Source organism: Talpa occidentalis, unplaced genomic scaffold, assembly GCF_014898055.3.
Source record: "Talpa occidentalis isolate TD23 unplaced genomic scaffold, MPIMG_talOcc4v2.1 talOcc4.12, whole genome shotgun sequence".
In the NCBI taxonomy this organism is placed as follows: Eukaryota; Metazoa; Chordata; class Mammalia; order Eulipotyphla; family Talpidae; genus Talpa; species Talpa occidentalis.
In genome coordinates this window covers 52,756,833-52,901,011 of record NW_023601212.1, presented here as the reverse complement: position 1 = coordinate 52,901,011, position 144,179 = coordinate 52,756,833, and the positions used below count along the sequence as shown (strand labels likewise).

Below are 144,179 nucleotides of genomic sequence, written 5' to 3'. Positions count from 1 at the left end.
TGCAAATGCATTAAAAATCATATCTATATCTTCTCAGTAGACATAAAAGAACGAGGAAAGTATTTGTCCCTTTTAATTATTAATGTTTTTCATTTTCTCTTCTGTCTGTCATTATTAGCATTTTAACATCTGTTTTCTTTTATAGTCTCCAGGTATACTTTTATGCCTATGTTTTCAATTTCTCTGGCTTGTTATTTTAAGTCTCTGTTTAAAAAAAATCTCTTTTTTAAAAAAAGTCTCTTTAAAAAAGAAAAATCATATAGCTTGATTTGAATCCTATCTGAAATTCTGTGTTACTTGGATGGGGAATCTATTGATACTTAAATTTATTGTGATCATTGATATATTTGGGCTTATTTTTAACATTTTGTTTATGCTTCATGTTCTGCTTTTTGTTCCTGACCTCAGTACCACCTTTAAAAACATTTCCACAGGAATGACTAACTTACATTTAGAATTAACATTTCCACTGAAATGCAGATATATATTTGAGAATGAAGGTTAGGGGACCTTGGGACTGGAGACATGTCAGGCATAAAGGAAATCATCCAATGCACCTCTGGGCTCTCCTGGGCTGGTAAATAATCAAACAAACATCAGAGAGATTGATAAGAGAAAAAACCTTACAAACGTTTGATAATAACGGGTGTGCCTCCTGTATATATGGAGAGCTCCAGCATGACTGAGTAGACTTGTCATCTTAAGTAGCTCAGCTAAGACAAGGGAGGGTGGGGAAGAAAAGGGAAGTTCTGGTGGGGTGTTTATTAGAAAATGAAGGACCACAGATGTAAGTTCTGTCTTCTCTATTAAAAAGAAGAGATCAGCTCTTCCTGGGACAGGGCTTACAGAGAGAAGTTTTCAGATCAAAATCGAAGTAACTTCCCCCATCCTTCAGAGGCTCCCCCATGAAACAAAACTCTTGCCAAAGATGTGTTTTAGGATGACAGATTTCTGTTCTCCTACATACATGATTTCTATCTTTCCCAACATCCCTCTCCCCCCAACTCCAATCTTGTATAACTTTAGAAGCAGTGGTGCTGAATCTAAACCCACAACACACTGTGTAGACATGTCACAGTATTTGTGCCTCAAATAAATGAATTTTTACATATGAGACTAAATAAAAATCAAGGCCTCATATTGTTGTAGAGCAACCCCGATACAAAACGGGGTGCCTGATTGTGGGTCCTCACCCGCGCGCTTAAAAGGACTTATTAATGTTCCACTGCAGGCACACGCGAAAGGTTAATAAAAGGTTTATTTAACTCCACCCTCAGGTCCCAGCCACCCTCCCTTTGGTGGTGACAGGATTTGTCTTTCCCAGAGTCTTGATGGCTTTAGTCTGGAGTGGGGGTGGGGTCCACAAAGCCTGTACGGGATTAGCTCAGGACATCATTTCCCCCTAACAATATCGCTGGTACCTCAACACCTTTGGAAGCAATAGTTATCAGCTAGTGTGTTTTCTAAGAAGGATTAGAACATTCTGAGAAATCCTAAGAAGATATAGGGTAAGGTGATTATGTTACCAGACTCAAGGGTTTCATTGCTTGGTGGGTAACCACCAATTCATCAGACCAAGCTGTTTGAGTCTGGCAAAAAAAGTTGAATCAATTAAGGAAACATCTCTCTCAAAGCACTGTGACCCCTTTCTAAAGGGAGTTAGGATTTTACAGGACCACTGGCAGTTAGACAGGGTGGGAGTCGGATGGGGTGTCTGGAATCTTGGTTGAGCAGGAGCACTGTAGCTTCTTGATCAGATGATGCCTTTGTCTGAATCACTTGTTAAGAAAATGGCAGCAGCATGGGCCTCCCTGGTGGCGCAGGCGGTTGAGCGCTGCACTGTGAAGCTGTCCGCAGCCTCTGCCGTGCGGGTTCGAACCCAGCCAGCCAGCGAGAATCCCACATGGCACAGCAGACCTCTCCTATCTCGCCTGCTGCTCCCCTCAGCAGTGTATTTCCTCACTCTGCCTGTTCTGTTCCCCACTCTGTCTCTGGTGAATCCTCTCACCCTCCTGCGCATCTGGCCTGAACCCCGGTTCATGTATAAATAAATAAATCTTTTTTTTTTTTTTTAAAGAAAATGGCAGCAAAGCACATGGCTCTGGTGAGCATTTTAATATGAAACGGATGTTAATGAATGCTGGTGATTTCAGGTCAGAATTAAAGCAACTTTCTACACGTTGTTTTAGGATTTAAGCAGTTTGGACTGGAATGCATACCTAATCCTTAACTAAAGTTTCAAGTAGCTTTAGGGGTTTTCCTGATTAAGCAAACTGCTTTGTCAGTCTTCTGTCTGCTGGGTGACAATTAGCAGCAAGGTTTCTAGGAACCTCAGTTTGGAGGTTCAACCTCAGCTGAAACTCAGTTTCATCATCTTCTCTGAGATTCAATAGTTGTAGAGACTTAGTATTTAACTTCTCTAAGTCCCAAATGCCTCATAAGTAATTTGGGAACAATACTAGTATCATTTCAGAGGGTGACTGAAGACTAGAAGAGATTATCTGTTAAACACAGCACAATCCATCTCAGCACTATCAAGCTATTGGCAGCCACTGAGGAATGAGTTCGATCCCCAGCCAGGGAGATAACCCACATGGCAGCAGACCTCTCCTGCCTCACCTGCTGCTCCCCTCAGCAGTGTATTTCAGTGGATCCACCTGTTCTGCTCCCCAATCTGTCTCTGGTGAATCCTCTCACCCCCCATACTGTGCCCCAGTTCTTGTATGCATAAATAAATAAAAATAAATCTTTTTTTAAAAAAAGCACAGCACAATCCTTGGCATATAGGATAACTAAAAAAAAAATGTGGATCTCCCCTGGTGGTGCAGTGGTTGAGCGCTGGCCTGCGAAGCTGCCAGCAGCCTCTGCAGCTCTGGTTTGATTCCCGGCCGCCAGGCGGGAGTCCCACATGGTGCACAGACCTCTCCTGCCGCTCCTGCTGCTCCCCTCAGCAGTGTATTTCATCAGTCTGCCTGTTCTGTTCCCTACTCTGGCTCTGGTGAATTCTCTCACCCTCCCGTGCTTGTGACTGTACCCAGTGCTTATATAAATAAATAAATAAATCTTTAAAAAAAAATGTTAGCTGATTGTGAAATGGTGACATAAGAAAATTTTGGTTATTCAGATCACCAAAATCTATTTCTCATAACTATTTGGTCTTCATTCATAGTTCCTTCATTCATAGTTACCTAATCCCCTGGCATTTCCTAAGTGTGTACTGCAGGGGGGGAAAAAAAAAAAAAACCTGCTGTTTGTTATGTTAATGAACGCAACTTCTGGGAAACTCATCAAGATGGGGGCCGGTTGCCAGAGAAACTAATATGAGTAGAGTTTAGGACTTTTGGTCCTGTCCCCTGATTTTCTGAGAGGGAAGCGAGGTTGAAAGTTGATTTCAATTGCCAGTTGCTGGTGATTTAGTCAGTCATGTTTATGTAATGATGCCTCCATAAAAACTCAAGAGAAGGGGCTTCAGTGAGCTTCCACATTGGTCATCATGTGAAGATTTGGGGAGGATGGCACACCTAGAGAGAGCATAGACCCTCCATGCCCTTCTCCACTCCTTGCACAAAGCATCTCTTCCATCTAGCTGTTCCTAATTTATATCCTTTCTAGTCAATTTGTGATTTAGTGATTAGGAGGGGAGTAGATAGACTTCCTGAGTTGTGTGAGCCCTGTAGCATTTGGATTGAACTGGAGAAGGGTGTCCTGGAAGCCTCTGATTTATAACCAGTTGATCAGAAGCACTCTTTGCTTGCAACTGGCATGTGAAATAATGGCAGTCTTGGGGAACTGAGCCCTGAAGCTGCAGTAAATGATGCTATCACCTGGTAGATAGTATCAGAATTGAGTTGAATTGTTGGACTTCCTGCTGGGTATCCAAGAATTGCTTATTGGTTCACACACTCTATTCACTCCCATTGGAATTGCATTCAGAAACTCGTACACACTGATATTATTAATAATAATTATATCTTAGTCCACTCCCAGGACCTGAGGCAAGATTGTTTTCACACAAATTGTCTTCCTTAATCCTCTGGGAAAGAAAGCTGTAGAGCCCCTGGAAGACTCGTGATATACCTATGAAAAGACATGACCTACATCCCTTGTTATTCTTCACATCCACTAAGCTGACTGAGAATATCAGGATGTAAACAGAGAATCCAACTCTAAACAGCTACCACAATCACTGGCTTTGTACAGTAACCTCTGCCCTTTTTTTTACAGTTTGTCTGAAGTTGCTGCATTAAGAAGATCTGGCCTAATGGAATATTTAGTCCTGGATCTTTTCATGTCCCAAATTAACTCTAATGAGCATACAGGGAAAGATCAAGAGGGTTGCGACTAGAACAAAGGGGAAACTTTGAAGCAGAAGCCAGGATGGGGTAGATGCCCTCTGGACCTGGGCCAGCGTTTGCTTTTGATTATAGCAAACCTTCAGATCTTGTTCATCAGAGCTGCAAACAAGGGGCTCTGGTACCAGAATGCTGAGATTCCATCTTTTGCAATACCTCTCTGTTCCTCATTCAACGAACATCTACTGAATACCTACCGTGAGCAAGAAAGTTGCTTTTAGTAAAAGCTTTGGGTAATACCAACTGAATGAGAGGTTGTCACTGCCCTCATGGACTTTACGTTCTATAAGAGGAAATAGGATGGACACATAAGGAGGGGGACTGTGACTTGTCCTAAAAGAGGTGCAAAGTTCTATCAGATGGAGGAGGGAACAATTACTTCCATCTTAGAGGGAACAAACACTGCTCTGTGTAGAAAGTTAAATGGATGCTGCCCTCTTAAGAACAGTGGCCCTGGACAGGAAGGATGAGCAGTGGTCTTTTATATGAAACACATTGCGTGAGCACTGGCAGGAAGTCCAAAGAATGTTCTGGGTAGAGCAAGTTGGATTTACTCTGTTTCTTCTATCTATGTTTTCATGCAAAAATCTCTTACTCAGTTTGACTCACAATGAGCCCATCAGTAAAACAGAGCTAGTTTTATCTACTCTTCAGAATAAATGTAGAGATTAAATGACTTGTAATAGATAAGGGTGTAGATCACTGTATGTGCTTGAATAACAGTAGTTAAGTGTATCTCATGCCTGTTTATTCCAGTCCTATGCTTGGAAAGAGCAGATCACCAGGAATTGCTACTGGAATATAGAGTTTTGGGAGCAAAACAAAACAGAAGCTGCAGGTCAATGCTGATAGTTAATTAAAAGTTTAGGGTTGCCACTGGCAGTCCTGCAGGGGCAGGTCTCCCTTGCCATAAAAGGACCCCACGTCCTGGTTAGAACTGGTCCTGGGATGTTTCCACCTGTTTCTGTCCTTGTTAAAAACTCCTGGATGCATTGCTGCATTTTCCAAATATTCCACCATACCTATAACACCAAAAGGTTCTTCTTGCAAAGATATTTCTTTCACTGCTTCCCTGATCTTCTGGTTGAAGAGTTTGCCAGTAAGAAGCTCAGGAATTCATCAGATGCTCTATTCTCAGCAGAACTGATCTCCAGGGTTTGTCTCAGCAGTAGATCTCATTTGGACCATTTTTGGTATTTCAATAAACAGTTGAAAGAAGATCTTAACTGTACTCACCCTTCCATCTCTGAGTTTCAACAGAGGCTTCAGATGTTGGCAATCAAGTTGGTGGGAAATCTCATTGCTGCAGGCTCCTATGAGATTTTCAGTCCTTGCTCATCACCCATCTCTTACCGATGTATGAAGCTGAAGTTAATAAGAGAATGGAAAGTGGGGGGGGATTTCTTGTCAGAATCGCCAATGTCCTGCACATTCTCTGCAGGTTAGTGGGAAGATGAAGATGCTTTCCTGCCTCACCTCAAGTCAAGTGAGAGGGGCTTTAAAGGTGCTATGTCAAGAGTAAGACACAGGTTTTCACTGGAGTTTGATGACTGACAGGCTCAAATTTTGACCAGCAGTCAGAGACTCTCAGAGGGCTGGTGGAAAGGGAGGTGCCCAGACAGGTGAGGTGCGTTCCCACTGACAGGCAAGAGGAGGACAATGGCAGCTGAGTCGAGCATCTGCCCTGAAGAAGCCAGCAGGCCTGTGTTCTCCTCACCCCTGGAGGGATGAAGACACTGAGAGGAGGCCAATGTGGTCACCTGGAGGAGGAGCAGAGCTGGGAGAGAGGCAGCATATTTCTCACCCTAAAGAAGCAACACTAGGAAGTGGAAGTTTTATTTATTGATTCATTGATTTTTAATATAATTTAATTTAATATATATTTTACACCATTCCTCCTTTTTGAACAATGCATGCTTTCTCCTTTCAGGTGTAGTCCCTGCAAAATTCCCATCACCAATTCATCCATCACCATAGTCCCTTGTGTAAGAACACATTCTCTTCCCTGGTTCGATCCCTCTCCCCTCACCACACCCCCCCACCCCCGCAGCTGCTGCAGAGTTTCTCTGATTAATAGTTGCCTGTTAATTTTGTTTTTTAATTTATTACAGTTTATTTTTTTCCTGGTTCTTTATTTGGTTCCCCTATATTCCTCCTATAAGTGAAACCTTCTGATATTTTTCTTTTTCCTTCTGGCTTATTTCATTGAGCATAATACCTTCCAGCTCCATCTATATGGCTGCAAATGGCATGAGTTTATCTTTTTGATGGCTGAATAGTATTCCATTGTGTATGTATAACACATCTTCTTGATCTGGTCATCTATTTTTGGCTATTTAGGTTGTTTCCACATCTTACCTATTGTAAATAGTGCTGCAATCAACATAGGCATGCAGGTATCCTTTTGATTTAATGTTTTTGTGTCCTTTGGGTAGATTTCTAGGAGTGGATTTGCTGTGTCATATGGAAACTCCCTTTTTAGTAGTTTGAGGAACCTCCACACTGCTTTCCATAGTGGTTGGACCAGTTTGCATTCCCACCAGCAGTGTAGGAGAGTCACTTTTTCTCAGGAGGTGGAAGTTTTAAATTGGACAAAAGCTTCAAGTTTAGGTATTATATATGAATTGGGATAGATTATTTAATGATATTACCAGACTGAGTCTTTATTTACCTGAGTGACTGAGAAAGTCAGCTCCTCTGTGCAGATGTGTAACAGTGAGAAAGAATACATTCCTCTAGCATGAGTCAGCAGGGGCTCACTCAGGCAACTGGGTCTGTGCTAGGACCACACTGTGTCCCTACACATGGTGTGAGGAGCTGTGAGAGCCACACAGGTGAGCACGGCCCAACACCTGTAGTCTAGGAGCTGCTAAGGAAATGGACTTTAGGGTTGGACTTTAGACTAGTAAAGACATGGCAGTTATCAGACAGCAGTTGATGGTGGTGTGGGCCAGAAGATGACAGGTGAAGATGGTGATAAATGATCAGATTTTGAATGTTTCCTGCAGAGTTAAGAGGATTAGAGACCAGTGAGATGTGTAATGTGAGAGAAAGGCAGCAAAAAAGACAACATTTTTAACCTAAGGAACTGAAAGAAATGAATTTGCATCTTACTGAGAGCAATTTATTGAGGAGGAAAGGATTTGGGGAAAGAAAAGGAGGTTATTTGGGACGCTTTATGTTTGAGATGCCTATTTGATGTTCAGGTGTTGATGGCAATGGATTATAAATATCTGGAGTTCAGCAGTTGGTCAAATCTAGAATACAGATCTATGAGTTAGCATTTAGTTCTAGTGATTTGCAGTGGGGCAATTGTCAAGAACTGTGAAGGGTCTGAGTTTTACCCTATCTACAAGCCAACAAAGTCAGCCTTCCACAACATGGTGGAGATTGGCAGGAGATATGTGACTCCCAGCTCCTAGACCAAGACCTTCATTACAGCAATAGTGTAAAGCCCTTTCTTTCCCAGTTCCTTGAGTCTCAATTCCCCCCAGGGCCATGTGGAGAGGGATGGAGAACCTGCACACAACGGGGTTGCATGACAAGGAAGAACCCCAGACTAAGGAATCTTGACTGTCTTGGATGGCCAACAAGCATGCCTCTGTCTCCCCTTTGCTTTGAGGGGGACACTATCTCCATGTTCTAAGGTTCTGCTACAGAAACACCCTGAAAAGACAATCCAGGTAAAGGCAGTCAGAATCTCTGCTCTTGAGCTGTGAAAAAAATGCAAGACACTGTAGAGAACTGTCTTCCCACATGGCATCACCTGTAAGAGCCTCATAAAATTTTAGATTTTATTTTTACAATGACTGAGAATACTGCTGTCATTTCATGGAGAGGGACCAGAGATACTATATACTCTGCAGTACATGGGAGAATGTCACACAAAAATAATTCTCTCCTGCCTCACACAAATGCCCCCCCCCCACTTTTGAATGGGCTGTCAAGCATTCACATAAATGGGGAAAATAACAATTTATAGTAATTTGAATTATTTAAGCTTAGACACTGTCTCCGCTTGATAAGATGCTCTAAGCACAGATTAATATGCTCTTCATATTTAATAATTTGAATAATTTATTTAGTCATTAAATACTTTGTTCGGGATTCAAGAGTCATTCACCATTAGGGGAAAAACATACATTGCTAACAACAATACCAGCTATTGGAATAGGGACGCTTACCCTACAAATGTAGCTAACATAACTATAGTGATTTTGTGTTTGTAAACATATCTATCCAACTCTTATTTCATAATGTCAAATATGAAGAAGAAAAGTTTACTATTATCTAACTTCTCTTCAATAAAATTTACTCATTATAGGAAGCTATACCGTACTCAGATGCTTGTATCAAAGACTGTTAAAATGTCAGTGAAGAATAGAGTTGACCATTGGACTTAACAGCACAGAAATCATTAGTGTCCTTGAGAAGAACAATTTCAGGAGGGGTGGGGGCAAGAGTCTGTTTGAAGCTGTTTCAAAAAACATCACAAGAGGACAGGAATTGAGACACAAGTATAAACAACTTCTTTGAGGAGGTTTTCTGCAAAGGGTGTTATGCAAAGCACGTAGCACAGTGCCCAGCACATAGAAAGGCACTCAGTAAATGTTGGCCAAGGAAGGGCCTGATGATTCATGGGAGGTGCTTAGTAAATGATGGTCTACTGAAAAGAAACGTAGGCATAGGGGCTACTCAGGAAGGGCTTCTTGGAGTATTTTCTGCTGAGTCTTGAAAGAAACAATGACACTAGAGGTAGAGCACAGACACCAGGGGGTATTTCTTGGGGATGAGCCAAGTCACAAAGATGGGAAGTAAACTGGGGGAAGGGCACACTGCCTGCCAAGCCAGGAGCTTTTGGGGGGGAGTAACCAGGCTTGAATAGAGTGAACTGGAGACACAGCTGACAGAAGACCTTGCTTATCAGATCGTGCCATTCATTTGGGTCTGATGAATAATAGAGAATCAGAAATTGTGAGCAACCAGGGCTATATGGAAGTATAGCATTAATTGTGTTATAGAAGCTTCTATTTCAAGTATTGAAGTCCGGCACGTTACAACTCATGCTCCAGACAATCTAAAGAGAAGCATGTGTTTGTATGCGAACTGCAACCTTCACTTTCTTCCCTGAGTTAGGGCAATTGTGGGAATACAATTTGGGGGCTAAAGATGAGTGGGAAATGAAAACTCATTTTGGGTGTTTCAGGAGGGGCAGGCAGAAGTGGTCCTCTGGAATGAGTGTGTCTGATGCTGGCTTTAAAACATACAGTGTCTGCGGAAGGCCAGGCACAGCTCTCAGCTGGATGTGGGCAGCAGGGTCTGGCTTCTGAGGCAGGGTGTGAGTGCTGTACTGACACCTCTCCCACTTCTGTGAATCAGGGTGAGACAGCAGTAATGTGGGGATGTATTTTAGTGCCAGTATAATTTGTCTGGTCACATATGCCGTTGAGATTCTGACCAGGCATGTGTAGCACTGGCTGGTTACCCGGGGAATGAGTGGTGAAGGTGGATACCAGAGGCAGTGAGGTCTAGGCACAAGCACCAGACTTTGGCCACGGCTGGACCTGGGTTCAAATTCCAAATTTTCCCCTCTTGTCTGTGTGGCTTTTGACAAGCTGTGACCTGCTGTTATAGCTGTCAAATCGAATAAGGGTGATGGTTAAGGTGAGGGTTAGCTATCTACAGTGCTTGTTGATAAGAGCGTTTATGACTGCCCTTAGTTTTATAAAATGCCATCTAATTCTGGCCATTGATTAATGATGGTGTAAACAGAGAACTATGGGGAAAGCAGCAATACTTTCTGGTGGAATGTGACAGCTATCTCTATGTGTGTGTGCATGTACGTCATATGTAGGTAAGCATGCATGTATCTTCTTATCTGACTACAGTCCACTCCTAGGCAATACTATTTTGTTGACATCTTCTAGTTTTCTTTTTTTAAAGATTTATTTATTTATGCATACAAGAGCTGGGGTATAGGCCAGAGGTACGGAGTGGGGGGTGGGTGAGAGGATTCACCAGAGACAGAGCAGGGAACAGAACAGGCAGACTGACCGAAATATACTGCTGAGGGGAGCAGAGGGTGAGACAGGATAGGTCTGCTGTGCCATGTCGGTGTCTCCCTGGCTGGGGATAGAACTCATGCTGCAGTGTCTATGAGTAGCTCCATAGTGCTACCACTTTACCCATTTTACCACCAGGGAGGCCCCCCACATCTTATAGTTTTCAAGGAAAGCACTAATAGGAGATTGCAATAATTTCTGAATTCTTTAAATTAACAGATTATGACTCAGTATCCATTTTGACCCTGGAGCTTTTGACACAGAGATTGGACAGGTGCATATCTAGAAGGAAGCAACTTACTTTTCCTTTATACACAATGTTAATGGTTTTATCTTACTGATTAATTTTCTAGCCATGGATTAGTAGTGGTATAGTCATTGAAAAAAATATTGACATATGAACAGATAAGAACTAGCTGGTGGGCCTCCCCGGTGGCGCAGCGGTTGAGCGCTGGGTTGCAAGGCTGCCTGCAGCCTCTGCAGCGCTGGTTCGATCCCTGGCTACTCCCCGGCCACTGGAGGAGTATGGTGCACAGACCTCCCCTGCTGCCCACTGCTCCCCTCAGCAGTGTACTTTGGTCCTTCTGCCTGCTCTGCTCCTACCTGGTAGGGGGACTGAAAACAATTACCAAACAAACATAAAAACCTCTGTAAAGCAGAACAAAAGAGATTTTTAATAGTTTGGGGATAAACATAGATAATCACAGAGCTCCCTCTATTATCTGTCCCCACCTCATAGTATTCCTTCTTATGTGAGCAGGACAAGATAACTGAGCCATTAAAAAAAAGTCAAACTATATTCATCACCCCTTATTAATGGTAGCAAAGATGTTTCAATACATCTTAGCACTAGTCATGTCTAAAATTCTTCTAAAAACTGAAAAATGAACCCTACTTTCATTCTAGTTTCCTGTACAAGTTGATGGCAAATAAACTTAGGTGTTATTGTCACTAAAAACTAATTCTTTTACATATACATTGTTAAGCAGAGAGGACCAGCAGAAAGGTCAGCTCTGAAAGCTGTGGCACAGCATTGTTTGGTGTGACAGAGTAAGCCACCTGGCTGTTTGGTGGATCAGGAAGCCCCTCTCGGACTTCTAACTTGTGTGTGTGTCTGTGTGTGTGTGTCTGTCTATGTTTGTGTGTGCATTCAGTGTGCGCTCTCATGTCCCTGCTGCTGTAAAAGACTTCCTTCCTCTAATGGGGAAAGAGATGGAAACTTCTCTAGAAGGAATGAAAGGTATTGTCTTTACTACACTTCCAGGTGCCAAATAAACTGTGCATCCCTGCATTTGGATCCCCCTATCTCTCAAGAGGGCAGGATTCTGTCTTGTCCTGAAAATGTAGACCCTTCCAGGTGACACACTATGGAAGCAGAAGGGGTCATGATGGAGCCTCTGGGCTTTTGGAAGTTAGAAAGGGAGCAGCAACCTGGCCCTGGAGGAAATCCCAGGGACTGGGAACAGCAGGAGTCTGGAGGATTTGGCCAGGAGTCACGCAATCACTCTTGCTGAGCAGGGTCTCAGAGAGAACAGCTGGATTCCTTCTAGAGAAGTTTCCATCTCTTTCCCCATTAGAGGAAGGGGGAATTTTATTGATGGGATTGATGTGAGAGACCAGGGCCTGGGCCGAGAGAATGAGTGCTGGCATCTGAGGTCCAAAGTGGCTGGATGGTGCTCAGAGTGGTTCTCCGCCAGAAGGCCGTGCTGGCTTGATCAGGTCAGGCTGCTGCACTGAGATACCAATTCCCCTGGAAGCAGGCCTGGTGGGGTGTCATGGCTATAGCAATAGCAAGAGCCTGACATCACATCTCTCCCCTTCTGAGAAAGGCTCTCTGCCAGCCCTTATAGGGTTGTGGTAGCCATGGAGCTCCAGGAGGAAGAGGAGACGGATCACAGCAAATGACAAGGATCCATTTCCTGACGATCTGGTAGATTGGGGCTGGAACCAGTTCTATTTTCATTTCAAGAGTGTAAAACTATTTATGTTAGTTTTATATCTGCAGGAAACCAGGAAAAGAGCATGTCCTCTCATATCTGATGGTTATTTAACCAAAGTACTGATACTTACGGCTAGTCAGAGGAGATGTGCTATTTTGATGGCCGAGGAGCCCTTGCAGTATCAAAGCTCTCACTTCTCTTGATGGGGAGCTCAGCCAGTTTCCTCTTAGAAGCACATGGAGGCCCAGGCCTGACCTTCGGTGTGACCTTCCTGGTATATTGAACATACTAAGTGACTGAAGCGCTGTGGAGCCAAACCTTATAGATGTGGACAGGATTTCTAGCAACATTTGGAGAATCTTAGATCCTCAGAAGGGTTTCTACTATTAGACCCTCTACGGTCCTCTCACATGAGAAACTGGACTGTTCCCTGGGCTTAGTATCATTAGCTCACGATGCAAATGATTTTAAAAGAGAATAGGCAGTCCCTCTAAAGTATGCTCATTAGCACAGACCAGGGCTTTAGTGGGATATTTGCAATGGCTCTTATTCTGATGGAAATATTAATAGTTACGGTTTTCTGTGCTTGGCCCCCCAAGTTCACCCTCCCAAGGGGCATAGGGAGTGAGGATTGAAATCCTTTTCAGGTGTTCTGGGACTCCATTGCAGCAGTGTTCTCTGATTCTGTGTGTTGAAAGCTCCTGACAGAAAAGAAGGCGGAAGGGAAGAGGTCCCCCACCTCAGGGCCCCCCTGGGGGAGTAACCTCAGCTACCTGGGAGATTCTTTCCAGATGGTGGAGTGCTCTCCCCGACTCACATGCACCACGGGCAACTCGGTGGGTCCAGAGCCACTGCCCTGAGAAGAAAGCATGGCCCCTCCCCCCACAGATGAGAGAGCAACCCCCATGGAAACCCCCTTACTCTCTCTAGAAAGTGTGGAAGTAGCTGACAGATGGAGTTACAAGGGAATTGAAAATGGAGCCAGAGAGCCCATAAAGGAAGTGAAACATCTCCACCCCGTTATGGCTCAATAGAAACTGTGGCTACAAACACACTTCTTGGGAACCTCGCAGACAACTGCAAACTCCAGTGATGGCTGAGGCCAAGCAAAAGGCCAGCTGCACAGAGACAGCTGCTTGTGCTTGTCACTCAAGTTACCATCAATCACAGCTGCTCAAAATAATTGTGAGACGCCTGGTAGACCTCTAAGCACCACAAGCCCCTGGTGCCATTCGGGGAGCACATTTCCATATTATATGGACTCTGCTTCCCCTCTGAACTGCAATTTTTAAGATTCCTGTTTTCCTTCACAATTTCACCAATTTGTGCATGAAAGCAAGCTTCTCCTCAATAACGGCTCCTCCCTGTGTGTGTGTCCAGATTTCCTCTTTTTACAAAGACACCTGTCATGCTGGATGCAGTGCCCATAATACTCTATTCTTGGCAACACTGCCCCTGATCTAAACCCACCCCCACAGGAAAAGATGTGCTGGATAAAATAAACCAGATGTCTCAGAACAAGAGGATTAATGCTTTAGCCAAGAATTAAAGAAGAATCCCCAAATCCTTAGGTGATCCAACATAAACTGGAACTCCGAGCTACATGCCACGCTCATGATCCTGTGGCAGGCTGGGTGGGACTGGACTCAGAAGCCTCAAAAGAGGGAGTTTTCTTGGCCAAGGGGAACAGAGGGGTGGACTGAGATATTGAGGGAATTAAAAAAGAATTTCTGCCTGAAGGTTGGATCTGATAGTATCACTTTTCAGGATAAGGACAACAAACTCCTCCCACCTGCTCAGGAAATAAGGAAGTTGCTCTTTGCTAGGAGCTCAGGGTAGAAAATGAAATAAGGTAGGTGACAATCTGGAGCCTCTTGGAATCCGCACTGCTCATTTAGGGGCATCAGAATCTCAAGTCACACAATTAAGGTAAAATGTAGTCAGCACTAGACTAGTGACATTTCTGGTGTGCCCAGCAGAAGCACAGCTCCTAAGCACCCCCCACTGAAGTGGGTTCACAATTGAATGTCTAGTCCCCTGCCCCAGGAGGCTGTGCTGGTCTGCTAGAGCCGCCCTAACAAAGTACAGCAAGCTGAGTGAACAATAGCACTTGAACAACAGCACTTTCCTGCTGTTCACAGACTGAGGTGAGTTGTCCCAGGAGTCAGCTGGGCTGGTTGCTTCTGAGCCTGGAAGGAACTCTGATCCATTTCTAAACTTGTAGAAGCATCACCCTGATGTCTGCCTCATCTTCATATGTGTCCTCCCTGTGTGTGTGTCTAAATTTCCTCTTTTTACAAACTCACCTGCCATGCTGGATAGTGCCCATCATATTCCAGCATGCTTCCTTCTTAACTTTGATAATTATATCTACATGCTCCTATTTCAAATAAGGTCAGATTCTGAGGTTAGGACTTCCCCCTGTGAGTTTCAACCCATATGGAGACAATCCATCAGCTGACACCACACTGAAATAGCCCCTCAGGAATGTGCCATAGAACGTAATGGAAGAATCTGAAAGAGACAAGGCTCCTAACTGAAAGGTCAATGCAGGAGGCCAGAATCCAAAAACCCACCAAGAAGCCCACCTGGGGCCAGGAATGCTGAAGCCCGCCTAGAAAATTCAGACAATAAGCCTCTCCCTGCCCCTACAAACTCTGCCCTCCCTTGCAAACCCAGTTTCCCACCTGACCTCTCCTCACCCTATAAAAGCCTGCCTCCCCCTGGCAACGCATGTGACTGCACTGACCCCCACCTTGGGTCTGTGAATTTCTCCTGGGGGCGCAAAAAATTTCCACCCCCTTTGAGAAATTTTGCCTGGCTCTCCTTTTCTTTACCATGCCGAACCTTTCACTAACCTCTCTCAGACTCAGTTTCCCCTGCAGTCACAGGGAAGGAGCAACCTCCCCTGACACGGTCTGAGGGTCAGATGAGACAACATAGGGAATACTCCTCAAACTGTGATATATTATGATATACTGTGTATATCTGTGCATATCAAACTGTGATATACTATGCTGATGAGTTTTAAGTTTTACTACGTCACCTAATTAAAAAAAATAGCTCCCATTTACTGAGGGCTGTGCTAATTTTGATCTCTTTCAATTCTTACCATCACCCCATGTATAAATATCCTTATCTTATGGGGAGGAGGCTCAGGCTTAGCTAGGAACAGCCATTTCCCTGGAGTCACACGACTAGTAAGTGGCAGATCTAAAACTGAGTTAGGCTGCTAGGGTCCGCGATCTGGGCCTTAGCTGTTGTGAACACTCCCCAGTAATAGGGCTGAGTTCTGGGTGATGGTGAGGCTGAGGAAGTGGCAGAAGAAAAGGGCTCTATACTGAGAGGAAAATCCAATCTAGTGAAGTTGGGGGGTAGATGCGGATTTATTTTCAGAGCAAGTAAACATGGTATTAGAGGGTGTGGAAAAAAAGAAATAAAAAGACAAATGAAATCAGTCCCTGTCTTGGAGGAGGCTGGAGAGCAAATGGCACATGTGCACTGCAGCATAAGAGGGTTCCAGTAGCCTCTGACTTCCCCCCTCCCCCAACGCAGTGTGGAGGGAGGAGGAAGGCAGGAAAGGGGCAGAGGAAGGTCGCTTTGACCTGACTTGGAATGTGCCCGGATGTGGGCTCTGTTGTGAATCCCAATCCTACCGCTTACAAGTTCTAGAATCTTACTTCTTACTTACTTTCTTGAAACCTCCGTTTCTTTCTTTCTTTTTTTTTTTTTTACAGATTTATTTATGTATGCATACAAGAACTAGGGTACAGGACAGAGGTGGGGGGGTGAGAGGATTCACTAGAGACACAGTGAGGAGCAGACCAGGTGGATCCACTGAAATACACTGCTGAGGGGAGCAGCGGGCAAGTCAGGAGAGGTCTGCTGCGCCATGTGGGAATCTCCCTGGCTGGCTGGGAATTGAACCCACACTGCAGAGGCTGCAGACAGCTTCACAGCGCTGAGCTCAACCCCTTGTACCACTGTTAGGGGGAAATGATGTCCTAACATAATCCCATACAGGCTTTGTGGACCCCACCCCACTCCAGACTAAAGCCATCAAGACTCTGGGAAAGACAAATCCCATCACCACCAAGGGAGGGTGGCTGGGACCTAAGGGTGGAGTTGGGCAGCCAGGTTGGATATAAAAAAACAAACACATGGGCCTTGGGCTCTCTCTCTGGCTCGTGATCGCTCGCCTCCTGGCTTCACCGCTCCTGGCTGGCGGCCAACTCTGAGAGCGCCATTTTGGGATTCCTGATCAGCGGATCGGGTAGGACTCATTTAAAACTTTGTCTCCCACTTTTCTCCCAGAGCTGTACATTTCCTCATTTCCCCTTCCCTTGTAAATAAACCTTTTATTAACCTTTCACATGTGCCTGCAGTAGAGCATTGATAAGTCCTTTTAAGCGCGCGGGTGAGGACCCATAGTCATGTTATAGGACAGGGAGAGGGGCAGCCCAAGCCCCGCAAACCTGCCTATTTTAAATGGGTTCTGCCATCCGCCGCATCAACACAAAACACATGAGACTTTAATGGGAAGGAACTTTAATAAAACTAGGAAACAATACAGGTAAGGCAAAGAGTCTAGTTTCTAAATGAAGCACCCAAAGTTACCCATCCCCTCGTGGGTAAAAGTCCATCCATATGGGATCGGCCCAGAACAAGGCCCCAAAGTCTACCACAAGTCTAAAACATCTTCCAGTGGGGACCCACAGAAAAGGGTCACAAACAACTGGACAAGCCCGGAAGGAAAAGAGCAAAATCAACATCAAGATAAAAACTGCCATTGTCACCTCCCCACGGGTCTCACCCACATCTGTGTCACCCAGTCCACGACCAAAAGACAAGCAGTTTCTTTACGTGTCTCTAGGCTCCATGCGCCTCCTCCAGGTCTCCTTCTGGCTCCATCCTGCTTCCTTCCTCAGTCTCTTCTTCTGCTTCTCCTCTTCCTGCTCCGCTCCACCCTTCCTTGGGTGGGGCAGGGAAGCTGGAACCTCCCCCTTTCCTGGGGACCACCCTGTTACAGTCAGGCACCCCGTTTTGTATCGGGGTTGCTCTACAACACCACCAGGGAGGCCCTGAAATCTCTGTTTCTTAAACTAAAATGGGATGAATCATTTGTTTGCCCTTTTAACAGTCACCTGCTTCTTTCTCCCCATAAAGCCCCCTACTTTGCTAGCTACCCTGCCTCCCCTTTGTGTCCCAGAGTGAACCCCAGGCCAGCCACAACTGCAGGGACTGAGGTCTGCTGGGCTCAGGAATCATAGTGATTCCCTGCTGGTGATGGCTTTAGGTGTGGGCCTGAAATCCAGGTCAGGAAGATGAGAGGGGAAGTCTGCTGCAGGGTCTCTGAGTGAGACCCCCATCATAAAGAAATAAACTATGTGGAAACTAGACATTGGGTGGGGATCATAATACAGTCTATACAGATATAGATTTATGATGTTTTATACCTGAAACTTACATTGTGTTATAAACTAATTTTACTTCAATTAAAGAGAATTTGAAAGAAATGTACTAAAAGTATAAGTATATAAAGATGCTCTTCCCTACCTCTGGACATTCTATGAGGATATGCTGTCTGGAAGCATCTTGAAGCCATGGTGGTTGCTTATCCGAGGACAAGGCTGGTGAGGATAGCAGAGAGAAAACTAGCAGTTATCTGGATTCTCTATGACATCATTCAGTCTCTGATATCATCTGCCCAAAGCTACAGGTTTTGGCATTCTTAAGCAAGCGAATTAGTTCCTCCTTGCTTAAACAGTGGAATCAGGAATCAATTTTCTCTTATTTACAGCCCAAAACATACTAAATCATTTATTGCTTCATAGAGTTGTGTGGAATAAATAAGGTGATTCCTATGAAGCATTTAACACTGTGAAATGTTAACATTTATCATTAATGAACACTCTATTATGGAATTACCACTGCTTTCTTCTTTACTAAGATGGGTCATACTTCTCCACAGATATTTGAGAACATTTTTGCCAGAACCCAGACTTCTGCTTCTTCAGTGCCCAACTCAAAGCCAAATAAGACAAATGTAGATGTTTAATATCTACTTTGTCATGAAGTAAATGACATCTATTTCTATCTATATTTATGATCTATCCATATGCCATGAAATGGGTATTATTTATAGATAATAGGTTCTATTGTGACAAGTTTATATATATATATATATATATATATATACACATAGAAGCATCTCAGATAGAGATATATATATCTTACATATATAAACTGTGATAACAGTAACCTCTCTCTCTCTCTCTCTCTCTTTCTCTCTCTGTCTGTCTTAATGCCTAACATGTAATTGTGTTGGACAATCTAATTCAAATTAGACTGTAAATTGGTTGGAAATCATGTTCCCAAGAAGAATCTTTTCTTTTGCCACTGGGAATTGATTTCCAAATGAGTCTAAGTAGTTTGAAAAAGGGAAACATGGCAGACATTTGTGAAGTTGGAATGTGCTGGCCTGGAGAGGACTTAGTAATCATCTGGTCCATCTTTTTCATTTTTACAGTCCAGGCTCAGAGGCTTCCTTATGGTCAGACAGCTGAAGACCGGGCCAGACTCCTGCCCCAATTCCTTTCCATTTCCTGTCCTTACTTTCTTGACTTTCTCGAGTTAACTTCCCTTACAACCTGAATAAAGGAGGCCCTCTCCACAGAGGCTGTCTGGGCTGCTGGAATCTATGGGGATCCATGGGAATCCCTGCATCGCTTCCTAACAGGGTCACTGCGTATAGCTGCAGCCAGGGGCCAGGTGGCCTGGCATGTGATCTGAAACTCAGCATCCTTTGCTGACTTCAAACATCAGCCCCTCATCCCCGAGGGGTCAGTGAGGGCCAGGAGTTGAGAAGAGGTCTCTCCCTGTCCACGTGCTCCCCAGTTCTTTGCATAGAGGGCTCATAGCAAGGGGAATGAGGGACCCACTCACCCAGGTCAGGGCAAAGGAGGCTGAAGCACCTGCAGGCTGGTGGCACCATCCATCCTACACCGGGAGCTCATGAGAGCCCTTTGTTCAGTCCGTGCTGGTTTGACTCTACAGGTGGTCTACGCTGAACCCCATCCTGCTCACCACACACATTCTCAGTTTTGCTTTTCCCCTTCCCCACACCTGAATGCTCCCACCTGCTCTCATGTGGTCCCCAATCCCGAATGATGGGCCTGTTCAGTTTAAATGTCCACGCAAATAGCTATTGCTTTGTAAAGATCTCTCTTGTCCCCCCACCTCTATCAGAATTCACCAGCTCCATCCAGCTAATCTTGAGCTTACATCAGTGGGCATTTTTCGGGTGAACGTGTGTGGCCCCGGGTATCTCTTACTCAGTGAGATGTTCTGCAGAGACAAGTCTGCCCTTTTGAGGCTCACTCTCTTTGATCCCCAGTTCTGGGGACATCTCATCCAGCCAGGGGATCTGACTGCTATGAAGTGCTGGAGCCTTGACCCACTTAACACTTCTGCTTTTTGCTGAGCTGAGTTCTCCTGTTCTTTCTGCTGATGGATTTGTGACTTAGAATCTCAGCATATACTTTGTTTCCAACTAACCCACTAACCACTTGACATCCTGTGAGTCACTCCTTTCCAGGCATCAGTTTCCCCTGTGAAAGGAGGGGCTTAGAAGAAATAAACTCTCTGGCCTCTAATCCCTAAAATGACCAATTTAGAGTACTTAACATTTATATCCTGCTTTCAAAAACATTGTTTCATGGAGTTCCCACAGTTCCACATTTATCTATAAGGAAGAGTCTCAGAGAAAATACAGACTTTGTTTTAAGATGTTCCCCTAGCAAATGGCCCAACTGGGTCCCAAACAGACCTACGTCATACTTCTCATCTTAATCATTAACGGATAATGTCTCCTAGAGCCAGACAAGGAGAACTTTCTCTTTCTCTCTCACCCTTGGGAGAGAACGCACAGCCTTCCAACCCCTCGCCTCCCCCTTCCCATGCAGCTCCCACGCAGGTCTGGGAAGCTCTCACCCTCTTTGTCTTCTTTCTGCTGAGTCTCATTATCCTTTCTGAGCCTTCCCAACTGCCCTTTCCTCCACCTTCCCTTCACTTACGCTCCCCTCCTTCCCCTCTCTCAGTCTCCTCTCTCCCTGCGCACCCTCTCCTCCTGCACAAGCCTCTCTTGGTAACTGTTGCTGGGTTCTCCTTTTATTTTTTTTTTTAAGATTTATTTATTCATGCACACAAGAACTGGGGTGTAGACCAGAGGTGCGGGAGTGGGGTTTGTGTATGAGAGGATTCACCAGAGAGAGTGGGGAGCAGAACAGGCAGACTGACTGAAATACACTGCTACTGAGGGGAGCAGCGGGTGAGACAGAAGAGGTCTGCTGTGCCATGTGGGTAGCTCCCTGGTCAGCCACTTGTGCTACAGTGGTTGCCCATAGCTTGACAGTGCTTTGCCTTTAACCCCGCACCACCACGGAGGCCTCTGCATTCTCCTTGTATAAGTTGCTCACTCCTGGGTCAGTCTGTGAGTCACAAGGAAGATGGTGTTCAGGTGTGGTGATATGACAAGAGTAGTGTTTTCTAGTCTAGTCTAGTGGTTTCCATGCATCCAGTGAAGAACAGCTCTCATTAGAATCACCCGAGATGGGGAAGGGGAGTATGATTCAAAATGCAGACCCTAGTCCAGGGACTTCGCTCAGTAGCATTGGGGTGAAACTTGGCACTCTGCATTTTAAAAAGCTCTCTTAGGGTGACTCTGGTGTAGCAAGGTTCTGTTAGGAACTGTGCCCTCCACACCCTTCCCCTGGAATGAAGCAGTGAGTGGCCAGTGCCCACAGCAGTACCAGAGGCTGTCTCAGCTTTAGGTCTTACTTGTAGGTCATAGAACATCCGTTAGTAAGTTTTCCTCTTGCTCTTCCCCATCCGGGTGAACACCCTATTAGTCGTGTGTCTGGCTCGATTGCTTCTGTCTCCTGGGTTGCAGTTCCTCTATTTTTGGCTATAAGTCCCCAAATCAGAGAAACACCCTACATTTTCACCCTTTTAGATAACACTTCCTTCTCTCTTACAGTTGTCATCTCTGTTACTGGTTAGAGGGAAGGAAGAAGAGAGCAATTTTCACTCAAGTCCCTCTAATATCACTTGAGTTTCCTAGTGGCCATGCTAAATGGGCCTCACTGCCCGACACGACAGCCAAGCACCCTTTGATGATGAGGTCTGAGATGCCCCACTAAGGCCTTGGTTGATACTCTGTGCTTTCACTGGGGTGGACTCTCCCCCAGGGAATAAAACCTTATGATTTTATATGTAAGGATGGTTTGTGATACTCCAAAAAGCCAAAGGACATAAGACGGGTACACAGAATTCACTCATGTCAAATTCTCACAAGGAGATGTGAATACATGTGAAAAAAGCTTCCTTAGGGAGAATACAAATGAGAAAAGGGTTGAGGAACACTGCCTTATACAAAGGGTCTGTGTCTCGGACTGAGAAGCTATAATTATAGCAAATCATCCTTTTGACTCTGCTTCCCCTGTGTCCAAGGATGAAAAAGTCAAAGATAAGATTTTAACTCGCATAGGTTATTCTCTCCACTTGCCCATTGGGGGTGATCATGTTTGTCCTGCTCGCTTAGTTGGGTGAGTTCTCTCCTCCAATTGCATAGCCCAGATCACTTGCTCCACCCACCTGGCATTTAACTTTTAGCATGAGTGATCTGGCCTCATATTTGCATATCTGTTCTGTCATAGTAAGATTATGTAGCATTTTTTTGGTAGACATAATATGTTCAGTTGACAGTTCATTTATCCATTCATCCCTCAAATATTCATTGAGCACTTCCAGGCGTGAGGCTAAAAAGGCAGAGAAGAAAGGACAAGGTCTCCAGCTTCAAAGACTTCCCAGTAAATAAAAAGTGATGAAAGAGTGATGGCATGGATTATAATCACAAGGCAGTGGGATGCCACTGGAGACTTTTAACCAACTTGTGGCATGATTAGCATTTTATTCCCCAAACTCATTCTGGCTACAATGTGGATAGGAATAGATGAGGATTGGAACTAGCTGTGTGATGACACAGAGTTGGGGATACCTGGACAATGGCAGTGGAGGTGGTGGAGATGGAAAACCCAGAGAATTTATTGATTAATAGGTTTTGGGGGTGAGTGAAAATGGGCTCTGCTCTGCTGAAGAGAGATTCATCACTATGCATTAAAACTTAAAAAGGAATAAAATATGACTCAGAAAGGTCATTAATGGTTTTCTACCCTAAAGAAGAATATTTGCTCAACACTGTTTATAAAAAAAATTGAAAAGTCAGGTAGACCAAAATGTCTATCAATAAGGGATTCAGTAAAGAAAATGACATTAAAATGAATGAGCAGGACCTCTATATAACAAAATGTTTCTGTCTCCAACACATTACATGAATGAGTATGTAAAAACCACAACCTGTTAATCAATAAATTCTCTGGGTTGTCCATCTCCATGGCCTCCACTGCCCTTATCTATGTATCCCCAACTCTGCATTATCACACAATTCTTAACTGGGTTCTAATCCTCTTCTATTTCAATCCACATTGTAGCCCAAGTGAGTTTGGGGAACAGAAGGATAATCATGCCACGAGCTCCCCAGTAGCATCTCAGCCCAGTTGTAGAATGATAGATATTTTACTATTCATGTCCAGAAGGAAAATTCCTTTTGCCACTTGGGAGATCCCCTTTGCAACCAAATGTTTTTCCACTTTCTCACCCTAAAGTAGACCTATTAAATATCAACTTTCATTCACCCACATAGCATTTTTACTTACCCTTTTGTTTACTTAAACATTTGAAAAATATTGTGTAAATACAAAATGGTATTTATAGAATGTGCATAAAAACTCTACAGAATTCGAATACCATCAGTACTCCTGCGCTTACCACCAACTGTACGAACAGGAAAATCTTGTCATCATGTCTATGTCCTGTTTGTCCCTTTCAAGTGTATCCTATCATTCCCTTCTCAGAGATAGCAATTTTCCTGAATTCTATTTATAATCCCACATATGTGTTCACATTGTTTAGTTTTGTGTGTTTTCAAATTTTAGATAGATATATAGATAGACAGATATAGAATCGTTCAATATACATTATTATTCAACATTCTTTTTTCACCTTCAGTTGTATTTTTGAGGTTCATGTTTTTTATGATGACTCTCCAGAGAAATAGAACCAACAGGAGCTGTATAGAAAGGAGACTTGGCTCATGAGGCCATGGAGGCAGAGAAGTCCCATCACCTGCTGTCTCCAAGCTGGAGGCCTGGTGGGATAATCCCACTCTGCATTGAAAGTCAGAGGACCAGGGAAGCCAGGAGTATAACCCTTGGGCAAGGCAGGAGAAGATCTATGTCCCACCCCAGTAGACAGACAAGAGGCTGTCATTGTGGGGACAATCTACTTTGCCAAATTCATGGATTCAAATGCTGATCTTATTGATACACCCAGAAATAACATTTAACATTTACATAAATTTAACTGCCACAATGTAATTGAATATAACTATAATTTTTATGTTCATTTCTGTATAATATTTTGTGAGTATGGGCCTCCCTGGTGGCACAAGGGGTTAAGCACAGCACTATGAAGCAATCTGCAGCGTCTGCAGTATGAGATCGATCCCCAGCCCGTCAGGGAGCAACCTACATGGCACAGCAGACCTCTCCTGACTTGTCTGCTGCTCCCCTCAGCAGTGTATTTCAGTCAGTCTGCCTGTTCTGTTTCCCACTCTGTCTCTGGTAGTTCCTATCACTCCCTGCATCTCTGGCCTGTGCCCCAGCTCTTCTATGCATAAATAAACAAATCTTTAAAAAATATTTTATGAGTATATTAGAAATTTATTAATATATTTTAATATTGGAGAATATATTGATAATTTCTTTCTCTGCCAATTTTAAACAGTACTACTATGGACATTTCTGAATATGATCCTTGTGTGCAGGTGTGAGTTACTGTACATGTAACAGTATAATACAGCGTACATACATGCATATACACATACACATATACATACATATACATACAAGTAAGGATGCATATCTTCCACTTTACAAAGCCATATAATGCCAAATTTCTAAAGTGATGGTGACAGCGTATGTTTTCACTAGCAATGTATTAATTATTCTACTTGATTCACATTGTCAAACTATCATTAGGCCAATTATTGTCAATCTGCTGGGTGTGGAATGATGACTAGCAAGTAAATGGGATGTCAGACCTGCAACCCTAGGAACTGAATCCTGACCCAACCCTGTGAACTTGGAAGAGCCCCCCAGGACACAGAATGAAACACAGCCTGGCTGTCACCATCACTGCACCTGAGAGATTGTGCAGAGGCCCTGGCAAAGCTGGGCCTGCATCCTGACCCACAGAAACTGAGATAATGAGTGTGTTTAAAATCACTAAATTTGTGTTCATGTGTTATACTGCAATATCCGAGCCATGGAGAAGGAAATAAAATCCCAATATGCTACTTAATTCTGCAGAGGGCAGAATTTATAGAGTTAATGGAAAGATTGAAAATCCTTTGGTTAAAAAAAAAAAAAAGGGAGGGTAGTGAGCAAATCAGCTAAAAGGGGTCAATTGGATGGTGGAGGATAGAATTTGACTTTTAGTGGCATTTAATGTAGTATATAAAGAAATTAATCATAATGCACACCTGAAACCTATGTAAAATTAAAATGTAATGTTATTTCAAGTAAAAAGATCTGGTGAGGGACTTCAATTGGCCTATCTAGGTCAGGTGCCTATCTCGGGACTGAACAATGACTAGGAAAACAGGGTTTTTTTTTTTGGAAGATGACAATGCCCAGTTAACCCACATGGTTTGAGGGGATACTTTTCAGAAGAAGGGAGCTTTCTTATCTGAAATAATAGATTTTACCCAGCCAATGAAATTGGAAAAGAAGCTTACAAAAGACAAAAATATGTCTAAAAGGAGATCACCGTTTTCAAATCATTTTTTTTTAAGGTGTGAATTTTTAGAATAGTTATTCCTTCTATTTTATTTTTTTTATAATAAATTTTATTTTTATATTCCCCATACAATTGCAACCCCCTTATTTTGACCCCAATCCCTCCCCTCCCGCCCCCTACCCCCCATAGAGTGTCTCTGGTTCATAGTTTTTTGTTGATTTTGATTTTCACTTTCTTATAGTTATTCATTTTCCTGGTCCCTTATTTAAGTTTTCTAATCATTTTAAAATTATTAAGAACAGTATGTAAATGTAATGATGATTAATGTGAAGAGCAATATCAAATTATAGTTTTTATATAGGTAAAAATTATAAGATGAAAATTATAAAATGAATATCCATTCATAGTAATAACAAAAGATGATTGATCAAATCATCAAAAGATGATTTACAAATCAAAATGGAAATCTGCAGACTCAATATGAAATTTCATTTTAGACATTCCCTGTTCTTAACGCTGTTGAAAAGTAATGTGACCATAACAATGTAAAACAACTGCCTATTTCATGAAAGAAATTTCTTGATGGCGAATTCACACTAAGGTTACTAGTTTCATAGGCTCTTTCCAACTAGCACTTGCATTTACCTCAGTGATTCTCAAAGTGTAATGTGCCTGGGAATTACCTGGGGGTGCTGATGAAATGCATGTTGCAGGACACCCGCCCAGGAGCTTCTGAATCAGTAGCTCCCAGCTGACGCTGTTGATTTACTTTAGCTTGGAAAACACTGCTTCAATCCAAAGGAGGGGGTCTTGGATGATTAGTGGCGCCTCAGTTCTCTCTGGAGAGTAGCAGTTTTTTCTCAGGATAAATCATTTTTCTGGCAATCCTCAAACAGCATCAGAATAATTGGGTCTCTGTATATCTGTATGCTTACTTGTGACTCTGAAGACTATTTTTTACCCAGGAGAGTGCATTTATGCCTCGTGTTTAAATGCAGTGATTGGTGAGGAATATGATAGTGCATACCTACCTGGTGCATTTCTGGTTCTTTCTCTGAATTTTCCTATGGTCTGTGAATTTCAAAGGGATGTAAGGACAAGTGGGAGGAGAGGTAAAGGACCCAAGCCATATCCTTTGAGAGTGGCAGATGTCCAGGCATTGTACCGGGGAATATGTTCCTTTCATTATTTGGCAATGGTTGGTTAGTTGTCAATGAACCATAGTAGACGGTCAGAACGGAAACCATGACACCCACCCCACCATAAGTTTGATTTTCTTCTCCAAAGTCATTTCCCTTCTGTATGTGGATCAGTGAGCTGGATAAAGGATATAAACATGCATCGGGAAGCTCCTTCCACATTCTAGAGCCTGAGTGCCTCTGAGTGAACAGCCAATCTTGAGTCTTTTGCCTTGGCCTTCGGTCAGGCTGACCTTCAGTTCCATGGGAGGTTTTGAGGGTCATCTGTACCCGGGACTGTCTCTCTTCCTCTACGGACTTTATCACGCACGACTTGTCTCCAGGGCCTTGATATGCAACCACCCTGTCCAGTATCTGCCACGCCGCCCCTGGAGCAAGGGAAGGTGGGCAAGGCTGCAGCAAATCCACTACGTTGGGTTGGTGAAGATATTGAGTGCCTGTATTTTAGTGGCCCAAGAGCTGCACAGCATCCACGGACAGCTTGTACTCATCAGCAAGGTTTTTCATCAGAGAGACTTTTTCTACCGCAAACAGTGGCAGCATCTCACCCTCTATATGACCTTCTTCCTGAGTGGGTGTGTGGACGTGGTGAGTCAGAACCTGCTGCCCTGGAGGTGCGCTGCAGTGGAGCAAAGTGCCCAAGCCCTGGGCCTGTTTCTGTTCCTCCCCCTGCTGGTGTCGCACATGCAGGACACAGAGGGAGTGGAGCTGCTGGCGCACATCCTGCTCACCCAGGCCATGTTCCTGCTGACGGTGGTGGTAATCGCAGAGCTGTGGGCTCCCAACATGCTTCAGCTCTGGGCGATGAAGGCCTTTCTATATATGCTAATTGGTTCTTGGCTGATGCAGATCGGTTTTATGCTCTTCAGACCTATCTCTGGCTACAAATGGATGGATGATGACCAGCACGACATCATGTTTGTCACCACCTTCTTCTGCTGGCATGTGGCTTTCGTTGCCCTTTTGATGACCTGGATCTACGGCTTCTCCTTTTGGTGGGTTCGTTACATTCGTTGACTTCTGGGCCCAGATGAGTCTGAGTGGTTCCCTCTCAATTGTGCATTCTGGAGCACTTGGATGAGAAGGTGTGGGAGGTGAGCTGTCAGCGAGGAGGACCAGTAGCCTGCTTTCAGAGTTTCCACCCTGAGGCAGCGTGCTGGGCTGACCCACCCACTCTCTACTTCCGTTTTCTTTGTCCCATTTGCTGAATGTGTACACAGCAAAGGCAAATGAAACATGAGAGATAAATGACTATGACCTTCGCTCTCTGCTCGCCAAGTATTTCTCCCACCCCACCTGCCACTCCTCAACTCCAGCCCAGGCATTCTGCTCCCTCTGCATTCCCCTGGCAGGAGAATCCCTCACCCCACCTCATAGAATACTGACCACTAGTCACCTTCAGTATATCATAATAATTTGCACATCACAGTAATCACCTCCTCATTCTTTCTCTTTATGAATCTTTAAATACTCATGCTAAACCCAAACTATTATGCTGACTGTTTAGAACTCGTAGAACTGTTGTTGAGGACTTTCTTTTGATTACTCTTTGATTTATCAAATATAAAGCAGATCCTTTTTCTCTTTTCAGCTTTATTGAGATAAGTTTTATTCCAAAAAATTGCACATATTCAATAGATCCATCTGGACAAGTTGGCACATAGGTGATAGTGTCGCCACAATCCTGAAGGCAGCTTCCTCTGTGGGGTCCACAGAACAGAGCAACACCCTGCACATAGAGAGGTTCTAAGGACTGGCTGCTTTCGGGGTTTCGCCATCCCTGCCCCCTTGAGTGTATTCTGTCTGACTCTCCTACCTGAGTACATAACCAGCATCTTTCTCTGTACACACTTCATCAATGCTCAAGTAGTAGACTCGCCAGGATCCATGTCATTCTGGTTCTCTTGTACCCGAAAATCTTATTTATTCTACATGGCTTCCTTTTTAATCTTGATGACTATCCTATCAACTGACTTAAGATAGCCGGATATTTACTATGTCACAAAATGCTATAAGTGAGGGTCAAGGGGGTTGAATGCTGACGAGTGGGGATGAATTATTGGGGACTCTCAAAAAAATGTCTTTATGTTACACATTCTATTTTTTTTCCCTGCAGTCCCCAGGATGTGAAGAATTGTCAAGATCCCCTTATTCCTGGTCACAACTAAACTACCCAGGCTTAAAACAGAGTGGAGCTGGGGAAGGGATTCCAGAGGGACCTCATTCCTCTAGTTTCCTCTTGGCTTCTAGCTCATCGGAGAACTAAATGTGCCCCTCTTCCTTTGGTTCTGGTGCTCCTCTTCCTTGTCAGTTTTCTGATTCAGAAGTTAAGGGGTAGCAGGGGAATTACTGTCTACTGTTAAGGGTCTCCACCCTCTGCTTTTGAAGACCTGTGAGCGTTTTGAGTTATGCAAAGAGGGGAGGTGTTTCCCAGTGTCATTGAGATAGGACTCAGCAATGTCAGAATGTAGGGTGGTGCATGCTGGATGTCCAGTGTGTGATGGGCAGGCAGGTCTCAACGAGGGCTACCGCTTGCACCAGTAGGAAGAACAGGCAGCAATGCTGCCTTCCACTGGAGAGGAGCAGTGGGCCCCAGAAACAAAGTTCCCCCAGGCTTGTCTCTCATCTCCAGGGCATCTCCTTGGTCCTAGTGACCAGTGCTGCTCTGCAGTTTTCCCTGTAGGCTCTGCTCTGTTCCTGGTAGTCACTTCTGGATCCCAACCCCTCTGTGTCATCCACTTTGGTATCTTCTCAGGACTTGCCCAGCCTCGCAGTTCTTCCTTCCTGAAGCCTTGCTGAAGCTCCTACACTGCCCTGAGGTTGGGGTGCCAGGGAAGCTGTTTCTCCCCTACATTCTTTCCTGATGGTATAGTAAAACTCCATTTTCTACTTCATTCTGGCCTCCTTGATATTAAGAGCTTTGGATATTTTTAATTTAAAAATTGACTTTTTATGGGCTGTGACAATCCGACCTCATCTTGTGGCAATACCTTTCACTAATTGGGTACAGTTATAGACGAGGGCAGAAAGCAAAGGCCAAACATTATAATTTCAAGATATCATCCCTCTACAAAGGTAAAAGTTGAAGCAATACCACATCCACTTATTAACAGTACTGTCCCATTTCTCAGTAATTTGGAGCTCTTAATAGATACTTATGAACTCTTGTAGTAAGCTAATGCCTCCAAATATTATACTTCACAGCATGTATCTTCAAGGTAAATAGTACATATTAGCAAGGGCCTTTGGAGCTGTAAAGAATGATTATTGAGGTCTGATATAGTGGTGGAAAGGCTGGTGTTGCATAGGATCTTTCTCTACTCTGCATATCACAGTAGAAGGAGCACCCTGACAACAATCGAAATCACTTGGAATGTAAGACCAACTGAAGATAGATTTGGAAAAAATAAAGCCAAAAAAACCATATTGAAATTTTGGAGAGAAAAAATATAATTTTCATGATCATCCACAAGAGGGCACCTTCTTCACAAGAACCCAGAGAGACGCAGGAGCTGCTTTGCTATTAACTCAAAAAAAGAGAAGGGATGAAGGGGAAGAGAATTCATAGGCAAGTCTCGTCCCAACATCCAGTAAACGTGATGAAGGTCTTGTTTCCTGTTAAACTGAATATGTGGAAATGAAAACGAACAGAATTCAATTGAATTGAGATCTGTAGGTCTATATACATAGATAAGATAGATATTTAGATCTATACATAGGTACATAGACATATAGATCTGTGTGTGTATTTCAAAAACACAAATGTCAAAATGCCCCTTGAGCTAAAATGGCTGATTTTTAGCAACTCTATAAAAATCACCAAAATGCTCTTGTTCAACCTCTCACAGAATTCTCATAAATATTTTCAGTCCAAGAGTTTCTGTCCAATAGGGACAACCTACAAATGCCTGATAGACTTTGTTGTATGATCATATCCATGAATTATATTTTTAATGCTTGTACAATATTAATCAATCACTAGTCCTAAAAGATTCTACTTCGTAAAACTCAGAATTTTTATTAAACTGATTATTTTAGAGGAAGACTTTCCAGATTTTTTCACTTTCTATATTACGATAGAATAATTGCTTCAAGACTTGATATGTTTTGAATAACATTTTGAATGCTTTGCTTAGGCTGAAATTGCCTCTCCCCTGATTTTTAAAACGTGACTACATTGACCACTATTCTGAAGCCTGTACTGAAATCTACTGTATTGGCAAAGATAACACCCATTGGGGCAAGGTATAAATTCTATCTGCTGTCACTCGCCACATAATTAGTCACTGGAAATAACAAGAACAGAGTTCTGAATCAGGAAGCACAGTTGTACCCAAGGGAAGTTTGTCAATATTGAGTCTAGAGCTTTTATACGTTTCCACTGGGGTGGTGATGCTACATTAGTTGCTCTATCTCTCCTCAAACTCTTGCAATATCCTAACCATCCAGCTAGACAAATTTTAGAACTTGATATTTTTGTAGAACTTAAAGTTATCCATATTACTGTTACATCCATTTCTCGGCTGAATTGAATAAATATCCTTGAGCACCTACTATGTTTTAGGCATTGGGGCCACAAAGATGAATACCTCACCTCCTTTTTGCTCTTTCCTTTCAGCTGAGTTCTTTCTTACTAATTAATGTGATTTATTTTTCTACTGATAAAATTGGATGTCAGTTAACAAGAACAGAATGAGAAGTTTCACCACTACCCAACTTTCTATTTGCTTAATAACAAAGCTCTAAAGCCCTTTCACACAACCCCATCCTCTGTTGTACCTAGGGGTGACTTTGGCCTTGCTAAATTCAGCTCCCAAATATTGTGTAAACTATATTGTTTGATGTTATTTTATTAAGCAATTTTGGACATTCTTCTGACTTAAATATCAATCTCCCAGAGGCTTGAATTCCCTTTTTCTGATGGATTTTCAGACACTTGGATTTCTCACTAAGTAAGCCCTCCCTCTCTCTTGTCCCCTTCTCCCTGGAAGTGAACATTAAGAGGAAAGACCATCAGTCCCATAAACATTAAAAATTTAGCAAAAAATTACTGACACAGAGGGCCTCCCCTGGTGGCACAGCGGTTGAGCGCTGGGCTGTGAAGCTGCCCGCAGCCTCTGCAGTGCTGGTTCAATCCTCGGCCACCGGTGACGGTCCCACATGGCACACAGACCTCTCCTGCCGTGCCCACTGCTCCCCACAGCAGTGTATTTCATTGGTCTGCCTGTTCTGTTCCCTGTTGTGGCTCTGGTGAATTCTCTCACTTCTGACTATATCCAGCACTTGTATAAATAAATAAATAAATAAATCTTTTAAAAAAATTATTGACACAGTAATTAAACTTCATATCCAAGAGAGGGTTAAAAGAATTTACAAATCTCAGTATTGTTTGAAAGCTTGTGTAATGTCTACAAAATCTTGTTGTGCCATAAAAGAAAAGAACTTAAGTTGGAAGGAATATTGTTAATAATGAATTCTAAATAAAACAATACTTATACTTGAAAAAGTGTGATGCTTTTTTAATGTATATGTAAACCAGATACTTTATTATTTATAACTATATATTTACCCTTGCATAGAGGCTTATTTATTTATATATAAACATATATATTTAATATTTATATTTATATATAAATGAATAATATTGTATATTGATATATATAAATGAACAATTATGTTATATATGTGTTATATATATGTGTGTGTATATATATATAAAACATAATTGTTCATTTTTGTACAATGTTTGATTTCTCCTCTCAGGTGTAGTCCCCATAGAATTCCCACCACCAGTCACCTGTGCACCATCACCACAGTCCCTTGTGCTCTTCCCACCTCCTGTTTTGATCCCTCTCCCTCCCCCTCCCCTGAAGAATGTCTCTGATTTATAGTTGCCAGCTGGTTTTGTTTATTTTTTATTAATATTTTTCCCTGATCCCTTATTTGGTCCCCCTATATTCCTCCTATAAATAAAACCATCCGATATTTTTCTTTTTCCTTCTGACTAATTTCACTGATTTTGGTAAGAAATTCTTTACTTTTTATGTTTTTGCATTTCAAGAAGTTTGTGGTTCACCATATTTCTTCAATCAACCATTAGCTGATTAATCAGCATAACACATGTGTCCCTTAAGAGAGTTTGGGAGAAGAGCTCTGGACGGCTTAATAATCTCATTTCATTTCTTTGATTATTACCATGTCCTTGCTGCCAGGGCAGAAGAGGGACTCCTCTGGCATTTAAGGCTCACACGGTTATTTTTTACCCCAAATAGGAAGCACAGCCAGAGACTGTGTGACCAAGTCAATACAAAACAACATAAGATGCTATTAAGTGCACTTGTTCCTCTTCTGCTCTGTGTTCATTATTAGCTCTTTGGACTAACTTATAGGTATCCTAGGACTTTGCAAAGAGGGATCCAAATTAGACCCAAAGCCTAAAATACCCAAATTTGATTTACCTCTCCTTAATGTGAAAAAGAACTTAATCTTCACACCTATTTAAGGCAATAAAGAATAATAACAAAAATAAATTTAGGATATTGCAATATCCTAAATATTTGCCAGACCACAATTTATTATCTGTGAGCAAACTCATGCTGAGTCTCAAATTTCCAAATTGCAAAAAGCATTTTAGACATTGGTAAGTTGGAAAGATTTCAGAAAATTCTTTTGTCTTATTATTTATGATTGTTCTTTGTTTCTCTATTTTTATGAGAATAAAGAGATTTGTTCTGGCTGCACTAATCATCATAACCCACAAGCAGGCATGATGCAATTTATAGTTGAAGGGTACAATACAGTATTGAGAAAAACAAAATGAAAGACAAATATAATTTATTTTTTATATTTCCTTTTTCTTGAGTTTGTCTTTTTCAGAGAGATTGGTTCAGTTGAGTAGGGAACTGATCAGGATTAGAAAAATTTGGGTCAAAATTGATTACAGAAAATCAGTTCTTCATATGATGATGATTATAAATGGTTTTGTTCAATCTTCTGGTTGAATTCCTAGATACATGTAATGCCTATTTCTAAGTAGTTGTTTTTCATATTGATATCATTTACTTTTATGTCATTAGTGGGAAAGAAATTTTTTTTCTGCTTTATTTTTATTTTTTATTTTTTAATTAATATTTTATTTTATATAATTCCTACATTATTTTTCATTTTTGCACAATGTATGCATTTTCATTTTGGTTATATTTCCCATGCAATTGTACCCCACCCCCTTATTTTGACCCTAGTCCTTCCTCTCTCCTTCCCTCCCCCCCCCAATAGTGTGTCTCTGGTTTATAGTTGCTGTTGATTTTGATTTTTACTTTGTATTAATTAGTCTTTTTCCTGGTCCCTTATTTAGGTTTTTTAAATTCCTGCTATGAGTGAGACCATCCGGTATTTTCCTTTTTCTTTCTGGCTTATTTCACTGAGCATGATCCCTTCTAGCTCCATCCATGTTGCTGCAAACTGCATGTGTTTATCTTTTTTGATTGCTGAGTAATATTCCATGGTGTATATGTACCACATCTTCTTGATCCAGTCATCTATTTTTGGGCATTTGGGTTGTTTCCATAGCTTAGCTATTGTAAATAGTGCTGCTATAAACATAGGGATGCAGGTGTCTTTTGGGTAAATATCTAGGAGTGGAATTATTAGATCATATGGAAGCTCTATCTTTAGTTGGTCAAGAAATCTCCACACAGCTCTCCATAGTGGTTGGACCAGTTTGCACTCCCACCAACAGTGCAGGAGAGTTCCTTTTTCTCTACATCCTCACCAACATTTGTTGTTGCTAGTTTTTTTTAATATGTGCCTTTCTCACTGGTGTAAGATGGTATCTCTTTGTAGTTTTGATATGCAGGGAAAGAAATTTTAATTAAACAGATGATACCCACCATAAGTAGTAGAAGGAATTACACAGAAAAATCAATCATGGTGCAAAGCCCAAGAGTCTTATTTTCAGTTCATTAAAATGCATTTTTCATATAAAAAAGGTTTGATTTACTGGCATATTTGAAATAACATAGGCTCTCGAATTAAATAGGAAAGGTTGAATCTGTGTGTTGCATTTACTATCTTTCAGTGAAAAGGAGGAGTTGATAATCTCCATTTTGCAGACCAGAAATCTAAGTAAGGACAAAATGTACATACTTAATGTAACTTCTTCCTCATCAAAGGCACTTAGAGAATGTTTATTTTATTCTTTTTCAAAATTGATGGATAAGGAAGTGACCCGCAGCCAACCCGAGGGAACTATCCAGGAAGGAGGAGAAGAGATGGAAAACAACATTGGGTATTAGGTTGAATTTTCCAGCTCAATCCAAAAGACAAGTCAAGTCTTAAACATGCACTGAGTACCTGTTAGAATTCTGGAAGGATATTAGATCCACAAACACATTAGAAGTAAATGAGAAGAGGGCCTCCCTGGTGGCACAAGGAGTTAAGAAGCAGCCTATGAACCAATCTGCAGCCACTGCAGCACAAGTTCGATCCCCACCAGGGGGTGACCCACATGACAGAGCAGACCTGTCCTGACTCGCTTGCTGCTCCCCTCAGCAGTGTATTTCAGTCAGTCTGCCTGTTCTGTGTCCCCACTCTGTCTCTGGTGACTCTGCTCACCCCCTGTACCTCTGGCCTGTACCTCAGTTCTTGAAAGAATAAATAAATAAATTTAAAAAAAAAAAAAAAGAAGTAAATGAGAAGACCCCCAGTCCCCTGAAGCACAAGTCAGGTTGAAAAGAGAGAAAGAACATAAACTCAGGATCTATACTTGGACAAAAATTATAAAGAACCTAATAACACATGCAAATTAGTGGACTAGCGACCTAGAAATAAGAGGTCAGGTATAGTCAGGGGAATCTAGGTGATCAGCTAACATAAAGACATCTTCAGATTAAGGTTTACACCAGAAATAAGTAGGTCACTTCCTCATAGAATCTGGAACCCCTTAAAGAAGGTGTCTCTGTGTGTTCACAAGAACTGGGGTTCTGTTGACTGGGGGATAATTCTCTCCTAATCAATCACAGGGGCAGGAAGGACATGGTAACATGAGCAACGTAGGTGAGTCTCTGAGAGGGCTGTCTCCAGGGCATTGAGCCCCCCAAATAAGGCAAACCGCTTCCCTTAACATTGTTAAGGGAATCTTTCAGGAAGACCCCATGTGGCTTTTATGTTATTCATGCTCTTTGTTTTCCTTATCTCTTCTTTCCCCCCATATCATGCTACCAGATCTAGAATGACAAGACAGGGTCTCATTCATAAGACAACTAAGGCAACTGAGAGGACAACTAAGAAGGAGGGAGCAAAAGGCAGATCCAGTCCTCACATTCCAATCCTCTTTCAGGGAGAAGTCTAGCATGAGCTTTGGGATAATCCAATGATTCCTTTTGTTCCCAAATTAATATTATTGTGTGGGATAAGTGTTAGAGATATTCCAGGTTATAAGGAAGTTCAAAGGCAGAACAGATAAGAATAGAGAAACAGGAAGGGTAATAATAGGCCGGGAAGAGAATGGAAGGATGTAAAAATTCTGGCTTCAATACGTTTTAGGGCAGTCTTATTAATGAAGCCTTATGACAGTCAAGCCCTTGTCATCAGCAGTGTGTATAGCTAACACACACTGTGAAAACGATCAACTGAGAAATTTCTGCCAAACCCTAACTTTTCTGTGGATTTTCTCTATAGTTTTATTCAACAAATTCATGGCAGGCTCTACAAATGACAAAGAAATTGACATTAGCCTAAATGATAGATCATCTCTTGAAAGAGCAATTTATTCAGCATTTATAGAACTTGGACATTATGCAAACATTTGCAGTGCTTAAGGGAAAAAACATGAGCTCACAAGGTCAGGCTGGTGAGGAAGACAGATACATCACTAGATAAGAACAATGACTCCTTAATTGTAATGATAGGAGATGCACATGATGGTGCAGGGGAGTAATGAATCGATTTACCCCATGGTAGATGCTACCATTCTTGGTTCATCGAGAAGATTTTATGTAAATGAGTTCTCGATGGCTGACTCGTAATTTATGAAGCAGATTGGGTTAAGAGGACATTTCAGGCCATGGGGAGGCAGAAGCAAAGGCATGGAAGTTGGAAGTGAGCATGATGGAACTTGTAGAAAACAGCTAAAACACTACTAAATCAGTGCTCAAGCCAGGACCAAGGGACAATGCCATTGTGCCCGAGAGGTCTCTATCAGTGTTCTCACCCCCACACCAGGGTTCAACAGCAACAGGGTTTATTTAACAAACAGGAGATTGGGGAAAAGGGAGAGTTTCTAAGTGTGGCCAGCTATCTCACCCCAGATAGTGTCCAGAAGTCCCAAACAAAGACCGATCGTGGAAGAAGAGACAGCATTGCAGTAGCCCACAGCACAGTTGAAATCAGAATGGAATAAATGAAAATTCCTGCCCTTAGTTTCTGGAAAGTGGCTGCATAAATAAAGGATGATGGGGCCAATCGTGTGATATGAGAGCACCAAAGTCATCCCCATTTCTGGCCACACTAGTATAAAATGGATTATGGGCAATGGTTCTCTTATATTCTTTCCTGCGGAGCATGCCAAGGGCTTGAGATATGGGTGCCACTCCAGCCATCAAGAGATGAACCAGACAAAAGTGGGGGCATGGGGCATATGAGGAATAATTGAGGAACTGCTTGGTCACTGGCCAGAGGGGTTGGAGGGAAGCAGAGGTTGTGGTGGCTACATAATCTACAGGAGCATTATTCTATTTAAGAGGACTTAGATGAATTCTGTCAAGCTTTGGGGGGCAGAATATCTGTGAGTGGAAAAGAGATAAGGAAAGGCAGTTCACAGTAGGAAACAATCTTTCTGAACCATTTTATGTCTTCGTAAATGGGATGGACAGTCCTGTGAGATGTCAAGCTCCCCACAGCTGGGTGTGTTTGAGCAGTATGACTTGCAGAAGAGAGTCCTGGTGAAGGGGAGAAAATTGAGTTAGATCTCCTTAAAGACTGCCATCACGCTGAGATTGGGCTGTGTGAAATGGTCCATTTAATTGCTTCATTTTCTTATCCCAAATGCAATTGTGGTTCACGAGTACTGCTTTTTCCTCCCCATATAGAGATAATTGGTTCTACAAATCTTATAATTCTGCTAGAGGATGAAGTCTTTGCTGATTTTTTCAACACATTTCTCTCTCTTCCGGTAAGCATCCTCAGACTTAAATTCAAATGTTTCATTAATTGTTGAATAGTGGATCTTACCAAGCTGAGTGTCTTTTAAGAAACTTCTTTCCAAATCAAAACTATTTCAATTTGAGCAAATTAATAAAAACCAGGATCTCCTCTAAAATCTTGCGTTTCCCGTCATTTTGATAATCAGACTTTGAATCCCCAGCCTCCTTGGTTGCCTTTGCCCATCCACAGTAACTTCCCATCACACCCTCTTGCTGGTACCTGAGTACACCTGGCTTTCTCCCACCTCAACACCTTCACTTGACTGTGTTCCTACTTCCCGTAATTCCACCAACTAAAGACTCAGCCATTTTTCAAATCTGTTTAACTCCTGTTCTCCTTAAGGAATTCTTAGTTTCTCTGTGCCCTTTGGCACCTTGCAACTTTTGTGTATCATATATGTGTGACTCCCCCAGTGCATTGTGAGAGTATGAATTCCGAGGACAAAACCATGGAGTTTTCATTCTGTTCTACTTCCCTATGTTTGGCACATTGTAATTGTTGACTGGAAGAAAAATCTATATATTTTCTCAATCTGTGTGACTAAAACAATCCTCAAACATCAAAATATTGTTTTTTTTTTAAATTTATACAAGAACCGGGGTACAGGCCAGAAGCACGGGAGGGTGAGAGAATTCAACAGAGACAGAGCGGGGAACAGAACAGGCAGACTGACGAAATACACTGCTGAGGGGATCAGCGGGCAAAACAGGAGAGGTCTGCCGCGCCATGTGGGACCCTCTCCAGCTGGCTGGGATTGAACCGGCGCTGCAGAGGCTGCTGGCAGCTTCACAGAGCTGCACTCAACTGCCTGCGCCACCAGGGGAGGCCCAAACATCAAAATATTCTTAAACCCAAACTCAGACCATCCCTGCATGTGTTTTTGGTTTAAATCTTTGGTTACATTTGAACTTCAGTAACTTATAAATTGTAGCTCATCTCCATGTGCCCTTTCCATGAAATGCTACCTGCTGAAAGATTAAATTTCATACAACTGGGGGGGAAAAACTCTGTATTATGCCACAAACACTTACTGGGGGGGTCACTTTGTGCTAGTCCCTGGGCTTAGTACTGAGTATGCAGATACTAATGATACTATCCCTGAAAACAGTCTAATATGAGAGACAGATATTTAAGATAATTGCAAAAAGGTTTGTGGATGACTTCATGGAAATCTCTGGGAGCATGGGGTACAAGTGCATTGAAGGGAGAGGTCACTCCTTCCTAGAAGAATCAGGAAAGGCTTCAGTGACACAAGCAAGTCTTGAAGTGAAACTGGATATTTGACAATTGACTGGGGAAGAAGATGCAGAGGGAAGAGTGGATAAAGAAGTGGGAGGAGGGCCTCCCCTGGTGGCGCAGACAGTTGAGCGCAGCTCTGTGTAGTTGTCAGCAGCCTCTGCAGCGCCAGTTCGATCCCAGCCAGCTGGCGAGGGTCCCGCATGGTGAAGTGGAGATCTCCTGTCGCGCCCGCTGCTCCCCTCAGCAGTGTATTTCATCAGTCTGCCTGTTCTGTGCCCCGCTCTGTCTCTGGTGAATCCTCTCACCCTCCCGTGGCTCTGACCTGTACCCCAGCTCTTGTATAAATAAAAATAAATCTTAAAAAAAAAAAGAAGTGGGAGGAAATGACTGAGGGACTGAGATCAAGAAAAGCAAAGCTCTTTCAGCAGAACAAAGGAAGTGAAGACACCAGGTAGCGCAATCTTAGGACATTTGGGGGGGAAATTCCAAGTTTCTAAGTAACTTCATTAGATTGAAGAAAAAGTCAAATACATCAAAAAAGAATACCCAGGTTAAGCCAGGCCTCCAAGAGCAGGCAGGTCATGCTTAGAAGTTTGGACCACACCCCGAAGGTGACACTCAGTGAAGTGTTTAAGTAAAGGGGCAACATGATCAGATTTTTATTTGAGAGAGTTATTTCTGCAGATGTCTGGCCATGAGTCAGGGTGTCACGGGACCTTGGTGGAAATAGCGACACCAGTTAGGAGATTGTTTCTGTGTCTACATGAGAGGTGACAGGAATTAAAGGCAAAGGTATGAAAAAATGGGACAAAAAGTTTTGTTTTACAAAGCAAAATCTTGGGCTTTGTCAGCATGAATGTCAGAGAAAGGTGGTGACCAGAATGCAGGCATCAGAGTGGCAAGCTGGGTGCCTGGGTAGATGGTGGGATCAGTAAAATGTTTAAAAAAAAAAAAAGGAAGGGGAAAGAGATCTCCAAGAGCAGGTATCGTTTATGATCTTCACTCATACCATTGCATGTGCTGTCTTATTTTTTAATTTTTTAATTGAGTTTGCATGGGTTTATAAGACTGTAAATGATTTAGAGGTGTAAGATCACACCTTCAGGTGTATATTACCACAGGCCTCTGCCATCTTAATGAAAGGTTTCAGAAGTAATCTTGAGACATTGTAGTCAATTTCTCAACACAACTTAAGCAGCCCACAAAATTCAGTGCATGAATTTAAAAATTAATGTCCCTTGAAATAGGAAAACTATGGAAACTCTCTCCCCCTGTGGCTGCAGATGGACCATGACATTCATGAAGACAAGCGCTACTCCTTTGACTGTTTCCTAACTTTCTTTTTGCAGGTCTTTGGTCAAACACCATTTTACACTGTTGAAAATTCAGAGTGGAGCTTGTGGCCAGAACTACCATATGACTTGGTGAGTAAGATTCTTGAAAGATGCAGAGTTTGGGGTGGGAGAGAGAGCAGAATTTGAAGTGTGAATTGGAAGAGAGTGAAAGAAAAGAGACCCAGAAAGTGACTGTGAAAGAAATTAAAGCAGGTGAGTAGAACAAACAGCAAGACTCCAGGTAGACATTCCTCCTTTTTGCATTTTTACCATGAGCAAACAATTGCTGGTGCATCCTTTACTTCATAGTCTAGCCTATGGTCAGCCAATGGAATCCATCTTTCACCTCCACTGTGATTGTTCAGTATTAGATGCTCTGAGATTGTGTTGAGAAGAACTCTAAGGCCACACATAAGCAAGAGACAATCTGGGAAGTGTTTTGCAGTGCATTCCTTGGGTATTGGGTAAGAAATGGCAACCCACGGGCCATGTGGTGATACATGGTATAGCTCAAGGTTAAGGTGCCACTCTGCAATACCTATCATCACTTGAATATTCTCCTCCAGATGCCTTTCTATTTTTTAAAAAAAGATTTTATTTATTTATGCATACAAGAACTGGGGTGTGGGCCAGAGGTGTGGGGACTGATAGGATTCACCAGAGACAGAGTGGGGAGCAGAATAGGCAGATCTACTGAAGTACACTGCTGAGGGGAGCAGCAGGAGAGACAGGAGAGGTCTGCTGTGCCATGTGGGTTAGCTCCCTGGATCGAACTCATGCTGCAATGGCTGGTGATAGCTTGATAGCTCTGTGTCTTTAAACCCTGCGCCACCAGGAGGTCCACTCTTTCTATTTTTCCCCTTGTTCTTGTCCACTGTCTTTCTCTTCTCCTCATCCCCCTTCTTATTCTTCTTATCCACTATGTAGACCTTAGACTTGCCAGTGGGATGTGGAATCAAAACTCACTCAAAGTATTGCTTACAACAGGTTTTGTTTTTCTCTGGGCTCTACAGAGCTGATGATAAAGACAATTCACTTGGATTCTTACATTCATTTCCCTTGGAAAAAACCCCCAATTTTATTTGTTTCACTTCCTCAGATCCATCTCCTGCTCTATGAGATGTTACATTTGTGTTGTGTGTTTTTGCACTTGTTGTGCCACTGATTTGAATTGGGAGCTTATGAGAAATTTTAAGTGTGTCTGCAAAGAAGATAGTTGAGTTATGACTTGACACTAGAGACCAAAATTTCTTCTGCTTCTTTTCTGTGAAGCAGGATTTAGATAATTTCTTAAACAACTTCCTTGATAATAAGGAAGATTATCTGATGACAGATGAAGCCTTTTCTTTCCTGCCAATCCATTCACCCCCCTGGGATCCTTAGCCTAAGCCTCCATTCCCTTCCGACATGGTCTTTAAGTGACACACCTCGCCTCTGGACCAGATACTCCAAGTGTGAGGTTATTTATTGCTCCTTGCTAAGCTGCTTTTCTTTGAAGTTCAGTTCCATTTCTTCCTTCTGTTCCTCTTTTGTTTATACTCTAGATTGCAAAGTACAAAGGATTATTGACCTGGTTGGAAAAATTCCGGTTACCTTTCTTCTGTAAAACCAACTTGTGTTTCCATTACATTCTCTGTCAGGAATTCATCAGTTTCATTAAGTCCACAGAAGGAGGTAAGCATGCAAGGTATATATGTGGAGGAATTAGGGAAACCAGATTGCACAGTGGTATGGTGCCTGTCAGAGCTACAGTAGGTACACTGTTGGCAGCCTTTATACCCTTGGACTGAGCTAGCTGAGTGTGTAGTGGCAATAGGTGAACTCTTAGACTGAAAATTGGTACCTAGAGCAATAAGCAGGGGTCAGGTGGACAGAGCTGTTTGTCTCACTGAACATGGCAAAATCATCTAAAATATTTCCAGAACCAGACATAGCTCATCATTTAATTGCTCCCACCGGATGGAACCCACTATCATTTTTCATCTGGGCACTGAAATCATCTCTTAGTCTCCTTGCTTCCACTCTCATTCTCCTGCTCATGGCAGCCAGAGTGGACCATTAAAAACTCCATTCAGATCGTGTCACCGCTCTGTTCATTCTCTGACAATGTGTCATCAGCACCAATGACTCCTCTTCAGTGGGAAACCCAGTGCCCCTAAAATGAAACCTTCAAGGTCGGAGAGATCTGGATTCATGTCCTTTCTGATCACATCTCTTTCCCCCGCCTCCGTCACTCATACATTCCAGCCACATGAGCCTCATCCCTCAGACATACAGGATATTTCCCACTTCAAGTTTTTGCATTAATAGAAATGTCTTTCCTCCCCAAAATTCACAGGGTTCCCTATCTCACCTCCTCAGTGAAGGCTACATCAATGAGCCTAATGTCCACATATACAGCCCTCACCCTAGCATGCCCAGCCCCCGCTTTACTTGCTTTTCATTTTCATTTTTTTTTCTGTAGTGCTAATAATCTTCCACTTTGCTCGATAATACACTTATTATGCTTCCTATTTGTCTGTCTCCTTCAGTAGAATATAAGCTTGAGGACAAGAGTTTTGCCTGGAAATGAGCTTGACAGTTGACAGGCATGTAATAAATATTTGTTGAAAGAGTGACTGAATAAACTGTCCATCTAGCTTTGGGTTGGTAACTTGATTCTCAGCTCAACTGGCCAAAGGAAACTGAAAGTTAAGATTTAGGAGCTTCCCCTGAGTTAAACGTTGAAACAAATCACCTACTACACTCATCTCCCTCCTTCACTGTATGTGTAGGGAAACCGGGTTAGCAAGATCCCTGGCAGGTGGGGACTGTAGAAGCCACGAGCCCTGGCTGGAGGGTGTTTTTGATCTGTGCATAGTGTGCTGCTTGTGGGGCTTTTGTGTGTCACAAGACAGGTTCTGGCACAAACTCCAAAAATACCACAGAATCAAGCCAAACTCATCTAACTGGCTGCCATGTTCTCCATTCACACTGAGCACATGGGAGTCTGACTGTGTCTGAGACTGAGAGAGGGGCTGGGGACGAGCTTGTTGTCTCTCTCTTTCACCATCAACTTTTCCTGACAGCCAAGATGATGAAATGGGAAAAGGCAGACCAGTGGCTACTCCAGAAATGTGTCGGTGGAGTCAGGGGCATGTGGCGCTTCTGTACGTACCTCAAGGGCAGCGCAGGTGGGTTTCACAGTTGTTCCTGGGCCTTTGCAAGTTCTTAACAATGTCTAGGGTGCCCTGGAGGGCTTAGGGATGATTATGTCTATGGTAAACATAAAACAAGTTTTGTAATGCCATTTGGATCAAAACCTTTGAAAACTAGGATCCATAGTATAGGTTAGCCCAGAAGCAATCTGAGACCCATTCATTCGTTCATTCATTTATTTACGTAATAACATTTATTGAGCCTCACTCCAAGCAGCCACTCTGCTGGTAGGTGGGGTAAGAGGTGGACAATAGCCATATATATGTCCTGGCTTTAAAATGCTGTCACTGTGGTGAGGAGACAGATAAGGAACAAGTAAAAAAGTTTTTTTTCATAATACATTAATAAATAAACCTTGTAGCAAAAGGATTGGGATGCACTGTTTTTGTTCTCTTGCATCCTTAGCTGATCAAAACTGACTGACAGTCCAATTCAGCAACATTAAACTTCATTCAGGAATGATCCTTCATTTAGGGATGAAATCCTAGATCTTCAGGGATCAGGTAGGAGAGAACAACACAGATTATCTTGCAGTTTGTCACTGAGACTTCAGCTCTGGAAAAACTGTGAAATATGTAAACCATCTTTGACACCTTTTGACGCTGATGTTCCTCTCCAGATTGCTCTGGGTCCATGGTCTAGGGAAATGTTTTTTCCCCCTGATCTTTTTTTTTTTTTGGACAAAATTTAAATATGTCATGATCTATCCTCAGAGGCTTACAATTTTCCTTAAAGTAACAGTTATTTTAACAACAGGAAAAAAGTCACCAAAGCTCCCTATCTGATAAATCCCTTCTTCCCATGTCTCCCATGCACCCCTACATTAAGACATGCCTGCAGACAATGCTTTAACCCTCCTAAGAGAATAACAACAGTAAATAGTAAGGCAGGCTGTTGGTGTCAAGGTGGGCGCAGCAGCTACACCCAGGTGCAACCACTGAAGGGCAAGATTGACAGCTCCGTGCCTGCCCTCTCTGATCTGTAGGTGAAGAGCTTGTAGATTTCTGGATCCTTGCTGAGAAGATCCTGAGCATAGATGAGATGGACCTGAAAGTGAGAGACCACTACCTGTCCCTCCTCTTCGTGCTGAAGGCCACCCACCTGCAGGAGGGCTCCCGGGTGGTGACACTCTGCAACATGAACATCAGTAAGAGTCATAAGGCAACTTTGAAGTGAAACTTATAGGGAGTAAAACAAACAAACAAAACTCCAGTGTCTGATACCCCTCAGTCTCCTGCTTTGCAGACTGCTGCCCTCTCTACCTTCTATCTATCAGTGCCAGTGGGATTCCCAACCCTTTACAGGAAAAGGTTGACAGAGACCAGCTATCCTTAGTAGGGACCTCTTCGTGACATTTACTTTTTAGCAAAAGTTGGCTGGAAGGAAAGAAGAGGAATTGGGACAGGATAATTGAACAGCTCCTGCATCTTCTGAATTTGAGTGGTTTGTCCTTTTTATTTTTTTAAATCAGTATTCTCTAGAGCAAATTATAACCTACAGGTCAAATGTAGCACATGTGGCTTGTGAGATAAGAATGTATATGCATTTCTAAAGGTTAAAGAGGAGATTGCTCACAATGTCTAAAGTATTTATTATGTGCCCCACTACAGAAAAAGCTTGCCAACCCCTTCTCTAGAGCATCAGATGCATCCAAATACACTTATGTATGTATTGAGTGAAGCAGCATTCCTAACTCAAATATAGATGTGGTCCAGAAGATTCGCTGTTTGGAATTAGTCATATTCTTCCACATATATGGGTAATTTAGAATATATAACATTAAAATCAGGGTTAGTAAGGATTCCTTCAAATTATCCAGTACAAACCCCTTCCTCCAATCAGATCTTATATTGAGAAATCTAACTAAGAAGTACATACTTCTGGTTCTTAAACACTTTTTCCTCATGCCTTTTGCTTTTCTTTATAACAGCATTCAATATTCTAAATTTAAGGAATCCCATAAAATGGCTTTTATCAATGGGGAGGAAGGGAGGCAATTAGAGAAAGTGGTCATTATGACTTGAGTAAATCCTACATCTAAGTCCACTATATATTTGACCTGGCCAAACCCCAGGATAGCCTGAGGAATGCAGGAAATGTTATATGAAAAAACACTTGGAGGGCCTCCCATGGTGGTGAAGCGGTTGAGCACTGGGCTGTGAGGCTGCCCGCAGCGCCGGTTCGTTCCCCTGCCACAGGTGAGTGTCCCACAAAAAAAAAAAAAAACAAAAAACAAAAAAAAAAAACAAACTTGGAAAAATCCCAAAGTTTCTCCAACATCATCATTGCCATTATCTCATTATGTCAGCCTTCACCTCTCTGTATTTTTTCCAGAGGCCCTCCTTAATCTGTCTATCTGGCATCCCAACCAGTCAATCACCAGGAGAGAAATTCTGAGTCACATGCAGAAAGTGGCTCTGTTCAAACTCCAGAGCTATTGGCTCCCCAACTTTTACACCCATGCCAAGATGATGATGGCCAAGGAAGAATCGTGCCAGGGTCTGATGCAGGAGTATGAGACTCGCCTGTGCAGTGTTTGCTGCTCCCATGATGGAGGGCTCCCCCTGAGCATGAGCATAAAGAATTGCCAACACCCTCAGAAATGGTACTCAAGCAGGAAGACCAAGAAGAAGATGAGGCAGTTGATTGACCATGATTCTTGGCCCCTGGAAATGGATCTCAAGTCAAACACCACCATTAGGCCTCCCCAGGAGGTATGTCCTCAAGAGACGATGAGACTACAAATGACTTCCTTGAAGGTAGTTTCTTCAAAGGAGAAAAAAATTAGCTCTCAAGAAAAGGATATACCCTGTGCCAGGAAGTCCAATGTAAAGAAGAAAGTTAAGAGTAACCTCCAATTGGAGGGCCTCTTTGAGGAGGACTTCTTGGCCCACTTGAGGGCTGTCACCCCCATCATCAATCACACCACCCCAGTGACTTTCAAGAGAGCCATCAAACAAAACTTCTCCTTGGGGTACATCCACTGGGCCTTGTGTGCTGATGCCTGTGCCGGGAGTCCCTTCCGTCACCACCTGAAGAAGCAGGACTTGAAAGTGGAGATCCAACTCCTGGATCTCTGGCAGGACCTGCACCATTTCCTCAGTGTCCTGATGAGGAACAGGAAGACTGGGAATGCTGTCTTTCGACACATGCTGGGCAACAGAATCTGTGAGCTTTATCTGAATGAGCAGATTGGTCCACCCCTACCACTCAAATCTCGAACCATTCAAGGTTTGAAGGAGTTGCTCCCTTTTGGGGATGTGAACCCCTGGATTCCCAGAGCTCAGAAGGAGATCTGCAAGGTAGGTCATTACTGAAATGAGTATCTGGAAAAATAGATCACAACCAACTAAAAGTCTTGTCTGATCATCTATACTGGCTAAGTTAATGGTCTGATTATCCACATAATCCTACACATTTTGAAGAGTTGGTTGGTCTCTTTGGAGCAAGCAATGAAAACTACAAAGAACCAGTCATAAGTCCAAAGTAGAATTGAGGGGAAGGTGTGGTCAATATCTACCTTCTATTCCTTCTTCAGTTCACTCTTATATGGGGTCTCTCAAAACTATGTACCTCAGGGTGTTCTGTTGAGGGATGTTTTGAGAACCCTGTTCTGAACATTATGTACTGAAATGCAGGGTTTCTATTTCCTAGATTGGTCATTAAGGTAATTGCCAAGTGGGAGGAGTTTATTCTTATCCCTAAGCATTAGATAAAAGCATGGAACTATCCTGAAGACTCCTAAGAAGTAAGGCCATAGCTTTACAATTGTATCATCAAAATCTTGGCAGAAAACAAATGGAACAAGTTGGGTAACAGATGAGAGCCAAATAAGAGACTACTTTCAAAGGAATGGGCATGAGGGTAGGGCTCCCAGGTCTGAAGAATTGAGGGGATGAAGCAGTTTCTAGAATCAGGAGAGAAAGAGCTGTATGCAGTGGGACACATGGCAGGATTATAATTGTCAGTAGTGGGATATAGCCAGTCCTCAGTGATCTGGCTGGGAGAGAACAAAGGAAAAAGATATCCCATGCTCACTTTCCTCTTGCTAGGATCCCTCACTGGATGAACCCAACCAGAAGTCAAGGGAGGTTTTGATGTCCTCACAGGTTGATCTCCCAAGGCATAACAGGATGAAGAATGGTAGGACATTTTTCTGGAGTGGGAAGTGGCTATAAATAGCAAATTGTTTAGTGCATTATAATGATTTGTCTTAAAAAGACCATTTATGCGCATTTCCTCCTTTAGACTTCTTAGCACCTCTGAGAGCAGACAGGGTGATACTGTTGCTTTTGTTGTACAATTAAGGAACATGAATCTCAGAGAGTGTAAATGGATTCACACAAAGGCACACAATAGACTAGTGGAGGCACAAGGATCAGAACCCAGAAGTCTTTGGCTCAAACCCACATGATTTCCAATACAGCATAATTGGACATTGTGGTTGCACACTGGGGTAGTGCATTGGGCTCAGCCCCAGTGGATCCATAGCTAACATTTGCTTTTGCACAGCACTTGAATACTGGAAGTCCAAAGGCAGCCTTGACCTTTATCAAGGGGTGAGAGGCTTAGACTGGGATTGCACTTCCTGGATCTGAGGACCTGCACAGCAAGGCTTCCTGCCAGCGCTTATTCTTCAGCAAAGATGTTGAAGTGTTTGTGTCTGGATAAGTCAAGATGTCACAACTTCCCAGACTAAGAATCTTGATATCATCCTTAACTAGTATCTTTATGCCCATGTTGAGTCTATTAGTGAATCCTGTTGGCTTGATCTTAAAAATCTGTCCAGTATCTGGCATTCTCCCCTCTTGCTATGACCACTTTGGTGAGGCGGCTTCCTCATATTGGGAAGCAATGGCTTCCCAGCTGATGCCTCTAAGTTTGCTTGGAGCCCTCAGCAGGTTCATTTCCACACCAGCCATAAATTGTGTAATTTAACTGAAAATGATGAAATGAGTGAGAACCTTGAAAATAGTTTTCTGTGTCCAGTAAAACCCAAATTCCTTCCTTACACTGACTCTTATATGAGGTCTCCCAAAACTCTGTACCTCATAGTTCTCTATTGAGGGAGGAATGAAAATAAGAGTATGGATAAGGAGACCTAGCTAAGCGGTAACTTGCAGAGTTGCTGTTATTACATTCTGTTTGTTTTAATGAAATAAGATATGCTTCTCAAGTGGGTAGCATCTTCTAGTGGGAGGGAAAAGAGATGCTTGGTTCTTAGGACCGTTTTGAGAATCATCTGAGAGCACTTTGGAAATGAACAAAGAAATAAGTAACTGTTCTTCAGTAAAAAAAATTGTCCTATCTCGTCTTAGTTATTATCAATGACTAGTCTCTGAGATGCTGAGAGGCATAGGCAGGCCTCCTGGTTGATCACGGCTAATGTCTGCTCTTCCACAATATCTCCATATTAGAGAATCCAGAATCTACAGCTCCTGGTCTCCCAAGGAAACACTAGCTGCAGAGAGGCAGCAAGCTCAGCACTACCTCATAACACTTGTGTCCTCTTTGGATTTCAGATGCTCAACTGCTGGTATGATGAATTCCTGGATGAAGAGGACTACTGGTTTCTCAGTTTTGCAGTAAGAAGGGCTTTGAGTTGGGGAGGAATCATGTGGGGAAGGAAAGAAATTAGAGAAGCTGCTCTTTAAGATGCTTTATGTGTTCAGTAATTGGAATTTGATTTTTCCCAGAGGCAACTGGGGATTGCCTTTGCCCCTGATGTTATAAAGATAATTGAGTCTCAACAAAGACTCAGTTATATACACTGATTTTGAAGAAGCCACAGTCATATAGAATTTCTCCCTGCGAGAAAATGGTTTTGATTAGAAGAGGGGGGCATTGATGTATGTAGTAGCAATGGTTCTTAACAAACTGAAGATGACAAACCTACATCTGTGGGAAGTAAAGGAGGTAAAGGAGACCTGGGCTGCACAAAAAACCGCTGCTGGTCTAGTTACTGTAGCAAATAATGTCTGTCCTCCACCCCCTTCTTTTAGACTCAGACCCCTTTCATCAGAACCAATTGGCATAGAAAAGAATGTATAAGCAAGGAAGAGATCATTCTTCTTTATAAGAGGTTTGAGGAATCTCTGGAGTTAAGCCAGGGTTTGGCTGACATGGAGGGAATGGATTCTATGCAGTGGCAAAAGATAGCTACTGAAGATTTGAGGCAAGGTGGGTCTCTCCAGGTAGAACTGAAGTCTCCAGTGTTTCTAGCAGGTAAGGGAAGTCACCTTAATTTTTTGATATAGGCATATATCATATAGGAAACTGGGAAATATTAATAATTAACATTTAGTGATTACTACTACACATCAGCACCATGCAATTTGATGTTCACAATGACCTATGAGGTAAGTCTTGAGTATAGACACAGAGAGGACAAGTGACTTCCTAAGGTCACACAGTAAGTGGCAGAGCCAGGATCTGAATACAGATTGACTGGTCATAGGAGCCCCTGCTGGCTCTGTAAGGAACCATGATGCTCAAGTTTGACCAGACATCACCACAGTAACACTGAATACTTTTTGTGCATCTGAGAAGCATGTTCCTCTTTTCCACATGTTCCCCAGATATGAGTCCCATGCATTTCTGTGCATTTACTATTAGCAGCCATCCCTCTACCCCAATGTAACATACCAGCATCCAGGCAGTGGGGAGAAGTAGCTAGGAAAACAAGGCTCTGCTGTCCCAAGAGCCTGGGGTCGTATCCTAGGTCTACTATTGACTGGATGAACTTGAGAAGTGCATTTAACCTCTCTTTTAAGCTCTGATTTTCTCATCTGCAAATTGGGAATAATAACGTGTTGTGAAGATGACCCAAGATCATCTATGAAAGCTATTAGTGCAATGTTTGCAATAGTAAAAAATAATAAATGTGAACCATTATTATTCAAATGAAAAAACTGCTTTAATTATCTATGCTGTGACAGAGTAGTGCAGTATTTCTCAAACTCTGATCCACCATAAATACACATGAATTTATGGCCTGGGAAATACATACCTGTGTGTGTGTTGCATATTATGGAAAAATAAATTTACACAAGATGATATACTCCAATATTCTCTATTTCATTTTTCAAGAGCTGTCAATGACTCAACTTATTTTTGGCATATTTTTGAGGCATGACCATCACTTTGAAATACACAGGTATAATAGGAATAAGCAAAAGTTTTGAAAATTCTGTTCCACCACTCTCTCTTTGAGCTTGAACAATTTATTTCACCTCTCTGAGACTCATTTCCTTTATCTGCGGAATGGAGGCAATGGCAGGATTGTTGAGAGGATTGCAGTATGGGAATATTTGATATGTAGTGATTATTAGATTACACTCAAAAATGTTTTAAGTTCTTTAAAACTTTGATGCCCACTCCCCATATACACGCTGCCTTGGGGGCTTGCCTTTCCTGGTTATGCTTAGACACAAGTTATTTAAATCTAGCATGAACAAGGCCTCCCTGGTGGTGCAGGCAGTTGAGCGCAGTGCTGTGAAGCTATCCGCAGCCTCTGCAGTGCCGGTTTGAGCCCCGCCGGCTGCAAAGATGCCCACATGGTGAGGCAGACCTCTCCTGTCCTGCCCGCTGCTCCCCTCAGTAGTGTATTTCGACAGTCTGCCTGTTCTGCTGGTGAATCCTCTCACCCTCCTCCACAACTGCCCGGTACCCCAGTTCTTAAATAAATAAATAAATCTTTAAAAAATAATAAAAATAAATCTAGCATGAACAGCCCCTCTGTTTATCTCAGGAATTCACCTACTCTCCAAATCCAGAAATTCCAGGGCCTCCCTGGTGGCGCAAGGGGTTAAACACCTCACTATGAAGTAATTCCCAGCCTCTGCAGCATGAGTTCGATCTGTAGCCGGCCAGAGAGCTACCCACATGGCAGAGCAGACCTCTGCTGTCTCACCTGATGCTCCCCTCAGCAGTGCTTTCGGTCATTCTGCCTGTTCTGCTCCCCACTCTGTCTCTGGTGAATCCTCTCACCCCCCACATCTCTGGCCTGTATCCCAGCTCTCATATGCATAAATAAATAAATCTTTAAAAAATATATTAATAAATAAATAAATAAATAAATCCAGAACATTCCAGAACCTCTCAGATATCAAAAGAAAAGTGGAAGAAAGGATGACTGGTAAATTTCACCACACAAACACATTGAGCAACAGACATTCCGGTGGTGGCCAGAGACTGTTAGGAGTGGCCAGAAAGAGCAGAACCCATCCCCCCATAGAGACACCTTCCCTAGGCCCCTAGCCCTCATCTTTTCGTCCTCCACTAATGCTTATTTGGAACCCATGCCTGACCTGATAAAGGACCTTCTGTGCATTTACACAAGTTGGGGGCCTTACTTCCAGGTAATTCTCAGGTGGGGTTATGCCCCCACTCAGACACCACCACAAGCTCACAGGGCTAGAGTACTGTCAGCTTCAGATGGAAAAACTGAGTCCCACATCACAAAGTTAAAAGATTTACTCAAGGTTGCTCAGCAAAAGGAAGCTGCTCCAGGGCTAGAAACTTGGACTCCTGACAGGAACAACCCACTGCTCTATTGTTTGTGGTCACAATTCCCTGGCTGAGAAATGATAAAGATGACAGTGACAACACTGGTATAAAACAACTGAGACTTTTGTTTTGCATCTCAGTATTCCTTCTAGAATCCACTACTGGAATACTCTGAGAAATTCCAGAAGATCTGTTCAGTTAGACTTAATCTAACCCTGGAAAGCATGACACGAATGCATGGTCCACCTTGCTGGGTGGCGAGGGGCTGCTGTTCTGCTTCTGTTTTTGCACAGTTCAAACTGCTCTTACTCTCTCAGTCTTACTGTCCCACCTCATTTTGGAAACAAAAATGTTTTCCTCTCAATTCACCATGACTGGAAACAATGCCTCACTATTTCTAGGAAACATTATTCATTCTCGCAGGATAATAATTTGCAACTCATTTGGAATATGATTTTAATGTCATACTGATGATACTCGGATATGTGAGTTATCAATTCTGAAAATAATTCCCGAAGACAGATGCAACAGAGGGAAGGGCCCTAGCATATTATTTGGCATATACTATTCCTGTCTTTGAAGCACTAGAAGAATGTTTAAAATGCATTTGCAGTTTCTCCTCAAAACAGCTGGCTGCGTTGAAGAGGTCAACATTCATTTGGATGAGTTACTTCTTGTTTATGTCTTAACAATTAGTACCTGTTTCAAAGTTATTTTAGTATCTCTCTGGCAGAGAATCTCCATGGCCAGGTTTTCCCAAAAAGGACAGATTCTTCCCATTCTATGGGAGAGAGGAAGCTATAAGAATTTGTCTTTCTTGTGCAAATATTCCATTAAAACACTAGTGATTTTAAGTTTAAACTAACATTTGAAAGACAGTACTCTCGACAAAAGTACATTAATCTTTGAACCAAGAGCAGACAACTAGATTCTACCCATTTTTCCTTCCTTGATAGATACAGAGAAAATGTCCTTTGAGGAGCTCTGCTATAAATATCCAAAATTGGCCATAGAGAAGATCAGCAATGACTACAAAATATATTGTGAAAAAGCACCTAAAGTGGGTAAGTGTTTAAATTTAGGTAAGTTTGAGACAACCGGATAAGAGAAAAATTTCCAGACTCTAGAAGCATAAGCCAGAATACAAATAAACTTTCATTTAAAATGAGGGCGGTCAAGTGGTCTCCAGTGGCACAAGGGTTGAAACACGTCACTGTGAAGTTATACGCAACCTCTGCAGCATGAATTCGTTCCCTGGCCAGGGAGCTCCCACATGGCACAGCAGACCTCTCCTGACTCGTCCGTTGCTTCCCTCAGCAGTGTATTTCAGTCAATTTGCCTGTTCTGTTCCCCATTCTGTCTCTGGTGAGTCCTCTCACACCCGCATCTCTGGCCTGTACCCCCAGTTCTTGTATGCATAAATGAATAAATCTTTTTAAAAAAAACAAATAAAATGAGGGAGGTCAAGGGAGAATGACCTTGTCTTTTATTCTCCTACTAAATATGAGAAGGGCATCATGAAAATGAGATGTAATTATTGACGAATGAGGATAAATGAAAATTGTGAACACCTACCTCCTTACCTAGTTATCACTCTGGGGTTTAAAATAATGCAGATTTGTCTTTTGCCAAGTTGTCTGGAGTCAGAGATTTGTCAAAGGAGCTATGTTGGGGTGTGTCCTTAGGAATAACACCTGTAAGGGGGAGAGGAGAGCAGGACTGGGCCAAGGTAGATATAAAACTGTCAGGTTGTTACAGCAGGTCTCAACAGCTCTAAAGGATGGCCCTTCCATTGAGACAAGGAGCTTATATATTTCCACAATGACACATAATGGATGTGGCTGCCCTTAGAGAGAATATAACCTTAGGTGGGACAGTGACTTTTGGCCAAGCCAGTTTCCAGAGGAAGCCCTCAACTATGAACTCTAAGCAACCAGCACTGCAAAAGCTGGGGAATGAATAATTTGGTCCTAAAGGGAGAATTTGAGTCATGTACCAAGGCACCAACTACTATTCATTTGCTTTGTATGGAAATTGTGTAGCTCCAAGTCTTGTTGGTTTCTTTCCTCGGGGAATTTAAAGAAGGCTGATACTTATTAATGTAACCTATCTGGAGACCACACAAATGTTCCTCTTCCCCTCCTCTGCTATCTGTCATAGATTCCCTTGATGCTCAGCTAAAGTCTCTGCAGATCTTGCGGGGAGGAAGAGCATATCTGGCAGAATGACTCAGACACTCGGACCTCCCTGGTGATGCAGGGGGTTGAGAGCAGCACTGTGAAGCTGTCTGCAGCCTCTGCAGCATGGGTTTGATTCCCAGCTGGCCAGGAAAATACCCACATGGGGAGGCAGATCTCTCCTGTCTTGCCCTCTGCTCCTTTCAGCAGTGTTTTCGTTCCAGTCTGCCTGTTCTGTTCCCCACTCTGTCTCTGGTGAATCCTCTCACCCGCCAGTGCCTCTGGCCTGTACCCCAGTTCTTGTATAAATAAATCTTTAAAAATAAAGAATGACTTAGACACTCACCGCTAAGAGACCTGAACCTTGGTTAGCACACATAACCCTTGGATTGTGGCTGATGCACTTGTTAAGTTATCATCAGAACTGGATTGGGGAATACCAAGAGGAGGACAAAGGAGTTCTCTGCCTCTGCTGTGTAACATGGCCCTGATGATCCGTCCATCACCTTATCAGTACAGTGATTCTTTTGCTTGCCTGAGACCTCTTGCCATAGGAGTTTGAAGTGACTGAGTGCCTACTGTGTCCCTAATAGAAGCATTCCAGGATCTAGGATATCTAGAATGGCACTGTCCACACAGGGCCACAAGCTCTATATGGCTATTGAGCACCAGAATGTCTAGTATAAATAAATAGACTATATAAAATATATTGTTCAAGGTAATTTTTTCCCTTTTAGCTCTTTTAAATTGCATATTTCTATTGGTCAGTGCTTGTCTAGACTCACAGACCCTAAAGTTGTAAAGATTAGAAATTACCCTCAATAAGTCTCTTATACCGATAGTAAACAAATCACTCCTAATTTCATCCACTGGTTTCCAGACCCAAGTCTTTTACTTACTGGGGACATAGTAAGTAGATGTTCTAAGATACGTTCTACTTAATAAATATTTTAAATCATCAACTATAAGATTATACCATGTCCTAATTTCTAGTGGTGAGATGAATAACTTGCAATTTCTGTCCTCAATGAATTGACATTCTATATTGTCTTCCATACTATTAACCTCAAAGAATTCTTCTAATATTGAGATCTTTGGGATCTCCATTTTTCAATAGCAATGTTTAATATATATTTTTTGAAATAAATGCTTTTGAAATGGCAATCAGGGACCAGACACCCACTCTGAATTGTGTATGAGATAGAATGATATTTGAGAAGAAGCCTTTCATGGAAGAATGTCATCATAACAATGAATGGTTTCAGTTAAAACACATTTCAGTTGATGAAGTGGTAGAGAATCTGTGAGAGTTTGCTGATGACAAAGCAAGAATTCCAGACGGTGAGTAGAAGGATGTAGGATGGGTTAGCAGGAGTGTCAAGGAAGACTGGAAGTCATTTGGACTACGATTGGATGTCATGTGGTCCAGTTAAAACTGGGGAGGGACAACATTTAATGCCAATTAACATGATAAGGAGAGGTATAATGAGCTTGGTCTCTGCAGTCTTCTGGGGAAGGTGGGCTCTAAGCCTTATGACTAGTAGACTTAGATAACAAGGTTTAGGGTGATATAAGTGTCAGGGTGGAAATCATCCCTACTTCTCTTAGTACTAAGTATCTGAGATAGCAATTGTAGTGATAGTGATTTTTCCACATGCACTCAATGTCTGCTAGATGACCTTGTTACTTTGTCCCTGCTTGTGCACTGCAATGTTCTTTCTAACATGGTGTTCCCCAACTTTGTGATTGCTTTCATTAGATTTTTCAGTGGAAATTATCAAAGAACCAAGGATAATCTCACTCTCGTCTAGGAAATCGTCCTTTGTCAAAAAGGGTGATATAAGGAAGCCCTCAACAAGACCTGAGTAAGATATAGAATCTGACTATAGCAACATCTTCTGACACAAGCTGTCTTTACTCTCAAATTTGTTTAATGTTGAACTAATCTTTCTGTATGTAGATTTCCAGACTTCTTTCCATATGTCACACAGAGATGTACAGACACTGTGTATTTTAAATAAGTATTAATTTCCAAACTTGGTGCCATGCAAAACAATTATTTTACTTAATATCATGGATACCCTTTCACATCAGTTTGTATAGGTCCACTTTCTTCCTTAGTATGGATGCAGAATGACTTATTACACTATATCTTTTTTATGGACATTTACATTATCTTTATTTTTCATTACCATAAATAATACCACAATAAGCATCTTTGCACATCTATTTTTGTGGCTTCCCCAGCCCCCCTTGTGCTCGGGATTTTGTTTGGTGCCAAAAGTTGCTGCTGGTCAAGCTAAAATGTAGAGTCAGTGGATCAAGAAGATGTGGTACATATACACCATGTAATATTACTCAGCATTCAAAAAAGATAAACACATGCAATTTGTAGCAACATGGATGGAGCTGGAAGGGATCATGCTCAGCGAAATAAGCCAGAAAGAAAAAGAAAATTACCAGATGGTCTCACTCATAGCAGGAATCCAGAAAACTTAAATAAGGGACCACAAAAAAGAATAACTATAAGAAAGAAAGTATCAAAATCAACAAACAACTATGAACCAGAGACACTCTATGGAGTGTGGTGGTGGGGGGGGCGGGAAAAGGAGGGCTTGGGGTCAAAATAAGGGGGTTGTAATTGTATGGGGAATATAAAAAATAAAATTTAAATTAAAAAAAGATAACATAATATTGATTATTATCCAAAGTATAAAATAAATATACTTGAGTGCAAAAAAATTAAAAATAAAAAAAAATAAATAAAATGTAGAGTCAGGCAGGGGGCCTCTTACCAGGACAAAAGTCTTGGTATGAGGAACATACTGGAAAACCAGTATCTGCTGAAAAAGCAGGCAGACTTTATGGCCAAATTAGCATAACCAACTAGACCACCTTGACAGCAAGTTGACAGGAAGTCAACTGTAAAACACGGACTAGAGATAGAATGTTTTGATTCGCAGCAACATTGGAGCCCCCCCAAGCAGCAGCCTCATTGACTATCCCCTAGCTTGTGCCAGACTGTTATGCATCCCCATTCCACATCCCCACCAGGCACATTCCTTTATACATTCTTCCACATACTTGCCCACCATCCCTGAATCTGATACCAAATAAATGTGAGAGGATGAAGTTCGAAGGAATTATGCTCAGTGAAATAAGTCAGAAGGTAAAAGAGAAACATCAGATGGTTTCACTTATAGGAGGAATATAGGGGAATCAAATAATATATCAGGAGAAAAAATAATAACAATACAAAATAAAACAAAACAAAAACAAACAGATAATTATAAATCAGAGACATCCTGAGGGGAGGAGGAGGGAGAGGGATCAGAAGGAGGGAGGGAGGAGCACAGGGGACTGAGGTGATGGTGCACAGGTGCATTGGTGAAGGGAAATCTATGGGGACCACACCTGAGGGGGGAGGAAGCAGACATTTTCTAAAAATGAACAATGATGTAGGGCCTCCCCGGTGGCGCAGCGGTTGAGCACTGGGTTGCGAAGCTGCCCGCAGCCTCTGTGGCACCGGTTCGATCCCCGGCTGCTCCCCGGCCACTGGAGGAGGGTCCCACATGGCGCGCAGACCTCTCCTGCCGCCCGCTGCTCCCCTCAGCAGTGTACTTCAACCCTTCTGCCTGCTCTGCTCCCCGCTCTGGCTCTGGTGAATTCTCTCACCCTCCCGCGCTTCTGACTGTACCCAGTGCATGTATAAAACAAAACAAACAAACAAATAAATAAATAAATAAAGCATGCCTCTATTAAAAAAAAAAAAAATGAACAATGATGTAAAAATATATTTAAAATATAAAAATGAACAAATACATTAGGTACAATTGAAAGACAAAAATCAATCAATCAGTCAATCAATCAATAATGTGAGACTGGCCATACTGGGACTTTGAGTTAGTTATCTTTCCTCCTCTCCATGCTGCTACCAAAGCTGCCACCCTGCGAGGTGACATATTTTTATCTATTTGTGGTTTTTTAAATTATGTATTACTTTAGTGGCTCCCAACTGGTTCCTTACTTTATGTCTCCACCTTATAGTCACTCTAGAGTCAGCCTTGGCAGGTCTCACTTCTAGGCAAAGGCTGTGGTCCTTTCTTTCTGGAGTGCTTACTCATCTCTCTTTCCACATAGCACAAATGCCACCTCTACATTAAAAATTCCCCAAATGTATGTCTGCTGTGTCTTTCCTCTCTTCTAAAACACCAAGCTCTTAAAATATAACACTAAGCACTTATCTTAATTACAAGCTATATGAAAAGTCTTCTTATAAATGGTAGATATATATTAGCACATAAAAACTTGGTGATCACTGATAGACTATTTTGCTAGAAAAAAAGCTCTTACAATTATATTTTCAGTTACTTTATAACTGTCTCTGAGCGTGATAAGTCCTATTCTCTTCTAAATATTCTGTCTAGATCTGCCTTTCCTTCATAGAACTGCAATTATTCTGTGAGTTTCAATCATTTATTGTTCCTTTTGCTCTTCCATTGTACTATTTACCATTCTCCATTATGTTTACAGAAATATTTATTTTCCAATGAGTGAAGATGAGCATAAGCCTTTTTAAATAATTTATTCATAAGGTCATTAAATTCTAGAGGGAATATACAGGATAATTTAGTCCAATTTCATGTCATCTGCTATGACCTCAACAAAACAGCCCAGGGAAATTCCAGTTTTAATTCTCTTAACCGTTTCCTTAACTTTATTTCAATGTAATAAACAACTATTGATCAGTTGCATCCCAGACATGCTTTAGGTGCTAATGGTACAAAAAATAAAAACACACAATACTTGCCCTTAATCTAATATAACCAAAAAACCACAAAACTAATCTAAAAATGTTTTGATAAAGTATTGTTAATAACTATGAAAGTATGGTGGGAAAAAAAGGAAAATTTGAGGGAGGATTAGGGTAAGTCTGAGCATCAGAAAGGCCATAAACTATGTGTAAGAACTCAACTGCAAAGAAATGGGAGTATTTTGTGGGTTTGGGGCCTCTTCTAAAGTGAAGAAGTGTCAAAAAAATTTAAATTTGGAAAACATGAAAGTAGTATTCAAAGACTTGAAAGCAGTCCAGTGATACTACACAAAGAATAGTATGGGGTGAAAGGATAAGACACAAGATTAGAAAGCCAGATTGAGACCAAATAACTATAAGAATGTCTGGAGTGAATTGCTAAGGAATTTGTATTGGTTAAATCACAATGAGCATTCATTCCAGTTTGTTTGAATACAGGTAGTGAAATGCATATCATATGGATTTAAAAAAATATTACTCTGGAAGAAATAATGGTTGTCTAAGGAATCAGAAGCCCAAAACTGAAGGCATAAATAATAGTTAAAAATTCATTGCAGTTGTTTGGCAAATGATATTAAAGGTCTGAAGTAGACAGTGGGGATAGAAGTGGAAAGGAGGACACAGAATTTAAAAACACTGGAAGAGGAAGAAGCAACCATCTAGATGATGGCATAAGAGCATCACACATCATTTCACCATAAAAGCAATGATAAAACTGGACAAACCTATCAAAGAAATTTTAGAACTCAATAAATTACATTATCCAAAATAGCAGTTTTAAACTTCACCTCCCTTGAAAAAAAAAACACAAGAAATTATGGCCCATGTACAAGGGAGGGTTGGTCAATAGAAACTGTTCCTGAGGTGATTGGTTATTGGACTTACCGAGAACTTCTGAACTAAAGGAAACCATGTTTAAGGAATTAAAAGAAAGTCTGATGATAATTAGCAATCAAATGCAGATAAGTAATGAGATAGACATTGTAAAATATAACCAAATAAAAATCTGGAAAATGTTGAAAATTCAATAACTGAAAAAAAAAAATAGTTAGAGAGAATCAAAAGCAGAGATTTGAGTTGACAGAATCTGAATTTTAAAATAGCTCAAATGTTGTTATCCGGCCTAAAGAAAAAATAATAAAAACATAAAAATAGAACCTTGGACTTGAGGAATATAAAGAACTCCAACATACCAATAATTGTCATCCCAGAAGGAGAGGAAAGAGAGTATGGGGGCAGAAATTTGTTTTGAGTACATAACAGTTGAATATTTCCCAAGTTAGAGTAACATCCTAAATCAAAACATACAGGAAGCTTAATGAATTCTAATTGGTCTGAGCTCACACCTAGAGATCCACACCTAGTAGTCAGCTGTTGTGAGAAAAAGAGAAATGTCTTTAATTACTTAAGAGTAGGAGGATTTCTTATATTCAAGGGATGCATAAAAATAAAGCTTACTTCATATCAGAAATAATGGTGATGAAAATTGGTGGGACAATAAATTCAAGCTAAACTCAAAGGGAGTAGAATGAAAAAAATGGGTATTACAGTGGAAATAAATAAATGAAAGAGAAAAATTAGAGGAAATGCAGGCAGACAAGCACATGTTTTGTAACCATCAACAAAACTGATAAACTATTAGCTATACTTAGCTATACTGACCAAGGGAAAAAAGTGAGATGGAGCAGACCATCAAAATCTGGATCAAAAGAGAGGATATAACCATTGACTTTTAAAAAATTTTAAAAAATCAAAAAAATCAATTAATACAATATTACTAAAATAAGGGGGAAATTCCACATGCATTCAATTGATGCATAAAAAGATTTTACAAAATCAACAACCATTAATGATAAAAATTCTCAAAATTAAAATAGAAGGGCATCTATTTAAAAAAACCCTACAGCTAAGATTACACATAGTGAAATAGATGTGGTGGGGAGATTGTGGGTGTATGTGGAGAGATTTAAATGATGTGTGGGTGCATGTGATATAAAGATGAGGTTCAAAGGGCAGTTGGAAGTGGAACTCATGGAAACTATAGCTAGTTTTACTGTGTAAATGAAATTGAAAGTATAGAGGAGACAAAGATTGTCTAGGAAAAAATAATTATAAGGAAAAAGTAAAGAGGACTGAGGATGAAACATTAGGAGCATCTATTGTTTAAGGAGCAGTGAAAGAAAAAAACCAGCAAAGAAATTTTTTCAATATTGATCAATAACAACTGATCAATCATACTCTGTGTCACTAATTTAGAGTTGTTTGAACCCATTATGTAAAAAGAAGGTCCCATTGAAAAACAATCGTCTCCTTTAAAATATCTCTTCTCTTCCACTGAGGTTGTCAAATGATGGGAACAAGTTTAGGATGGATACATAATCCTCCCTCCAAGGAAATGGACAGATTAACTGATCCATCCATGCTGCTCTTCTCACACACAACCTGGGAGATGACCTTCCCTAGCTGGAGTAGAATCCAGCATCAGTATCTCTTTCTCACGGCCAATGATGCTTTCTTATTTTCCAGAAGCATGGAAGAAATTCTCATAAATACAAACCACTTGGAGTGCTTCAGGGAGTTCCTCAGAGAACGAAAGGCAGAAACCCCATTGTTACTCCTGATAGCCATACAGAGGTTCAGTACAGAGAAAAATGAAAAGATTCAAAAGTCTCTCTTTGAAAACATAGTCAAGACTTTCCTCCATGGCAGATTACCTCCTGGTATGTATACTTTTCTCATGTTTTCTTCTCCCACAAGTACCTTAGGCAACTGCTGAGTGCTTGTCTCACGTGAGCCCCCAAGAGACAAGAACAGAGCAGTGATCACATGGGACAGTATTGAGATAAAGACTGAGAAGGAGAGTGAAAGCAGACAACAGTAACAATAAAACTCCAAAGAATAATAGCAGTGAAAGAAAGCCAGTGCAAGACACTTGGACTTCTATGTGAAATATATCCTTTCATTAACTTTTCGTCAACCCTGAGGTACTCCCTATGAGGTCCATTTTACTAATATGGACGGTGAAACACAGAGTTAACTAACTTTTCCAATGGGTAGAATGTGAATTAAAACTCAAGTTGCTTGACTCTCAAGTCAACTAGATTGGAGTTAAATACAAAAGCAAAAGCTTGTTGTTTTCAGCATTAGTGTCCATCACTGTTGGGGTGTAAAGAGAGTTGTACTTGGAAGGAGAACTGTCTCACTGAAAGATCTTTATTTCATACAGTTTGTCTTGTTTTCTTGGGTAATTCTGATCCATATAAATTCATCTTTACCAGAGCAGAAATTTCAAGTAAAGTCATTGACCTTTAGAATTCTGGAGCAAAATAAAAGGGGCTAGCATTAGCGCATCCTTGAATTAAACAAATCTATAGGAACACAATGAAAGCCTCCTATTTTGGCAGAGATGAAACAGATGTTTGGCAATTTTCTTGTGTTTGCTGCTTACTTGTGATAAATCATGATAAAGCTATAAATCTTAGGAAAGAAAAATAAGAGGTAACATTGATAAATCCTATTGGAGATATTAATTTGCTGGGCCCCAAGATATCAAATTCTGTACACTGTTTTGAATGAGATAGAAGAAAAAGAAGAGCATGTAGCTCTTGTCCTTGACACGTTTTCAAGTCTTATTTAATAAACACTACAGTCTTTGAACACCTGGAGAATCATATTGCCCTTATGTTTCTTATTTGTAATTTTGGATTCCCCATCTCTCCAGCAATTTAACTTTAATATTTTACTCTTCTGCTCACTTCCTATATCAGAAACTTCAAACTAATTGCAGAAATCAATCCTTTAAATATTGTTTCCCCTTAAGCAGTCATCTTTGACATTTTAATAGAACTAAACCAGGACAGAATTTGCACATAACAATCCAAATAGACTTTTGAGATTCTCAGGCAAATTGTGAAGGACTCGCTATCTAACCAGATTGAGAATAAAGGATGGTAAGACTTTATGGTTAAAAAAAAAAATCTTTAGTTACCTCAGATGATAGACAAAATTTTTATTGCTGTCTTGCATTTTTTAGAAGAAATGCTGCAGTGCAATATCCCTTTTATCAGAGAAATCATTCATAAGCGCGGCGTCAGCGTAGCCACATTGTTTATGCTCCAGACCTATGTCATGAAATCTCTAGAAGAAAAGTGGTGAGTCTTATTTGGTGAAGGCAATGTTTCTTTTTGGAGATGCCTATTGGCTTCTGCAAGTCACATTACTCAGAAACTTATAATCCATTCTCTTAATTCATTGCCACAACAGTCTTACAAAAGAGGGCAAGTTCATCTTGAACCTTCTTAGTCTCAGACTTTGTGGTTTGTCACCTCTACAAGGAAACTTACTGGAGTCCTGGGTGCCCCCAACGTCTCTGCCCTCTCCCAGGTTGGTGCACTGACTGGCACTGCTGCATTGATGAACAATTATGACTCCCCTGCCACGATTCTGCCAGCTTTGTGGGCTCCAGGCCATACACCTTCAAAAATTCAGATGTGTGGGGACAACCAGTTTTGTTCTGATGATATGCTGATGTGAATTGTGTGAGAAATTTATCCGGTTTCTGGTTGCTCTTTGAGGGAAGGTTTCCTATTGTTTTTTATTCTATGTCTGCAACTTTAATCTCCTGGCAGGTTTAAAGAATACCAAGACTTATTCCCACTTCATCATTCAGAGATGCAAGTCGAAATAAAACCTCCACCTAGGAAGCTCTCAAAGATAGTAGTAATCCATCTACATCAATCCCAGGTCAGTGAGGAAGACAGTCAGGACAAGATTTTGGGGACAAGGAGACCACTAGGTATCATTGAGCATACAAAAAAATTCACTGTTAGTTTATTTATCTACTACAGCAACTGTTTTTGGGGGTAGGTTTTTATATTTCCATTTTACATAGGAGGAATCTGAATCTCAGAGAAAATGTTACAGCAGGAATTTAAGAAAATCTTTCTCTTTATTATGTTTAGAATTAATTATTAGGCATAGGGTTCAGGTGCATGGGAATCAAAATATCAGCTGCAGGGGCCTCTTTGGTGGCGCAAGGGGTTAAGAGGCTACCTATGAATCTCACCGCAGCTACTGCAGCACAAGTTCGATCCCCTGGCCAGGGAGCTACCCACATGGCACAGCAGACCTCTCCTGACTTGCCTGCTGCTCTCCTCAGCAGTGTATTTCAGTCTGCCTGCCAGTGCTGTTCCCTGCTCTGTGTCTGGTGAATCCTCTCACCCTCCTCACCTCTGGCCTGTGCCCCAGTTCTTGTATGTATAAATAAATAAATCTTTTAAAAATATATAATCAGTTGCATTCTTGAAGGCCAGTCTAGTGGACATGGGTTGGCCATGAAGCCAAGTGGATTTGAGCATCTCCTTTGCACCCAGTTTAAATTTACTCACACATCTGGTCACTATCATAGTGGAACCATTAGGCCTCCACTTATTCTGTGAGCTTCTTACAGTGTGACAAAGGTCCAGTCTGAACAGAGGTATTCTGCAGGCCAGCAGCTAACAGAGATGGGATGACCACAGAGCATGCCTTATTCTGGTTTCCAAATTCATGAATTATCTAACTCTTTCTTTCTCCCATAGGAGGAGAGAAAAAGTGAAAAAAAAAAGTGATAGGAATCTTATTTAGGGAAGACTCTTTAAAAGGTTTGAGAAAAAATGCAAACTCCTCATATAATCATTTGCTCAATGTGCTATAGGAGTGCTTGTGTTATCAGTGCACTTTGAGCCTAGTTCTTTCTGACTGCCAAGATATGTTGAGAGATCTCTGCAAATCATCCCTAGGACAGTTGCTCCACTAATCCAGATATAAACACATAGGACTCCCTGCTTTCTCCTCTCTGTTTCATCCATACCTGAATGAATTCCATGTCAGGGCACCATGACATGTAAGAAATTTTTTCCATGTAGGATTGAGAACATCTGGAACAGGGACACTTTGTTTTAATTTCAGATCTTCCAGTTATTCTTAGATAAGAAAAGATAAAAAGAAGTCAACATGTATGTCACGCCTACCTTGCACCAGAGGCAAACCCTTGTGTTGGGGTTTACGTATATAATTACTAACTTTCATTGCAACCATGAAAGCAGTTGTTTTTCCACTTTATACATAGAAACACTGATATGCAGACTAAGTAAGGTGACACAAATTACAAAAATAGGGAGAAAGTAGGTTCCACACTCAAAGTTTCTGATCCCAAATCCAGTATTTTTTTGCACCTGACCACTGCCTCTCAAACCATGCTTATATTGGGACTCCTTCGCTGCAGAATGGGAGAAGGGAACTAGATCAACAAGATTCCTTCTGGCTCTACACGTCAGTTTTTTTCAAGGGGTAAAATGACTGGGGAATGGTCACTTGGCATCTGTTAAGAAACAGAAGAAACACAAAATGCATTCGTATGTGCATGTGTGCTGGTGTGCGTGCAAGTGGTATATGCATCTTGCATGCAATTTTATTTTTCTTTATTCCTTCAACATTTCAAAATGTGCCCAAGCTATCATTTATTTCCTGTGAGAATGGGCTCATCTCTGTCCTCTGTTTCTTCCTGATTTTAGCTCTCAAACTGCCTCTTCCAATCACATCATCTCAAATCTTCACTGTTGAAATACTGTGGTTAAAAGGGTGTCTCTGCTGACCACAGGCTTCCATGACTCAGCCAGAATTTTCTTCTACCCTCCAGCTGGATTAATCTGTGGAGAGTTATAAAAGCACTCTGACCTAAGTTTCCTCACCTTTCAACCAGAGCTAACAATTATTCCTTTTTGTGATAGTGGTATTGTAGGGTTAAATGTAAGGAAGGTCAAGTTTCTGACACAAAATAGACTCTCAGTGAGCAGAAGCTATATTAATGAATGTAACAGACCTCTCTCTCTTTTCTCAGAAAAAATGGTGGCTGAAATTGATCAGTTTCATCAGGAGCTTTTGTAAATACCGCAAATTTATGTCTGATCCGAGTAAGCGCCAGGAATTGGAAGACTATCTTCGCTTGGAAGTATTTAATAACAAGGAAAGTAAGTCTTTATTACCTTTACCTGCTGATGTTTTGGCCACAAAGTTTAGCCAAAGTTTAGATAAGAAGCTTCAGAGCTTATAGCTGTATGTCATGCTTGTGTTAGCCTGGGTGCTAGCAAAAACCCCATGACCTGGGGCAAAGCCAAGTCCACCCTCTACAGAGAGGATGTGACTGCACAGTGAGCCAGCCAGGAGGCAGGCAAGTAGGCTAGGGCATTTTACAAAACTTTCACTGTGTTGGTTCATTTGTCCTCCAAGAATTCTTTAAAACATTTTCTGCTTGTAATAAATGCTTTTAATAAAAAGATAATTTAAAATGATGAGAATTCAGGGCAGCGGAGGAGGTCTCCTACTTCACTCCTGGGAGGATAATCTAAAGCAGTCTAAAGGCACATTGGACTCCAAGGATTCTGTGACTTGGGGCAAAAACTAGATTACCTCCTGGACATCAGAGACCCACTCTGACTGCGTGGGACAGAAGAGATATTGAGAAAACTCAACTCTGTACAGCAAGACCTGGGTGGTGGGTGAGAAGTGCCTGGAGCCAGTGGTGGGGGTGAACCGGCAGTGCCAGCACACACTCCCTCCATGGGACAGTCTCATGAGGGCAGAGGTAGTTAGCATGAACCTAACAGTGGGGAGATACGTGTGAACGTGCTGGGATGAGCCCAGGGGACAGTGTCCCCAGCCAAGAAGACTAAGAAAAAAAACGGTGTTGCTCCCTCCACCATCCACCTCCTGGCTCAGGTTAATTCAGTGAAGCTGTGCCTGAAAACACCGTGAAGCTGCTCTGGAAGGTTAGCCAGCACTGCAGAGGCATGGGTCTGAAGCCCAGAAAGGAGAGGTATAAGTGATAACGGAGGCACAAGCCACCCCTGCTCACTACTTTCATTAGTGACTGGACCTCTTCAGGCCCCTACCCCAGGGCGGTTAGAGGCATTTACAAATTAGTTCTACATGACATATAGCGCCATCTACTGGAAATGTGGGTGTTCTGCACCTTTAAGACAAGAATGCTTAACAACCTACTTCAGAAAGTATTGGATAGGTGGTAAAAAATTCCTCAGGGGATTTTCAACAAAGAGAACAAATCTCCAGGAAAAAAATACAAAGACATGGGAGATCTTTCTTCCCATCAGACACAGAGTTCAAAATTACCATGAAAAAGAAATTCATAGAAATGGAAGAAAACAGAAATGCTGAGAAGAGAAAAGAAATGAGAAAAATAAATGAATGTCCTGAGAAATAAAATTAATGAACAGAAGATAATTGAACCTTTAAGAAATAATGGATATGGGCCTTCCTGGTGGCGCAGCGGGTTGAGCGCAGCGCTGTGAAGCTGTCCGCAGCCTCTGCAGCGTGGGTTCAATCCCAGCCACCTGGGGAGATACCCATGTGGCGTGGCAGGCCTCTCCTGTCTCGCCCGCTGCTCCCCTCAGCAGTGTTTTTCAGTCAGTCTGCCTGTTCTGCTCCCCACTCTGTCTCTGGTGAGTATTCTCACCCTCCCGCACATCTGGCCTGTGCCCGGGTTCTTGTATAAATAAATAAATCTTAAAAAAAATAACAAAAGAAATAATGGAGATACAGGATGTAAAGAACTAAAGAAAAGGTTAAAAATTTTTAGAGAAACCTATGGAAGTAGAATAGAACAAATGGAGGGGAGTTCCACATTCCTCTCCAATTATCTAGTGGTTTTATTCCCAATTTTTAATTACCTTTTAAAATTCATCTGATTAAACTATAATTTATGTATAATATTAATCAATTTTAAGTGTGCAATTTGATGTTTTGACAAATGTGGTCCCCTCCATAATGACAAACTAAAATATTTCCATTACCACAAAAAATTCTCTCATGTTCCTTTTTAATCAGCACCCTTCCCCTTTCACCACCATTGTGTAGTCTGGAAACCAGAGGTCAGCTTTCTATCACTATAGTTAACCTTTTCTAGAATTTAATACAAACAAATTATGCAGTATATAGTCTTTCATGTCTGGCTTCTTTTATTAAATATAACTCTTTTGAAATTCAACTATGTTGTGGTGTGTATCCATAGTTCATTTCTTTTTAGAGCTAAGTAGTATTACAAATTAATGTGTCATAATTTTTTTTAAAGATTTATTTTATTTATGCAAGAGCTGGGGTACAGGCCAGATGTGCGGGAGGGTGAGAGGATTCACCAGAGCCAGAGCGGGGAGCAGAACAGACAGACTGACGAAACACACTGCTGAGGGGAGCTGCGGGCGAGACAGGAGCGGTCTGCTGCTCCATGTGGAATTCTCGCCGGCCAGCCGGGATGGAACCCACGCTACAGAGGTTGCGAACAGCTTCACATAGCAGGGCTCAACCGCCTGTGCCACCAGAGAGGCCCTGTCATAATATTCTTATCCATTCACTAATTGATGGACATGTGGGTTGTTTCCAGTCTAGAGCTATCATGACTCAAGTTACTATGAATATTCAAGCAGAAACCTTTTCTCTTGGATGGAATTTCCTAGGAGTGGAATGATTGAGTCATGTGGTAAGGGCATGCTAACTTTATAAGAAACTGTCAAATTTTTCCAAAGACTGTATCATTTTTGCATTTATACCACTGATGTAACAAAGTTTCAGTTGTTCTACTTTCTTGCCAGACTTTGATACTATTAGTCTTTTTAATTTTAGCTATTTTTTGGTGAGTTGTCTTTCCAAAGTTTTGCCTATTATAAAAATTGGATTGTCACCTTAGGTTGAACTATAAGAGGGCTGACTATAATCTAGATATATTCTTTGATATATATATATTTAACAAATATTTTCTCCCAGCTGGTAACTTGCCTTTTCATTTTCTTTGAAGAGAATTTTTAATTTGATAAATTTCTTTTAATCAATTTTTTCTTCTATAGTGTATGCATTTTATGTTCTATTTATGAATATTTTCCTAATCCACTTTAGTAAGATTTTATTCTAGAAGTTTTATCATTAAAACAATTAATTAGGTCTATTTATGTACGCTGTGTGCTATTCTTCTGATACATATGTCTATCTATACACTAATACTGTTGATCACTGTAGTTTTATAGTGAATATTATACATAGGTAGCATTGTTTTCTCTTAAATTAGTGACATATTCCAAATGTTGATGTTATATTTTCATTTACATTCAGTTCAAAAATTATTTTCAATTGTCTCTTTGATATCTTATTTGACCCATGGTTATTTAAACATATGCTATTTGATAAGGGACTGGTCACAAAGATTTACAAAGAGCTGATGAGGGCCTCCCTGGTGGTGCAGGGGGTTGAGCGCCTCACTGTGAAGCTGTCGCAGCCTCTGCAGCACGGGTTTGATCCTGGCCAGCTGGTGAGAATCCCACATGGTGAATTAGACCTCTCCTGTCTCGCCCGCTGCTCCCCTCAGCGGTGTATTTTGTCAGTCTGCCTGTTCTGTTCCCAGCTCTGTCTGTGGTGAATCCTCTCACCCTCCCACACATCTGGCCTGTACCCCAGTTCTTGTATAAAAATAAATAAATCTTAAAAAAAAAAAGAGCTGATAAGACTCAATAAGAACAAAGTGAACAGTTCAGTCAAAACATGGGCAGAAGAACTAAAAAGACACTTCTCCAAAGAGGAAATGCACATGGCTTACAGGTATATGAAATAATGTTGAACATCACTTGTAATAAGGGAAGTGCAAATCAAAACCACAATGAGATATCAACTTATACCAGTGAGAATGGCACATATTTAAAAACAAAAGCAAAAACAGGAACCAACAAATGTTTACAAAGATATGGTGAAAAAGGAACTCTCCTACACTGCTGGTGGGAATGCAAACTGATCCAGCCACTATGGAAAGCTGTGTGGAGGTTTCTCAAACTACTAAAAATGGAGCTTCCATGTGACCCAGCAATTCCACTCCTAGGAATCTACCCAAAGGATACAAAAACATTAATTTCTTTCTTATTTAATTCTATTACAATTAGAGAATGTTCTTTATATGACCCAAATCTCTTATTGATACATTTTATGAACCAAAGTCAGGTCTGTCTTGACAAATATTTCATGTGCACTTGGAAGCAATTCATATTTCACTCTCATAGTGTTCTGTAAGTTAGGTCATGTTGGCTAGTAATGTTCAAGTCTACTATAGCTTTGCTGATTTTTTTCCTTGTTCTGTTTTTCAAAGAAGATGCTGAAATATGCAACTATAATTGTGGACATAGTACTCAGTTGATATTTATTTATTTAAGTTTGTGTGGTATTCTACCATTTAAGCAGAGAGCTTTGTCAGCACTCCTTCGAGTCTAAGTGAAAAGCTGAGCCCAGTGCCCAGAGTATCTATTTCAATAGGCCCCCAAGTGGGTCCACAGTTTCCTCTCTTCCTTTCAGTTATGCCTAGATTGAAGGCTTCAGACTTAAGAGTGACTTGATAACTAGATTTTAATTCCTACCTCTTTCTCTCTTAGATTACCCCACCTCACCAAATGTATCAGGACGCCAGACAACAGTTTCCACAAATATCCGGGTCTCAGAACAGGAGAATGGTGATATAACCCTTGTGAAGCGTCGAATTCTTGGCCATAGAATTGTCATTGTCAACTTTTTAATCAATGATATGTATTTCCTTTCGGAAATGGAGAAGTAAGTTTCACATTTTACCTTTCCCTTGTGGCTCTCTCTATTTAGTGCTCTGGGCAAAGATGAATGGTCTGTAGGTGGCGGGGATTTCTGTTCTGCCTGGCAGGCATCTCCATGAGACCTACCGCATGCTGTCGCTAGGTCATTGACTTCTCCTTCCCTTTGGGTCCTGCAAGCTCCTCTGTCTTCCCAGACGAAAATTCCAGAGATCCTGATATTGAAATGCACTTACTTAAACCCAGGAAGTGAGGCACTTTATTTCCTATTATTTATTAATGTGATGTAAACCCTGTTATATAGCACCATTGGGCCAATAGTTCTTTAAAGAACTATGATAATAAAATTGTGTGTCAGTGTGTACAGCAGACATTTTTAAGTTAAAACATTTACTGTACATTCACTCACCTGTCAAATTTTTGATGTAAAATCAAAACCATCTTACCAATTAGATGGAGTCCATATAATTTTCTTCCATAAACTATACCCAAAAGTCTATATGCTAATTCTAATTTTGATGTCTTTAAAGTACAGTACTGCAAAGCAATTTAACCCTCTGGATTTTTACGCATGTTACTTTTTTTAAATTTTCTTATTCCACCTAACTCAATAACATTTTTTAATAAGTTTAAATCTGTAACCCTCCAAGTACCTAAAAATGGTGTTAAATGCTTTATCTCAGTTTTAAATAAAATGGAAAGTAAAGAAGTAAATAAAATAAAAAGGCGTGATTGTAATGAATGAATGAATAAATAAATAAATAAATGCAACTTGCTTTTAATGAGACATTGCAAAGAATTCAAATACGTTTTCACAGAAACAGCAAATACCTTTACTTTTCATGTTCAAATTTTGTCAATTTTCATAAATTACAAATTACTTGTTATAAGTGCTACAAGCAGCAATATTTTTGAAGAAACACGAATGATTCTCAGCAAATATCTGCATCAACTAGTTAGAGAAACGCATGTCCAGAGCATGCACTACCAGTGTATACAGTTGGCATGCTAGAGGCATTAGTCAGTGTGTTTTTCACAAGTACAGAGCACCTGGTAACTGCACATATTTGGTTAAGAGATTTTCCCCTGCAATCCAGTGAGGAATTGCTCAGTTCTACAGAAACTTCCTGATTGTTTACTCATTCTTGGATACAGAAGTTAGCATTGGAGATGCAAAAACAACTGAAGACATGCTTTCTAGTCCTCAAGATCCCCATAAACTAATGGGAATGGCAGAGAAGACACATATAAGCACTAGGAAGGGGAATGATAAGTTCTCTGGTTGAGTCAGGAACAGGAAGAACATTTAGGTAACTGAGCCCTCAAGTATAGTTTTTGGGAGACAAGTCACCTAGACTGAATTTTGAAGGATGAGTAAGGGTTAGTGGGATTTTTTAAAGTGTACTAACTGTTCTCTGCATAGCAGCCAGAGTAGCCTTTTAGCAGTGTAAACCAGATTCTGTCACTCTTCTGCCTAAAATGTAGTGTGGGTTTCCCATGATCACAGGAACAATGTATGTCAAACCTCCTCACATTGCAGAAAGGACCATGCATGAGTAGGACCTATATAAATGCTAACTTTTGGGGCTCAGCTCATTCTACTCACCACTTGCCCCATGGTCCAGCTATGGGACACTGCATGCCTAGCGAACTGGGGGAATGCTTTATAGCCTTTGCACTTGCTGCTCCCTCCGCAGGAAGGATCTTTTGTCCTGATGTCTTCAAATGACTGTCTTTTGCTTCCCATTGTTCAGACAGCCATTACCTTCCCAACTGCATCATCCCTTTTCAGTCTCCATAAATTTCTGCTGGATATTTAATTATTCCTGTATATATTTAAATATCTTCTCCCTATCATCGATTATGAACTTCTGGAAAACAAGGCTGTGTTACTGAGTTCATTCTGAATCCCTGCTCCTAGAACTAAACCTAGCACAGAATAGACCCTTTATAAACTGATTTCATAAGTAACTGGATACACAAACATGCATGCAATGGAAAGACCTTGGTATTCTATCAGTACAATTTAAAATAAGTAATATTTTAAATGGCCTGAGAAAAATAAGCTGTGCTTAAATCAAGATAAAGTGTATCTGATATTAATGGCTAATAATATAATAGAAGAGACAGAAAATAGAATATTTTAAAATATTTTCTTCTAAGAGAGAGAAAATAATATAGCCATTACTAAGGACTAGGGAAATAGGAGAATAGGGAGTTAGTCTAAAGAATATAGAGCTTTAATTTAGAAAGATAAAAAGTTCTGGAGATGGAAAGTGGTGATGATTACAATGTGGATGTATGTATATGCCTCTGAACTGCACATTTAAAATGGGTTAAAATGGTATTTTTTGTTATGTTTAATTTAGTATAATAAAAAACTTAAGAAAAGGAATCAGTTATTTCAGAGGGTGGTGATAATTATGAGACCGTAAGCACAGAAGGGGAAGAGCAATATAATTTTTGCCCTTGGAGTATCAAGATCTGGGATGGGTAAAGAAGGGAAGGTGAAATATGTGAGTTTATGATGAAGAAATACACTTGAAGAAACACTTAGCTTATTGTCTCACATGATGCTCAACTAGTATTTGTTAATGGATACAATATGCGTGACTGAGTGAAGTCACCTGGCTCGCTCATGGGTCTGGCCAGCAAACCTATTTACTCACTGCTATCATCTTCTCCTTGCTGATCTCCTACTTCCTGCTTCTCTTTAGATTTAACAATTTGGTGAGTTCAGCACTTGTGCTGCAAGTCAACCGGGCATACAATGAGAATGATTTGATCCTAATGAAGTCCAAAATTAGCATCATCATAAAGCTCTACCTGCATGCTGAGTTCTCTCCAAAGCTGAGGGTAAGGGGAACTCCCACTCCTCTCCAGCCTTTCTTCAAGGAGCATTTTACGCCCACAGGAACCCCAGAAGCTAATTGTCAGTTACGTCCTAAATCCTGGGTCTACCAGATGTCCTTTACCAAGCAGCTGCTGCAAAAGTTTCTGCCTTTTGGGAAGGGGTGGTCTTGAAGGTCCTGGGGGTCAACAAAGGTTTCTACCTTCCTTGGAACCTCTGCCAGTGACAGGCTCCCACTCTGGGTAGGTGAACATCTCTGAGTCCCAGAAGGATGCCATCCTTGCTGCCATTGCAGAGGGCCACCTAAGTCGGAACATCTTCTACGGGCCTATCATGTCTCTCTTCCCTGTCATTATGTACTTCTGGAAAAGGTAACTATCTCCCCTCACCTGAAGACCATGAGATCAGGAAAATGTGTGACTTTTAGTGAGTTCTCTGTCTTCCTCTAGTCCTTTTTCAGTTTTCCAGTTTTTTGGGAACTAAAACAGTGTATTTTCATGTACTTTCTACACTCCATCTCTCACATGAACATTAAATCAGAGTATAAAAGACTTGGGATCAGAATGTCTGACTCTCACCTTTTCCTAGTGCTTGGGTGTTAGATTTTCTTGGGTATAGGTTTATCACCCAAAGGTAAGGGTCTACCACAGCTATTTGGGGAGCATCTCTATCCAAACTAATGCAAATGAGCTCATGCCTAAAAAAACTTCATGGACAGTAGGACAGAAGAGTTTTGCTCTATTATGCCCCAAACCTAGAATTACCACTAGGGACACAGTCACTAGATACTTCAGTTTTTCAAGAGGAGCTTGAAATTCAGATTTGTATATCATATCTTCTAACATAAAAGTGGCAAATGTAGCAAGTAACTCAAAACAAAAGCATGGTGAGGAACCCATGAATGTCAGAAAACAAAAGTGAAACAAAACAAAAATGAAACCTACAGAACAAAGACAGCCTGTGGCAGATGGGCTTCTATCTAGCCAGCAAGGATCACGTTGAGAGACTGCCCTCAATTCTTCCAGCTATTTATATTATTGCATGATACCTGACTTAGGAGTTGCCCTCTCCTATAAAAGATATTACTGTATTAAAATATAAATGTAAATATTGCTTTCCAATCTCCAATCTTAAATATAAAAATCTAAGTTCAAGATAACAAAGTTAGCCTTTTGGATGTTAGTTGTTATCTAGCACTTATTTCTAGACTTCAGTCTAGTACTCCTAGTCAGGACTAAATAGAAGTTAATCTTTAAACTTTCTGGAGGATAAGGTTCTCCTGGGAAGTATAGGCTTGAATCAGTGCTCCTTTTTACCTATTTAAGAAGCATTGGGGAGCTTCAGAGAGGTTTTGAATTACTAAACCTCATGCAACTGGTTCTTCATTTACTTTTCTAAATAACTTATGTAGAGTTTTGTGTTCTGAAAACTGTATCCCCATATATTTTCTCAGATGAAGCTCATAAGATCCACCTGAGGTGGGTGGGGCAAAGTATTTTTATCTCTATTTTATAGATGAGGAAACCGAGGCTAAGGGGCTTGCCTAGGATCTACTTGGTAAGTGGTAAGCCAGTATTAGAAACCAGGTATGGCATGATGTCACCAATGACAACACAGGTCATCCCTGATTTTACTCTTTCCCCTTAGAAGAATACCAACAGCTACTCAAGAACAAGACACAACTGAACAAATCCTAGAACATGGGGGTGGGAGGGTGAGGCTAAAACATCCCCTTGCACCACACAGACCAAGAGTGACTACATTAGAAGGGTAAGAAAAGTTGTGACATGTTGACCTCATGGTCTTTCCCCCAGGCCAGTGCATTACCACATAGAAAGTTCTCCCTTGTTCCTCCAGAGAGAAAAGAGAACCCAGGGAAGACAGCCAGTACCCACTCCCTGCATTGTGGGTCACGTTGTGGGATCCCCTACTCTGATCTTGGCCCACAGTGATTGGAGGGGAATCTGAAGGACTCAGCCAATTGGAGTTTTACAGATGGATCTTGGCAGAGTGCAGTGCCCAAGTGATAATCCCAAATAGCAGCTTTGCTCATCTGCAGAACCATGTTGGTGGTTCCCTGATGAGGGACCTTAGTGAATGCGGATCTGCCTGATTTGGCAAATGAGGATTTTGACAAGCTCTTAAGCCTGATTTGCTCACACACCCAAGAAAGGTTTTGAGTCAGAGCTTTGCTTGTGGAGAGCATCTCTCAGGCACATCTCACTGGAGAGGCTAGTGGGAGCACCTGAAAGCTGTGAAGACCAGCAACACTTGAGTCAAGAAACAGACAGCAGGGGCTGATCCCCTTGAAGCAAAGACAGTACTAGGTAGAAAAGTTTCCTGTGCTATATACACAGGCAAAAGAATTAATTCATAGCCAAGGCTGATGTCAATGGCAGACAACAGTTGGATAAGACTACTGGTTTGGTTTTCTATACAAGCTAATTGTGGGATGGACTCCTGTTATCTGAATTCACCCAACTGGAGAACCTGTTTTTGAACTTGAAATTGAAGGTTACCTGGAGTAACCCCTCCCCACCTCACCCAGGAAAAGGAATTGAGACACAGTCCCATCCACTGTGACTCCTTCAGTGGGACCAGAGGATGGGAAAGAACACCCAGAATCTGTGAGGGCCAGTGGTACTCAAGCCAAGAGAAGGGCAGCAGGGTTGATAGTTTCCAGAACAAAACCAGTGGAGCTCTTTGGCCAGGGACCTTAGGGCTAGGGTTGGCTTCAGTCAAGACAACAATCAATTTTACCCACTCTAGAGCTGCTACTTCTGTTGCACCTGGGCAGAGAATTTAATTCATAGTCCTGCTTATTACTGGATATAGTCTTCACCCTGTTGGATCAGGGAAATTAAGAAGCATAAAGGAAACTTTGTTCCCATTCAATATCCCAAATTATAGGTGCACTTGAAAAAAGCAGAATTCATGATACTGTCATGTGCAGAGCAAGACCACTTGGTGCAGCCAACTCTAAATTCATTCAAGGAAGCAGGTTCTACTCAAGGGAAAGTGCTCTTAGGAATAACATAAAAGGCACAAGGCTCTCAGTAAGGGACAGGATGGAAACCAGGGACTGGGTCTTAAGAGGATTTCAGTCAAATGGTTTGGCTGCATCAGGTGAGGTTAGTTAGGAAACTCATACTCTGAGGCTCAAGCACACCCCAGGTGTTCACCACACTCCAGGTCTGGGTACAGCAGATGCTTTACAGACACTGTCCATGTGTGGTTCCAGTAGGAAGTTCAATATACTGCCCATGCCAGGCCCTCTCTGTCCTCTCTGCCAGGGCCCCAGCCTGCTCCCCTGTGCTCATGTTCCAGCCCCTTAGCTGGTGGTTTCCTTCCCCATGATCAGAAGCCATTTTTCTCACAGGTTTTGTTCCTGGAAGGCGATCCGTTCTTATTTCCAGTACAGGGGGAAGAAGGTCAAGGAGAGAAGAGGTTTTCCTAAACCTGTGTACAAGTACCCTCCGTTGAGTGGAGGTAAGCTCCACCAGGACTCACAGCTCCCTCCTCTTACAAACAAGACTCACGGAGGGAAAAGGAGGGCCAGAGGCCCAACCACTAGGGTGTTTCACAAAGGCTTCACAACAGGTGTTTTCTGGAGTGGAAATCTCATTAACTCAGGCCTCAGAGGGCAGAGCACTCAGGGTGAGGGTTCATGGACAATTTTCATGCTAACAGAAGGGGTCTCTGCCTGCCTTGGGCTTGCAGATCACAGTCTTCTAGGGGCCTTAACGGGGGTGGTAAGACTCATATCCACAAAGAACAGGTGTGATATTTTCCACTCTGGTCAGTTATGCAGAGTAAGGCTAGAAATCAGTCAGATTCTGATTGGTGGCCCATTATCCAAATTAGGCTAGAAGTCAGGTTCCTATTGGTGCAATAATACACATATCAAGTGAAAAGTTAGTGAAGCAATGATTTCATTTCTGGGTGCTTTGAGGTGGACTGGCTTTGTTCCAGTTCCTTGGTTAAGGTGGATGTTCTAAGTATTGTGGTGTGGACATGCTTGGGGCCCAACACTCAACAACTTCTGGCACTGTTTTAGTTACCCAGACTCATGTGATACAATTATTTCCAAATGAATACACACACACACACACACACACAAACACTTATATTGTTAAACAAGAAAATTAAAAGTTGACAGTATGATTTTAATGTAGTACATACAGTGTGTCCTCACTTGTCAACAGTAGATTCTTGGAAATTAGAAATTGAAGTGAAATGATGTATAATGAAACCAGTTTAACCATAGCCTAGTTGAGATAAACAAGAGTTAAGTTGCTACAGCATATTTCTACTCACAAAAACATCACTCATTTCTTAATCAAGACTCCAGACACTTCTAATGTGAGACAATCATTTGTGTTCACTCATTCTTCACTCATTCATTCATTTCCAGCCTGCTTACTTCAGTTCAGGGTCTCGAGCAGCCACAACCTATTCCAGCAGCTCAAGGCACAAGGTGGAACCTTATTTTGGACTGGACATTCTTCCATTCCAGAGTGCATCTCTCTCTCTCTCTCTCTCTCTCTCTCTCTCTCTCTCTCTCTCACACACACACACACACACACACACACTACTGCAACTGGGACCACAGAGACATGCTAATGAACCTAAAGTACACATCTTTGGGATAGGAGAGGACGCCAGAGTGCTCAGAGAAAACCTGCAAGAACATGGGGAGAACATGCTGATTCCATACAATGGGCCTGGCTGGGAATCATTTATTTTTTTTCTCATCAATGTTATAATGAAATGATGTTATTTAAGGACCTGCTCTGTGTGTGTGTGTGTGTGTGTGTGTGTGTGTGTGTGTGTATTTACATATATCACTTTAATGAAAGCATGGGAAAATCTTCAAAATAAAGGTAGTGTTAATTAGATTATTGGATTACTGGTGAAAAGTTTATATAATTATCACCAACAGCTCATTAATGATGCATTATTAATATATATTACTCATATGTATATAAAATACATGTTTTTCTTAGCCCAGAGCAGTTAAACTCAGTCCCTTTCCCAATACCTGCACTAAGACAGGCACTTGAACAAAAGGGAATTTTAAAGAAAGGGGGATGGTGCCTGGGGCAGCCTGGTGAGAGCAAGACTGGATTTTTTCACAGTGAAAAGTTCCGGGAACCACAGAGAACAGGTCTGTGAATCTGGAGACAGTGCAGGAATCAGAGCAAAGTATAGAGCTAAGAAGGAAGTCTTAAAAACAGCAGAAACTCTCCCAAGATAGAGCTAATCTTTCTGTTGTTTCAACCTTGAGACCTAAATTCATCTCTGGCTTTCCTGAACAGTCAGGAAAACAACTCCAGTCTTTTCATATGTGGTTCAAAATGTCCTTGTGGGTGAATAGGATGGGGCAAGGTAGCGGAGAGAACGGAATAATAAGAGGATAAGGGGAGGGAAGTGGGCAGCCAGGGTGGGCAAAGATACTCATAGGAACAAGAAAATGTCTTTGATTGGCAGCCAAGAACTCCCAGTCATTCATTCATTTCTCATGCTGAGCTCAAGGAAAGCAAACTCCCAAATCTTTTCTGGTATTGAAAGTTGGAAGATGGCAAGAGAATGCTCTGAGTGGAGGGGTCAGGTCACTTGGGTTTCAGACCTAGAGAACCATGGTGTCCCCCAAGGGCACTTGGGCATTTTATTTCCCTCTCAGCCTCAGACTCCCATTGTGAGATACAGAGATTTGAATTTAAGTAACATTCTATCAAACATCCTGTAATTCAAGGAATATTAAACAGAAGTGCTCTTGCTTACTTAGATTAACTTTGTTGGGTGTTGTGAAGTGTTTTTTTTTTTTTACCCCCTCTTTCCCTCCACAGGAGACAACCCCATCTTAAGATTCACCTTGCTCAGAGGGGTTGAGTGGTTTCGGCCTCAACAACGTGACATAATAGCAGTCCAAAATTGTAAGTTGGAGTTCGAATACAACTAGTATCAAAAGGGTGACTCTAAGTTCAGCTTGGCCAATCTCCTTGTTACAGAGCAGGGAGAGGGGTACCTTAGAACCCCCAAACCTGTCTGCTCTAAGTGGGTTCTGCCATTCACTACATCAACACAAAACATATAAGACTTTAATGGAAAGGAACTTTAACACAATTAGTAAACAATACAGAAATGACAAAGAATATAGTTTCTAAATCAAGCATCCAAAATCACCCATCACCTCGTGGATAAAAGTCTACCCAAAAGGAAAAATACCGGATGGTCTCACTCATAGCAGGAATCTAGAAAACTTAAATAAGGGACTAGGAAAAAGAATAACTATAAGAAAGAAAATATCAAAATCAACAAATAACTATGAACACGAGACACTCTATGGGGGGTGGGGGGCGGGGAAAGGAGGGCTTGGGGTAAAAATAAGGGGGTTGTAATTGTATGGGGAATATAAAAATAAAATTTAAATTAAAAAAAGAAAAGTCTACCCAAAGGGGATTGGTCCAGAGCAAGGCCCAAAAGCCTGCCACAGTCTAAAGAATCTTTCAGTGGGGACCCACAGAAAAGGATCAGAAACAACCAGACAAGTCTGGAGGAAAAGAGAAAATCAAAATCAAGATAAAAGCTGCCATTGTCACCTCCCCATGGGTCTCTCACCCACATCTGTTTCAACCAATCCACGACCAAAAGGCAAGTGCAGTTTCTTCACGTGTCTATCTGTTCCATGCACCTCCTCCAGGTCTCCTTCTTGCTCTCCATCCTACTTCCTTCCTCAGTCTCTTCCCCAGCTTCTTCTCTTCCCTGCTCAGCTCCACTCTACTTTGGGCTGGGCAGGGAACCTGGAACTTCCCCTAGTCCTGGGGACTGCCCTGTTACATCCTTAGTGACCAGAAAAAGACTGAGACCCCCAAATATGAGGTGACTTGTTCAGTATCACAAAGCCTATGAGTGGCTGGGCAGGAATTGGGAAGGGTCCTGGGTATAGCTCTCATTTGAATAATCTGAATAATCATGTCTTTGGGATTCTTTTCTAATCTTTTGAAGACAAATGCCTTAGATTTCTCTATATTTCTACTGGTCCTTTGTTCATTTCCAGGTATGCTGGGATATCTTTATTAGAAGAAAATCATACCATCCTAAGTGTTACTTTCCCCTCCCACTGAGAGCAAATGCTACTTGAACAAGACCCCAGCCCCATACCTCCCACTTCCTGATTCTCTTATCCCTGATAAGAGAATTCTCTTATCTCTTATCTCTGATCTTTTATCTCTGGTCCTAGCCTCCCATATTGTGGCCTTGTGATATCCTTTTTCTTCCCCATAATCAGCCTCAAGGATTCAAATCTCATTTGCCTGCACTAAATCTGCGTTTGCGTCTACATGATATCTCCCAAGACTTTTCTTTCTATCTAAATTGTCTTTCTATCCTAATTCTACTTCTAGTTTGAGGACTGCATCCTGCCTCTCACAGGCATGAATGCCAACGTGCCTGGCCCATGCATTACATATGTCCCCTTCTTACTTCATGGGAGTGCCCACTATGAAACCACGATCCATAGGATCCAAACAGGAAGTCTTGTGATTCCAGTGTCCCTCTGGTCTACTCCTTTTCACTTCCCTGGGTCTATAAGGTTGACTTCATCACCTTTGCATCCAGATGACAAAAAACATCTAGGATAAAAAATATAGCAGCATCCAAACCAGGTCTCTTGGCTGTCCCTGGAGTATTGCTACTTCCCCTTCACACTCCAAACACCTGCCCTGGGGGTGTTCCTGGAAACTGTCCTGGAAACTTCCCAGACTGGAGGTCCTCCAATGACCTGTGTCCTGAGTTCTGATGCACTTTTTTTTTTCTGTGTTTATTTTTAGCTTCATCAAGCAACATGACCCTGACAAGAAATGGGCTCTCCAACATGCACTTGTATCCTGTCATCGGGTAGGCATGAGCTGGAAATCCTCTACTTTAATTCAGGGCTGGTTTGTCCAAGTGTACAATGAGAGGTGGGAGAAACTTCCCAGGGCCAAGACTTCACTCCACATGCTGATAACTCTCCTCACACAGAACGAAGACACCAAACCTGGCTCTTCCAGAGACGCCTGTGCTCTGGGTAGTTCGGGAAGGGTTTCTCTGTGGGCACTCTTGCCCACCTCCCACTAGAACAGACACTTTTAAGAAACCACAGTCTTTGTTAGGGGGAAATGATGTCCTTGACCCACCTTTCAGTAGAACACTATTACTGGGAGAAGCATCCTAGGTGAGCTTTTATTGTCACCACCCCTAATATTCCTGTACTTCAGGGTAAGGTATATAAGATGGGAAAGAAAGAGGAGCTATCGTGATAGACAAGATATTGACAATAAAACAAAATGGACTTGAGTTTTCCTTACTTCTGTACAAGCATCAGAGTGAGACTGAAGCTAAGTTAGGGTTCTGGAAGAATCCTGAGAGGGTACTGGAAAACATAGCAGAGTAGTGTCAAAGAGCTGCTTGGTCTGCGACCCTCAACAGATGAAGAAACTGACAAGGCTGAATGTTTCCACACTTTCTGCAAGTCCAGAGAGGACTTGGAGCTTCAGGGTACATGTGCCAGTGCTGGTGCCTGGGAGACAAGGCAGGTACTTTGCAGCTCTTTGTACAGAAAGGTAATGTGTGGCTTTAGAGGTAATAAACTCTTGGGGAAGAAGGTGAAAATAAAAATGTAGAGGAGGGTCTCCCTGGTGGCACAAAGGGTTAAAATGCAGCACTAAGAAGCTATCCTCAGTCCCTGTGTTAGGGGGAAATGATGTCTACAACACCTGTAGCACGTGTTCGATCTCCAGCCAGGGAGGTGACCCACATGGAGCAGCAGACCTCTCCTGTCTTGCCCGCTGCTCCCCTCAGCAGTATGTTTCAGACAGTCTGCCTGTTCTGTTCCCCACACTGTTTCTAGTGAATCCTCTTACCCCTGCACCTCTGGCCTGTACCCCAGTTCTTGTATGCGTAAATACACAAATCTTTTTTTAAAAAAAGAATGTAGAGGACTCTATCTTGCAGGCAAAGGGTTTGGGTTTGGGTTTTGACATTGGTTTTCCTAAAGTGAATGATGGCAATGAAGCAGCAGAGAGCACAACTCCAGTTCCTCAGCACCATGATCACTCACCACTGTTTTCTTTCCCTTTAGAAGAAAGGTATCCAGTATCAAAAAGGAGAAGTAATCAAGTCAGACCCCCAGCAGAGGCACATCATCTCTAGGAAGCCTCCTGACGCTGATGGAATCTTTTCTGGTCAGAAATGAAATGCCCTGGTGCCATTTGCTGTGGAGAGATCATAGGGGTGACAGCTCAGACACAGACTCTTGGGACTAGATGGCAGTGGGTAAGATGTGGGCAGAGAGTATGTGCAGAAGAACTTCCACCCTCTCCAAGCTAAAGGGTTCTATTGGAGACCATCTCTCCACTGGGAGTATATAGCAGAACACCTTGCTCTTGGGGTCAGGAGGCCTGGGTTTGAGTCTCACTCTGCAGCTGCATGGCCTTGAGTAAATCCCTGGCCCAGGGTTCTTTTTTTTTTTTAATTTTTTTTCATTACATTCTCTTTTTTATTTTATATATTTTTACATCATTTTTCATTTTTGCACAATGTATGCATTTTCTTTTTTTTTTCTTTTTTTTTTTAATATTAAATTTTATTTTTATATTCCCCCATACAATTGCAAACACCCCATTCTGACCCCAATCCTTCCCCTCCCGCCCCCCACCCCCCAAAAAGTGTCTCTGGTTCATAGTTTTTTGTTGATTTTGATTTTCACTTTCTTATATTCATTTTCCTGGTCCCTTATTTAAGTTTTCTAGATTCCTGCTATGAGTGAGACCATCCGGTATTTTTCTTTTTCTTTTTGGCTTATTTCGCTGAGCATGATCCCTTCCAGTGCCATCCATGTTGCTGCAAATTGCATGTGTTTATCTTTTTTGAATGCTGAGTAATATTCCATGGTATATATGTACCACATCTTCTTGATCCAGTCATCTATTTTTGGGCATTTGGGTTGTTTCCAAAGCTTAGCTATTGTAAACAGTGCTGCTATAAACATAGGAGTGCAGGTGCTCTTTGGAATTGATGTTTCTGTGTCCTTTGGGTAAATACCTAGGAGTGGAATTGCTGGATCATATGGAAGCTCTATGTTTAGTAGGTCCAGAAATCTCCACACAGCTCTCCATAGTGGTTGGACCAGTTTGCACTCCCACCAACAGTGCACAAGAGTTCCTTTTTCTCCACATCCTCGCCAACACAATGTATGCATTTTCATCTTGGTTATAGTCCCCATACAATTCCCACCCCTTTTATTTTGACCCTAATCCTTCCTCCCCTCCCCACCCCTGTAGTATGTCCCTGGTTTATAGTTGCTTGTTGATTTTTTCATACATTCTGTTGCTCTCTAGATGATCTGTTTTCAAACTGTACTCTATGGATGTGCTTCACAGGTGTAGGTGTGTGGTTGGCATGAAGGAAGGGTTGAAGGGGGGAGTTTAACCCCTCACCTTTGCCATCATCACTTCTTTTAACCACAGCAGCTCTTTCACCAGTTCAGGTATTCACATTTTGCACAAGATTTTCTTTTTCTTTTTTTTTTTAATAAATTTTATTTTTATATTCCCCATACAATTGCAACCACCTTATTTTGACCCCAATCCCTCCCCTCCCCACCCCCCATAGAGTGTCTCTGGTTCATAGTTTTTTGTTGATTTTGATTTTCACTTTCTTATAGTTATTCATTTTCCTGGCCCCTTATTTAAGTTTTCTAGATTCCTGCTATGAGTGAGACCATCTGGTATTTTTCTTTTTCTTTCTGGCTTATTTCGCTGAGCATGATCCCTTCCAGCGCCATCCATGTTGCTGCAAGTTGCATGTGTTTATCTTTTTTGAATGCTGAGTAATATTCCATGGTGTATATGTACCACATCTTCTTGATCCAGTCATCTATTTTTGGGCATTTGGGCTGTCTCCAAACCTTAGCTATTGTAAATAGTGCTACTATAAACGTAGGGGTGCAGGTGCTCTTTGAAGTTGATGTTTCTGTGTCCTTTGGGTAAATACCTAGGAGTGGAATTGCTGGATCATATGGAAGCTCTATGTTTAGTAGGTCCAGAAATCTCCACACAGCTCTCCATAGTGGTTGGACCAGTTTGCACTCCCACCAGCAGTGCAGGAGAGTTCCTTTTTCTCCACAACCTCGCCAACATTTGTTGTTGCTAGTTTTTTTAATATGTGCCATTCTCACTGGTGTAAGATGGTATCTCATGGTAGTTTTGATTTGCATTTCCCTGATTACAAGTGATGTTGAACATTTTTTCATATGCCTGTTTGGCCCTGGGTTCTTGAAGGAATTACATGGAAAATGTGTCCCGATGGCTTGGAACACTCTAGAAGCAGGGTGCTGTTTTTATCAACAGTTACAGATGGGCTCTTTTAATGCTAGATCTCCTACCTGGCCAAAAGAAAAGGACAACTGGAAATTATTCAATGATTTTCATACATTGTCTTAGCAAATCCTTACAATGCCAGTCAGAAATCATTAATTTTTATTTTTTAAGATTATTTATGCACACAAGAACTAGGGTACAGGCCAGAGATGCAGGGAGCTAGAGGATTTACCACAGACAGAGTGGGGAACAGAACAGGCAGACTGACTGAAACAAACTGCTGAGGGGAGCAGCGGGCAAGACAGGAGAGGTCTGCTGCACCATGTGGGTTGCTCCCTGGCCGGGGATCAAACTGGTGCTGCGGAGGCTGCAGATAGCTTCACAATGCTGTGTTTAACCCCTTGCACCACCAGGGAGGCCCAATCATTAATTTTTAACTAGATGAAGAAATAAACACACACAGGAGGTTATTGGCTTTCCCAAAATCACTAGGTTGTCCATGACAGAGACTGAATTAGAACATTCCTCTTTTCATCTTCCGGCCAGTTCTCATTCTATCATCACCATCAATCCTACTTTTCATACTAAAGGAATACTTCCCAGGAGTTCTGCTCTTTTGCCCATAGATAAAGACACTCTTTTTTTTTTTTTTTTTTTAAGAAAATTTTTGAGCTAATGGTCTAAACTATTGTGATAGTTTCAGCATGATAAGACCCATTTTTGTCTTGGAGAAAAATCAGGAGTTAAATGACAGTTGTCATGTTCAAAAGGAGCCTTCTACTTGAGATAATTCAAGAGAGTTGGCTCCTGACTCACTGGGGCCACTGGCATCTAAGGAAAAGGGCAAGGGAGGCCCAGGGGCGGAAACCACCTCCTGTCCCAATAGTCAGCGTCCATTGCTACCATAACCAATTTATAGAAACTTCAGGGCTTAAAACACAAATTCACACTTTCACATTCTGTAGGTCAGAAGTCCAGGACTTGAGAAAATAGGATGAAGGAATTGGCAGGACTGTGGTCCTTTCTAGAACTCTTGGGTGAATCTGTGCCCTTGTGTATTCAGGATGTTGGCAGAATTCTGTTCTTCCCTTTATAACACTGAGGTCTTATTTCCTGGCTGATTGCCAACCTATATATTTTTTCCTTATTAAAAATGCCTCACCTCCTTAGTGGCATATACATTGATCATCTGACCTCAGTCCAGGTTTCCAGATTTTTTTCTTGCCTCTGCCCAACATTGCATTGTACCCTCCACTAACACAAATGTCTAAAGTGACCTTGAATTTCTTGTCCACTGCGTCATATGAGACCTCACAATGTGTTCCCACCTGGCTTTCTCATCTCATGTCTCATCTCTCACCCTTTCCTCCTGCAGCACCGACCCCTCCCCTCTTGGGGACACTTTGCCTAACCTACTACACTATCTCCTTTTATCAGGCAAAGACAATGTTCTTCATTTTTTGAACCTGACTCAGTGAATTGCAGATAAGATAAATTGCTCCATAAATACATGTTGAATGCTTGAGTAAATGACATGAGCTGGGTCCTGGTGGCGGAGGAAACAGAAGGTGATGTCTATGGCTGTACTGAATTTGCAGTCAGTTACCTTGAGGTCATGGTGAACTAGAATAGACAGCATTGTTTAACAGAAAGTCAGTAATCACAGTAATCAGTAATCACAGTTGTCACTAGCACAATATGAAGAAAAGACCAGGTTTTCACTCTGAAATTTTTTCATGGTCTTGATGCTTTAAGAACTTTTTAATTTTTTAAAATCTCTTTTATATAACATTAAATTACTAGTATCAATACTGGTATTTTACTGTGTTCATAATTCATTAAACTTTTTAAATGAATGAAACAATTATAACCCATTTCAGATATTTAAATAATATTAATTTCCCCCCAACTGTATAAATTAAACTTTTTTTTTTTTAGGAGATTAACACAACCCATTCAGACTAAAGAATGACAAAAAGATGCAGAGGAAAATAGAGCAAGAAAACGGAAAGAGATCTGTCTTCCCCCCCTCAGGAGCCTTTTCAGTTTTGTGTCGGGGAGTGACACAAAAGTATAAGAAGACATACAATGTCTTTTCCTTTCTACAAAAGTATAAAAAGACATCTGATGTTCATGCTGAGTGCCTCCAACTAACCCAAGTGTTGCTGAAGAGGAGGGGGCAGCTCGGGTGTGCAGGATGTGTGCAGGAGAGCCAGTCCTCACCCCTACACTTCAGCCAGCGCTGCAGTTCATTGGCCAGAATAAAGAGTCTATCTACACAACTCATGAGTCTCCCATCTTCTATATAAAGAATGGGGTCCAGGGCTCTCAAGGTCATTTCCAATGGAATAGATTGTAGAAATATTGCTTTCCATCATGGATCAAGTGCATGGGCCAGCCAGACTCTGACCCATGGTCCTACCCTCATCAACAGAGGCCAGACCAGGAAACTCTGCGGCCGTTCTTTAGAGCTCAAGTTTTTCCACAAGGCAGACTGGTTTTAAGTCCCCTCTCTACTCCTGAGTAACTTTGTGATCTCCAGAAAATTACTTAACTCACATGTGTGTGAAATGGAGATGATACTGTTGACCTCATTGAGGACTAAAGATATTGTGGGCAAGTTCAGATTGGGGTGGCGGGCATTAGCTGTCCTTTCCACCCTTTTCCTAAACTTCTCAGAACATGAAGGAAGTAATTGACCAAGAGTAGTAGAGTTGACAAATTAAATCATGAGGGAATTCTGAATGTGTTTTCTCTGAGATACATCCACAAATCTACTTAATTTCAAATGCGTGTATACTCATTTCAAGGATTCTATGTTAATGTTTACTGTTAATAGGGGGTAAAAAGATTTCCTCCTGTGTTTTCAGCACATACACACCCTGAGCCCTTGAGATTAATGACCCCTTCAAAATATTAGCAACCCCATATTGAGCACCTACTATGTGAGAGCAGGGATGGAATTACAAGACTTATTTCACAAGTTGAACTCATGGATCTATCTAGAGGTCAAGAATCTTCTTGCTTCTTGCTTGGACAACTTCTCAGAAGTCAGTTGCAATTCATATCTTTGCTCCTCCTTTTCTGTGAGGTGTTTTATTCCTTTGGCTACTTTCAAGATTTTTCTTTATCTTTGATATAATGTGACTAAGTGCAGATTTTAGCTATTATTCTTCCTGGTGTTCTCTGAGCTTCCTGGGTGCCACTTTAGTGTCTGGCATTAATTTCAGGGGACTCCTCATTAATGCTCAAATATTTATTGTGTTCCTTTCTTCTCTTTCTGGTCTTCCCTTTACATGTATGCCATACTCTTGTAATTGTCTCACTATTCTTTTTTATTTAATTTTATATATTTTTTATATAATTTTTCATTTTTGCAAAATGTATGCATTTTCATCTTGGTTATAGTCCCCATACAATTCCCACCCCACCCCCCTTGTTTTGATCCTACTCCCTCTTCCCCTCTGCCCCTGTAGTGTGTCTCTGGTTTACAGTTGCTTGTTTGTTTTTGTTTTTTTGGTTTTTTTAAAGATTTATTTTTTTTCTAATTTATTTATACAAGCACTGGGTACAGTCAGAAGCGCGGGAGGGTGAGAGAATTCACCAGAGCCAGAGCGGGGAGCAGAGCAGGCAGAAGGACTGAAGTACACTGCTGAGGGGAGCAGCGGGCGGCAGGAGAGGTCTACGTGCCATGTGGGACCCTCCTCTGGTGGCCGGGGAGCAGCCGGGGATCGAACCGGCACTGCAGAGGCTGCGGGCAGCTTCGCAACCCAGCGCTCAACCGCTGCGCCACCAGGGAGGCCCAGTTGCTTGTTGATTTTGATTTTTACTTTATTGTAATTGGTTCTTGATATTCTGTTTTCCTTTTTCCAGTTTATTTTTCTCTTTACCTTTTCATTTTGGAGGTCTCTAGTGACAAAATGGGGAAAAAAATCCTCAAGTTTAGATTCTTCCCTCAGCCCCATCGAGTCTACCGATGTGCCTGTCAAAGGCATTCATTTTTGTTATAGTGCTTTGGGTTTCTCACATTTCTTTTTGATCTTTTCTTAGAATTTCCTTCTCTGTTTACATTACCAATGCATGTTGGCTGCTTTTTTCTTTAGAGCATATTAATCATAGCAGTTTTAACTTTACAGTCTGATAATTCCAGCACCCCTACCATATCTGGGGGTCTTCTGATCCTTGGTCTATGTCTTCAAACTTTATTTTTGCCTTTTAGAATGTCTTGTAATTTTCTGTTGAAAGCCAGACATGATATACATGGTAAAAAAGATCTGTGCTAAATAAGTCTTTTGTAATATAATGGTAAGTTTGAGAGGAGGGAACACTTGTGATTAAGTTCTGGACTTCTAGTGAGTCTTTGCTGCTGGACTATCAATTTCATAACTGCGCCCCCCCGCCCCCCAGGAGTGAGACCATGGCTATAGGGGCTGGTGTGATATTTGCCTTCGACCACACAGAAGGCTAGTGATGTCTGTGGTTAAGGATTTTTCTTCCCCCAACATGGAAGACTGGAGAAGCTGAAGTTGGCTATTTCTCTTCTCCTCTGAGTCAGCTAGGCTCTGATAAAATTAGATCTGTTAGGTCTGCTAAAACAGCTTCTCTTGAAGTCAGAACTTCCTCAGAGTGTTATGACATATTTCAAAATGGTTACATTTTTCTTCCTCCTGCTGGAAGGTCAATTTTTTTTTTTTCTTGATCTTCACTCTGAGAATCTAGTAGAGTTTCTGGAAGTAAAAGTCACAAAAGTGTGAGAGGGCCCCATGACTGGATCTCCCTTGAGTTTTTTCTCTCCCAGACTTGTCCACACTGAACCTCTTGCAGATTATCAGTTACAATTGGAGTTTTCCTACTCAGGTGCCCACCCAGGTGGGTTTTGCTCCGGTAAGTTATGATTCTGTCTACCTGTCTCTCTAATTTGGAGAACAACTGTTTGCCCTGTGACCTCAGAGATGGATCTAAGAGGAGTCATTGATTATTCAGATTATTCAGGCTTTTACTTCTGGTCAGGGTGGAATAAAATTTTCTAAGCTTCTTTCATGATAAATCAGAATCTTGAAATTATTGGGAGTTTTTTTTTAAACACCAACATTTGGTTTAATGTAAAACCCAAGGTTTTAGCTTAATTGGTCTAGGATGGGGCCTAAGTGATTCTAATATACAACCAGGGTGAAGAACTGCTGGTGGGTGTCATGTGTTATTGCTGAAGAAGGAGAAAGGGTAGCAATAAGAATGGGCAAGAGAGTTTTGTTTTTCTTGATCTCTTTTGTCAACTGTCTCTAGGCTGAAATCAGTTCTTTAGGTATTATTAAAAGAAATGTTTTCCACATAATAAGTGTTGCCCTGCCTCTGGCCCTGCCATTCTCAATTCCCTCTTTATGGTTATGTTATAACCCAGAGTGAGGCAGATGGACTGTAATGCTAGCCTCGGATGAGTTGAGAAGTATTCCCTATTCCCTATACTACTTTCCTCTGAAAAAGATTATACAGAATTGATAACATTTCTTCCTTAAATATTTAGTAGAAATCACTAGCAAACCCACCTAATCCTGATGTTTTCTGTTTTGCAAAGTTATTATCAACTCAATTTATTTATTATAATGCATTCATATGTTTGTGTTTTCTTGTACAAATTTTGGCAAATTATGTCTATCTAGTATTTGTTCCATTTCATCTAGGTAATCAAATTTGTGGCATAGAGTTGTTCATTGTCTCACATTATTGTTCTATTAATGTCCATAAGATCTGTGGTAATGTCCCCACTCTCATTTCTGATATTAGTAATTTGTATCTTCTGTCTTAGTTTCTTAGTTAGCCTAGTTAAAAATTTATTGGTATTATTGGTCTTCTCAAAGATGAACTTTTAGTTTTATTAATTTTCTTTATTAATTTTCTTTCAATTCTACTGATTTCTGTTCTAATTTTTATTTTGTTTTTTTGCTTGCTTTTCTTTACTTTCTAGTTTCCTAATTTGGAAACAGATTACTGACTTTTAAATAATTGTCTTTTTCTAACATATGTGTGTTCAATGATATAAATTTCACTCTAAGAACTGCTTTTCCTGATGTCACAAATTTTCACAAGCTGTGCTTTAATTTTGATTCAGTTCAAAAATATCTTTAAGTTTCACTTGAAATTTCTTCTTTGACTCTATTATTATAAGTGTATTGTTTTATCTTCGTGTATTTGGGGTTTTCCACTTTCTGTTACTGATTTCTAGTTTATTTGCATTGCGATCTGAAAATAGACATTGTATATTTGTTATTGAATATTAGGGCTTAGAATTTTGGCCTATCTTGATAAATATGGGAACTTAAGAGGAATGTGTATTATGCTGCTTTGGGCTGAAGTAGCCTATAGAGTCAATTACATCCAATTGTTTCACAATGGTGTTGAGATCAATTATGTTTTAACTGATTTTCCACCTGCTAGATCTTTTTATTTCTAATGAAGAAGTATTGAATTCACCAACTACAATAGTAGATTCAATAGTATTTCTACCCAAGGTTTTGACTGTCAAAACCTTGAACACTATCTTTAGCTGACTCACAAATGTATCTCTAACCACTCTCTTTGTGTTCCTTCTTGATACACATATCTAACTATACATGACATCTCCATTTTAAACATCTCCTAGGAAATCTCTCATGAAAGGTGCCCAAAACTACAGTCCTGTCTGTCCCTCTAAACTTACTCCTTTTCATTTACCATAGTCTCATTCCTCCAGTCACAGAGGCCAAAATTCTTACACCCACTCTGGACCCTCTCTTTCCTTCATGCCCCTATGCAGTTACAAATCTTATTGGCTTGACCTTCAAACTATAGTTCTACTGCCTCTTGATGCCAGTTCTACTGCCTCTTGATGCCAGCAACTGGAGTCTACTTATGGGTTATCTAAGTGGTCTCTTATCTCTCAAATAGACCATATGACAATTAAAACACAATACATGCTCAGCGAAATAAGCCAAAAAGAAAAAGAAAAATACCGGATGGTCTCACTCATAGCAGGAATCTAGAAAACTTAAATAAGGGACCAGGAAAATGAATATAAGAAAGTGAAAATCAAAATCAACAAAAAACTATGAACCAGAGACACTTTTTGGGGGGGGGGGGGCGGGAGGGGAAGGATTGGGGTCAGAATGGGGCGTTTGCAATTGTATGGGGAATATAAAAATAAAATTTAATAATAAAAAAAAAAAAAAAAACACAATACAGATGAAAAACAATGTGGAGGATGAGAGTTTTGCACTGTTTACTGTTTTTTTTTTTTTAATGTGTCTTATTTCCAATTCTGGTAGAAGAGAAAGGGGGGGTGTAAAACATTTGCTGCAAGTCAAATATGTGCTAGGTTATTAACACCAACAACTAACATTGAGCACCTACCATAGAGCAGACACTTTGCTAGGCAATTTGGCTATCATGGAAACCCCAGAGAGAGGGAATAAAAATTTGGATTTCCTAAGATCTCATCTGGAACAAGGTTCTGTTGTGCTTCACCCAAAGTATTTCGAAAGTCTGCTGTCTCATAAAGTGGAAGGGAGCAGGGAACAGATGTGTGTGCTAGAAGTCAGCTCCAAGATTACCTCTCTCCCAGGCTGCAGCTGTAGCACAAAGCTTCCATCATCTAATTTGGAAAGTTCTACTCAATTTTCATGAATTCAAATGAGTCATCTGTACACCTATTCCAGGTACTATGCAAGGCTCTAGGAAAACATCTGTAAAAGCCACCTACTTCAAATATAGCACATGAGATAAAGCTATTGCCTTAAGGTGAGCAAGATAGCACTAAAGAATCTTTCTTCTGGATGTGGTACATATATACCATGGAATATTACTCAGCATTCAAAAAGATAAACACATGCAATTTGCAGCAACATGGATGGCGCTGGAAGGGATCATGCTCAGAGAAATAAGCCAGAAAGAAAAAGAAAAATACCGGATGGTCTCAATCATAGCAGGAATCTAGAAAACTTAAATAAGGGACCAGGAAAATGAATAACTATAAGAAAGTGAAAATCAAAATCAACAAAAAAACTATGAACCAGAGACTCTCTATGGGGGGGTGGGGGGACCAGGAGGGGAGGGATTGGGGTCAAAATAAGGGGGTTACAATTGTATGGGGGATATAAAAATAAAATTTATTTAAAAAAAAAAGAATCTTTCTTCTGGAAACTGAAACTTTAGAGGGACTTGGGTTAGAGAGAGGAACAATAGACTGTGAGTCCAAGAGCCTGGCTACTTGAATTCTTAGATGTTTTCTAGGGCAGAAGTAGTTAAGGAATAAGAGCTGCTTCTTATATAGGCAGATGCTTGAAATAATTTGAGAGATGCCAGAAAGCATCCAAATGTACTTCCCTACCTCCCACCATGAAACCCATAGTATCACTTTTCAATAATTTATTAGGGAATTTAAAGACTGTTCATTCAATGAGAGACCCACATTAATATGACTGTACCTAGGAGAGGATCAGCCAAATACAACAGATTATAGTGAGCGCCTATTCAAATTCCAAGCAAAATGAACAAGAATAAAAAAAAAAAATGTGATCATCAAGATTCTCATATTTCAAAGAAAATCTTAAAACTAAATAATTGTAACTCAGTGAGATATTCTAATCATAGAAACAGTTATCCCCCATTCAAGAAATACATATTAAAATCTGCTTTTTTCTAGGCTCCATTCTGCTGTCGAGATGGAATATAATGGTATACATGACAGACAAATACACTGCCATCATAAAGCTTATATTCTCATCATGATGAAGGGAAAGGAGATTTTTGTTCTAATGTGAACAAATTAATTTGATAATTTCAGATATTGATTAGTGTTATGGCTTCATCAAAAATGAAGATAGATTGAAATAACTTCGAACAAGGAAATCCCACCAAGGGACTGTGGAAGATGAGCAGGAATTACCATGCAAAGTCTGGCAGAATAAAACTCCAGCAGAGGAGACTACAAAAGCCATGGCCTTAAGGAAGGGTAGTCTCAGTAGTCTTGAATAACAGAGATAAGGCCAGTGTGGGAGTTTAGCCTATAGGAGGGGTCAGCAAAAGGGTGAGCACAGTCTTTTAGACTCTGCCAGTTTATATTGGGGCCTGGATGTGATAGTAACCATTTGGGTTTTTTTCCTAACTGGAAAGTCATTGGGAAAGTGACCTAACCTGATTTAAATTTTTTCAAGTTCAGTTTGTGGAAAAATGATTGTTGGGACATGAATGGAAATATGATTGTCAGTTATGAGACTCATGTGTCCATCCAAATGGTAGGTACAAATGTGTGAACAGACTTGGGATTTATTTTGGTTGGAGAACCAAGAGGACTTGTTAATAGATTGGTCAAATTTGGGGTGATTAGATGAAAAAATGGTAACATCTATAGCGAGAAGCCAAATCTCAAAACCTGATATCTTCTGATCTATGGTTATAGTAGTCCTGGGATCTGCCTATTTCATTGTTTCTGAAGCTATCATCCAGGAAGAAAGGGGAAGAAAGTTAATTGCTTGAAGATTATTAATGTATAGAGGTTGGACAGAGAAGTTGCTGGCATAGGACACTGGCAAAGTCAAGCAACGCTGGGGGTGGTGCTGCAGACATTAAACGAGACATGTGCAAAATTAAGAGTATTCAGCTAGCGCCTCCCCTGGTGGCGCAGCAGTTGAGCACTGGGATGCGAAGCTGCCCATAGCCTCCACAAGCGCTGGTTCAATCCTCGGCCATCAGCAAGGGTCCCACATGGTGTGACAGACCTCTCCTGTCATGCCCGCAGCTCCCCTCAGCAGTGTATTTTGTCAGTCTGCCTGTTCTGTTTCCCACTCTGGCTCTGGTGAATTCTCTCACCCTCCCGCACTTCTGACTGTACCCAGTGCTTGTATAAATACATAAATAAATCTTTAAAAAAAAAAAAAAGTGTTGAGCAAATCAGTTGCTGTTGTGAGTCAATGAAGACAAAGAAGTAATTGCTATAAAATACATAGAAGGAAATATAGGCGAAACACTACGGGATTTGCACATCAAAGACATCTTTACAGACACATCACCCAAAGCAGTGATAGTGAAGGCAAAGATAAACAGCTGGGACTACATCAAATTAAAGAGCTTCTGCACAGCAAAAGAGACAATAACAAAAACAAAGAGAAACCCCACCAACTGGGAGAACATTTTTGCACCCAACACTAATGATAAAGGACTGATCACAAAAATCTGCAAAGAGCTGATGAGACTCAGCAACAACAAAGAAAATAATCCAGTCAAAAAATGGGCAGAAGAGCTAAAAAGAAACTTCTCTGAAGAGGAAATGCAAATGGCCAACAGACATATGAAAAAATGTTCAACATCACTTGTAATCAGGGAAATGCAAATCAAAACTACTATGAGGTAGTAGTTTTGGTGCCATCTCACTGGTGCCATCTCACACCAGTGAGAATGGCACATATTAAAAAAACTAGCAAACTGGTCCAACCACTATGGAGAGCTGTGTGGAGATTTCTGGACCTACTAAACATAGAGCTTCCATATGATCCAGCAATTCCACTCCTAGGTATTTACCCAAAGGACACAGAAACATCAATTCCAAAGAGCACCTGCACTCCTATGTTTATAGCAGCACTGTTTACAATAGCTAAGCTTTGGAAACAACCCAAATGCCCAAAAATAGATGACTGGATCAAGAAGATGTGGTACATATATACCATGGAATATTACTCAGCATTCAAAAAAGATAAACACATGCAATTTGCAGCAACATGGATGGCACTGGAAGGGATCATGCTCAGCGAAATAAGCCAAAAAGAAAAAGAAAAATACCGGATGGTCTCACTCATAGCAGGAATCTAGAAAACTTAAATAAGGGACCAGGAAAATGAATATAAGAAAGTGAAAATCAAAATCAACAAAAAACTATGAACCAGAGACACTTTTTGGGGGTGGGGGGCGGGAGGGGAAGGATTGGGGTCAGAATGGGGCGTTTGCAATTGTATGGGGGAATATAAAAATAAAATTTAATAATAAAAAAAAAAAAAAACACAATACAGATGAAAAACAATGTGGAGGATGAGAGTTTTGCACTGTTTACTGTTTTTTTTTTTTTAATGTGTCTTATTTCCAATTCTGGTAGAAGAGAAAGGGGGGGTGTAAAACATTTGCTGCAAGTCAAATATGTGCTAGGTTATTAACACCAACAACTAACATTGAGCACCTACCATAGAGCAGACACTTTGCTAGGCAATTTGGCTATCATGGAAACCCCAGAGAGAGGGAATAAAAATTTGGATTTCCTAAGATCTCATCTGGAACAAGGTTCTGTTGTGCTTCACCCAAAGTATTTCGAAAGTCTGCTGTCTCATAAAGTGGAAGGGAGCAGGGAACAGATGTGTGTGCTAGAAGTCAGCTCCAAGATTACCTCTCTCCCAGGCTGCAGCTGTAGCACAAAGCTTCCATCATCTAATTTGGAAAGTTCTACTCAATTTTCATGAATTCAAATGAGTCATCTGTACACCTATTCCAGGTACTATGCAAGGCTCTAGGAAAACATCTGTAAAAGCCACCTACTTCAAATATAGCACATGAGATAAAGCTATTGCCTTAAGGTGAGCAAGATAGCACTAAAGAATCTTTCTTCTGGATGTGGTACATATATACCATGGAATATTACTCAGCATTCAAAAAAGATAAACACATGCAATTTGCAGCAACATGGATGGCGCTGGAAGGGATCATGCTCAGAGAAATAAGCCAGAAAGAAAAAGAAAAATACCGGATGGTCTCAATCATAGCAGGAATCTAGAAAACTTAAATAAGGGACCAGGAAAATGAATAACTATAAGAAAGTGAAAATCAAAATCAACAAAAAAACTATGAACCAGAGACTCTCTATGGGGGGGTGGGGGGACCAGGAGGGGAGGGATTGGGGTCAAAATAAGGGGGTTACAATTGTATGGGGGATATAAAAATAAAATTTATTTAAAAAAAAAAGAATCTTTCTTCTGGAAACTGAAACTTTAGAGGGACTTGGGTTAGAGAGAGGAACAATAGACTGTGAGTCCAAGAGCCTGGCTACTTGAATTCTTAGATGTTTTCTAGGGCAGAAGTAGTTAAGGAATAAGAGCTGCTTCTTATATAGGCAGATGCTTGAAATAATTTGAGAGATGCCAGAAAGCATCCAAATGTACTTCCCTACCTCCCACCATGAAACCCATAGTATCACTTTTCAATAATTTATTAGGGAATTTAAAGACTGTTCATTCAATGAGAGACCCACATTAATATGACTGTACCTAGGAGAGGATCAGCCAAATACAACAGATTATAGTGAGCGCCTATTCAAATTCCAAGCAAAATGAACAAGAATAAAAAAAAAAAAATGTGATCATCAAGATTCTCATATTTCAAAGAAAATCTTAAAACTAAATAATTGTAACTCAGTGAGATATTCTAATCATAGAAACAGTTATCCCCCATTCAAGAAATACATATTAAAATCTGCTTTTTTCTAGGCTCCATTCTGCTGTCGAGATGGAATATAATGGTATACATGACAGACAAATACACTGCCATCATAAAGCTTATATTCTCATCATGATGAAGGGAAAGGAGATTTTTGTTCTAATGTGAACAAATTAATTTGATAATTTCAGATATTGATTAGTGTTATGGCTTCATCAAAAATGAAGATAGATTGAAATAACTTCGAACAAGGAAATCCCACCAAGGGACTGTGGAAGATGAGCAGGAATTACCATGCAAAGTCTGGCAGAATAAAACTCCAGCAGAGGAGACTACAAAAGCCATGGCCTTAAGGAAGGGTAGTCTCAGTAGTCTTGAATAACAGAGATAAGGCCAGTGTGGGAGTTTAGCCTATAGGAGGGGTCAGCAAAAGGGTGAGCACAGTCTTTTAGACTCTGCCAGTTTATATTGGGGCCTGGATGTGATAGTAACCATTTGGGTTTTTTTCCTAACTGGAAAGTCATTGGGAAAGTGACCTAACCTGATTTAAATTTTTTCAAGTTCAGTTTGTGGAAAAATGATTGTTGGGACATGAATGGAAATATGATTGTCAGTTATGAGACTCATGTGTCCATCCAAATGGTAGGTACAAATGTGTGAACAGACTTGGGATTTATTTTGGTTGGAGAACCAAGAGGACTTGTTAATAGATTGGTCAAATTTGGGGTGATTAGATGAAAAAATGGTAACATCTATAGCGAGAAGCCAAATCTCAAAACCTGATATCTTCTGATCTATGGTTATAGTAGTCCTGGGATCTGCCTATTTCATTGTTTCTGAAGCTATCATCCAGGAAGAAAGGGGAAGAAAGTTAATTGCTTGAAGATTATTAATGTATAGAGGTTGGACAGAGAAGTTGCTGGCATAGGACACTGGCAAAGTCAAGCAACGCTGGGGGTGGTGCTGCAGACATTAAACGAGACATGTGCAAAATTAAGAGTATTCAGCTAGCGCCTCCCCTGGTGGCGCAGCAGTTGAGCACTGGGATGCGAAGCTGCCCATAGCCTCCACAAGCGCTGGTTCAATCCTCGGCCATCAGCAAGGGTCCCACATGGTGTGACAGACCTCTCCTGTCATGCCCGCAGCTCCCCTCAGCAGTGTATTTTGTCAGTCTGCCTGTTCTGTTTCCCACTCTGGCTCTGGTGAATTCTCTCACCCTCCCGCACTTCTGACTGTACCCAGTGCTTGTATAAATACATAAATAAATCTTTAAAAAAAAAAAAGTGTTGAGCAAATCAGTTGCTGTTGTGAGTCAATGAAGACAAAGAAGTAATTGCTATAAAATACATAGAAGGAAATATAGGCGAAACACTACGGGATTTGCACATCAAAGACATCTTTACAGACACATCACCCAAAGCAGTGATAGTGAAGGCAAAGATAAACAGCTGGGACTACATCAAATTAAAGAGCTTCTGCACAGCAAAAGAGACAATAACAAAAACAAAGAGAAACCCCACCAACTGGGAGAACATTTTTGCACCCAACACTAATGATAAAGGACTGATCACAAAAATCTGCAAAGAGCTGATGAGACTCAGCAACAACAAAGAAAATAATCCAGTCAAAAAATGGGCAGAAGAGCTAAAAAGAAACTTCTCTGAAGAGGAAATGCAAATGGCCAACAGACATATGAAAAAATGTTCAACATCACTTGTAATCAGGGAAATGCAAATCAAAACTACTATGAGATAGTAGTTTTGGTGCCATCTCACTGGTGCCATCTCACACCAGTGAGAATGGCACATATTAAAAAAACTAGCAAACTGGTCCAACCACTATGGAGAGCTGTGTGGAGATTTCTGGACCTACTAAACATAGAGCTTCCATATGATCCAGCAATTCCACTCCTAGGTATTTACCCAAAGGACACAGAAACATCAATTCCAAAGAGCACCTGCACTCCTATGTTTATAGCAGCACTGTTTACAATAGCTAAGCTTTGGAAACAACCCAAATGCCCAAAAATAGATGACTGGATCAAGAAGATGTGGTACATATATACCATGGAATATTACTCAGCATTCAAAAAAGATAAACACATGCAATTTGCAGCAACATGGATGGCACTGGAAGGGATCATGCTCAGCGAAATAAGCCAAAAAGAAAAAGAAAAATACCGGATGGTCTCACTCATAGCAGGAATCTAGAAAACTTAAATAAGGGACCAGGAAAATGAATATAAGAAAGTGAAAATCAAAATCAACAAAAAACTATGAACCAGAGACACTTTTTGGGGGGTGGGGGGCGGGAGGGGAAGGATTGGGGTCAGAATGGGGCGTTTGCTATTGTATGGGGGAATATAAAAATAAAATTTAATATTTAAAAAAAAAAAAAACTAGCAACAACAAATGTTGGCGAGGGTGTGGAGAAAAAGGAACTCTTCTGCACTGTTGGTGGGAGTGCAAACTGGTCCAGCCCCTATGGAGAGCTGTGTGGAGATTTCTGGACCTACTAAACATAGAGCTTCCATATGATCCAGCAATTCCACTCCTAGGTATTTACCCAAAGGACACAGAAACATCAATTCCAAAGAACACCTGCACCCCTATGTTTATAGCAGCACTGTTTACAATAGCTAAGCTTTGGAAACAACCCAAATGCCCAAAAATAAATGACTGGATCAAGAAGATGTGGTACATATATACCATGGAATATTACTCAGCATTCAAAAAAGATAAACACATGCAATTTGCAGCAACATGGATGGCGCTGGAAGGGATCATGCTCAGCGAAATAAGCCAAAAAGAAAAAGAAAAATACCGGATGGTCTCACTCATAGCAGGAATCTAGAAAACTTAAATAAGGGACCAGAAAAATGAATATAAGAAAGTGAAAATCAAAATCAACAAAAACTATGAACCAGAGACACTTTTTGGGGGGTGGGGGCAGGAGGGGAAGGATTGGGGTCAGAATGGGGCGTTTGCTATTGTATGGGGGAATATAAAAATAAAATTTATTATTTAAAAAAAAAAAAAAAAGAAGTAATTGCTGGATTTGACTCTAAAGGCCATGGGGTGACCTTGACCACCTAAGCTTCAAAAGGGAGGAATGGAGGAATGAATGGAAACACCAATACCCACCCTGACTGTGACCAGTCAGCCAGCCTGAACTCTTTGCCACTCCTGAAATACTACCCCATATGGACTCACATACCTAGATTTGTATCTCAGCTCTTCTACTTGCTACCTATGTGAACTTGGCAATTTGACAACCCTATCTGAGTGTTTATAAAAGGGGAAACTGTTTTTTTTCCTTTATGTAAGAGAAAACTCACTTCTTCTTTGCTGTGTTTCTTCTGTGTGCCCCCCTCTACCTTCTCACATAGCACACTTCATTTCTTGGGCATTTCAAATGTGGTGGGGGAGAGGGAGGGTTCTCCATGCTGAGCAGTTCTGCAGATACCAGCTGGGTGTCCTACACCTTAACAATTTTAACACTATCTTCCCGGAGATAGTGTTAGATCCACAAATAAAGGGCTCAGCTTTACAAAACTGCCCCCCCCCGCCGCCCGTCCCATCATAGTCCAGATGCCACCCACATGTAGTCCCTAGTCTACAACTTCTGTCCAATTTGGCTACACACTGGAGGTTCCCATAATCCAATTAATCAATTTGCTAGAAATATTTGAAGAAATAAGGGGACCATTTATTTACCTTTTCCAGTTTATTAAAGGATATGATTTTAAAAAATACAGATAAGAAGATACAAAGGATGAAGTCTGGGAGGGTCTTAATCACAGAGGTCCTCTCCCCTTTAATGCCCGCCTCCATGTATGGATGTGTTCACCCCACCCCTTCCCACATATCTTTCCCTGTGCATTTGTACCATCTGGTTATTTTTGGGTTATATCCTTTTATAATAAACCAGTAATTTAGTAAGTAAAATGTTTCTCTGAGTTCTATGAGCCACGCTGGCAAGTTAATCAAACCCAAATGGAGGTTTTGAGGCTCTCTAACTTACAGCAGCTGGTTAGAAGCACAGGTAACAATCTGGGCTTAAGACTGGCATCTTGAAGTGAACTAGAAACCTGTAGAATCTACTGCTATTTCTGAGCAGAATTAAGTCAAAGTACACTCAGTCAGTGTCCTGTGCATTGTTTGTTGGTATGGGGAACCCCTACACATTGTAAAATGCATCTCAGAATACCCATTTAATTTTAGCTGCTTTTTCTGTAAATTGGGAATAATTGCATTTTATAGTATCATCCTGGGTGCTGCTAGGTATCCCTAAAAGCTTTAGGCACTGGAAAGCAGTGCAGTAGGTATCAAGAATTGCTGACTTGATTGCTTTTACCATATTTGTCTGTCCTATGTGGCTTCCCCAGTCCATTCTAGATGGGCAGGCTCCCCTTTTCTCTGTGTAATTGGCACTTTTGCTTAGTGATCCCAAACAGAGAACCACCTTACCCAACACAGTACCGAATATGAACTGCAAGTTCAATTAAATATTTGTGGATATGATAACTGAATGCAGAATATGTGCAAAGTGTCAATAGAAACCCTCAAGAAATAAAGCAGAGGATGAAAGGACCTATTCCTTCCTTCTCTCTCTACAAAGACATCCCAAATGTGTAAGAGGTAATCAGCATGTTTCCTAGCTTAGTTTCCTCCTCTGCAAAATTAGTATAACAACACTTAGTCAAACCTAATTTAGAAATTATAGAGCACCATAATTTATAATGTAATTTATAAAATATAGTTATATAAAGTATAATTTATAAATTATAAAATGTAAGCTAGTATCATCATTGAAAGATGAAGAGGGTACATTTATTACTCAACAAATAGTTATTGAACATCACTGTATGGCAGACTTTGGTAGGTAGTAACCATACCTACTTTAGTAAGTAGTAACCATATAAATCAAATATATTATATATAATATATATATATTATTAGTGATCCTAAGACCTTAATGTGCCCAGGCACAGAATCACCTTGCTCAACACAGTACCTAGTATGAGCTACATGTTCAATGAAATGTCTGTGGTAAGAAAAACTGGGTGCAAAGCCTGCTCTGCCATAGTTCTGGATGCTTGGCAGTCAGAAAAGTCACTCAGATGGGGTGTGGGAAGTGTCAGTGACCAAAGGACCTCCTGAGGAGGTGACACTGCAATTGTCTATGACAGATGCAAAAGCAAGAAAACAAATTTGAATTTCTCCTCCATGAGGTAGTCCATACACTGCAGAGTCTGGGACTCTACATAGGTTCTACAGTCCCAAGACCCATAAGGCAGTTTCTCAACCTTGATCCCCCTGATATTTCAGTCTGAATAACCCACATGTGGTGGCTGTGCATTGTAGGATGTACACTGCAGAGTGTTTTACTGCCTCTCTGGTCTCTATTAATTGTGCATCATAGAATGTTTGCCTTCATCCTTGATCTCTGTTAACTAGATCCCTCCTAGATTTGACAACCAGAAACATCTCCTGACACTGCCAAATGACCTCTGGGGATAAAACTGCCCCCAGTTGAGAACTAGTGCCAAACAAGACCTCTGTAGGTGGTTCTAGAAGAAAAGGAATGCATATATTAGTGCCTCAATATATATTAGTGCTCATAAAATATTGAAAGAAAATGAATGAGGTGAATGAAGGAAGGAGCCACATGGAGCTGCTTTGACACACTCCTTTTGGGGCTCATTCAGAAGCACTCTGGGCTAGTAAGTTCTAAGCCCCAAAGAGAGGTATCAATAACATTATATCCATGAAACAGTGAAATTTTGGTTCAAACTCTGAATCTTAGGTTCTTCATTTCTTTAAAGGGGACACTGAACCTCTCTTGCAAAGTCATTGGGAGAATTACAGGAGCTAAAAGATGTAAAGCATGTAGTATTAGAGCTCGAGGTCCTTACCCTTTTGGTGCAACTGACAAGAGGAATCTTAGCAGTATGTTTTCCCAGCTTCTGCCACAAAGCTTTACTCTTAAAAAGACTACGGTCAAAACATACGTGTTTTTTCTGTCACAAACAGGTGGGGAATACTAGACCTGTGCCAGTAACAGATAGATCAGCTACCCAACTCAACCCTTACAAGCAACCAGGTTAGCAAAGAGGTGTAGCAAGCCCAGGGTCACACAGTTGGTAAGCACTTCCCTGAACTCAAAGGTTCGGCACTCAGGTCGCACTGTCTCCATCACACTAGAGCTAGTTTGGAGTGTCAGTCTTGGACAAAATGCTTTCCATATTCAGTGCTGTGTAGTCTTTCATAGACATATAAAAAGAAATCCGGAAATTTTTCCTGAAAATATTGGGAAGGTTCTCCAATTCTCAACTTCACCCTGAAATGAAATATAAATGATTAGGCGTGCTTGCTCCAAATTCCTCTCCCCCTTTTTATATGATCCAGAGTATCTCTATGGTTCACAACATTCTTTGTTCACTTGATTCCTATAGCAGAATGAAAGAGGACTTGGATTCTGACATAGAAAGATTCATTTCCTGACTCTGCAACTAACTGTGCAAACTTTGGGAACTTAATCTTTCTGAACCTTGGTTATATCATCCACATAATTGGGATAATATAATTCCATAATCCCTTACCTGCAGAGGCCCAAGTCCTGACAATAATATGGTTTTTGTGAATTGGCAGCAAACACTTTGGCCAGAAATGCTAATATGGTGGTGTGTATATGTTGGGAGTTTGGGGTATGTCTTAGAGTTTCATAACACAACCTTCACTGTACCCAGGTGCTTGCTTCCTGTGCTCTGTCACACAGCGGAGTCACTAGTCATCTGTTCAGTAACTCAACAAAACCTAAAAATGTAGGTGAGTGCCCGCAGGTCAGGTGCACCATTCATTGTAATGATCCTTTTCCAAACAGAGAGGAAGAATCGCTTTTCTTTCATCAAAATAAACTTTCTTCTTTCCATCAAATAACAGATATAAATTTAGAATTGGATTTTTTAATCATTCTCATTTCATGTATGACTCATGGAAATGAAAACAATAGTTACTTTTCTTTTCTTTTTTTTCCCTTTATCATTTTTATAATTACTACCCACCATGTAATAAGTATTACATTAGGCCTTTTACATATATTTTTATATATTTTATTTAGTATAATACTTACATCATTTTTCATTTTTGCACAATGCATGCATTTTCATTTTGGCTATATTCCCCATACATTTGCACCCCCCTTATTTTGACCCTAGTCTCCCCTCTCCTCCCCACCCCCCCACCCCCGTAGTGTGTCTCTGGTTTACAGTTGCTTGTTGATTTTGATTTTTTCTTTATTACAATTAGTCTTTTTCCTGGTCCCTTATTTGGGTTTAAAACATCTTTTCTTTTTTTTTTAATGCACAGTGGAGATGGTACTTTATTTTTTTTCAAAGATTCATTTATTTATGCATACAAGAACTGGGGTATAGGCCAGAGGTGTGGAGGGTGAGAGGATTCACCAGAGACAGAGTGGGGAACAGAACAGGCAAATTGACTGAAATACACTGTTGAGGGGAGCAGCAGGCAAGTCAGGAGAGGTCTGCTGCGCCATATGGGTCTCCTCCCTGGCTGGGGATCGAACACATGCTACAGCAGCTGCTGACAGCTTCATAGGTTGTGAATTAACCCCTTGTGCTACCAGGGAGGCCCCAACATTACTTACTTTTCATTCTTTTTTTCATGAAGATGTTGTCTTGTATTCCGGATGAATCTTAGCAGATCACCCACAGTGTTCTGATACCTACCGTCTTTTTTGTAAAACTGATCCATTTGTTTCATAAAATACTCATCAATCTAAACAACATCACGCAGAAACATGACAAAACAAATTCACATGGAATGAAAAATCAAAAAGGCAAAATACAAGTTTGAATATATATCAAAATTATCACCAATTAATAAAGCATATTAAGAAAAAGAAAAAGTAAATTCAGTATATCAAAATGCCAGCTGCAGTTGTGTTTGGGTGTGGGATTATAAGTAACTTCAAATTTGTGTATTGATTTTCCAATGAATTGTTTTCAAAGGAATTAAAATATTAAAGCATGGCTTAGAAAATGTTGGCTACTATACTGAGAAATTTGTCTATAATACTATATGGTATTTTATTCCATGTGGCAACCTTCCAGATTTGTACTTGATGACACTGTGTCCTTAAGTATACCTGTCTAGAATGAAATCAGGCCTGACAGCCATCACCAAAGTGAATATAGTTGTTTTGATTTAAACTCCTGTCCCTATATGTCTATAAGTGGATGAAGGGAGGGTTATTAACACCTCCTTCCTTTTGAGTTTGGAAAGACCAAGATGCCAGAGGATTCCTCAGGAAGAATAACTGGTGACTAGATCGATACTTGGAGAACACTGAGGCTGCTCTCGTGTGTTAGGGGCAGACATGTGTGAGAAATGCCACAGGAGCACTGTGGTTGTTGCTGCTGCAGGGCACAACAGGCTTTGAGAGCTGGCCTCATGGGGAGCCTCATGAAGAGAGAGACCCATGGTGCATGCAGTCTGTGGGTGAGACCTGTGCTCCAGGACAACAGCGTGTGCTGCAATATGGCAGCCCTCAGGCAGGTACTCCCACAGCCGGGGTGACAATAATTTCCTGCCAGATCTCATCTTAGCTCAGGTCTAGACAGCCAGCCTGGGTTTTACTTGTAAATACCACACCAGAATTATAAATGGACCAATCAGGTTGGACCGCCTAGCAGTGACATTCCAGGTTTTTGAGACCATTCAATATTGTAAATAGACCAATCAGATTTGAGATTGACCAGCTGAAACTGTAAACATTTTTTAAAATCATCTTGAAAGGCAGGTACTCTGATGGGGATATAAGCTAGGGTTTTGGAGGGCTTGGAACCCATTAATCAGAGAGATTCGTTGGGACACAGACCTTTGCATCATATCTCCTCTTTCCACTGCAGCTGGACCACTGCTCATGTGCATGGTATTTCTAAAGGAGCTTTCTGTTCTTGGCTTATGCCAACAGCTCCCTAAGAGCTGTAGCATTGGGGTGCCTCTGGCACTTCTGCCTGCTGACTGATGCTGACTGGTACTGGAGTGTTCAGTTACCTCTGAAAGCTGTCTACCACTTACCGGCGTTGTGTCAGGCAACACCACACTCTCAAAGAAATGGGAGTCGTGAAGCAAACAGTTATGGCAGGATGCTGCCAAGAAGGCAAAACCTGGCCTTTTTATTGATTAAATGATTTTACAGAGTCAATTACTCAGGGCAGGAGAACAACAACAAAAAAAAAAGTTAGAAGGAATTGAATGTATTCTTAGGTTATCTAGGCTTTGGGTAAAGATGAGTCTGAGGATCCAGATTAGTCTTATGACCCATGTTTGAAGATTGAAATCAAGCTTCCGACCCCCATTAGTGGTTCTGATCTTATTAGCAAGGCATTCCACTGATCAGTCTCTGCCATGCAAAGTTACCTGTAAGTCTACACCTCCCCAGGCATTCCTCATCATGCCTCATGACGCATACTCATTGTCCCAGGGAATTAAGCATCCTGCTCTTGTTTAACTTGAGAGGAACCTTTGCAGAATCGGCAGTTTGCATTCTTTAAGTCTAGGTATAATTGATTGACTGGGCCAAATGGACCTTGTACTGAAAAGGCCAAACTGCATAGCCAGAATGGCAGCTTAAGCAGCCTTTTAAGCCTTGCAGACCCACAACTGGTATGCCACCAGCTCCAGCTTCTCATAGAAAGGGCAATCCATCTTTCACTAGCAATCTTTGGTTTGGACTACTGGACGCTGTGGACACTATCTGGGGTGGTATGGCTGGCCATCAGTGGCCTTAGAAATTCTTTCTTTTTTTCTAATTACCTGCTTATTAATAAACCCCATTTGTTGCTGCATCCTAAGCCTGTGTGGTGTCTTGCAATTGTGAGCACATGGGTAAGAACCCACAAAAAGTGACAAGTCCCCTAAACCTTTGCATTGTTTTATGCTGAGAAATGTTTGTGTGACAGTAGCGGGAAACCTGTGGAAAGATTGCAAGAGTATGCTGAATACTTGACCACAAAGCTAACAGGATTATTATCCAGGTCCTTCTCAGAGAATAAAGCTTGAGGAAAGAGGCACAGAAAAGGAAAAAGCTCCAGAGGTGGGTCAAGGCCACCTTCAAGAGAGGCCCAGATAAGATTCTGTTGAGAGGGTCTGGCTTCAGAAAAGGAGAGCTGACACTCAGAGGGATAATCCCCTCTTTCACTCCTTGGTTACACCAGGCAAATAGTATTAAAAGAATGTTAGAAAAACTAATATAACATATGACACAGAGCTATTCATGAAATGACTCTAGATCATAGGAAGGGTTCGTACCTTAGCCTTCCAGCGGTTAAAACTTTTGGAATGTTCAGAAGATTTAGGCTCCAGCAGTTGAAAGATCTTGCTATTAGGCTTTCGAATTTTGATGTCATTTTCATTTCCCACTTCACTCAGGGCCCTATAGCGACTGAGGATGACAGGATTATCATGATCATTCCAACCTTTCCAATCTTTCCAGAAAGAGAAAACCACTAATTTTGGTTTTTGATAAAGATAGTAGAACCATGTCTCTAAAAAATCTGCATCATGGGAAAAGAAAACCAGAATCCAGGTGGATAAGTGAACACTCCATGCCAAGTTAAGAGAATAACCTTGGGCTTGCTGAGCCCTGACACCTCCCCATGACACCTCACTGTGACACTTAATTTACCTGCTAACTTGACTGGCCAGAGGGTTCCCAGACTAAACACTATTGTGAGGTGTCTATGAGAGTGTTTCTGGATCAGATGAACATTTGAATCAGTGAACTCAGTAAAGCAGATGGCCCTCCCCAATGTGTGCGGGTGTCATCCAATCCTTTGAGCACCCGAATATAACAAAAGGCTGAATTCACCCCTCTGAGCCAGATTGCTTCAGCCTGAACATGGATCCCCTCTTGCTCTCAGTGCTCCTTCAGACCCTTACAGGAATCTACATCATCAGGTCTTTGAACATGGCCAAATTACATGTTGGTTCTCCTGGGTCTCCAGCTTGCAGATGGCAGTTCATGGAACTGCTCATCTGCCATATTGAATGAGCCAGTTCTTAAATTTCTTCACATATATTCACATATATTGGTTTTATAAATAGATAATAGATTATAGATATAGGTAGATAGAGAAGACATAGAACATATGTAAAGAATAATATATAAAGAATATATGGAATTAGTAGTATATATTAATTATTGATTACTAATATAAATATTATATAAAATATATGACACATTATGGGTATAGATATGTGTGTATGGATGGATGCATTCATTCCATTAGTTCTATTTCTCCAGAGAACCCTGACTGATCCACTACTGTCTTCCTTCTGGAGCTCTAGGACATTCTCTCAGGGTTTACTTACCTCTCCCAACTCCAAAAGAAGGGATGCCCCAGCAGGCCACTTAGGTCTGTAAATTCTTCCTTAGGAAAGATCAGATGGTGAATGAGGTTTTCAGTTTCCACATCTGGAGAAAGTCGAACCACGTCTTCATTACTTTTAGTCTTCAGTCTTTCAAAAGGGATGTCTCCCTTTTTTACAACATATATGACCAGTAGTCCGAGGTCCTGCACAAAAGCCAGAAGTTTAAAAAAAGTAACTCATGAATTATCACTCTATTGGGGGCAACCTTGCAGGGTGTGGTGCAGGCCAAGAACAAAATGAAGACTGAAGGAACCCTAAAGAGTTGAAGTTAGTTGCAGAGAGAAAGCACAGGTTTGTGCATAGAGAACTCTTCAAGGCAGCAGAGGGTCCCCACAATTTAGATTTGCAAGGAGGAAGTGGTAATCCAGAGTTATTATGGTAGCTTACTTAAAGGAAGAGAGATTTGAGTTGGACCTTAAAATATGGTTAGAATTTAGACAAATAAAGGAAAGGGAAAGTATTTCAAATGAGAGGAATGTCAGGAGTATTTCTGGGAACTGGGACTTTGGCTCAGTGCTAGGTTGAGCAGCAGATAAAGAGAGCTAGTCTGAGGTCAGTGAGAGACAGGAATGGTCCCAGGAGTCAGGTCACAGCAGGAAAGAAAGGTCAAGAAGATGATCAGCACAGGAACTCCCTGTACAGACAAGACACCAGTCAGGTATCACCTGACTGTAGTCACCAAACCATAAAGACAGGATGGAGAGCGTGGCCCACTGGAGAACTCTCTAAGGAAACATCTGCCTTAACAGGGTCAGAAACAATCTGGGAGTTTTAATCTGCAGAGATAGGCTCTGTCTTTTCTCAGGAGAAACAGCTATTTCAGGGCCTCAAACTCTGTGGCAGGTTTAATCTCTTTTGAGCTAGGGATCAACTCTCTCCCCAGGTGCTTCTGGAGGACTTGTTATCTGGTCCTTTTAGTAGCTTGAAGTGAGTAAGGAAAGAAATCTCAATTACTTTGTCCTTAGGCAGGAACTTTTATAAGAATTCTGGAAATATTTTGTATATACCTTCTAGAAGTAATTCAAGATGTAGAGTATGCTCAATTAATTTTCTTATTTGGCTAATGGGGGAAGAGAGAAGCAGAGAATGAAGTCACGGGGACAACCAACTGCACACCAACCTAGGGAAATACGGTTTTCTACAGGGAGCAACAACAGTGAGCACTGGGGAGGACTTGAACATGCTTTCCCTTTTACTTACAATAGAAATGTCCTCCACCTGGCCATGGGAAATAAGGTAATGAAGGAATAAGGAAGCAGAAATGTTCATAAGTAAAATGACTCTAGTTACCTTTAGATCTGTTTTGATTTCCTGTTTTCTAGTCATCTTGATGCTTTTATCAAAATCTGCCAGGCAAATAGCATCATTGGAATCTATGAGAGAATTTGTATAGGTGCATTGAAAATCCTCATTCTCTATAATTCTTTTAAATAAATATGTAAAACAATATGAAATCCATCATCTCTGAAGAAGGCAATAATAATGCTATGTATCCACTGCTGTTTGTGTCTCAAAACACTGTCATGTGCACTATGTTCACTGAGTTATTAAATATCTGCTGAGACTAGGACTTAACTTTTACTTTTTCCAGGTCATGGAGTGAGGAAGGATAGGAATAAATTTAGCTATCTCCTCATTTATGAAATCCCTGGGAGCAAAGAGCACAAATTTGTAAAAGAGCTAAGTTAAGGTTATATCCTAAGACTAAAGAGAAACTAGCCAACAAGACTCCAAACCCAAGACCATCTGAGCGTGGTGTTCCACCAATCACCCTGACGAGCCACAACCCACTCTGACATTATTATCAGTTTTCAGCCAGGGGACAAGTATCTGTGTCCTCTTAAAATATTTCCCCCTTGAAGAAAACCGCTGAATCTTCAGAAATAGTGATAAATAGATGAGAGAGCTCAGAAACCAGAAGGAGGAAATTCAGTGACATGTCCTTTAAGGGGTGAGCCCTGCATCTGGCTTAAAGGAGTCTGAGAAGGAAGACTCAGTAGCCTCAGATAGGATGATGGCTAATGCAAGGTGTGCTTCTTGAACCCTATTATCCTGAACCCAGACATCAAAGTTGTGTGGAAACCCCAGTCTAATGAAAAAGAACCCATCAAATTATTGCACAAGTGTTTGGTGAGGGGGAAATGATGGTGACGAAGGATAATACAGTCTGTGCTCTACAGAGTTTAGAGCCTCTGGGCAAGGAGATAAATATGAAATAATCATACATATAAATATAAATTAATTATGATTTTGAAAATGCTAGCCAATGGTGCAGAATGTTCTGAAAATGGATTACAAGAAGAGCTATGTGACTATGGTGGGGTGGGGTGGGGGCAGAAGTGTTCCGCAAGGGACAGACATCTAGACGGAAAAAGTAAGTACAGTTTGAGTCAGTGATTGGAGTTGGGAAGAGAGGATTCCAGATGAGAAATCCCGAAGTAGAAAGGAACATGGGAAATTCTGCTCTGATATAAAGCAAGCCCAAGTTCCTGGAGAGAGAGATGAAGTCAGAAAGTGGCTTGAAGTGAGAATGAAGAAGATGATAAACCAGGGATTGTTTTAAGTTATATGAGTTGAAAATTTCCCACCATTGTTTAAATCACTTTGAATTGAGGAGTTTTTTTTTAAAGATTTATTTATGCATATACGAACTGGGGTACAGGCCAGAGATGTGGGGAGGAGGAGGTGAGAGGATTCACCAGAGACAGAGTAGGGAACAGAACGGGCAGATTGGCTGAAATACACTGCTGACAGGAGCAGCAGGAGAGACAGGAGGGGTCTGCTGCGCCATGTGGGTCACCTCCCTGGCCGGGGATCGAACTCGTGCTGCAGTGACTGCAGGTAGATTCATAGTGCTGTGTCTTAACCCCTTGTGCCACCAGGGAGGACCCTTGAATTGAGGTTTTTGCTACTTAAATCTTCAGGTGAAATGTTTCACATCTCTTCCAACACTTATTTTTTTTACAGGCCCCAATTATTTTATTTTTATTTTAGCAGGCATTGCGAAAGTGCTGTGAGATTTTTTAAATGCTTACTCAAAAATTTTCAAACAATCACTCACAGTGTCTGTATTTTTATAATCACAGAAAGTTAACAGTTAATGGGTGTCATTAGAATGAAATCCACTCACTCCAAATTCTGCCAATGAATCAAGAACTTCAATTCTCTTTTATCTCTGCTCTTCAAACTTAACCCGTTCCTCGCTCCCAGCACTGATTCATCTAGAATTAATTCATTTAGAATTTTTTTAATTATCAAAACAGCAATATATGTTTAGCTTACTTTTAAAAAAATAATTTTTCTTTGTTCATTCTTGCTTCTCATACATCATTATTTTCTCCCAAGCCTTTTTTTTCTCTTTCTTTAGGAACATCTTATAGCACTTCTTTCATTTAGGATCTCTGGGTAGAAGTTTTCCTTAATCTTTGAATACTTAAAAACATTTATTTTGAATCAAGAGTGGACAATAATAAATTACCTATTGTTTTTTTTTTTTTAAGATTTATTTTATTTATACAAGAGCTGGGGTACAGGCCAGATGCGCAGGAGGGTGAGAGGATTCACCAGAGACAGAGCGGGGAACAGACCAGGCAGACTGATGAAATACACTGCTGAGGGGAGCAGCGGGCGAGATAGGAGGTCTGCTCACCATGCTGGTTGCTTGGAAGCAGGTAGGGATTGAACCCGCACTGCAGGGGCTGCGGACATCTTCACAGTGCTGTGCTCAATCGCCTGCGCCACCAGGGAGGCCCTTACCTATTGTCTTAATCAGATCCAGCTACTATAACAAATTACCATAGACTGGGTGACTTAAGCAACAGAAATTCACTCCTCACAGTTCTGGATGTTGGAAATCAGAGCTCAGAGTGGCAGCAGGGTTAGGATCATGGTGAGGATGCTGTTCCTAGTTTATAGAGTCACCTTCTTGCATTTTATTCAATGAAACTCAGAGATGAAAAGGACATGTGACTTAGCAGGATGTGTTGGGACAATGTGGGTCTTTAATTGTTTTTGTTTCTCTTGAGCTCACAAACCACCCAGTGTCTCATATAATATACTGTCTGCAGACACGCCTGCCACAGATGTTTGACAGGGCCCTTGGGGAAGACCAGAAGCACAGGGTTTGATGTTTCTAGTTACTACTGATGCAACAATCTACTTATTAGCTCACCCTTCCACCTCCCCTACTTCTGCCTTCCGTTACACGTGGTGTCTTCTCTGCATGGCAGACACTTTGATGAATAGTATTTATCTCCATTTATCCTGGGTTCCTGTGTCTTCCTTCAATCCTGTTGTATCTATGTTTAGTGTGTCTGATTCTTCAAAGATTTTGACCTGTAATAAATCTTTTTATTTTGATCTCAGCTATGAATTTGTTTAAAAACCTTTTCCTATCCTTTTAGGAAGTGAATGCAGTGAAATACTTTCAGTATCTATTAGGTAAGCCACTATGAGGCAAATACACAATTCTTTATTGTTCAAATTTAAGAAGGTATGGAGAAAGAACTTTCAGTGAACAGGTAGTGTACAGTTAATGATCTTTGATCCTTTTGCATCAAAACCATCAGTTAGAACTTGGAAGGACCTCACTCTTGGCTGAATCTTGAAGTCTCTGTCTTACTTGGTAAAGTTGCACAGATTACTGATCCTTTTAAGTTTCCCCAGCAAAGTCTCTTAAACCTAGGAAGGAGTGCCACTAATACCCAGGAACTTAAAGGCTGTTCCTTGCCTCTCAATACCTGAGCCCTCTTTTTGCCTGTTCCCTTACACTGAGGTTAAATTTCAATGCATGTCTACAAGTCAGGATCTGCTTCCATTTAACTCTCTAGACAAGGATCTGGCCTTTGCTGAGTGTGTACAAGGTACAGTTGGCTTGCCTACCTTACACATTGCACTAAATACTGTCAGTGTCAAATGAAGAAACCAAGGCTCACAGATTAAATGACCAGTCTGAGGTTACAAAGCTACAACATGATAGAACTAGCCCACAAGTCACACTACATGGTGTTAAAATCAAGGCTCTTTCTTAAATCTCTACAGTTCATTGCCTCCTGGGATTTCACACTCAACACAGCTTGCTTTCTTTTGTGATGCTTTTGTGTATTTTGTGTTACGTGTGTGTTGGTGGGTTTGGGCTAGTGCATGCTCACTTGTTCTGCCTGCTTGGTATCTATTTCACTGTGTCACATCTTGTCCTGATATCCCCCATTTTGACCTTGGTTTTACCATTTAGTTTTACCAGTAACCACCACCTTTGTTTGAAGAAACACACCTCAGGATTCTCTGACTTTCAGTCTAATCTAGAAATTCAAATTTCTGAAGCTGGCTCCATCTAAGATGGACCTTCGTATTTGTATTTTCCAAAGGCAACATAAGGTTAGCCTGGCATCCACGACCTCTGTGGGGGGCAAAGAGTTATAACTGGTAGCAAGAGAGACAGGCCTAATTATGAACTTGTTGTATTCAAATTGAATATTTACTCAAGCCTTTCCTGCCTGCAACAAAAGAACAATTCCTTTTGTAAATAAAGACCTGCCATTTATGAAAGAAGACCAGGGAGCAGGGACATACCTATTAAGATGTTTCGTGGCTGCAGGTCTTGGTGAGCATATCCACACTGGTGCAGCCCTTTGACTGCTTTAAATATAGAAGAGAGGACTTTCCGGGCAAACTTATCTTCCTTGTTTCCCACGTCTGCCCTTTTGCGGGCATTGAAGTGCTCCTCCAGTGTCTGCTCGCAGAGGGTGAGGCACACATACAGGCAGTCACTTTGCCTCTCACTCTCATAGAATGTCACCAAGTTACTCTTCTCCCGGCAACTCTGCAAACAGGAGACTTCCTTTTGCCCCAGGGTACTGCCTTCATAGAATCGCTTCACAGCTACCTCCTGTTCTCCATAGAACCCCAAGTACACACCCCCTTCAGAACTGTCTGCAATTTTATAGTCTTTATCAATAAATATCTTGAGCCTGCCAATCATAGGGCGGTGTATCTTGTGGAGCTGTTCCAGGGCCCGTCCCCAACGTGAGCTCTGAGACTTCCAGGCTTTAGAAGGAGGGTCAAAATCTTCTTTAGCTCCATGTTTGCGAAGAAATAGTACCAGGGGCCTGTTATAATTGCGCCTTGCCATCATGATGAGATCTCCACGATCTGTGCAGGCTCCCTTGTTGCACAACAACCGGGCAATTTCACTCTGGTTTTTTTGGACGGCAACCGACAGCGCTGTATTGCCATCTCTGTCCTCGTCATTAACTTCTATATGTTCTTGTTCCAAAAGCAACTGCACCAAACCCAGATGCTTCTTTTCCACTGCCAGGATCAGGGGTGTCTTCCACTCTTCTCCCCTCACTTTGATATCAGCCTTATGACTCAGCAGAAGGCGAGTAATGGCCTCCACTTTGCTAGCATCGGAATTCTTCAGCGCGTAGATCAATGCATTGCTGCCCCTGTTGTCTCGGGCATTGACATCTGCCTTCATGTCCTCAAGGAGGAGTTTTACCACCTCCACATGTCCTTCTTCCGCAGCGCTCATGAGAGCTGTGGTCCCTCCTTTCTTAAGCTTCTCTTGATCCTTCGTTGTCTTTCGACCCAAATTCACGTCTGCTCCCTTTTCATAAAGGAACTTTAAGGCTTCGATGTGACCATACATAGCAGCTTCCATGAAAGCTGTGAAGCCATTAGAATCACACTCATTGACTTTTGCTCCTTTGGAAAGGAAAAGTTGGAGCAGATTCACATCTCCCATGATCCCAGCGATGATGAAGGGAGTGGCCTCATTCCTCTTCTTCAGACAAGGGTCAGCACCATGATGAAGGAGAAGATCCACAAGGTCCTCCCTGCAGTTCTGTACTGCGACATGCAGAGGTGCCCAGAGCCCTATCTCTTCCTGGAAATTGACATTAGCTCCTCTTTCCAGCAATTGCTTGACTAATTTGATGTCTTCTTTTCGAACAGCTTCTATCAACAAGAGATTGTCTTCCACTGTAACCCTCTCTCTGCTGGAAGACATGGGTTCCACCTGAGGGTCATTACAGCTGTTGGTCTCCATGATGCTAAATATCACTGGCTACAGTCTTTTGCCTTTATTTTGAGAAAATGAAAACTTATCTCTTTGGACCTTAATCAAAGAGACATGGAGCTCTCAGAAACTCAGTCAGGGTAAACTGGTCTGACTACAGGTCAGCAGCACGAGAAAGGACAATACTCTTGGAGTCTTCTGACATGCCACCTCGAGACAAGAAAGGTATTTTGTAATTTTATTGTAGTGAGAAAACATTTTGAACTGGGAAAGTTAATTTTACTATCAAGTTTTCAAATACATCAACTTATTTCTTGCAGAAATTTTCATGAAAAATATTATGCCTCCAACGCTTCTGACTGTACCCAGTGCTTGCATGAATAAATAAATAAAACTTTAAAAAATATAATATGAATCTCGGGCCTCCCGGGTGGCTCAGCGGTTGAGCGCTGGGTTGCGAAGCTGCCCGCAGCCTCCTCAGCGCCGGTTCGATCCCTGGCTGCTCCCTGGCCACCGGAGGAGGGTCCCACATGGCGCGCAGATCTCTCCTGCCACCCGCTGCTCCCCTCAGCAGTGTACTTCTGCCTGCTCTGCTCCCCACTCTGGCTCTGGTGAATTCTCTCACCTTCCCGCGCTTCTGACTATACCCAGTGCTTGTATAAATAAATAAATAAATCTTTAAAAAATATATAATATGAATCTACCTAAATTAAAAACAAGAAAATTATCAAGAGCTCCACTAGCCATTGCTAATATTTTAGTATGTTTCTACAGATTTTTTAAAATAATTGGTGTCATGCTATGTAAGTAACATTGTATCTTGCTTCCTTTCATCTAGTGTATAAACAATTCCCTGTTATTACAAAGTCTTTGAAAGCATTTTTAGTGGCTGTGTAATATGCCATCAGACAGTTGTTTTCACTACCTTATTGCTGAGCAGTTTTTTTAAGTTACTTTGAGCCAAGATTTTTTTAATTAGATTTTTTAAAAAAAAATCTAAATAATGTTGCAGCAAATTTACCTTATTTTAGCCTGCTTGCTTGTAATAGATCTTATAAAAGATTCCTCATGATAGATTTCAAAGAATTAAATGGTTGATCAAAGGGTATGAATCTTAATCTTCAATTTTGTTTCAATGTCAAATAAACACATTCTGACTAGAAGTAGATGGCCTCATTAAAAAACAACCCAGATTCCTGCAACATGTCAGAAGAGTGAGGACACTGGGCTAGCCTCCTCCACATATGTACAGCCAAATTAAAAAATTAAGACAAATATAAATTAAGACAACCCCTGGGGGATGACCAGATCACTACTGTGTGCACAAAGAGGGACTACATGGCCAATGGCTGAGAAAATTGAAATTTAATTGTGTTCAGTGTTACCAGGCCAGGACAACCGAAGACAGGGGTGGGGGGACTACCACACAGAGCCTCTCTCTTGTTGTTGACTAGAGGGGTCACACCCACATCGGGGATGTTAGAACACAGAGAGTGTGCTGGGAAGGGGAGCAAACATAATTGGTGTGCTGGATGGAGGGTTCTACCTCCAGAGAGCTGTAAGAGTAGGGGAATAGAAGAGCTGCAACAGAACAATGAAGTAGTAGACCAATCCCTGCAAAGGTGGACACTACACTGTCAGATAGTAATTAGGCACCCAGAGCCAGAGAGTGAAACACCCCTGAATAGAGGAGCTTGAGGACAGTGAGCTACAGCTGGTGTAGAATTTGTATAAGGTGCTGACTGTTGGTTTGAGTCTCTGGAACCCAAAATGGTGTGGGGAAGGTTAGATTGGCTTGCCGGTGCCTCCATAAAGAAGAGTGAGTTTCTTCCCTAAAGTGTGCAGCTATATTATGCAAAATGCCTGCCTCATCCCCAATCTGGGGCCAACTCCAGATAATAACTGTATATGCTGCATACTACTATTAACCAGAGATCCAAGCACCTGTAACCTAGAATTAGGGACAAGGGCAAGTTTCTGTATTTGAAAGGCAAAGGAAACAAACCATGGCTGGGACTCTATCCCAATCCCCTTCCAGTGCTAGGAAGATTGAGAGAGGTATACGGGGAATCAGTCTTGTATAGAAGGCATATGAAACCTTGAGAACACACACTCTCATATGCCTGTAATCAGAACCAGGACAGTAGCCTGTCTACAGTGCAAACAAGCTGCTCTGAGATCATTCTGCTATGTCCAAACCCCTGGAGGTATGTGGGGGTTGGAGAGACCACAGGTCACAGAATCCACATACCACAGTTAAATAACAGTTGTGTGGTTGACAGGAGTACACAAAGAACTCATCTAACTTAACAGCAAAAATACAAGCAACCCAATTTTTAAAAATGGACTACAAATCTGAATAGACAACTTACTGAAGAGGATACGCAGAAGGTCAACATATATATAAAGAAATGCTCATGCCAGTTAATAAGGGAATGCAAGTCAAAGCCAAAATGGGATAGCATCTCCCATCTGTGAGAATGCCATGCATCAGAAAGACATCAACAAGTGCTGGAGAGGATGTGGAGAAAGAGGAACCCTAATACTTTATTGGTAGGTGTGTCAATTGGTGCAACCACTTTAGAAAGCAGGCCTTATATTAGAAAGCAGGCCTTATATTAGAAAACTAAAAATGGAAATACCGTATAATCCAGTAATCTGACTCTTGGGTATCAATCCTAAAAACATGGATTCTGCAACTCAAAAAATTATATGTTCACAATGTTTATTGCAGCATTATTTTCAATATTTAGAATTTGGAAGCAACCTAGGTGCCCACAGATAGGATCAGATAAAAGAAGACATAGTATATACACATACTAGAATACAATTCAGCTATAAGGATAGATGAAAAGTTATGATTTATATCAAAATGGAAGGAAGTCAAGAAGATTATTCAAAAATGAAGTAAATCAGAAAGATAAAGGCAAATGTCAGATGCCTTTATATATATGAGAAACAGAAGGAAACAAAGCAGATGAGCTGACAAAGTAAAATAATTATAAATACTCAGACACTGATGACCAGACTGAGGTTTCTGGGTTAAGAGGGAGGGGGAAGGAGACAGGGGCAAAGAGGTATAAAGGCCTGGTGGTGGGAGAAAATATGGTGAAAGTGGTAAATATTATATCATGTGTATTTTATCACTATTCTCAAAAAAGAAACAATAGAAACAAATTAACAGATGAGCTAGATATTAAAGTAAAACAGAATAGATATAGAATATGAATGATTAATATATTTTTAAAATTGGGATTTTTAAAAGAGGAGAATTTAACCAGGGGTTTGGTATCTTAAATGATGAAATGGGAATTTTAGAAGGAAACTTGAAATTAATCTAAAGTTAAGAATTCAGCAGATGCATTTAACACAGCGTCAGACACAGCAAATGACAGGATTATGTAACAGGCCAACAGAAGCTATCCAACCTGAAACAAATGGAAAATATACACATTGGGAACACAATAAAAAATAACTTGAACACATTCAATGGTGATGCAGCTGCAGAATCATGCAGAATTAGTTATGACCAAAAAAGCTGTTTCATCTTTTATATAAAGGTTTCATGTTTTATATAAGGTTAAAAAATCAAATTGAGGGCCTCCCTGGTGGTGCAGTGGTTGAGCGCTGGGTTGCGAAGCTGCCCGCAGCCTCTGCAGCGCCGGTTCGATCCCCGGCTGCTCCCCGGCCGCCGGAGGAGGGTCCCGCATGGCGCGCAGCCCTCTCCTGCCGCCCGCTGCTCCCCTTAGCAGTGTACTTCAGTCCTTCTGCCTGCTCTGCTCCCCGCTCTGGCTCTGGTGAATTCTCTCACCCTCCCGCGCTTCTGACTGTACCCAGTGCATGTATAAACAAAAAAAAAAAACAAACAAAGAAATAAATAATAAAACATGCCTCAATAAAATAAATAAATAAAAAAAAAAAATCAAATTGAAAAAATTTAAAGTCCAGAGTCTTCATTTAATAGGAAGATAGTTCTGCCAATTCATAGTTCTTATTCTATCTGAAGGTTGATCCCTCTCCGTGTTTGCAGGCCCTGTGCCTGTCCTACCTGTGCTTAGTGTACACTTACTCAAGGCTTACCGAGCAGGAAAGAACTTGGACCCTGACCTCCTCAGCTGGATCTAAGCTTGAGCCCCAAATTGTTTATCAGTAGACTGTTACTTCCTTAATTGTGTAGCCAGAACTTATATCCACTTCTTATTCCATGGAGGCAAAGATCATTTCAGTGACTCATATATACATAGAAAGTTCACTGAAGTAGGGGGTGTGGCAAATATTAGGCACTCAATAAACAGTAAAGCCAATTATGTGCCCTTATGGAAAACATTTTTAAATTCTATTCTCCCCACTCATGTGCATATACATAGTACATAAATAGGAAAAGTGGAGTTGTCAATTAACCCAACTCCCTTCCATCAGAGCTGAATGATACAGACTAAAGCATCAGACAGCACCAAACTATTACCCGAATATTTATAAAGTTGCATCTGCCATGAAATTCACAAAGTAACTGTTTTTCAGCAATCTGCCACCCTGACAACCTCGAAGCCCCTACCACCTACAGCCCTGTAATCCACTGGGCAATATAAACTCAATGGCCTGGCAATGAAATCTCTAAACCAAGTGTTTACGTAGACAGTTGCCCACAACAGGTGTGAGATGAATTGCTAGAAAAAGGAGAAGAGTTGCAGAAACCCTGAGAAAAATATTAGAGAATAAAAAAAACAAAAACTGTAGAGAATAAACACACCCAGCAAAAGCATTGCAACAGACAAGTTCTGCTTTCAGTTTCGTTTTCCCCACCTGCCCAGAGCTGTCTGATCAACGCAGACTTGAATATAAAACGTTGGATTGTGGCAGAACCTCGGATAAGGCTGAAGATCACAACACCCTCCGGGTCTGACCCTCTGCGTGCACTGCGGGGCTCCGGTTTCACGACCACCCAGCTCCACACTCCATTTCCTCTCCAGTTCCTAAAGCTAAGGAACAACTTCTCAGGCATTTCGAGCTCTCCTCCTTCTGCCCTTCTTACCGTCTAGATTCAGTCTCCTCTGAAGTACTCTTCAGGCAGTATTACTCTTTAAATACTGTTTGTTGCCAGCAGGGAAACATTCCTCCCCGAGAAGGGGCAAGCCAGTGGGCGGGCCCAGGGAGGAGTGAGGAGCAGGGAGGTGACCCACACGCCCACATGCCTGCACCAAGTAGCCGGAAGCTGAGCTCACCAGGCACCCTCTAGAAGAAAAGAGGGGCTTTTCTGGGACTGACTTGATGTCCAACATCATGCCACTCACCTTTGCCTCGGGAGTGAGGGCATCAGCTCCATCCTTACCACCTTATTCCAAATTTTCTATCTTCCTAAGAGAACTGAATTTTACCAAATAAGCATTTATTAAGCACCCACTGTGTGCCTGGCATCGTTCATATGTGACCTGCTACCTGTGAAGCCCTAGCTATCCTGCTGCTGCTGAAACAGACTGAGAGAAGCATATTCAACCCAAAACCCTCAACTCAGCCCCCTGACGCAGCGTGGGCAGACGCTGGAGGTGTGGAAACCTGATTCTGGAGCCAGTGCTGTGACTGTTCTTTTGAATGACATCGGGTGGAAGTTTAAAGACACTGGGCCTCAGTTCATTCCTGTAATATGATTTTTAAGGCTCCTTTCCACTCTAGAAGTTCTGTTTCTGTCCATTTTCCTAGCGCTGAGATGCGTACTGTGCACTATATGAATACTATGGAGAGATGTGTTCCTGCCCTCCAAGGCTACCTGGTCTTTCTGGGAGACACTTCCGAGGGTCACGAGCAGGGAGCAGTACTCGTTCACGTGATGTTCACCAGCATGGGACCATCGGGACCCAGGGCTGTGTTGCTAATAGGCCCCAATTGTGAAAGGGGGTAATAGTTAGGGGGAAAGGATGTCCTGAGCTAATTCCATGCAGGCTTTGTGGACTCCACCCCCACTCCAGACCAAAGCCATCAGGACATTGGAAAAAACAAATCCCGCCACCACCAAAGGGAAGGTGACTGGGACCTGAGGGTGGAGTTAAGCATCCAGGTTGGATATAAAAACCAAACACATGGGCCTTGCGGGGCTCTCTCTCTCGCTCTCTCTCGCTCGCCTCCTGGCTTCACGGCTCCTGGCTCACGGCCAGCTCTCAGAGTGCCATTTGGGATTCCAGATCAGTGGATCAGGTAGGACGCATTTAAAACTTTGTCTCCCACTATTCTCCCAGAGCTGTACATTTCCTCATTTCCCCTTCCCTTGTAAATAAACCTTTTATTAACCTTTCGCGTGTGCCTGCAGTGGAGTACTGATAAGTCCTTTTAAGCGAGCTGGTGAGGACCCACAGTCAGGCACCCCGTTTTGTATTGGGGTTGCCCTGTAACACAATGACTACCAAGCCTCTTACTATCAGTCTCTCTGCTGAGCTTCAGACCCACAAATCTTGAACACGAACCAAACAGAGACCCTCATCTCTCCTTAACTCTGCCTCCACATTCTCTTCCTCTAACTCCATGAAAGGCACCCCATCTATGGCTCCAATCTTCAGCCTCACCCCAAATACAAGTCTCTACTTTCATAGGCAAAAGAATGACTAACCTCAGTTCTTTTCCTTGCTCACTGCAAGAAATGTATGGCTTGCTGCTAGCCCCTACTTTAGTGTCTTACCTGCTTCATTGACTTATCAGAGTTTTCAGGACAAGTTTCAAATTTATTTTTTTTAAGATTTATTTATTTATTCAAAAACTGGGGTATAGGCCAGAGGCATGGGAGGGTGAGAGGATTCACCAGAGACAGAGTGGGGAACAGAACAGGCAGACTGACTGAAATACACTGCTGAGGGGAGCAGCGGGTGAGACAGGAGAGGTCTGCTTCGCCATGTGGGAATCTCCCTTGTCGGCCGGGAATAGAACCTGCGCTGCAGAGGCTGCAAACAGCTTCACAGCGCTGAGCTCAACCCACTGCACCACGGGGGAGGCCCAAGTTTCAAAAAACTCTATGGGGACTACACCTGAGGGAGTGGGGGAAGCAAATATTCTTTAAAAATGAACAATGATGTAAAAATTTAAAAAATATATTAAAAAAAAAAAAAGAAAAATGTAGGAAAAAAAATTCTTAACCTGAAGGCAGGAGAAGGAAAAGGGACACAAGGCAGGGGAGGGAGGGAAAAAAGGCTTTACAAGTAAAGTTGGCCACTTAGTACTTAATTAAGTAGTCATGTGTCTATTCTCCAACTACCATGAGCCTTGAAAATATGGACAATATTCTATTAACTTTCAATCTCAGGCAAGTGGTGTTAACAGGGGCAAGGGTGGCATAGAGTGGAGAACTATTAAATAAATGAAAAAGTTAATAACTAAATGACATCTAATTCTCTAGGCAGGGGCTTTTGATTTATTACACACTTTCCAATTAATGGACTTATGAGACTTGAAACAAGTTTAGTATATTTTTTAAAATATCTTAACCCATGATTAATTCAATTAATATTTATTGAATTCTGACTATGCTGCCAGTGATTATTTTAAATCCTTGAGATTCATTCATTTTCCACACTGTGGCTCCTCTTAGAGTTCTTCTTGGAAATTGTATCCTAGCGGGAAGAAACAGATCATAAACAATTGGGAAATGCAATGTATAACAAGATTCCAGGTTAATATTTGGGCTCTGACTGTTTTATTCCTCATGGATCATTCTCTCTCACTTTGCTAGTCAAATTTATAGTAATAGCAATAAAAAATGATGATGATGATGGTGATGATAATAGAAAACACATAGCTGTGCAGTACCCTCCAGGAACTATTCTGAAACATATGTACACATAAAATCATATAATCTAAATCTTACAAGTTAGGACTATTTTTGAACTTCATTGTACAGACATGGAAACTGAGGCACAAAGTGATTAAGTAATGTGCCTTGTTCTTGGGCTTGGGGGCTACATTTCTGAAGTTGCCTGCCCTCATTCTTTTTTTTTAAGATTTATTTATTTATGTATACAAGAGCTGGGATACAGGCCAGAGATGCAGGGGGTGAGAGGATTCACCAGAGACAAAGTAGGGAACAGAACAGGCAGACTGACTGAAATACACTGCTAAGGGGAGCAGTGGGCGAGTCAAGAGAGGTCTGCTGCACCATGTGGATTGCTCCCTGGCTGGCCAGGGATCAAACTCATGCTACAGAGGCTGCGGATTGCATCATAGTGTATTGCTTGACCCCTTGCTCCACCAGGGAGGCCCTGCCTGCCCTCATTCTTGTTGACAAGCTGGACAATGAACAAATAAGTAAACTGTATCGAATATGCTTTATGGTGAAAATCCTACAGAGAATAATAAAATAGGCTATGGAAGGCCAAGGATACCAGGATGCGGATTGCAAGTGGAGACTCAAACTCCATTATTTAACACCTAATTGCATTACATTTCTTATTATTAGGATAATTCTCATTATTTATTTTTCATCTTTTTAAATTTCAAACCTTTCCTTTTCTTTTTCCTAAAGCAATTTGAGTAGGTGGACCAAATGAAAAAATTTAGTGGCAGTGAAATATTTTAAGTTCAGCAGTTAATATGACCTTTTTCTCTTTACCTAAGAGCTTGATGTTTAAAGTTAATTTCAGCCCTATTGACTAAAAGAAATCTTGTTTTAACCCTTGCAGCCACTGGGCTGTCTTACTAGTGTTGTAATAATTTCCATGAAAATTTTAGCTCTTTATCAAAATGCATTAATAAGCAAAACTACAAATTATATATCCTGGATAGGATTCCAAAGAAAGACACCAAACTTAAAATAAGAAAGTAATGCCATTTGCAGCAGCATGGATGGAGCTGGAAGGGATCATGCTCAGTGAAATAAGCCAGAAGAAATAGAAAAGTATGGATGGCTTCACTTATAGGAGGAATGTAGGGGAACCAAATAAGGGATCAGGAAAAAAATTAAAAAACAATATTAATATGCAACTATTGATCAGAGACACTGTGCAGGGGAGTGGGAAAGAGAGGGATCAAAACAGGGGATAGAATGTGTTTTTATACAAGGGACTATGGTGATGGTGCACCGGTGAATTGGAGGTGGGAATTTTGCGGGGACTACACTTGAGCGGAGAAAGCACACATTGTACAAAAAGGAAGTACGACATAAAATATATATAAAATAAAATATACAGAAAAAAAAAAAAGTAATGGCAATGGCAATGAAAAAGTCTGCATGTCGGCATGGCCACAAGGAGGCAGCAGAAGAAGAGTGATGAGGTGGGGCAGTGGTGTGGATCTGGAAAAGGCATTAATTGACCTAGGTCTGAATGAGTCCTCTCCTCCCAGTAATGTACTGGCTCACTGAATGGCTCAACCCTATGTTTCCTCAGCTGATCTGGAATGCTCCTCAAATCCTATAAAATGCAATACTGGAACAGCTGTACTAGAAAGGAAAAGTGGACTTGCAATCCTAGTTGTGAATTTTAATTCTTCCATTGAATCCAAAAAAATCAGTAAATAGTCATTGACTGATGGCTACCGTGTAAAAGGCACTGTGCTAAGTTCTAAGACTCAAATGATAATTACTAATGAGACATCAACATTCAATGTTATTGATGAGGGGACTTCTCGTTCTCATAGTACAGATGTTGGAAACCAGCCTCCACGAGGCTTAATAACTTCCAAGGTCATACAGTGAATAAACCAAGATCGTATCCCCAATTTTCCAACTCCACAGCCAGGACTGTGAACTTCTCTGTGTGAGGTGTTCTGTCCCATCCTATCAAGGTAAATAGTATGTCTCCTGACTTTGTTGTAAATATTAGTCTAGCAGAAGAAACGAGCTATGAAGAAAAGAGATCAGCTTCAGTGTCATGCCAGATGACAATCAATGTAAGAACATCTGTCCTAAAAATAAGGAAGTGGGAGCCATGAACTCTGTGTAGTGGGCATCTGGGAAGGTGACATTTTTGCTAGATTTTGAAGAAAATGTTCCCTTCCTCATTCTCCAAGTTCCAAATGAAAAAATTAAAAAAAGGAAGGAGCATTCCAAGCAGAGAGAACAGCATGCACAGGGGCCCAAAAGGGGGTTGGGAAAGAAACTGTAAGGAAAGACCACCTGGGCAGCACATACATCAACCACGTGAGAGACTTGGGCAGAAGTGAGCTTGGTCTGCTGAGGTAAGAGCAGGACTTTCTCTTTGACCATGGTGACTCAGATCTGTGCTTTATGGGAAAAGACTGGCTCCTACTGAGCTGCAGTGGGAGGTTGGGTCAGGGAGACCAGGCAGGAAGTGGCTTATCAGCCGAGGTTAGAGAGGATGACAGTCCTGGTGAGCCTGGGAAGGAGAGGCTGGATTCAGCCCATTTCCCAGACTGGACTTGATGGAGAGAAAGCATGATGGGGAAGAGGGACAGAGAAGCCCAGAGAATTTATGGGCCCCTCCACTTAGCAACATCAGGGAACCAGGAGGCAGTAAATGTTTGAGGGGGCTGATGATGACCTTGGTTTTATATGTGTTCCCTATGGTGGGCTATGGGACATCCAGGGAGAGAACTCAGGTAGGCAGTTGCAAATTGTAATCTAAAACCTTTTTCCTGCCAGATTAAAATTAATCACTAACTCAAGAGCCATTTGCTGAACACTTGCGTGCCAGGTCCTGGGTGTAGAAGACTGGAGAAGAGGACTCGCCTAATCCCAGGCATTTGCTGGGTGATAAGAGGGAGGTGAAGGGATTGAGGAGCTAAGATTGGGTGGAGGGTTGAAGGAGTGGCGTTAGGAGTGGAGGAAGGGAGGTGAGGTTAGGGGCAGAGTTTACCTAAGGGCTGTCATTTGGGTGAGCTTCAGCTCAGTGGGACAGGAAGGAGAGGGATCTGTAATCAGACTCAAAAGGCTCAGGGAAGTCTCCCCAGAAAGACATTTGAGTCAGATTTTGAAATTTGTATCCAGATGTGATAAGGCGGCAGTAGACAGCAATGATGAGAGTAGGGGACGCAGTGGGGTGGTGATCCAGTATGCAAAACAAGGGAACTTGAAATAGTGGGGAGAATCTGGGAACTGGAAGACTTATTTTCAGGGGTCAGGTGAGGGAGTCTCTAGAGAGAAGAGCTGAGAGCTACCTGCTCAGGTAGCACTTTGCCTTGCTGAGTCAAATGTGCTCTAGGGCTGAAGGCAGAGCCAGAGCCTTAAGATATTGGAACCCCCTACCTGCTGTGCCACCTCCAGGGAGTCACTTAAACTCTCAAAGAATCAATATGCTGTGGATCTCTCAATACCAGGGAGCTGTATAGGTCAGAAAGGAGTTGCTCCTTACCCCTAATGTGCCTACCATCACCAGACAAGGCCATGCTGTATGTGAGTGACAGGGCTGGGTGGGAGCAAAGTGCCAGCATCCACCCTGCTCATTGGCTGTTCCTCATCCCCAGCCCTGTTGACTCTCTATCACTCACGGTTACACCTTTTCCTACTGTGGCCCATCTCACTCCAGAAAATACACACTTGTGCCTTGCTAAACATGTTCAAAATCCTCACCCATATTAAATAAGGCTACTTGCAGTTGATTGTACTGTTACTGCTTTTGGTTTTCAGCCAGGCAAATGGGATGCACTCACTTATTGCAAACGTGTGTAAAAAGGCAAAAAGAGGAAAGCAGAGTCATGAGAAAAGGTTAGTGTCACTACCTGCCTGCCTCCCTGGGAACCGGTCTTTCCTCATCCACCTATTTCTCCACCAGTCCTTGCTCTTTGGAAGTCCCCACAGTATTACTGGGTTCAGATCACCTCTCTGCGGCTCTCAAGCTGCCTGCCCTGGGCACCACACTCCCCATCTGTGGTGGGGTAGTCACACCCCTCCTGCAGAAGTGTCAGAAGGATCAATGAGCTCAGAGCATGCCCTTGTCTTCCTTCCCAGGTCCTTACACTGAAAGACCCTCCTGGCATCACCCATAGAATTGTCCCTTAGACCTGGGCTTCGAGTGTGATTCCTTGGGGTCTCCTCGCAGTAGTAGATCTCTCAGCTGTGGTCACTTCACTTAATAGAGGAAAAATAAAAGGCAATAGAAAGTCTGTATATACATAGATCATTCAACAGAGAAGAATTATTTTTTAATAGTGGTTATAAGGGAAAAATGAGAAGGATTAGTAGACGAGAAAGGAGAACGACATGGATGGACCTCGAGGCTATAAGCTTATAAGTCAGGTGGAGAAAGACAAACACCATGTGATTTCACTCCTAGGTGGCACATAACAAATGGAAGAACAAAAAACAAACTCTTAAGGCAATAAGAACAAAAGAGCAGTTACCAGAGGGAAGGGGGAAGAGTCAATCCGTAAAAGGAGCCAACCGTATGATAATGGGGAGAAACTAGATTTTCAGGGGCGAACATAGTGTAATATATATCGATATTGAGTCAGAAGGCTGTACACCTTAAATCTACATAATCTTGTAAACCAATACTAGTTTAATAAGTATCAATGAGCTATGTGATGAAAATGTCATCATATATGAAAAATAATTTCAATATTTTATTTAACCCCAAACATTTCAAAATGTATTCATTTCAGCACAAAACGTATTTTAAAAAAACAAGTAGGCAATTGGAAGAGACAGAGATTTTAATCCTGGCAACCATCACTAATTCTTCTGAAGCTGGGCTCAATACTCAGCCCATGGCATGGAGATGCCCCTGTCGAATGCCATCTCCTAGCTCATTTCAGAGATTTCTATGAAATTATTAAAGAATGCTAATTCTGGAATTTATATGAAATTCTAAAATACTAACGCAAATTGAAAGCAGGCAAAAGTGACATGTCACAGAAGCTCCCACCTAACGGATGATACAGGTTATCTTGAGTATCCTGATGGGGACCAGGCCCTTGTGCTGTCACAGGCAGATTTGGGAATGGCTCCAGCTGAGTCCTGGCTGGGTGGACAAAGGATGTGGCCTCTGAAATGACATCGGGCTGAGCCGGGTCCAACCAACACAGCCCAACACAAGCTGGGACTCTCATCGGCAGGAGGAGGCTGCCAATCTCGGGGGCCATCATTAGAACCTCTCCCCTGCTCTTTGATTCTACTGGTTACTGGGAAGACGTGGGTCTTTCACATGTGCCTCTGCCTGATGGCAAGCTCATGTCCTGCTCCCCATCCTGTGGAATTTCCCATAACCCCACAGCCTTCCCCACTCCCTTTCCCCTGACACACAGTCCTTGGAGACAGGATCTCATGTTTGACTTTATTTTTATTTTATAAGAATATTACATGCTGAAACAGGAAGACAGGGGTTGAATACATTATGCTTATCTCGGAAACCAGCTCCAGTTGTCAACAATAAATAAATATTTTAACAGTAGTTCCCAACAGGTGCTAAGAAGTTCCCAGCACCTGCAGAGGTAGAGTCTGGCCAAGAGAGGGAGACAGTCAGGCTGCCGGCTCCAGTTGTGAGTGGCTAGGAGAGGCAAACTGAGCTCACAATAATAAATAACAACAGCAACGACACAGCTACAGAAACCAAGATACTATGCTACAATTGTCACCAAACTAACAATATGTTATACTTAAATAACTTTCTCCTGGAGAAGCTCACAGTGCAGACAACAGTGCTCACTTCCTGGGGTGTCAGAGGCATCCTGGTTCATCGCCCTCCCAGCCTACACTCCTGCAGAAATCCCATTATCGGAATGTTTGTTCAGTGGTAATTCTGAGGTGACAAGCAGGTTCTGCTCCCCGGGTCTGCTCTTCCAAGCAGCCTCCCTCCCAGCTTCTGCGTTCGGTCCAAGGGAACTCTTGGCTCCTGTACCAGTTGCCCTCACACTAGAGAAAGTGCATCTCACATTCACAGGAAAGAAACATGAGACTCCCCTTCCATCCTGGGGTGTCTTTCCCCCCTGTTCTCATACCCACAAAAAAAATTGGCTTGATTTGAGCAGAACTTTTGGGAACTGCCAAGTGGAAATGTGTTAGTTATGGTCCTTTTGCCCCTGGTTCCACATGCTGGTTCATTGCCCAGCATGAGAACTGGACACCCGCTCACCAACCTTTCTCCTCGTAGACCCACGTTCAAGGGCAGCACAGAGCTAAAGCCCTGCTCACAGGTGGACCCTGCTGCAAACCCAGGATTAGGGACCACCTGCAAGAGGTCACCAAGAATGCCGAGACTAATGTCACACAAGCAAGATGTCCTCTTTTGGGGACTCTCTACTGACTTAGAAAGGGACTCAAAGGTCAGTGCTTGAGGTATAAAAATCTCACAGGGAAAACATCCCACTGGTTCCCTGTCCTTGACAGGACTGCGAGGCTGGACAAAGGAATGTTGGCAGTGCAGAGGCAGGTGATAGGGACAGAGTGGGAAGGTTCTACAACCAGGGCTCCTTTCTGTGCAAGGACAGCCTGGGACATAGGAAAACGGGGTGCCATCGAAGTCAACAGTTCACTAGGCACACAGCTGAGCTGGCTGCCTTCCCTCTTCTTGTTCAAGCTTCCTTTTATGTACATTTTCCAAACCCCTGGAAGAGTCCCCTTCAAAATGACAAGAGCTAATAAGAACTCTCACACCACCGTGGCTTTCCCCACTGAGACCCGACAGCCTTCATCTTCAGCCCTCACCCCAAGGTCCTGAGTTCCTGCATGGAATTCAGCCCACAGTATCTGGAGGAGAGGCTGTGGCTCCCAAGACAGGCTGCCCAGTGACTTTCCCCACCAGTCCTCTCCCGCTTGCTTGGAAGACCCTGCCTCCTGCACAGAGGCGGCAGCTTAGGGGTAGGCGACTCAACCTCTCTTGCAGGCTGGCTTCCTCACTGCCAGGAGGCTCAGGTGTGCGAGGGCTCAGCTGGGCTGCAGCTGGACGGACAGGCAGGGGCAGCCAAGGCTTGGGCAGCCAGGTCCCGGTAAGCAGGTGACTTCAGAAAGCGTGGATAGGAGTCCTTCTCCATCAGGGTGCGCGTCTTCCCCTGAGCAACTTCGAAGCACGTGGCCATGGCGGTCTGCAGGTTTATCCTGGTCAGCTCCCTGGTCTCATGGTCTATGTTCACCTGTGGTGGGGAAGGCAAGCGCACTGGTGAGGGGAGTGGGTTAAGAAGGGAGTAAGACATGGGGTTCACAGGCTTAGAGACGACTGACTGGTGTGGGAGCACAGGATCTGAGTCAGGAACCTGGTGTCCCCTGATGTGATCACTAGCCAGTGCCATACAAACCCGCTTCCTGCTCTGTGACCACGACAGATGTTCTCTGGCCTCTGTACTTGCTGCTTCCTGTGTTTGAATGTTCATTCCTCTCTTAATTCTTTCACGTCTTTGTTCATCTGTCACCTTACCAGACAGCCCACCCCTGACTTCCTTTATGAAATGGAAATGCCTCCTCCCACCTTGTACCACTGCCTGCCTGGCTCTCCTCTCTCTTGTGGCCTGCCTGGTTTTTATCAGAGCACACAGCAGCAGCTGGCACATATTTGTTTGTTGAATTGGTTATTGTCATCCCCTCCCATTAGGGTAGACACTTCTTGTTCACTGTCGTATCCCCGATGACAACAATAATGCCTTACAAGTAAACGGTGTTCAATACATTTTTATAGAATAAGTAAATGTGCTCAGAAAATAAAATGCCAAAGGACGATATTACTATCATCTCTCCACAAGGTGGCCCCATGGTCCTTATGCAATCCAGATGCCACAATGGCGGCCAGGAGCAGGTTGGAAAGTTCACTGACCACAGACCTGCTGGCAGAGGCAGGTCAGCCAGGAGACAGATCCAGGTCTCAGGAGGGCCTAGGATGACCTGTCTTTCCACTTGTGTAAAGAGTTTGCACCTCTAAAATGGGCTTAGCTTACACATGTGGGTATAAACAAAAGACAAAATAAACAGAAGCCGTGGGCCCTTGGTTGGGTCTGAGGAAATAGCAGCCAGGGGCAGTGAGAGTCCTGACTGTCCTAGTCTCTGGCCACAGATATTCACTCACTCCTGGGCCAAATAAAGTTACTTATACTTCTAAACCCAATCCTCCACCTGCTGCCCCTGCCACCCTCCCCAATTCTCAGCCAGGAAGGAACTGGTTGGGTCCGGAGTATCCATGGAACATGCTGGAGCTCTGACCTCTTTAGGGGCTTCACTGCGGACAAATTCCTCAAAGATTCTGTGAGCCCGGGACGCTAGCTTGGTGGCCGATCGAATCTTCTTGAACTCTTCACAGGCTAGCCAGAACTCCAGGTTCTCCTCGCTGAACTCTGTCTTCAGGAAAGCATGGAAAGCAGCCACTCCAGCTGGGGGTAGGGGAGAGAGAAAGAGACAGGTCAGATTGTGGGACACCGAGAATAAAGGAAGTGAAGACAGCAATTGTAGTTAATGGCTCTATTTTTGGGATGTAATTTTCTTGAACAAGGACCTGCCTTTGTGCTTTGAATAGAGGCTGGCACACTAGAGGATGGTGATTATTATTATTATTACTACTATTATTTTGCCCACGCTTTCAGCATCCCTCAGGCTGGATCCAAAGCACATGGGGACACGTGTGCCATCCACACCACAGGCAGACACAACAGGGTCCTACTCACTTTTACTGCTCAGCAGCAAGTCAAACGACTCTTTCCATCCCAGCACATCTTCTGAGATGTTTCTGTTAAAAACAAAAGAGCCACAATTTTAATGAAAACAAACAAAAAATCAGCAAACAAATACACAGCATAAACTCTAGCCAGAACTCTGATGGGAGGTGCGGATTTTCATAAACACTTGCTTGGTGATTATGAAAGCTGACTCGTCAAACTCATGGCGGGTGAGGGTGAAACAGTGGTGTTTTCTAGAGGACAATTCAGTTACCAGAAACCAAAGCCAGGAAGGGATCATTTGGCCCTGAGGAAATATCTCTAGGGCTGCCTCTTTGCTGTTCAAACTTTTTTCTATCCCAACCTCTCTGGGCTCTGTCTTGTACACTTACCCAAGGAAATACAGGTCTGATGAACTGAAGTTATATCTACTTATCACTGAAGCTATTCTATGTCTACTAGCACTGTACCTGCACCACTGATGTTCAATATAAAAGTGACTTGAAACATAGTGCATGCTAATGCAAGGAGAGTCACTGATTTAAAACTTTTAAGTGGTCCTGGCCCCTGGCCTACCCCTGCTCACATGTGCAGCAACATCTGAAGAGGGGAGAGTGTGGTGACTAGACATTCAGGCCCTGGGTGTTCTCTTCTGTCACTGCACTTAGAAATGTTAGGTCCAGCGGGACCACCACACTCCTTGCTCCCACTCACTCATGAGCCAAGCAGTTATAGCAAACCAGCAAAATGCCCTATTAAAATCTCCAGGGAGGGGGGTTGACAGGTCCACCCCAGCATGTCCTAATTGCTCCTCCTGCTTTCCTTTGTATGATCCTTTCCTAAATCTGGCTCCCCCCTTCAGGGGTCTGTGGCCCATCATCAGGACTCACCCCTCTTTGCTGTGTTTACTGGTCCGCTCGAACTTGCCAGCACTCCCGGAATCACAGCCCTGGTCTGATTTGTGAAGAAAGATTCCCAGGCGAGTCTTGAACTCTTTGGCTCTGGAAAACAAAGCATGAACATGTGAGTATTCTCCATTTGCTCAGTCAGGGCAGAGAGTTTATGGGGTGCTAGAAGAGCTCAGGGAGGGGTACCATCCAAATTCCAGCCTTAACAGTTCCTCGGAAGCCAGGGCTGCTCCTGGGGCCTAACATTTGCTTCTCTCATTTGTGAAATGAACCCAGAAACAATAGAAGCAATGTTTGAGCTTTTAAACTTTTTAAGTCTTACACTTTCTGGGTTTACAGCAGTGCACATGTGGACGTTTTTCTTTCTTAAGTCTCTCCACTCTATTATTTGCTTGTTGATGAGAACCAGCACCCTCTAGGCTCGTCAGGAATATTTCTGGAAATGGATTCCTGCCTTTATCTTTGCCTTCTCCTTCCCAGCCACCAACTCCAGCAGGGATTATAGGCTGCCGAGCAATGCCCTGGGAAATGAGCACATGCCTTACCACTGGACCCCCAGAAAAACACCTTCCTGCCTTCCCCTTCCCAGGGCAGGAGGGGTTCGTGCCCCTGGATCTGGGCAGCAGAATGAAAACCAAGTACTTAAGAAATCGGGGAACACTCAGTACTGCCAGGTGATGCCAATGTGGTCTACCTGCAGCTGAATCTTCAGCAAGTCACCTGAGAAGGACTGCCATGTGTCAGAGGATGGGGAATGGCAATAAGCAGTGGTCGCACTGCCCCCCTTTGCTTTGCCTTCTCCCTTCTCTTGGCCCAGAAATTCTCGAAGACTCCAAGGGAAGCATCTGAGAAGGTGGAACCAGGCTGACCTATGCCTCTCCACTCAAGTCAGTAGCGCCCCGTTCTCTGGTCCACCCAGGTGCTGCCCCTCCACTCCCTAAGGGTTAGTGGGACTTGACTTCTTACTCCAGGCAGCTGAACAAGCTCCAGGGCACACGCTCCTCTTACCTCTCCAGGCAGGTGGTGGGGAAGCCGGTCAAGGTCCGGCACATGGCTGCGGGTGCAGGGCAGCACGTCGTGTGTAGGACAGTGGTGGGCTCCAGGGGGAGGCACGGAAGCTCCAAGCTCGGAGGAACGGCAGTTACTGGCACCGGTCTAAGGGGGACAGGCTTACCAGAGATTTGTAAAATGCACACGCCGACGCGGGGAGACCGCGGCTTTTATTCCCTCGGAGAGGGGCGGGGCGGGCCGCGGGCCGCCGACCAATGGGGGAGCTGGGTCGCGCTCCGAAAACCGAGTGTAGACGGAGGCGGGGCGGGGAACCGCACCCGGCGGGGCGCCACACGCCGCGCGCCGCCGACTTCGCCCCTGCAGTCCTGGCCGGAGCCCGCGGGGGCTGCCCCTTCCTCCAGGCGGCCAGAAGTCACTGTGGGGTGAAGAGCGCACACCCACTTTAGCAGGAAAACCCCATCAACCTTTAGTAAAAGCAGGAAACCAACTTAGCGGTGGCGAGTTTTCAGGAGGGTTTACGCAGGGGGGCGGAGGGGGGGCACACAGCTGGATCACAGCCTGAGCGTGAGCCTGCTGGGTCCTGAGGGAAAGACAGGAGCACAGAGCGCAGCCCAGGCAGCAGCCGTGGTGATTATTCTGACGACTACCATTTATCATCATCTCGCCATCACCTCCATATTACAGAGGGAGAAACGAGTCAGAAGGTTAGAGACTTTGCCCAAGATCACAGAGTTGGAAAGAGCAGGCCTTATGGGGAGACACCTAGACTTTACAGAGCACCGGTGTGCTGGGCCAGGTAATACATGTGGTGCCCCTCCCCTCGCCTTCCCCTGAAGGCATCACGGCCTCAGTTCTCTTTGGGGCTGCTATTAAGAAGCCACCTGTGAGGTTATGATTATGGGTTCTATGGTGAGATTTTCAGGTTTCAAATCATGTTTTCTTTACTAATGGGAGACCTTCACCTGTCCATGCCTCAAGTTCCTTCTCTCGATGATGAGAACCTTGACACGCTTATTGCATAAGGGTGTCCTGAGCACTAAATAAGCAAATTCTTCATTTGAGGTCCCCAGGAACAGGAACTCAGCAGAGACTTGCTGGAAGAGTTCTCAGGGAAGCAGAGCAGGGCAGAGAGGGAATTGAATGCCCTGCTCTTACCACACAGAGGGACGCTGGTGCAGGGGATGCTCTGGAGGGGGGCAGTTCCCCCACTGAAGCAAGGGGGTGGGCCACTGTACCCCACTGTGACTCTGTCCAATGAAGTTGCCCCAGAAGATGGCCTAATTTTGAGCAGGGCAACTCTGTCAAGGGCAACTCCGGGAGAGACTGCTAGAAGCCTCCAGCAGTCAGCAGGCTAGGGGATGAGGTCCTCAGTCCCAAAGAGGGGGTGTGGGTTGTATGCCACATCTCCTGCAACAACCCGTAAGGGACTTCAGTGTCAACACACGGACAGCTCTCAGTAAGTGTGAACTTTCCGTTTCACTCAACAGGGACACAGGGAGGGCTCGACCACCAGGAAATGTTGTGGTTTAGTGCCTCGTGTACTGAGGTTTTTATTTCATGAGGGGCTATCTAAAAGTTGTTCCTCCTCAGCATGGCCTTGAAGGAAAGGGTCAGAAAAGAAAAACAAGAGAAGGAGGCTGTAGTGCCAGCAAGGCAAGGGGCAGGTTCTCTATGATCCAGGCAGATGGGTAAGAGACATCCTGGAGCCCTCAGTGGCTTTTTCAGGCTTTTAATGATATTTCTACACCATTTGTAGTGAGGCAACCAGGGGCAGGGCAGGCAGAAGGCCTGGGGGCCGGGAGGCTGCCAGGACTCCCAGCCCCTGACCAATCTTCACTCTTTCTGGGTTCTCTGGTGTTCACTCCTGGTCTCTCTGCTGGTCTCTATTGCACTTGGCTGTGTGGTTCTCTGCCTCCCCCCATCCTCTGCGGACACCACCCTTATAGGCTCAGTCTCTGGCTCAGGTGTGTCCATTACACATGCCCACACCATGCTCCTCCTGCTCCTCCAGCCGCCGCCACCAGGCACCCATGTAAGATCACAGGTGCCGATCATTGATGCTAATAGCGGGAGGGCAGAAAAAACCTGATCACTTCCATGTACCCTACAGAGTTTCCCCCCTCTGAATAAGCTCAGTGAGAAGGCCCAGAAGAGCCAGTTGGAGAAGGAAAAGGAGAAACCACAGCGGAGAACGAGAAGAGGCAGGCCTGCGAGGTACAAGTGGAGGCACTGCCTGTGCAGGGAGTCCAAATCAGAACAATGTGTGGTCATTTGACCAGGCGGCCCCCTTGTTAAGCAGGGCCTGCCGAAGATGATCCAGTTAAGTGGAGACAGAATGCACTCTGGGAGCCAGAGTGGAGTTCTCCCCAAACCTCTGGCCCATTAGTGGGTAGTTAGTGGGGCACAGTGACAGGCATAGCAGCAGCTCAGATGCCAGCACCTCCTACCTTGCCAGCCTAGGCTCTTGTCCTCCCTTTCTCACAAGCCCTTTCTCAAAAGTTGATGTGGGGCAGGGAGGTAGGCAGGGTTTGGAGGGGGTAGTGGCATGCAACCGGGCTCTGGAAGGATGCCTTCTGAACGCTTGTGTTTCTCGGCATGGTCCTCCACCCATAGGGGGTGCAGTCTACCAGCCCCCCAGGCCCGTGGTCAGCACATTCTGCTGGAGGATTTTGTCAGCCAATGTGAGATTGCATTTACCTGGTGTTGCTCGTGCCTCAAAGCATGCTTTTATTATACAGCTGCCAGGTGGGTGGTGTCTGGGACAGCTTTTCTTCATATTACAAAAATGACTTTCGCTTCGCCCTCAGCAGCACAGCACTGCAATCAGCCCAACAGTCTAACAATAGCAAGGATTATGCAGAGAACCTCCTCAAATCACCCTGTCCTTTCTACATCCCTGTGAATGGGTCAGAGATGGTTTTTAATTTCCATTTTGCAAAGAACCTCCTCAAATCACCCTGTCCTTTCTACATCCCTGTGAATGGGTCAGAGATGGTTTTTATTTCCATTTTGCAGACAACAAAATAACAGTGCTTACGGTACCCTCGGTTTAAGTCCACTGGAACTGAAAACAGCTGAAACCTGGGTCTAATCTCCAGGTTCCTGAGCCAGCACTCTCTCCCACTCAACAAAGACAGCAGAAGAGACAAAGGGATTGATGTGCACAGTGGCAGACAGGCAAATCCCACAGCACAAAGCTCCCTGCTCAAGATGAAGAGCCCTCTCTGAGCACAGCCTGCCTCCCAGTTGCCATGGTTACCTCTTCAGTTTCCAGGCAGAAACTTTTTGAAGTTCACAATTTATCCCAAATTCTCTTCCCAGCAGGTAAGTCAGTTCAATTTCAGTAATGACTCCACAGTGGCAGTAAACCCCGCAAGTTGAGCTCACCTGTGACCCACACTGGCTTTGACAACACACACAGCTTAGCTATGACGTGTGCAGGGTGTGGGGATGCAGATCCCTGCCTAGGTCATCTGGGGTTAGCAATCCTGGCAAAGTCTGGGTAGAATTAAACATCCCGGGACGTCTGTAGGGTAAAGAAAATGTCAGGCTTTTCTGCCCTCCCGCCATCAGTATAGATGATGGATCCTTGAGGTCCTGAATGCATGCCTGATGGCGGGCACCTGGAGTAGGGTGTGGGCATAGGTAGATGGGATTCACCTGGGCTGAGACTGGGCTTTTAAGGGTGGCATCACGGGGACGCCAGCAGCAGCAGCGGAAGCCAAAAGAGAAGCCTAGAGAGAAGCAAGAGAAGCAGAAGCTGGGAGATGGCCGGAGAGCCCAGAGTGAAGACCTGCTCCCAGCCCCCCAGCACCCCTGCCTGCCATGTACCTGGTAATCCCAATAAAAACCTGCAAAAAACCACTAAGGACTCTGATTCCTCCTTTACCCGGTCTGCATGGGATCCTAGAAAACCTGCTCAGTGTCCAGTCCTGCCTTTACAACCTCTCAGCCCTTGTGCCTTCCTTCCCCCTCAGCCCCCTGCCTCCCAGCACACCTTCCACTCCCAAGGAGGGTACCTCTGCTGAAAACTGTTAGGGGAAATGAAAACACTTCTTCCACCTCTGATTTGGACACAGACAAGGTCCATGGTGGTCTGGATCTTCCAAATTCAATCGTCCATCTGCTAATAAATCCTTTTTGAGAATTGACTATTTCCCCCGTCCATGCAGAAAGGACAGCTTTGAAGCCTCTTCTCTGACTTCAATGATATTAGAATCTAGCTGGGGAGTCAGAACTCACGTGGGGGTGGGGGGAATGGTGAAAATAAATTATTTGTCGGACTTTACAACAGATGTCCAGGCAAGGGAGGGAGGCCAGAGGCAGAGGGTGGGCCATGCTAAAAAAAAGAGAGGGGTCTGAGCTGTCACAGAAGTTGGCCAGAACATGACGGTATATGCAGGGGAGCATGCTTTAAGTTGGAGACAGCTAGGAAACGCCTGTTGTGGTTCAGAGTACAACGAAGGTGCAATGCTTTAGGAATTCCTTACATGTGGGCAGAGGCACTTGGGTTGTAGATGCACAGTTTAGGGTTAGCAGCATAAAACAGCAGGGCAGTGTGTGTCCCAAAGCAGCCGGATAAAGAGGCAGAGGTCGCTTCTAGAAGACATAGAATAGGCAGTCTCTGGAGACCATGTCCCTCCTGGGCTACAGGCGTTGACCCAGCTCAGCCTAAGCACAAGAAGTGATTGTCTCCCCAGTTGCTCCCAGGGAACTGGGCACAAGCTGGCTTTAATCACTGGAAATGCAGTACTCTGCTTACTTGTCTCCCTCCCCTCCTCTCTGGGCAGAATTTGGAGGGGTTGGGAATCTGGGAGGCCTGTTTCACTCTGCCCTACAGGGGGCCAAAGGACCCCTAGCCTCCAAGGCAGGGTGATTGTACTCACTTTAGCCACTTGGGGAAGTTAAAATTCTTCAGTGAAACCCATAGCCAATATGTTCATATCTAGACTTCTCCATATGGCACAGAAGACCTCTGATGCCACGCCCTTCACCTTTGTAGGGTAAAATCAGGCTTTTTCCGCCCTTCCGCCATTAGCATCTATGACCTTGCATAGATGTGGTCTTGCACACACACCTGTAATTATGGACACCTAGGCCCAGAGAGCATGGGCATGCGCATAAATAAATGGGGATACCTATGCCGAGGGGCGAGGGGATATAGGGGCAGCATCATTCTGCAGTGGGACTCTCTTTATCCATCACTCCAGAAACCTCCCTGCTACTTTTGTGAACCCTCCACCCCACTGCCCATCAGAGCAACCACTGGCCTGAATCCTAGAACCAGACTAAGACGAGTGCTAGAACTTACTTATTTCTGCAACCTAGTTCAAGTGCCTTCTCTTCCCTAATTCCCCCACCCTATGCCCAAGTAAGCTGATCAACTCCTCCCTATGCCTCGCTCCAGCCCCTGTTGTCCTGTATTCAAATAACTGATCTCCAGTTTGTTTCCTTGTTGCCTTGGTCATCTTATTATTTTCAGCTCCTGGCACCACACTCAGTTTAGTGTGTGGCTGGCCAGATGGTTTCAATACAAATAATAATAGCTAACATTCATTGAGCACATACTATGTGCCAGGCTCTGTTCTAGTTGCTTTCACCTGAATTATCTTTCAATTCTCACAATTACCTCATAAGATGGGTGCTCTCTTGTCCTCATTTTACATTTGTATAAACTGTGGCAAAGATTAGTAATGCGACTTTCCTATAGCCATGAAGCAAGTATGTTGGTGAGCTGGGACTTGAGCTCAATAGTCCAGCTTAGTCATCTGTGTTCCTTAAGGATAGGCTGTGCCAGTTTGCATTTTCTAGAACTCAGAATTTGCTCAGGAGAATGAAGCATAGCCTTGGCAAAGAACGCCTTCTTCCTGTGTCTTCTCGTGCCTCTTCTCTACTCATTCCATTCCTCTCTCATCATTGTCACTCACATCCTCCACTTTCTGTCTCTGCGCTCAGCTCTGTCATCATTGGTGCTACACTGTGCTGCTCCCTCAGTCCCTTGTGTAAGCAGTTCCCAAGAATGACTGTGGAGATCCCCATTCTCTGCCGACGTCCCTGTGGGCAGGAAAACCCAGAGTTCAATGGCTTTTTCTTGAACTTGTACGCTATCCAGCTGTGCTTCCACAGACCTCTTTGCTCATGGAAAACTGGTTCCCACCAGGAAGAAGCCCAGAGAAATTTCCAAGGGAGTCACATCTTCGGCGTCTATAGTCTGTGGAATGTAGTGGGCCTCAACCTCTTAGAAGTCTGACTGCTTGCACATGGAGCCGCTGGTGTGTATGTCTCCTGGATTTTCAAAGCTGACTGGGTTCTTTCACAGGCCCTGCGCCCTGTGTGTTGTGAACATGCCTGCCTGCCCTCATTGATCTGCCCCACACCCTAACTAGACTGCCTGCTTGCCCCCTAATTTCTGAATTCTCCCCTACTGCCAGTGCCTATGGTCCCCCACCTTGTGTGCTTGTCTTTGCCTCTGGCATTTTGCCCTGGGCTGCCTCAGCGCTCACCTATAAAAGTTCCTGACACCATATTGCTTTGTTCCCTAAAGGACCAGCCAAGTCAATGGCCAAAAATGGGCCCAAACTCATTCTAGTACCACCAATTCCAAAATAGGAGAATTACCTAAGAACCCTGGGTTTCTAAAATTCTTCCTCTTTCCCACAGTTCTTCCCTCTCTATCCCCTTCTTCACTTTTATCATGAATGTCATTTTCTGTGAGTATCTCCCTTCTACTCACTGAGATTTAGAAATGAAGTTTATCAAAATCTTGATTTTTTTCCTCATAATTCTCCATAGTCCTGAGAAATCACTTAGAAATATAAAATTGGAGGGCCTCCCCTGGTGGCGCAGCGGTTGAACGCTGGGCTGCGAAGCTGTCCACAGCCTCTGCAGTGCCGGTTCCATCCCCGGCCGCCGGCGAGGGTCCCACATGGCGCGCAGACCTCTCCTGCCACCCGCTGCTCCCCTCAGCAGTGTATTTCGTCAGTCTGTCTGTTCTGTTCCCCGCTCTGGCTCTGGTGAAGTCTCTCACCCTCCCGTGCTTCTGACTGTACCCAGTGCTTGTACAAATAAATAAATAAATCTTTAAATATATATATATATATATATATAAAATTGGAGGAGAAGAAGTCTACAAATGATTGACAGGTAATATCTATATTTCCTGTTCTTTCCAGACTGAGGAGTGATCAGCTTTTGCTTCCAGAACCAGAAAGTCAGGCAGGTATTGAACTGGACTGTGCCTCTGTCCAGGCAGGAAACAAACACTGGAAAATCCAGCACCCCCTCGCTGGGGACTAGAGGGGGGCTTCTGACCAGCTTACTCCCTCTGCTGCATTCTTCACATTCCCCAACCAGGAAAACCACCACCGCTGGCCTGTAATTTGTAGACAAAACATCTCCTGCTCTCTGAGGAGATGCTGAAAAGTGCTTATTGTTGCATCCAGGGGAGAACAGGAATATAGTATAGAGCGGAGGAGGCGTTGTTTTACTGTCAAATTGTGTATGTGTGTGTGTAAAGGCAGGAGGCTGAAACACCCTCACAGAGAGTACAAAGCTGTCGAAATCAGTCACCCACCCTCATTTCTTGGGAAACCTCAGCAGATAGACTCTCCTGGGTCAGAAAGCTGCCTCTGTGACCTGGGTGCTCACATGGCCAGGTCTAAAATGACCCCAGGAGCCCCAAATCTTGGTGCCTTGCACAGCATCTGCACAGGATAGTGTTCATTTAGTACTGAATGAGGAATGAAGGCCGGGATCCTGCTCCAGGTTTGGGAATGTTTTTGGAGTGTCATTGTCAACCCAGCCTCCCAGGATCTTTGGAGTTACAGGCATTCTTGGCTGAACTTCAACCAGATGACTTTCTGGAAGTGGGTGACAGACAGATGGTTTATGCTCTCTCCCTAGCCCCCCTCCCCTCCCCCACCACACACATATACACACAAACTGTGGTGTGGAGTCTCCTAGTGCAGGAAGATTGGCATAGAGCCAGGGGAAGAGTCTGGCTGACTGACATCAGTGGCTCCTGAGCCCAGCTCGAGTTGGAACAGGGCAGTAAGCACACATGGGGCCTGTGCCACTTCATGCACCCTCAGTAAGGTCCTCAGTAAGGAATGCCCCCTGCACACCTCCCTTCCTTTTCCCCTCTGCTAGATATTCCCAACAGGCACATGCTAGGGCAAAACTGTGGGCTAGGTTACTGATTACAACTGGCTGCATGTGGCCCTGCTCTGAGCCTGGTCTTAGAGGAGGAAAACTGCCATGTGTAGGGTCTGCCAGGATCCAGCACTGAGCTCAGCACCTTGACGCCAGCAGTACTGATGGAAAACCAGAGAGCAGTGGGTAAGTCATCTACCCACAGGGACACACGCAGGACATAGAGGGGCCAGGACTGGAACCAGGTCTCTCTAGAAGGTCCTAACCCAGGCCTACTCAATGCACTATCCTCTTGCATCTGAGCAGCTCCCAACTGGACCCTGGCTGCTATCTCAGGTCGTCTCTCCACACTGCACTAGTTGGGATTTCTAGGCACTTATGTGGACCACCCAGAGACGCAAGGAGGCAAACAAGCCCCAACATGTGAATATCACATGCACATGCAGGGACATTGAGTCAGACCTACAGGAGGGACTCTGCCATCTCCTAGGAATTAGGGGCCTGTCCTCTGTGGGGCCTGCGCCCCATCCTCTGAGTCACCTTTCATGAAGCCCAATTTCAATAGAGGGAGTGGAGGTGGGGGTGGGGAGGCCGACGCAGGGATACAGGGGAAAAGCAGTTTTACAGGAAACGGGGATGGTTCAATAGAGCAACAACACTGGATGTGGGAGCTGTGACAAACTGCAAGGAAATGCACAGCCTGCCTGTAAACCTGAGCGAGAAACGTGGTTGGGTGTGTGAGCAGCCGGGGGCTGGGGCTGGCAGAGTTGGGAGGAGGGCAGGGGCAGCAATAGGAACAGGTGGGCCTTTCACAAGCTCCCGGGCCATCAGCCCTGACACAGCAGCTGGCCTAGAAACAGGCCCAGGTGGACGAGGGAAGAGCACAGCGGGAGTGCGTAATGTTTTGCAGAGAAAGAAATGTGCCCCCCCCAACGGGCCCCGCACATCTGCGCACAGAGGACACGCGGTGAGCTGTGTGACTGAGCCCTGGGGAGCCACTCCCTCCCCACCAAGCTGTGCTGCTCCAAGTGTGGCCACAGGGGAACCTTCTGTGATCCAAATCCCCAGACTTTCTGAACCCCCTGACTGCACATAAATTCATTCACTTTTAGAGAGCATTTTCTGTGCTCTACATATAAGGTTATTCTAGTTCTTGTCTCATCTAGAGGAGGTGCTCTCAGTATTGGGGAAACTGAGGCACAGAGAAATACATTTATACAGCATCATCTGACACCAGCATCCTTGCAGTAGCCCCTCACTCTGCTGACTGCCCCTCAACCCCTGCCTCCCCTCCAGAGTTGCAGAAAACTCTTTCCTGCCCACACTTCTAAAACACTTATCTTCTACACCAAGAGGACTTGGAAGAAGAAGGTTTGCCTTCTGTTGCAGCTCAGTCTGATCATCATGTCTTCGAGCAGGGAAAGGGAATTCATGAAAAGAACTTTTGGCTTCCAAGCCAATTTATAGGGACAGCCCGGTCACTTCCAGTAGCTTTTGGCCCCGGGACCTCCATCTAGTGTGTCCATCTAGTAGGTCCCTCCGTCCTAAGAACCAGACTTTTTTTTTTTTTTTTTAAATATTAAATTTTATTTTTATATTCCCCCATACAATTGCAAACGCCCCATTCTGACCCCAATCCTTCCCCTCCCGCCCCCTCACCCCCCAAAAAGTGTCTCTGGTTCATAGTTTTTTTGTTGATTTTGATTTTCACTTTCTTATATTCATTTTCCTGGTCCCTTATTTAAGTTTTCTAGATTCCTGCTATGAGTGAGACCATCCGGTATTTTTCTTTTTCTTTTTGGCTTATTTCGCTGAGCATGATCCCTTCCAGTGCCATCCATGTTGCTGCAAATTGCATGTGTTTATCTTTTTTGAATGCTGAGTAATATTCCATGGTAT

General features: G+C 42.4%; 4 protein-coding genes across 9 annotated transcripts; 2 read left to right on the top strand and 2 right to left on the bottom strand.

The window, feature by feature from the left end:
* Positions 1-26,714: 26,714 nt before the first annotated feature.
* On the top strand, positions 26,715-27,488 carry LOC119242253 (transmembrane epididymal protein 1-like). The gene has a single exon (XM_037507992.1). The coding sequence runs from the start codon at positions 26,715-26,717 to the stop codon at positions 27,486-27,488; it is 774 nt and encodes a 257-aa protein (XP_037363889.1).
* Positions 27,489-35,448: 7,960 nt separating this feature from the next.
* Positions 35,449-87,052, top strand: RGSL1 (regulator of G protein signaling like 1). Of its 5 annotated transcripts, none has more exons than XR_005124265.2 (23): positions 35,449-35,525; positions 37,559-37,641; positions 40,262-40,336; positions 41,791-41,920; positions 43,315-43,419; positions 44,430-44,591; positions 45,779-46,746; positions 48,967-49,029; positions 49,447-49,669; positions 52,909-53,016; positions 55,889-55,994; positions 61,469-61,662; positions 62,976-63,093; positions 63,571-63,685; positions 65,823-65,952; positions 70,402-70,576; positions 73,287-73,425; positions 73,667-73,791; positions 76,800-76,909; positions 79,270-79,356; positions 81,253-81,319; positions 82,548-82,738; positions 86,722-86,760. XR_005124265.2 is itself a non-coding variant. In XM_037506334.2 (22 exons), exons 1-22 carry the CDS (start codon positions 35,513-35,515, stop codon positions 86,753-86,755), a joined length of 3,330 nt encoding a protein of 1,109 aa, XP_037362231.1. In that variant the 5' UTR covers positions 35,449-35,512; the 3' UTR covers positions 86,756-87,052. The 5 variants fall into 5 exon arrangements, 3 of the variants coding, with proteins under 3 accessions (XP_037362231.1, XP_037362232.1, XP_037362233.1); XR_005124264.2 differs by having other exon boundaries at positions 82,545-82,738; XM_037506334.2 differs by lacking the exon at positions 82,548-82,738 and having other exon boundaries at positions 86,722-87,052.
* A 15,110-nt stretch (positions 87,053-102,162) lies between these two features.
* RNASEL (ribonuclease L) lies at positions 102,163-120,839 on the bottom strand. 2 transcript variants are annotated; one of them, XM_037506333.2, is made up of 7 exons: positions 120,737-120,839; positions 114,258-115,914; positions 109,977-110,059; positions 108,627-108,829; positions 107,565-107,697; positions 104,896-105,026; positions 102,163-103,569 (listed from the first exon to the last, which is right to left on the bottom strand). In XM_037506333.2, exons 2-7 carry the CDS (start codon positions 115,732-115,734, stop codon positions 103,449-103,451), a joined length of 2,148 nt encoding a protein of 715 aa, XP_037362230.1. In that variant the 5' UTR covers positions 115,735-115,914; positions 120,737-120,839; the 3' UTR covers positions 102,163-103,448. The 2 variants fall into 2 exon arrangements, with proteins under 2 accessions (XP_037362230.1, XP_037362229.1); XM_037506332.2 differs by lacking the exon at positions 104,896-105,026 and having other exon boundaries at positions 103,456-103,569.
* An 8,063-nt stretch (positions 120,840-128,902) lies between these two features.
* RGS16 (regulator of G protein signaling 16) lies at positions 128,903-134,300 on the bottom strand. The gene is made up of 5 exons (XM_037506331.2): positions 134,127-134,300; positions 133,101-133,211; positions 132,220-132,281; positions 131,762-131,928; positions 128,903-130,704 (listed from the first exon to the last, which is right to left on the bottom strand). The coding sequence occupies exons 1-5, from the start codon at positions 134,168-134,170 to the stop codon at positions 130,483-130,485; spliced, it is 606 nt and encodes a 201-aa protein (XP_037362228.1). The 5' UTR covers positions 134,171-134,300; the 3' UTR covers positions 128,903-130,482.
* Between the last annotated feature and the right edge of the window lie 9,879 nt (positions 134,301-144,179).

Coding starts and splice junctions, on each gene's coding strand:
- LOC119242253 (XM_037507992.1), top strand. CDS start 26,715: ATGGGAGGTTTTGAGGGTCATCTGTACCCGGGACTGTCTCTCTTCCTC.
- RGSL1 (XM_037506334.2), top strand. Junction 49,030..49,446: donor ACTGGTTTCTCAGTTTTGCA/GTAAGAAGGGCT, acceptor CCCTTCTTTTAG/ACTCAGACCCCTTTCATCAG. Junction 70,577..73,286: donor TTCCTTTCGGAAATGGAGAA/GTAAGTTTCACA, acceptor GCTTCTCTTTAG/ATTTAACAATTTGGTGAGTT.
- RNASEL (XM_037506333.2), bottom strand. CDS start 115,734: ATGGAGACCAACAGCTGTAATGACCCTCAGGTGGAACCCATGTCTTCC. Junction 108,830..109,976: donor AAATCAAAACAGATCTAAAG/GTAACTAGAGTC, acceptor GCTTTTGTGCAG/GACCTCGGACTACTGGTCAT. Junction 107,698..108,626: donor TTCTTTTGGAGTTGGGAGAG/GTAAGTAAACCC, acceptor TGTCATCCTCAG/TCGCTATAGGGCCCTGAGTG.
- RGS16 (XM_037506331.2), bottom strand. CDS start 134,170: ATGTGCCGGACCTTGACCGGCTTCCCCACCACCTGCCTGGAGAG. Junction 133,212..134,126: donor CCCACCACCTGCCTGGAGAG/GTAAGAGGAGCG, acceptor TTTGTTTTCCAG/AGCCAAAGAGTTCAAGACTC. Junction 132,282..133,100: donor AGTAAACACAGCAAAGAGGG/GTGAGTCCTGAT, acceptor TGTTTTTAACAG/AAACATCTCAGAAGATGTGC.